We start from the raw sequence: 144,179 nt of genomic DNA, 5'->3' as shown, positions 1-144,179 counted from the left end.
CATGTTTTTTAGCATCTGTGTTACGTTTTTTGTGATCTTGTCTTCCATTTCGATGACTGAGTATGCTATGTGAGTCTGTTCTATAGGTGTCGTCTGGTGGGGGAAGTCCTTTTCATCCCCAGTCTCCTGGCTGTCGTGATTACGTTGCTGTCCGGTAGGCGTCGGTAGTGACTGGTTTCCGCTGGGAGCTTCCTGCGCAGGGGCCGGCAGATGTCGCTAGTTGTCCTGTAGGTCGATTGTCGTCTCCCTCCGTATTTGTTGCAATTGCAGAGCCCAACCATCAAAAGCTTCCAATTAGAGCTGAGTTAGAGGGCAATCCATTAATTTTCCGCTCATGAAATGTAGCATGATATTTTTGAATAAATATTTTGTCACAATAAGAACATTTAAACTTGTATTTACTCAAGTTAGTTTGTCTCAGTTTAGGAGCAATTTCGTCTACTTTCCCAGGATGAGATCTATTTACATGCTTCCTAAGGTTATTATAATAATCATACTCCCTGTCGCACAGCTTGCAAACAAATTTTTTCATTATTTAACTATTAACACCTCATTTTAACACGAATACAATAACTTTTAAGTTGAACAAAAACAGTCACTATTTTCGGCTTTAGTGTTACCGCCATCTAGCGCCAAAAGATTCTATTAATATGAAAACTGTAACACCACTGCCACCTGGTGAGTGAAATTCTAACTACTTACTCAAGTGGAAGCTTTTGATGGTTGGGCTCTAGACGCAAATATTTGTTGCTTTGTCTATTCCAACTTCATTGTCAGGCCTCTTCTGAGTCTTAGTTCTATCATCTAGGGCGAATTGTAATTCATTAAAAATGTTTCTAATGTCACTTACAGCTTTGTGCATGGCTTCCTTTGCTCCTTTCTTCATATATCCGCCTTCATCAGCGATATTCTCTAGGTCTGTTACTGCACTTTCGAGACGCGTTTTAGCCTCGTCCGCCATCTTGCACATCTTATTTATGTATATGTATTTATTTTCTCTTTAATTAATTTATTAATTTCTTTATTAATTAATTAATTAATTTATTTATTTATTTATTCATTTTTTATTTATTTATTTACTTGCTTATTTATTTATTTACTTCTTAATGTATTAAATATTTATTTATTTATTTATCTATTTATTAATTTATTAATGTATTTATTAATTTATTACATTATTAATTCATTAATTAATTAAATTCTTTATTTATTTATTTAATTATTCATTTATATATTTACTTATTTATATATTTATTTATATATGCATATTTATTTATTTATTTTCTTATTTATTTACATTTTTATTTATTTACATATTTATATATTTACTTATTTATTTTTATTAATTAATTAATTAAATTAATTTTTTTAATTAATTTATTTACTTCCTTATTTATTTATCTACTAACTTATTTATTTATTTACTAATTTATATATTTATGTATTTATTTATATGTTTATATATTTATTAAATTATTGCTTTATTTATTTACTTAGTTTTCATTTATTTATATAAATATTTATTTATATCTATATGGGTAATTATTTCTTTATTCATTTATTCATTTTTTTCCTTTGTTGAGCTAAAACAGCATGTTCCATTGCATACAAGCTTTGCAATACTCATGCTATGTTTATGTTACATATTTTATAATTAATCAATTATAATAAAAGAAATAAAAATAAATGAATAAAATAAATTTAATAAAATGAATTAAAATAACAAATTAAAATAAAATATAATAAATAAAATAAAATAAAATAAATTTAATTAATTAATTAATAATTAAATTAAAATAAATAAATGAAAATGAATAAATAAATTAAATACAAAAATGAAATACATATATGAAGTAAAATAAATTAGAATAAATAAAATAAATTGAATTAAAATAAATAACAAAATAACATCAGTTAATTGAAATAAATAAATAAAATATAAATAAAATAAATTATGTAATTAAATAAATAACCAAAAGTATATATCAATTAAATAAAAGAAATTAATTTAGTTAAATAAATCAATTGAATAAAATAAAATAAATTGAAGGCAATAAAGTAAATAAATAAATTAATTACATCAATTAGATTAATTATATTAAGTAAAATATATTAAATAAAATAAATAAATAAAATAAGTAATTAAATTAAATAAATTAATTAATAAAATTAATTATATTAATAAATAATTTAAATAAATTAAATTAAGTAAAAATGAAATAAAATAAATCTATAACGTTAACTAAAATACGTTAAACATAATAAATAAATAAAACAAAAATAAAATAAATTATATAAATAAATTAAGTAAAAGAAAAAACTAAAAGAATATATAAAATAACTAAAATAAAATAAATGAAATAAAATGAAATAAACTAAAGTGAATAAAATTAATTAATTAAATTAAATTAAATATATTAAGCAATATAAATTAAAGAATAAAATGCATTATCAAATAACATAGATTAATTAAATAAAAAAAGAAATAATATAAAATGTATTGCATTAAATAAATGACATAAATAAATTAAATTAAATTAATTAAAATAAGTAAATAAACAAAAAATAAGAAAAATAAATAAATGCAATAAATTGATTTAAATTATTTAAACAAATTAAATAAAATAAATTACTGAATAAAATAATTAAATTAAATTGAATTAATTAATGAAGATTAAATAAGTTAGATTAAATCAAATAAATTATAATAAATAAATACAAATAAATAAAATGAATAAATTAAGTAATTAACTAATTAAAACACAATAAATCTAACCAAATAAATAAGTAAATTAATTAGTTATTTATTTAAAGAAATTGAATAAAATAAATTAAATAAATAAATAAGCTCAATAAATTCATAAAATTAATTAATTACATAAAACATATAAAATAAATTAAATTAATTAAAATAAAATAAGTAAACAAAAATGAATTAATTAATTTAAAAAAATGAATTAATATATTACATTAAATAAATAGAAAAAATAAATTAAATAAATTAAAATAAATTAAATAAATTAATTAAATAAATTAATTAATTTAATTAAAGTAAATAAATTGAATTAAATAAATAAAAAATAAATAAACTAAATAAATTAATAAAATAAAATAAATAAATTATATAAATTAAATAATTAGAAAATAAATTATGTATAATATATTAAAATAAGATGAAATAAAATAAAATAATTTAATTAATATAAATTAATTAATTAATAATAAATAACTAAAAATATATAAAATAAATAAATAAAAATAAATAAAATAAAATAAATTAAATGAATAAAAAATTAATTAAATGAAATCTATTATTTTAAACAAATTGCATAAAATAAATATAATTAAATAAATAACTAAATCAATAAATTAAAATTAAATAAATTAAAATAAATGAAGTGAAAATAAGAAATAAATGCAATAAAATGAAAAAAATTGTTTAAATATATTAAATTTAATTAATTACTTAATCATTTAAAATAAAATAAGTCAAAATAAATAAATAACTGAAATTAAATGAAATAAATTGGAATAAAAGAAATTAAAATTAATTAAATAAGTAGGAAAATTAATCCCATGTATGGTGGGTCCCTATCACCACGGCATGGCGCGTCCTCAGGTTGCGGATAGAGGAGACGGCCTCCAGATATGGAGGGTAGCTGCGAATATATTGAATAAGCAGTCGTGGACAGCCGATAAGGGGTGGTCCTCCAGCTTGGGGGTTGGGCGAAGGGCTAACAACCCATCACCGTAAAAAACAGCTTGTTACGAATTCCTACAGTAAGCCTCGGAATAGGACTGATTCTCTGGCACGACCACAGCAAAGGAATAAGGTTTTGAGATTTGGCACTTGGAACGTAACTAGTCTTTATAGAACAGGAGGGGTAACATTAGTAGCAAAAGAACTAGCTAGATATAGAATAGACTTCGTAGGAGTACAAGAGGTTAGGTTAGATGGGAATGGCATATCACAAATAGGAGATTACTTGTTGTATTATGGGGAAGGAAACAATAATCACCAATTAGGAACAGGATTCTTTGTACATAAAAGAATAAAATCAGCAGTAAAAAAGGTCGAATTTATCAGTGACAGGTTATCATATTTAGTACTTAAGGGTAGATGGTGCGACATCATAGTTATAAATGCTCACGCCCCTACAGAAGAGAAAGACGACTATGTAAAGGATAGCTTCTATGAGGAATTGGAACATACTTTTGATCAGTTCCCTAGATATCATATGAAAATTTTATTGGGGGATTTCAACGCTAAAGTAGGACGGGAGGATATTTTTAGACCAACTATTGGAAAAGAGAGCCTACACGCAATTAGTAGTGACAATGGAGTTAGATTAGTCAACTTTGCCACATCGAAAAATTTAATTGTCAAAAGTACAACATTCCCCCATAAGGATATACATAAATATACTTGGACTTCTCCAGATGGATTGACACACAACCAAATAGATCACATCTTGATAGATAAACGGAGACATACTAGTATAGTAGATATTCGAACTTTCAGGGGTGCAGACTGTAATTCTGACCATTATTTGGTGATTGGAGAATTAAGAGAAAGATTATCAGTAGCCAAGCGAGTAGAGCAACAAGTTAATATTACTAAATTCAATATTTTGAAATTAAAGGACGAGGAAGCTAAGCAAAATTATCAGGTCGAAATTTCGAATAGGTTTGCCACTTTAGAAAGTTCCGACGAAGTTGAGAAAGAATTAGATGTTAATAGCGTGTGGGAAAATATCAGAGATAGTATCAAAATTGCAGCTGAGCAGAGCATAGGTTATTATGAAACTAAGAAAAAGAAACCGTGGTTTGATGAAGATTGTTGCATGGTAGTAGAAAGAAGGAAACAGGCAAAATTGAAATTCTTACAGGATCCAGTTGAGGAGAAGAGAGATAATTATTTCAATGAAAGACGGGAAGCAAGTCGTACACTTAGGAATAAAAAGAGAGGTTACTTGAAGGAAAAACTGAATGAGGTAGAAACAAATAGTAAGAATAAAAACATTCGAGATTTATATAAGGGTATAAAGGAATTTAAGAACGGATATCAGCCAAGGGTAAACGTGATCAAGGATGAGAATGGTGACTTGCTTGCAGACTCTCCATCAATCCTAAACAGATGGAAAAACTATTTTGCGCAACTACTAAATGTACATAGGCCAAATAGAAATGATCGGGACGAAATTGAAATACAAACTGCTGAGCCATTTATACCCGAACCCACGCTTTCAGAAGTCGAAATTGCGATAGAAAATCTGAAAAAGTACAAGTCTCCAGGTATCGATCAAATTCCAGCAGAATTAATACAAGAGGGTGGAAGTGCATTATATAGCGAAATTTATAAACTTGTACTTGCTATTTGGGAAAAGGAAATTGTACCAGAACAATGGAAGGAGTCCATAATTGTACCTATTTTTAAAAAGGGGGACAAAACCAACTGTGGTAACTTTCGAGGAATATCACTTTTGTTGACGTCGTACAAAATTTTGTCCAATATTCTTTTGAGGAGATTAACTCCGTACGTAGATGAAATTATTGGGGATCATCAGTGCGGTTTTCGGCGTAATAGATCGACTATTGATCAGATTTTTTGTATTCGGCAGATAATGGAGAAAAAATGGGAGTATAAGGGTACAGTACATCAGTTATTCATAGATTTCAAAAAGGCTTATGACTCGGTTAAGAGGGAAGTATTATATGATATTCTTATTGAATTTGGTATTCCCAAGAAACTAGTTCGATTAATTAAAATGTGTCTCAGTGAAACATACAGCAGAGTCCGTATAGGTCAGTTTCTATCTGATCCTTTTCCAATTTACTGCGGGCTAAAGCAGGGAGATGCACTATCACCTTTACTTTTTAACTTCGCTTTAGAATATGCCATTAGGAAAGTTCAGGATAACAGGCAGGGTTTGGAATTGAACGGGCTACATCAGCTTCTTGTCTATGCAGATGACGTGAATATGTTAGGAGAAAATACACAAACGGTTAGGGAAAACACGGAAATTTTACTTGAAGCAAGTAAAGCGATCGGTTTGGAAGTAAATCCCGAAAAGACAAAGTATATGATTATGTCTCGTGACGGGAATATTGTACGAAATGGAAATATAAATATTGGAGATTTATCCTTCGAAGAGGTGGAAAAATTCAAATATCTTGGAGCAACACTAACAAATATAAATGACACTCGGGAGGAAATTAAACGCAGAATAAATATGGGAAATGCGTGTTATTATTCGGTTGAGAAGCTCTTATCATCCAGTCTGCTGTCCAAAAATCTGAAAGTTAGAATTTATAAAACAGTTATATTACCGGTTCTTCTATATGGCTGTGAAACTTGGACTCTCACTCTGAGAGAGGAACATAGGTTAAGGGTGTTTGAGAATAAGGTGCTTAGGAAAATATTTGGGGCTAAGCGGGATGAAGTTACAGGAGAATGGAGAAAGTTACACAACACAGAACTGCACGCATTGTATTCTTCACCTGACATAATTAGGAACTTGAAATCCAGACGTTTGAGATGGGCAGGGCATGTAGCACGTATGGGCGAATCCAGAAATGCATATAGAGTGTTAGTTGGGAGACCGGAGGGAAAAAGACCTTTAGGGAGGCCGAGACGTAGATGGGAGGATAATATTAAAATGGATTTGAGGGAGGTGGGGTATGATGATAGAGACTGGCTTAATCTTGCACAGGATAGGGACCGATGGCGGGCTTATGTGAGGGCGGCAATGAACCTTCGGGTTCCTTAAAAGCCATTTGTAAGTAAGTAAGTAAGGAAAATTAATCAATTATTTATTTAAGGAAATTAAATGAAATAAAATTAAATAAAGAAATAAAATAAATTAATTAAATTAAATTAATTAAATTAAAATAAATTAAGAAATATAAAACATAAATGCAATAAAATTGTTTAAATAAATTAATTAATTAATCAATTGAAATAAAATAAGTTTAAATAAATAAATTACTTAAATTAAATAAATTAGAATAAAATAAATTGAAATTAATGAAATAAATAGGCAAATTAATTATTTATTTAATTTCTTTAATTTATATTTCTTAATATATTTAATTTAATTAATTAATTTTATTCACTTTAGTTTATTTTATTTTATTTCAGTTGTTTTATTTATTTTATATATTCTTTTAGTTTTTTGTTTTAATTAATTGATTTTTTACAAATTAATTATATATTTATTTTATTTATTTATTATGTTTAACTTATTTTAGTTTATGTTAATTATTTGTTTTAATTTAATTTATTTATTTTATTTTATTTATTTATTTTATTTTTTATTTACTTTAATTTATTTAATTCATTTATTTACTTTATTTAATAATATAATTTACTTTATTTTATTTTATTTTCTAAATTTTTTAATTGATTTATTTAATTATATTTATTTATGTATTTTATTAATTTAATTTATTTAGTTACTTTATTGCCTTCAAATTATTTATTTAATTTTATTTATTTTATTTCATTTATTTATTTATTTAACTAAATTAATTTCTTTTATTTTTTGATATAATCTTTTAGTTATTTATTTTAATTTAGTTAATTATATAATTTATTTTATATTATGTTTATTTATTTCAATTAACTTATTTTATTTTATGTTATTTATTTATTATAATTCAATTTATTTTATTTATTGCAATTTATTTTATTTTAATTTATTTTATTATATTTATGTATTTCATTTTTGTATTTAATTTATTTATTTTAATTTAATGATTTATTTATTTTATTTTATTCTATTTTAATTAGTTTATTTTGTTATTTTAATTCATTTTATTCGATTTATTTTATGTATTTATTTGACTTATTTTATTTTTATTTATTTCATTAAATTTATTCATTAATTTAGTTAAATTAATTAATTTGTTTTAATTTATTTAATTTGATTATTTAATTTTATTTAATTAATCTCTTTTATTAATTTATTTTGCTGATTTAGTTATTAATTTATTTTATTCATTTTAATTGAATTTATTTAATTATTTCATTTATTTATTTTCATTTAATATCTTTATTTATTTTATTGAATTATTTAATCGTTTAATTAATCAATTTATTTATTTTACTGATTATATTTATCTTAATTTATTTAATTCATTTATTTATGGCCTTTATTTTATTTCATTTCATAGATGTTAATTTTATTAATTGATTTATTTAATTTAATTACTTATTTTATTCATTTTTTTATTTTTTTTTAATTTATTTTACGTAATATATTTAATCTAATTTATGTACTTAATTTATTTAGTTACTTAATTGCCTTCAATTTATTTTATTTCATTTTATTTTATTTTATTCAATTTATTTATTTAACTAAATTAATTTCTTTTATTTATTTGATATATTCTTTTGGTTATTTATTTATTTACATAATTTATTTTAGTCATATATTATTTATTTATTTCAATTAACTTATTTTATTTTGTTATTTCTTTTCATTCAATTTATTTTATTTATTCTAATTTATTTTATTTCATTTATGTATTTCATTTTTGTTTTTAATTTATTTACTCATTTTAATTTATTTATTATAATTTAATTATTAATTAATTTATTTAAATTATTTTATTTTATTTATTCTATTTTATTTTAATTAATTTTATTAAATTAATTTTATTTATTTAATTATATTTCCTTTATTATAATTTATTAATTTGACTTATCTTACTTTTATTTATTTATTTAATTTAATTTATTCATTTATTTAATTTAATTAATTAATTTACTGATTTAGTTATTTATTTATTTAATTTATTCCTTTTAATTGAATTTATTTAATTATTTTATTTATTTATTTAATTTAATATAATTTAAGTAATTTATTTTTTATTTATTTTGTTTCATTTTATTTATTTATTTTACTTTAATTCCTTTATTTATTTTATTGATTTAATTAATCGTTTAATTAATCAATTAATTTATTTTATTTATTTTACTGATTATATTTAATTTAATTTATTTAATTAAGTAATTAATTTACTTTATTTTATTTTATTTATTCGATATGTTCTTTTAATATTCATTTCAATTTATTTAATTGTAATTAATTTATTTATTTATATAATTTATTTCATTCTTATTTAATTCATTTATTTTAAATTTATTTACTTACTTATTCTTTTTTTTTTTTTTTCTTCATTGTGCTAAAACACCATGTTCCATTGCATACAATATTTGCAATACTACATGCTATGTTTATGTTACATATCCAAAATTTAAAATAAATAAAATGTATCTACTGTACACAATATATGATCAACTAGTAATTATAAATCTTATGCTTAAGAACATTACAAATGCACAATTATTTAATACATCACAAATACACATTACACATCCACAATTAAATTATCTATGTACTATACAGAATCAATCCGCTCGCCAGTTACAAAGCTTATGCCTAAATGCATTATCAGAAAAATTTTTTACAAGTGTTGCAATATTACATACTATGTTTAATATATTTATATGTTATTTTTATGTTACATACATGTTCACAGTCATTTAACAATACACTATTGCAATAGACGGAGTCATATTTGAATTGTACATCACAGATCAACAATTTCAAATCTTATAATTGTATGCATATTTGGATTCATGTTTACAAAGTGTTGTACTTATTTGTCTTCATGTTTATAATGTGTTAAAGTCTATTGATTGTATGAATGTTTTGAATTGTTTGTAGTGTTTCAAAATGAGTTGATCTTGAGCAACTGGCCACTTTCCACGATTCATTACTATTTGATGTCTGAAGATGTCATTCTTATTATTCATTTAAATAATTTTATTCAATTTATTGCAATTATTTATTTTTTCTGATTTTTTGTTCATTAATTTAGTTTAATTTATTTTACTTTAATTTTTTATTATTTTGATTTATTTGATTAATTAAGTTTATTTATTTATTTAACTTAATACATGTATTTTATTTTATTTAATATATTTTATCTAATTTGCTTATTTAATTTAATTTATTTCATTTATATTAGTTTAAATATTTAATTAATTCATTTATCTTATTTATTTTATTTTAATTATTTATTTTGTATATTCTTATAGTTATTTATTTTAATTAATTTATTTATATAATTTATTTTATTTTTATTATATTTATTTATTTATTTATTATATTTAACTTATTTAATTTATGTTATTTATTTAATTTAATTTGATTTAATTACTTTCTATAATTTATTTCATATATTCTAATTTATCTTATTGAATTTATTTTTTATTTAATTTAATTTATTTAATTATTTTATATAGTAATATAATGTAATTTATTTTATTTTATTTTATTTTATTTCATATATTATATTCAATTTATTTATTTCATTTATTTATGTATTTCATTTAATTTATTTTACTTAATATATTTAATATAATTTATTTATTTACTGTATTTGTTTTAATTTATTTTAATTCGTTTTATTTCATTTTATTTCAATTACTTATTTATTTAATTCAATTCATTGATTTATATAATTTATTTTATTTTTATTTTAAGTATTTATTTATTTACTTTATTTTACGTATTTTATTTTATGTTATTTATTTCAATTCCATTTATTTGTTTTATTTAATTTTTTAATTTAATTTATTTAATATATTCTAATTTATTTCATTTTATATATTTAGTTAATTTTATATCTAATTAATTTATTTATTTTAACTTATTTATTTCAGTTTAATTATTTATTAATTGATTAAATTAAATATATTTTATTTTATTTATTAAAATTTATGTCATTTTACTTTATTTTAATTTATTGAATTTATTTATTTTAATTTATTTATTTATATTTATTTAAATTATTTCAATTTATTTAATTTAATTTATTCATTTTAAGCTATTAATTTATTTAGCTGATTTATTTATTTATTGTATTCATTTTAATTTATTTATCTTGACTTATTTTATTTTAATTAATTAATTTACATATTAAATGTATTTTATTTTTATTTATTCACTTAATGTATTTATTTTAATTCATTTCTTTTAATTTCTTTATTTTAATCCATTTCCTTTAATTAATTAATTAATTAATTTATTTATTTATTTATTTTAATTAATTTAAATTAATTTATTTATTTCAATTTAATTGATGTATTTATTTAATTTATTTTATTCTATTTCTTTAAATCAATAGTTGATTAATTCATTCACTTATTTTTTTTATTTATTTACATCATTTATTTTATGTCTCATAATTTATTATAATTAATGTATTTATTCATTTATATTTATTGAGCTTATTAATTTATTTGTTTAATTTATTAATCTTAATTTAATGTATTTTATTTATTGATTTAATTTATTTCATTCAATTTCTTTAAAAAAATAACTAATTAGGTTACTTATTTATTTAATTTATTTTGTTTTAATTAATTACTTAATTTATTCATTTATTTGTATTTATTTATTATAATTTAATTTATTGAATGTAATTTATTTATTTTTATTTAATTACTTTAATTTATTTAGTCTTAATTTATTAATTTAATTTTAATACTTTAATAATTAATTAATTTTATTTAATAATGTATTTTATTTTATTTATTTAAATAATTTTATTCAATTTATTGCACTTATTTATCTTTACTGTTTTGTTTATTTATTTATTTTATTTTATTTTGTATTACTGAAGTAATTTATTTAATTATTTATTTAATTAATTTAATCTATGTTATTTAATACAATACATTTTATTTTATTCATTTTTTAAGAAATCAATCTATTTTATTTGATAATGTATTTTATTTCTTTAATTTATATTGCTTAATATATTTAATTCAATTAATTAATTTTATTCACTTTATTTTATTTTATTTCAGTTGTTTTATTTATTTTATATATTCTTTTAGTTTTTTTGTTTTAATTAATTGATTTTTTATAATTTATTTTATATTTATTTTATTTATTTATTATTTTTAACTTATTTTAGTTTATGTTATTTATTTTAATTTTATTTATTTATTTTATTTAATTAATTTATTTGATTTTTTATTTACTTTAATTTATTTAATTCATTTATTTACTTTATTTAATAATATAATTTACTTTATTTTATTTTATTTATTTTATTTCATATATGTTAATCAATTTATTTATTTTATTTTATTTTATCAAATTGATTAATTGATTTATTTAATTTATTTACTTATATTATTTATTTATTTTATTAATTTAATTTATTTCACTTAACATATTTAATTTAATTGATATAATTAATTTATTAATTACTTTATTGCCTTCAATTTATTTTATTTTATTTCATTTATTTTATTTTATTTATTTATTTATTTAACTAAATTAATTTCTTTTATTTTTCATATAAACTTTTAGTTATTTATTTTAATTTAGTTACTTATATAATTTATTTTATATTTTATTTATTTATTTCACTTAACTTATTTTATTCTATGTTATTTATTTATTTTAATTCAATTTATTTTATTTATTGCAATTTATTTTATTTTTATTAATTTTATTATATTTATATATTTCATTTTTATATTTTATTTATTTAATTTATTTTATTTATTCTATCTTAATTAGTTTAATTTGTTATTTTAATTCATTTTATTCGATTTATTTTATGTATTTATTTGACTTATTTTATTTTTATTTATTTCATTAAATTTATTCATTAATTTAGTTAAATTAATTAATTTGTTTTAATTTATTTAATATGATTATTTAATTTTATTTAATTAATCTCTTTTATTAATTTATTTTGCTGATTTAGTTATTAATTTATTTTATTCATTTTAATTGAATTTATTTATTTATTTCAATTATTTATTTTCATTTAATTTCTTTATTTCTTTTATTGAATTATTTAATCGTTTAATTAATCAATTTATTTATTTTACTGATTATATTTATCTTAATTTATTTAATTCATTTATTTATTGCCTTTATTTTATTTCATTTCATTTATTTATTTATGTAATTGAATTGATTTTATTTTATTTACTTGATATATTCTTTTCCTTACTTATTTCAATTTGTTTAATTTTAATTAATTTATTTATATAATTTATTTTATTTTTATTTAATTCATTTGTTTTAATTTTATTGACTTAGTTATTCTAATTATTCATTTAAATAATTTTATTCAATTTATTGTATTTATTTATTTTTCTTGTGTTTTGTTTATTAATTTAGTTGAATTAATTTTACTTTAATTTATATATTTATCATATTTATCTATTTATTTAATTGATTTTATTTAATTAATTAATTTACTTTTTATTTAATTTGATTTATTCGACTAATTAATTTTATTTATTTATTTAACTTAATATATTTATTTTATTTTATTTAATATATTTTATCTAATTTGCTTATTTAATTTAATTTATTTAATTTATATTGGTTAAAATATTAAATTTATTTCTTTATTTTAATTACTTGATTTTATTTTATTTATTTGATTTATTTTATTTCATTTATTTTATATATTATTATAGATATTTATTTTAATTAATTTATTTATATAATTTATTTCATTTTTATTTTATTTATTTATTTATTTTTTATATTTATTCGTTTAATTGATTTATTTTAATTCATTTCTTTTAATTTATTTACTTTAATTTATTTTGTTAATTAATGGATTCATTTATTTATTTATTTATTTTAAGAATATAATTTTATTTATTTATTTCAATTCGATTTAATTATATATTTATCTTATTGATTTAATTTATTTTATTCAATTTATTTAAATAATTAGTTGATTAATTAAATAAATTAATTAAATATAATATATAAAATAAAATAAAATAAAATAAATTACATTATATTACTATATAAAATAATTAAATAAATTAAATTAAATAAAAAATAAATTCATTAAGATAAATTATAATAAATGAAATAAATTATATAAAGTAATTAAATCAAACTAAATTAAATAAATAACATAAAATAAAATAAATCAAATAAATTAATGAAAATAAATAACTATAAGAATATACAAAATAAATAATTAAAATAAAATAAATAAAATAAATGAATTAATTAAATATTTAAACTAATATAAATTAAATAAATTAAATTAAATAAGCAAATTAGATAAAATATATTAAATAAAATAAAATACATGTATTAAGTTAAATAAATAAATAAAATTAATTAATGAAATAAATCAAAATAATAAAAAATTAAAGTAAAATAAATTAAACTAAATTAATAAACAAAAAATCAGAAAAAATAAATAATTGCAATAAATTGAATAAAATTATTTAAATGAATAATAAGAATAAGTAAGTAAATGAAATTAAAATAAATGAATTAAATAAAAATAAAATAAACTATATAAATAAATTAATTAATTGAAATTAAATTGAAATGAATATTAAAAGAACATATCGAATAAATAAAATAAAATAAAGTAAATTAATTAGTTAATTAAATAAATTAAATATAATCAGTAAAATAAATAAAATAAATTAATTGATTAATTAAACGATTAATTAAATCAATAAAATAAATAAAGGAATTAAAGTAAAATAAATAAATAAAATGAAACAAAATAAATAAAATAAATAAATTATTTAAATTATATTAAATTAAATAAATAAATAAAATAATTAAATAAATTCAATTAAAAGGAATAAATTAAATAAATAAATAACTAAATCAGTAAATTAATTATTAAATTAAATACATGAATAAATTAAATGAAATAAATGAATAAAAGTAAGATAAGTCAAATTAATAAATTATATTAAAGGAAAGAAAAATAAATAAATAAAATTAATTTAATAAAATTAATTAAAATAAAATGGAATAAATAAAATAAAATAAATTATATAAATTAATTAATGATGAAATTAAAATAAATTAATTAAAATGAATAAATAAATTAAACACAAAAATGAAATACATAAATGAAATAAAATAAATTGGAATAAATAAAATAAACTGAATTAAAAGAAATAAAATAAAATACGTTAATTGAAATAAATAAATAAAATATAAATAAAAATAAATTATGTAAATAAATAAATAACCAAAAATAATATATCAAATAAATAAAAGAAATTAATTTAGTTAAATAAATAAATTGAATAAAATAAAAAATTGAAGGCAATTAAGTAACTAAATAAATTAAGTACATAAATTAGATTAAATATATTAAGTAAAATAAATTAAATAAAATAAATAATGAATAAAATAAGTAATTAAATTTTATAAATCAATTAATTAAATTAACATCTATTAAATAAAATAAAAAATAAACTTAATTAAATTAAATTACATATATTAAGCAATATAAATTAAAGAAATAAAATACATTATCAAAAAAATATATTAATTTAATTAAAAATATATAAATAAAATAAAATGTATTGAATTAAATAAATGACATAAATAAATTAAATTACGTTAACTAAAATAAGTAAATAAACAAAATAATAAGAAAAATAAATATATTCAATAAATTGAATAAAATTATGTAAATAAATTAAATTAAATACTTTACTAAATAAAATAAATAAATTAATAAAATAATTAAATTAAATTAATTAATGAAGATTAAATAAATTAGATTAAATAAATTAAATTATAATAAATAAATACAAAAAAAATAAAATGAATAAATTAAGTAATTAACTAATTAAAACAAAATAAATCTAAATCAATTAAATAAGTAAATTAATTAGTTATTTGTTTAAAGAAATTGAATAAAATAAATTAAATAAATAAATAACCTCAATAAATTCATAAAATAAATTAATTACAATAAAATAAGTAAACAAAAATGAATTAATTAATTAATTAAAATAAATGAATTGATGTATTAAATAACATTAAATAAATAGAAAAAAATAAATTAAATTAATTGAAATAAATTAAATAAACAAATTAAAATACATTAAATAAATAAATTAAATAAATTAAATAATTTAATTAAAGTAAATAATTTGAATTAAATAAATAAATAGGCAAATTAATTAATTATTTATTTAAGGAAATTAAATGAAATAAATTAAATTAATAAATAAAATAATTAAATTAAACTAATTGAAATAAAATACATAAATAAGTCAATAAATCAAAATAAAATAAATTAATTGAAAAAATAAATAAAATAAAATAAATGAATGAATTAATCAACTATTTATTTAAATAAATTGAATAAAATAAATTAAATCAATAAGATAAATAAATAATTAAATCAAATTGAAATAAATAATAAAATTATATTATTAAAATAAATAATAAATAAATTCATTAATCAAAAAAATAAATTAAAGTAAATAAATTAAAAGAAATGAATTAAAATAAATCAATTAAATGAATAAATAAAAATAAAATACATTTAATAAATAAATTAATTAATTAAAATAAAATAAGTCAATATAAATAAATTAATAAAATAAATTAATAACTTAAAATAAATAAATTACATTAAAATAAATAAATTAAAAAACTAAATGATAATAAAACAAAATTAAAATAAACAAAATCAATAAATTAAAATAAAGTAAAATAACATAAATTACAATAAATAAAATAAAATTAATCAATTAATAAATAATTAAATTGAAATAAATAAGTTAAAATAGATTAAATAACTAAATATAAAATAAAATAAAGTAAAATAAAATAAATTAGAATAAATAAATTGAATTGAAATAAATAACAAAATAAAATAAGTTAAATAAAATAAATAAATAAATAAAATAAAAATAAAGTAAATTATATAAATCAATAATTTAAAATAAATAACTAAAACAATATATCAGATAAATAAATAGATTAATTAAACTAAATAAATAAATAAAATAAAATACATTATTAAATAAAATTAATTAATTATTATAATAATTAAATTAAATTAATAAATTAAGACTAAATAAATTAAAGTAATTAAATAAAAATAAATAAATTAGATTCAATAAATTAAATTATAATAAATAAATACAAATGAATAAAATGAATAAATTAAGTAATTAATTAAAAGAAAATAAATAAAATAAATAAGTAACCTAATTAGTTATTTTTTTAAGAAATTGAATGAAATAAATTAAATCAATAAATAAGATACATTAAATTAATATTAATAAATTAATAAGCTCAATAAATATAAATGAATAAATACATTAATTATAATAAATTATGAGATATAAAATAAATTATATAAATAAATAAAATAAAATAAGTGAATGAATTAATCAACTATTGATTTAAAGTAATTGAATAAAATAAATTAAACAAATAAATACATAAATTAAATTGAAATAAATAAATTAAATTAAATTAATTACAATAAATTAATTCATTAATTAATTAAAGGAAATGGATTAAAATAAACAAATTAAAAGAAATGAATTAAAATAAATAAATTAAATGAATAAATAAAAATAAAATACATTTAATATGTAAATTAATTAATTAAAATAAAATAAGTCAAGATAAATAAATTAAAATAAATACAATAAATAAATAAATCAGCTAAATAAATTAATTTAAAATGAATAAATTAAATTAAATAAATTGAAATAAAATTAATAAATATAAATAAATTAATTAAAATAAATAAAATCAATAAATTAAAATAAAGTAAAATGACATAAATTATAATAAATATAATAAAATAAATTTAATTTAATCAATTAATAAATAATTAAACTGAAATAAATAAGTTAAAATAAATAAATTAATTAAATATAAAATTAACTAAATATATAAAATGAAATAAATTAGAATATATTAAATAAATTAAATTAAAAAATTAAATAAAACAAATAAATGGAATTGAAATAAATAACATAAAATAAAATAAGTAAAATAAAGTAAATAAATAAATACTTAAAATAAAAATAAAATAAATTATATAAATCAATAAATTAAATTAAATTAAATATATAAATAATTGAAATAAAATGAAATAAAACGAAATAAAATAAATTAAGGCAAATACAGTAAATAAATAAATAAATATATTAAATATATCAAGTAAAATAAATTAAATGAAATACATAAATAAATGAAATAAATTAAATATAATACATAAAATAAAATAAAATAAATTACTTTATATTACTATATAAAATAATAAAATAAAATAAATTAAATAAAAAATAAATACAATAAGATAAATTAGAATAAATGAAATAAATTATATAAAGTAATTAAATCAAATTAAATTAAATAAATAACATAAAATAAAATAAATTATATAAATAAATTAATTAATATAAATAACTATAAGAATATACAAAATAAATAATTAAAATAAAATAAATAAAATAAATGAATTAATTAAATATTTAAACTAATATAAATGAAATAAATTAAATTAAATAAGCAAATTAGATGAAATATATTAAATAAAATAAAATACATGTATTAAGTTAAATAAATAAATAAAATTAATTAATGAAATAAATCAAAATAATAAAAAAATTAAAGTAAAATAAATTAAATAAATTAATAAACAAAAAATAAGAAAAAATAAATAATTGCAATATATTGAATAAAATTATTTAAATGAATAATAAGAATAAGTAAGTAAATAAAATTAAAATAAATGAATTAAATTAAAATAAAATAAATTATATAAATAAATTAATTAATTAAAATTAAATAAATTGAAATGAGTATTAAAAGAACATATCGAATAAATAAAATAAAATAAAGTAAATTAATTAGTTAATTAATAAATTAAATATAATCAGTAAAATAAATAAAATAAATTAATTGATTAATTAAACGATTAATTAAATCAATAAAATAAATAACGGAATTAAAGTAAAATAAATAAATAAAATGGAACAAAATAAATAAAATAAATAAATTACTTAAATTATATTAAATTAAATAAATAAATAAAATAATTAAATAAATTCAATTAAAAGGAATAAATTAAATAAATAAATAACTAACTCAGTAAATTAATTAATTTAATTAAATAAATGAATATATTAAATAAAATAAATGAATAAAAGTAAGATAAATCAAATTAATAAATTATAATAAAGGAAATTAAAATAAATAAATAAAATTAATTTAATAAAATTAATTAAAATAAAATAGAATAAATATAAAAAAATAAAATAAATAAATTAAAATGAATAAATAAATTAAACACAAAAATGAAATACATAAATGAAATAAAATAAATTGGAATAAATAAAATAAATTGAATTATAAGAAATAACAAAATAAAATAAGTTAATTGAAATAAATAAATAAAATATAAATAAAATAAATTATGTAAATAAATAAATAACCAAAAGAATATATCAAATAAATGAAAGAAATTAATTTAGTTAAATAAATAAATTGAATAAAATTAAAAAAATGAAATAAAATAAATTGAAGGCAATTAAGTAACTAAATAAATTAAGTACATAAATTAGATTAAATATATGAAGTAAAATAAATTAAATAAATTAAAAAATGAATAAAATAAGTAATTAAATTAAATAAATCAATTAATAAAATTAATATCTATTAAATAAAATAAAAAATAAAATAAATTGCATTAATAAATAATTTAAGTAAATTAAATTAAATTAAAAATGAAATAAAATAAATCAATAAAATAAAATAAACAAGTTAAATTAAATAAATTAATTAAATTAAAATAAATATATAACGTAAACTAAAATACGTTAAACATAATAAATAAATAAAACAAAAATAAAATAAATTATTTAAATAAATTAAGTAAAAGGAAAAGCTAAAACAATATATAAAATAACTAAAATAAAATAAAATAAAATAAAATAAAGTGAATGAAATTAATTAATTAAATTAAATTACATATATTATGCAATATAAATAAAAGAAATAAAATACATTATCAAATAAAATATATTAATTTAATTAAAAAAATATAAATAAAATAATATGTATTGAATTAAATAAATGACATAAATAAATTCAATTAAATTAACTAAAATAAGTAAATAAACAAAAGAATAAGAAAAATAAATAAATTCAATAAATGGAATAAAATTATGTAAATAAATTAATTAAATACATTACTAAATAAAATAAATTGATTAATAAAATAATTAAATTAAATTAAATTAATTAATGAAGATTAAATAAATTAGATTAAATAAATTAAATTATAATAAATAAATACAAATAAATAAAATGAATAAATTAAGTAATTAACTAATTAAAACAAAATAATTCTATATCAAATAAATAAGTAAATTAATTAGTTATTTGTTTAAAGAAATTGAATAAAATAAATTAAACTAATAAATAAGCTCAATAAATTCATAAAATAAATTAATTAAAATAAAATAAGTAAACAAAATTAATTAATTAATTAATTAAAATAAATGAATTAATATATTAAATAACATTAAATAAATAGAAAAAAATAAATTAAATAAATTAAAATAAATTAAATAAATAAATTAAAATACATTAAATAAATAAATTAATTTAATTTAATTAAATAAATTGAATTAAATAAATAAATAGGCAAATTAATTAATTATTTATTTAAGGAAATTAAATCAAATAAATTAAATTAATAAATAAAATAATTAAATTAAACTAATTGAAATAAAATACATAAATAAGTCAATAAATCAAAATAAAATCAATTAATTGAAAAAATAAATAAAATAAAATAAATGAATGAATTAATCAACTATTTATTTAAATAAATTGAATAAAATAAATTAAATCAATAAGATAAATAAATAATTAAATCAAATTGAAATAAATAAATTAAATTATATTATTAAAATAAATAAATAAATAAATTCATTAAACAAAAAATTAATTAAAGTAAATAAATTAAAAGAAATGAATTAAAATAAATCAATTAAATGAATAAATAAAATTAAAATATATTTAATAAATTAATTAATTAATTGAAATAAAATAAGTCAATATAAATAAATTAAAATAAATAAATCAGCTGAATAAATTAATAAAATAAATTAATAACTTAAAATAAATAAATTACATTAAAATAAATAAATTAAATAACTAAATGATAATAAAACAAAATTAAAATAAACAAAATCAATAAATTAAAATAAAGTAAAATAACATAAATTATAATAAATAAAATAAAATTAATCAATTAATAAATAATTGAATTGAAATAAATAAGTTAAAATAGATTAAATAACTAAATGTAAAATTAACTAAATATATAAAATAAAATTAAGTAAAATAAAATAAATTAGAATAAATCAAATAAATTAAATTAAAAAATTAAATAAAACAAATAAATTGAATTGAAATAAATAACAAAATAAAATAAGTTAAATAAAATAAATAAATAAATAAAATAAAAATAAAATAAATTATATAAATCAATAAATTAAAATAAATAACTAAAACAATAAATCAGATAAATAAATAGATTAATTAAACTAAATAAATGAATAAAATAAAATAAAATAAAACGAAATAAAATAAATAAATGAAATACATAAATAGATAAAATAAATTGCATTATCTTAGTAAATAAAATAATTAAATAAATTAAATTAAATAAAAAATAAATTCAATAAGATATATTAGAATAAATGAAATAAATTATATAAAACATTGAATAAAATAATTAAATTAAATTAAAATAACTTAATAACATAAAATAAAATAAGTTAAATATAAAAAATAAATAAATAAATAAATTAATTAATTAATAAAATAAAAATGAAAAAAATTATATAAATAAATTAATTAAAATAAATAACTATATGAATATATAAAATTAAATAAATGAAATAAAATATAATAAAATCAAGTAATTAAAATAAATAAATAAATTAATTAAGTATTTAGAATAATATAAATGAAATGAATGAAATTAAATAAGGAAATTCGATAAAATATAATAAATGAAATAAAATAAACATGTTAAATTAAATAAAATTAATTAATTAAATAAATCGAATTAAATAAAAAATAATTAATTGATTAAATAAAATCAATTAAATAAATATATAAATAAAATAAATAAATGCAATAAATTGAATAAAATTATTTAAATGAATAATAAGAATAACTAAGTAAATAAAATTAAAGTAAAAGAATTAAATAAAAATAAAATAACTTATATAAATTAATTAATTAAAATTAAATAATTTGAAATAAATAAGTAAAATAAGATATCAAATAAATAAAATAAAATCAATTCAATTACATAAATAGATCAATGAAATAAAATAGAATTAATTAAATAAGTAAATAAATTAAATAAACTAAATTAAACATAATCAGTAAAATAAATTAATTGATTAATTAATCGATTAAATAAATCATTAAAATAAATAAAGAAATTAAACTAAAATGAATAAATTAAATAAATAACTAAATCAGCAAAATAGATTAATAAAATAGATTAATTAAATAAAATTAATTATTAAAATAAAATAAATTAAAGTACATAAATTAATTAATTAAATTAAATAAATGAATAAATGAAATGAAATAAATAAATAAAAATAAAATAAGTCAAATAAATAAATTATAATATAAGAAATTAAAATAAATAAATAAATAAAATAAATCGAATAAAATGAATTAATATAACATAATAAAATAAATTAAATAAATTAATAAATAATTAAATCAAATAAATTGATTAAAATGAATAAATAAATTAAATACAAAAAGAAATACATAAATAAAATAAAATAAATTAAAATGAAATAAATTAGAATAAATAAAATAAATAAATAACATAAAATAAAATAAGTTAATTGAAATAAATAAATTAAATATAAATAAAATAAATTATATAAATAAATTAATTAAAATAAAAAACTAAAAGAATATATCAAGTAAATGAAAGAAATTAATTTAGATAAAAAAATACCTAAAATAAAATAAAATAACATAAATTGAAGGCAATAAAGTAACTAAATATAAATTAATTACATAAATTAAATTAAATATATTAAGTAAAATAAATTAAAAAATTAAATAAATCAATTAATAAAATTAAATGTAATAAAGTAAATTATATTAATAAATAAAGTAAATAAATGAATTAAATAAAAAATGAAATAAAATAAATGAATTCAATTAAATAAATAAATTAAATTAAATAAATAAATAAAATTAAAATTAATAAATAACATAAAATAAAATAAGTTAAGCATAATAAATAAATAATATAAAAATAAAATAAATTATAAAAATACATTAATTAAAAGAAAAAAATAAGAGAACATATAAAATAAATAAAATAAAATAACTAAAGGAAAATAAAATAAACTAAAGCGAATAAAATTAATTGATTAATTTAAATGAAATATATTGAGCAATATAAATTAAAGAAAAAAAATAAATTATCACATAAAATAGATTAATTAAATAAAAAATAAATGAAATGTATTGAATTAAATAAATAACGTAAATAAATGTTATTATAGATATATAAAAATTAAATAAATTAATTCATTAATATAAAATAAATAAAAATTAATACATAAACAAAAAATTAAGAAAAATAAATAAATGCAATAAATTGAGCAAATTGATTAAATTAAATTTAATTAATTAATTAAGACTAAATAAATTAAAGTAATTAAATAAATAAATAAAAAAATATAAAATAAATAAATACAAATAAATAAAATGAATAAATTAAGTAATTAATTAAAACAAAATAAATTAATATAAATTAAATAAATAAGTAAATTAGTTACATATTTATTTAAAGAAAATGAATAAAATAAATTAAGTAATTAACTGAATAAAATAAAAAATTAAATTAAAATTAATAAATGAAATAAATGAAATAAATAAGTAAATTAGTTAGTTATTTATTTAAAGAAAATGAATAAAATAAAAAAATAAATTAAAATTAATAAATTAAATGAATAAATAAATAAGGTCAATAAATAAATAACAGAAGAATGCTTTACTCGGAAGTTGTGACGGTTCAGCAGCAACAAGTTGAGACGAAGAAATTTAACGTAATCGTTAAAGCAAAGAAAAACCAGACTGCAGAATATATCAAGACATATATTAAGTCGAAGGTTAGCCCAGCAGAAATGAAGGTTGGCGTCAGTTCTTTCAAATCACTAAAAAATGGTAATATATTAATACAGACTGGAAATAAAAGTGACATGGACTCTATCTGCAACAATATAAATGAAAAGTGCGGAGATGAAGTAGTAGCTAATGGCACTAAATTGTGGAATCCTCGATTAATAATATATAATATCCCAAAGGACATGGAGATGGATGTTGTAAAGGACGCAATTCTAGAACAAAATTCAGAGCTGAATTTGCAAGAAAGTGATATCACACCGAAATTCATATTCAAAGACAGGAAGGAGAACAGTAACCTCATTATTGAGGTAAATCCCGAAACTCGGAAGAAACTTCAAGAGAAAAAACTTAAAGTGGGATGGCACATGTGTGGTCATGATGATTATATAAAAATAAATCGATGCTACAAATGTAATAAATATAATCATCGGGCTAATGAATGCAAAGGAGTACTGGCTTGCCCTCTTTGCGCAGGGAATCATTCTCAGCGAGAATGTACAGCACAAAGGGATCAATACCGATGCATCAATTGTATCAACTTCAATAAATTCAACACCAAAGAACCTGCACATGAACAACACTCTGCACTGGATAAAAACTGTAGCCATTACAAAATGCAGGTAAAGAAATACATGGAGCATATAAATTACTAATATGGGAGATAATTATCGACCGCCAAGGAACAGAAGACAAACAAAACCTATACAATGTATTCAGGTAAATGCACAGCATTCTAGAGCAGCCACAAGCAATCTAATTCAGTTAATCAGTGCACATAATATTGACTTGACCTTTGTTCAAGAACCCTACCTAATTAACAACCAACCGGCAGGAATCCCTAAAAAGTTCAAAACTTTTACTCATGGAAATGGTAGGAAGAGATCTGCAATTATTGTTAATAATAGCGAGATGGATACAATAATGATTAATCAGCTTTCAGATGCGGACTGTGTGGTAGTCGAAGTCAACTGGTACAAATTTGGATTCTATGTTGTCAGCAAATATTTCGATATTAATGAAGATATGGATGAAGATACGAGAAAATTAGAAACTATAGTGAACTTTACCAAGGGAAAAAGATTACTAATTGCAGCCGATACTAATGCACGAAGTCACATGTGGTTTGACACGTTAACCAATCACCGCGGAAAGAAGCTGGAAGAATATCTAACTACTAGCAACCTATATATTAACAATGAAGACAACGGATTGCCTACATTCGAAACAGTGAGAAGCCGCAGTCGAATAGACCTAACAATCTCCAACAACACAATGGTACGACATATAACGGAGTGGAATAGTGGTGAGGAAGAAAGCTGTTCCGATCATAAAATAATAACGTTCCGGATAGAAACTAACGATTCAAGAACCATCCCTGATACCACACAAGAGAGCTGCGGAGGCATAAAATACATAGTAAAAAGGGAGGATTATCCAAAGTTCGACTCCTCTTTGGTAAATAACATAACAAATAAGTTCCAATTAGCAAAGAGCAGCGATCCAAAAATACTAGATGTAGAATTAAGCGACAATATTATTAACAGGATGGACACTGAAGACTTAATTAACGAATTATTCTCATGTATAAAATCTGCATGCAATTCTACTTTCAGAATTTCTAAAAACAGGAAAAAACCATCCAAAGGCAGATCCGTGCCATGGTGGAATGATCTTCTAACAGTACACCGCAAGAAAGTAAATGCTATGAGAAGACGCTATCAGAGAACGCAAAATAACGAAAATTTAAGACTTCAAAGGAAAACACAGTATATAGAAGAGAAACGACTATGTCAATCACATATACAACAAGAGAAAACAAAGTCATGGAAACAATTCTGCTCTACAACAAGTTCAAATCCGTGGAACAAGGCATATAAAATATCAGCTGGAAAAATACGAAGTCAATGCATACTCTCAACAATACAAAAATCTAATGGCACATATACTGAAGACATGGAAAGCACACTGGGATATATGTTGGACTATTTTGTTCCTGATGATAGCGAAAAGAGTGACAGCGATTATCAAAGAGAAATAAGGAAACAAACTGTAGAACCTTCTGAAGAGAATGACGACAGAATCTTTACTGGAGAGGAGATATTTACTGTCATCAAAAACTTCAACCCGAAGAAAGCCCCTGGCGAGGACGGGATTAGCAGCGAGATTCTTTTGAGGGTCTTCGAGCTTTTTCCTTCCTTTATAACAAACATTTATAACGAATGCTTAGTGAGGGGATACTTTCCAAAGATCTGGAAAAAATCTGTCATAATACCTATAACCAAACCAGGAAAAGATCAAAGCAGAGAAGTTTCTAAGTATAGACCTATAAGCCTAATTAATGTAGCGGGGAAAGTACTCGAAAAGCTTTTAATTGATAGAATACTACATAAAATTTATTCACACTCCTTGATGAATCCTAATCAATATGGCTTTACTCCACAAAAAGGAACAGTAGATGCTGCCATGGATGTTAAAAAGTTTATTTTACAAAGTATAAGAGAAAAGAACTGTGTAACTATGGTCAGTCTAGATGTAAGAGGTGCATTTGATGCAGCCTGGTGGCCAAGTATTCTAAAAAATCTGAAAGAACTGAAATGTCCTAAAAATCTATATAAGCTGACACAAAGTTATTTCAGTGATAGATATGCCACATTGCAGACAAATACTCATAAAGTTGTAAAGAAAGTAAACAAGGGGTGCCCACAGGGATCTTGCTGTGGGCCAGGTTTTTGGAACATTATGTACAATTCATTGTTTAACATAAATTTATCAAAACACTCCCACATCGTCGCATTTGCAGATGATCTTGTAGTCTTGACTAAAGGAGCTACACGCATAGAATCTGAAAATTATGCTAATTCAGATATTTACAAAATTCAAAATTGGGCTTATCAAAACAAAGTTAAATTCAACGATAGCAAGTCGAAAGTCTTAGTAATATCAAAAAAGAGGAAAGATCACGCTGAGAAGACTAAAATATATCTAAATCACAAGACACTTGAACAAGTTACAGAATTGAAGTATTTAGGAATTTATTTCGACGCAAAATTCAACTTTGGGAAACACATTGATAAACTAACAGAGAAAACAACTCAAGTCGTAAATATGCTGAGTAGAACAGCGAAACTACAATGGGGTTTAGGACATCGTGCTTTGAAAATTATCTATAAAGGAGCAATAATACCGATGCTGACATACGGGTGCTCAGTTTGGAGTGAAGCCCTGCAAAAACAGAAGAATCTAAATAAACTACAAAGAGTACAGAGAATAATGAATATCAAAATAGCCAAAGCTCATAGAACACTGTCCTTTGAAGCATCTTGTGTCGTTGCCGGAGTTAGACCTATAGGTATAAGCATAGCAGAATCTGTGAAAATCTATCAAGCAACGCACGAAAGCAATGAAGACCCTGAAGATTACGACAGACCACTTCAAGTAAGATACTGACCACATCCCGCTGACAGGATAACAATAGGTGAAGTGAAGAATTCTTTCACATATGCTGTGGAAATATACACAGATGGAAGCAAAATTCAAGAGAAAGTGGGAGCAGCAGCCGCATTTTACAAACAGGGCACATTAATTCACACCATGAAGAACAGACTTCACAGTGACTGTTCAAATAATCAGGCGGAACAGATGGCCATCTTAAAAGCTATAGAAGAACTTAATAGACTAAATATCATACCAGAGGAAAGAACAGTGGCAGTTTTCACAGATAGCCAAATCACTATAGCTCTACTCAGGAACAGCCGCAACCATAGCTATATAATAGAACTAATCAGAAATCAAGTTAAGAGACTCCAGGATCTCCATTGGCAAATTCATTTTGGATGGATTAAAGCCCATGTGGGAATTCCTGGGAACGAGATGGCAGACAAGCTAGCCAAGAAAGCAGCAGCAGAAGAATATAGAGAATTAATATACACTAAAAAACCCAAAACTGCTATTATTGGAAAGATCAAAGAAGAAGGATTAGCAAAATGGCAGGAAGAATGGACTAGTGCGACCAAAGGGGCTGTCTGCAGGACCTTCTTCCCATCGGTTCGACAGAGATTAAGACAGAATAGGATAATAATGACGCCTTCAATTGCAGCTATGGTAACTGGACACGGCATACTAAAATCCTATCTCCAAAGATTTAGGATAATAAATGATGCCACATGCTCCTGTCTTCAAGAGGCCCAAACTGTGGATCACGTAATATACAGGTGTAGAAAACTTCAGCAGCAGAGGGACATCTTCAGACATCAAATAGTAATGAATCGTGGAAAGTGGCCAGTTGCTCAAGATCAACTCATTTTGAAACACTACAAACAATTCAAAACATTCATACAATCAATAGACTTTAACACATTATAAACATGAAGACAAATAAGTACAACACTTTGTAAACATGAATCCAAATATGCATACAATTATAAGATTTGAAATTGTTGATCTGTGATGTACAATTCAAATATGACTCCGTCTATTGCAATAGTGTATTGTTAAATGACTGTGAACATGTATGTAACATAAAAATAACATATAAATATATTAAACATAGTATGTAATATTGCAACAATTGTAAAAAATTTTTCTGATAATGCATTTAGGCATAAGCTTTGTAACTGGCGAGCGGATTGATTCTGTATAGTACATAGATAATTTAATTGTGGATGTGTAATGTGTATTTGTGATGTATTAAATAATTGTGCATTTGTAATGTTCTTAAGCATAAGATTTATAATTACTAGTTGATCATATACTGTGTAGAGTAGATACATTTTATTTATTTTAAATTTTGGATACGTAACATAAACGTAGCATGTAGTATTGCAAATATTGTATGCAATGGAACATGCTGTTTTAGCACAATAAAGAAAAAAAAAACATAAAATAAAATAAGTAAAATAAAGTAAATAAATAAATACTTAAAATTAAAATAAAATAAATTATATAAAGCAATAAATTAAATTAAATAAATAAATAATTGAAATAAAATAAAATAAAACGAAATAAAATAAATTAAGGCAAGTACAGCAAATAAATATTATATTAAATATATTAAGCAATATAAATTAAAAAAATAAATACATTATGAAATAAAATAGATTAATTAAATAAAAAACAAATAAAATAAAATGTATTGAATTAAATAAATAATATATATAAATTAAATTACTTAAATAAAAAATTATGTAAATGAATTCAGTAATACAAAATAAAATAAAATAAATAAATAAACAAAAAAAGAAAAATAAATAAGTGCAATAAATTGAATAAAATTATTTAAATATTTAAATAAAATAAAATATATTATTAAATAAATGTAATTAATTAATAAAATAATTAAATTAAATTAAATTAATAAATTAAGACTAAATAAATTAAAGCAATTAAATAAAATTAAATAAATTAGATTCAATAAATTAAATTATAATAAATAAAGTGAATAAATTAAGTAATTAATTAAAACAAAATAAATTAATATAAATAAAATAAATAAGTAACTTAATTAGTTATTTATTTAAACAAATTGAATGAAATAAATTAAATCAATAAATAAAATAAATACATTAAATTAAGATTAATAAATTAAATAAATTAATTAATAAGCTCAATAAATTCGTAAAATAAATAAATACAAAAAAATAAGTCAATAAATATAAATGAATAAATACATTAATTATAATAAATTATGAGATAAAAAATAAATGATATAAATAAATGAAATAAAAGGAATGAATGAATTAATCAACTATTTATTTAAGGAAATTGAATAAAATAAATTAAATAAATAAATAAGATTTTTTTTTCTTTATTGTGCTAAAACAGCATGTTCCATTGCATACAATATTTGCAATACTACATGCTACGTTTATGTTACATATCCAAATTTAAAATAAATAAACATTATCTACTTTACACAATATATGATCAACTAGCAAAATAAATAAGAATATTAATTAATTAAATTGAAATAAATATGTTAAATAAAATTAATTAAAATAAATAAATAAATTAATTAATTCGTTAATTAAAAGAAATGAATTAAAGTAAATAAATTACAAGAAATGAATTGAAATAAATCAATTAAATGAATAAATAAAAATAAAATACATTTAATAAATAAATTAATTAAAATAAAATAGGTCAAGATAAATAAATTGAAATAAATAAAATAAATAAATAAACCAGCTAAATAATTTAATAACTTAAAATGAATAAATTAAATTAAATTAATTAAAATAAATAAATATAAATAAATTAATTAAAATAAATAAATGAATAAGTTAAATAAGAAAATAAAAATGAATTAAATAACTAAATTATAATAAAACAAAATTAAAATAAAGTAAAATAACATAAATTATAATAAATAAAATAAAATGAAATTAATTTAATCATTTAATAAATAATTAAATTGAAATAAATAAGTTATAATAAATAAATAAATTAAATATATAATTAACTAAATATATAAAATAAAATAAAGTAAAATAAAATAAATTAGAATAGATCAAATAAATTAAATTAAAAAATTAAATAAAACAAATAAATTGAATTGAAATAAATAACATAAAATAAAATAAGTTAAATAAAATAAATAAATAAATAAAATAAAAATAAAATAAATTACATAAATCAATAAATTAAAATAAATAGCTGAAAAAATATATCAGATAAAAACATAGATTAATTAAATTATATAAATAAATAAGTTAAATAAAATAAAATAAAACGAAATAAAATAAATTAAAGTAAATACAGTAAATAAATAAATTATATTAAATATATTAGGTAAAATAAATTAAATAAATGAAATACATAATAAATAAAATTAATTATTTAAATAAATTAAATTAAAATAAATTCAATATCGTACATTAGAATAAATAACATAAATTATATAAAAAATTGAATAAAATAATTAACATAAAATAAAGTAAGTTCAATATAATAAATAAATAAATAAAATAAAAATAATATAAATAATTATAAGAATATATAACATAAGTAAAATAAAATAAATCAAATAAATAAAATAATATAAATAAATGAAATAAAATAAAATAAATAATTAAAATAAATGAATTGATTAATTAAATATTTAAACTCATATTAATGAAATAAATTAAATTAAATAAGCAAATTAGATAAAAAATATTAATTAAAATAAAATGAATATATTAAGTTAAATAAATAAATAGAATTAATTAATTAAATAAATCGAATTAAATAAAAATTAATTAATTAAGTAAAATCAAATAAATAAATAGATAATTTAATTAATTAATTAAAATTAAATAAATTGAAATAAATAATTAAAAGAATACATCAAATAAATCAAATAAAATCAATTCAATTACATAAATAGATCAGAAAAATAAATTAAATAAATAGAATACATAAAGAAATGAAATAAATTAATTGATTAATTAAACGATTAATTAAATCAATAAAATGAATAAAGAAATTAAATTAAAATATATAAATAAAATAACTAAATAAATAAATAATTAAATCAGCAAAATAAATTAATAAAATAGATTGATTAAATAAAATTAATTAATTCAATTTAATAAATTAAAATAAATAAATTAATTAAATTAAATTAATGAATTAATTAAATTAAATTAATGAATTAATTAAATTAAATTAATAAATAAATTAAATGAAATAAATAAATAAATTCTAATAAAGGAAATGAAAATAAATAAGTAAATAATATAAATATAATAAAGTGAATTAAAATAATAGAAATTAAAATAAATAAAATGGAATAAATAAAATAAAATTAATTAAATTAATAATTAAATTAAAGTAAATAAATAAAAATGAATAAATAAATTAAATACAAAATTGAAATACATATATAAAATAAAATAAAATAAATTAGAATAAATCAAATAAATTGAATTAAAATAAATAATAAAATAATTAATTGAAATAAATGAAATATAAATAAAATAAATTATGTAAATAAATTAATTAAAATAAATAACCAAAAGAATATATCAAATAAATAAAAGAAATTAATTTAGTTAAAAAAATAAATAAATAAAATAAAATAAAATGAAATAAAATAAATTGAAGGCAATAAGTAAATAAATTAAATAAAGCAATTAATAAAATTAATAAAATAAAATAAATTAAATAACATCTATTAAATAAAATAAAATAAAATAAAGTAAATTATATTCATAAATAAAGTAAATAAATGAATTAATTAAATTAAATTTAATAAAAAATGAAATAAAATAAATAAAATAAATAAATTAATTAAATAATTAATTAAATTAATATAAACAAATAACATAAACTAAAAGAATATATATAATAAATAAAATAAAATAAATGAAATAAAATAAAATAAACTAAAGTGAATAAAATTAATAAATTAAATTCAATTAAATATATTAAGCAATATAAATGAAAGAAATAATATACATTATCAAATAAAATAGATTAATTAAATAAAAATTATATAAAATAAAATGTATTGAATTAAATAAATAACATAAATAAATTAATTCGTTAAAATAGAATAAATTAAAATAAATAAATAAACAAAAAATAAGAAAAATAAATAAATGCAATAAATTGAATAAAATTAATTAAATAAATTAAATAACATACATTATTAAATAATGAACATTAATAAAATAATTAAATTACAGTTAATTAATTAATTAACACTAAATAAATTAAAGTAATTAAATAAATAAAATTAAAATAAATAAATTAGATTAAATAAATTAAATTATAATAAATAAATTCAAAAAATAAAAAGAATAAATTAAGTAATTAATTAATTGAAACAAAATAAATTAATATAAATTAAATAAATAAGTAAATTAATTAGTTATTTATTTAAACAAATTGAATGAAAAAAATAAATCAATAAATAAAATAAATACATTAAATTAATATTAATAAATTAAATAAATAAATTAATAAGCTCAATAAATTCGTAAAGTAAATATATACACAAAAATAAGTCAATAAATATAAATGAATTAAAACATTAATTATAATAAATTATGAGATATAAAATAAATGATATAAATAAATGAAATAAAAGGAATGAATGAATTAATCAACTATTTATTTAAAGAAATTGAATAAAATTAATTAAATAAATATATAAGATTTTTTTTTCTTTATTGTGCTAAAACAGCATGTTCCATTGCATACAATATTTGCAATACTACATGCTACGTTTATGTTACATATCCAAATTTAAAATAAATAAAAATTATCTACTTTACACAATATATGATCAACTAGCAAAATAAATAAGAATATTAATTAATTAAATTGAAATAAATATGTTAAATAAAATTAATTAAAATTAATTAATTAATTCGTTAATTAAAAGAAATGAATTAAAGTAAATAAATTACAAGAAATGAATTGAAATAAATCAATTAAATGAATAAATAAAAATAAAATACATTTAATAAATAAATTAATTAAAATAAAATAGGTCAAGATAAGTAAATTGAAATAAATAAAATAAATAAATAAACCAGCTAAATAATTTAATAACTTAAAATGAATAAATTAAATTAAATTAATTAAAATAAATAAATAAATAAATATAAATAAATTAATTAAAATAAATAAATGAATAAGTTAAATTAATAAGAAAATAAAAATAAATTAAATAACTAAATTATAATAAAACAAAATTAAAATTAAGTAAAATAACATAAATTATAATAAATAAAATAAAATGAAATTAATTTAATCATTTAATAAATAATTAAATTGAAATAAATAAGTTATAATAAATAAATTAATTAAATATATAATTAACTAAATATATAAAATAAAATAAAGGAAAATAAAATAAATTAGAATAGATCAAATAAATTAAATTAAAAAATTAAATAAAACAAATAAATTGAATTGAAATAAATAACATAAAATAAAATAAGTTAAATAAAATAAATAAATAAATAAAATAAAAATAAAATAAAGTACATATATCAATAAATTAAAATAAATAGTAGAAAAAATATATCAGATAAAAACGTAGATTAATTAAATTATATAAATAAATAAGTTAAATAAAATAAAATAAAACGAAATAAAATAAATTAAAGTAAATACAGTAAATAAATAAATTATATTAAATATATTAGGTAAAATAAATTAAATAAATGAAATACATAAATAAATAAAATTAATTATTTAAATAAATTAAATTAAAATAAATTCAATATGGTACATTAGAATAAATAACATAAATTAAATAAAAAATTGAATAAAATAATTAACATAAAATAAAGTAAGTTCAATATAATAAATAAATAAATAAAATAAAAATAATATAAATAATTATAAGAATATATAACATAAGTAAAATAAAATGAATCAAATAAATAAAATAATATAAATAAATAAAGTAAAATAAAATAAATAATTAAAATAAATAAATTGATTAATTAAATATTTAAACTCATATAAATGAAATAAATTAAATTAAATAAGCAAATTAGATAAAAAATATTAAATAAAATAAAATGAATATATTAAGTTAAATAAATAAATAGAATTAATTAATTAAATAAATCGAATTAAATAAAAATTAATTAATTAATTAAATAAAATCAAATAAATAAATAGATAAATAAATTAATTAATTAAAATTAAATAAATTGAAATAAATAATTAAAAGAATACATCAAATAAATCAAATAAAATCAATTCAATTACATAAATAAATCAGAAAAATAAATTAAATAGAATACATAAAGAAATCAAATAAATTAATTGATTAATTAAACGATTAATTAAATCAATAAAATAAATAAAGAAATTAAATTAAAATAAATAAATAAAATAACTAAATAAATAAATAATTAAATCAGCATAATAAATTAATAAAATAGATTGATTAAATAAAATTAATTAATTCAATTTAATAAATTAAAATAAATAAATAAATTAAATTAAATTAAATTAATGAATTAATTAAATTAAATTAATGAATTAATTAAATTAAATTAATAAATAAATTAAATGAAATAAATAAATAAATTCTAATAAAGGAAATGAAAATAAATAAGTAAATAAAATAAATCTAATAAAGTGAATTAAAATAATATAAATTAAAATAAACAAAATGGAATAAATAAAATAAAATTAATTAAATTAATTAATTAATAATTAAATTAAAGTAAATAAATAAAAATGAATAAATAAATTAAATACAAAAATGAAATACATATATAAAATAAAATAAAATAAATTAGAATAAATCAAATAAATTGAATTAAAATAAATAATAAAATAATTAATTGAAATAAATGAAATATAAATAAAATGAATTATGTAAATAAATTAATTAAAATAAATAACCAAAAGAATATATCAAATAAATAAAAGAAATTAATTTAGTTAAAAAAATAAATAAATAAAATAAAATAAAATAAAATAAATTGAAGGTATTAAGTAAATAAATTAAATAAAGCAATTAATAAAATGAATAAAATAAAATAAATTAAATAACATCTATTAAATAAAATAAAGTAAATTATATTCATAAATAAAGTAAATAAATGAATTAAATAAATAAAATAAAATAAAAAATGAAATAAAATAAATAAAATAAATAAATTAATTAAATAATTAAATTAAATATAAACATATAACATAAACTAAAAGAATATATATAATAAATAAAATAAAATAAACTAAAGTGAATAAAATTAATAAATTAAATTCAATTAAATATATTAAGCAATATAAATGAAAGAAATAAAATACATTATCAAATAAAATAGATTAATTAAATAAAAATTATATAAAATAAAATGTATTGAATTAAATAAATAACATAAATAAATTAATTCGTTAAAAATAGAATAAATTAAAATAAATAAACAAAAAATAAGAAAAATAAATAAATGCAATAAATTGAATAAAATTAATTAAATAAATTAAATAACATACATTATTAAGTAAAGAACATTAATAAAATAATTAAATTACATTAAATTAATTAATTAAGACTAAATAAATTAAAGTAAATAATAAATAAAATTAAAATAAATAAGTTAGATTAAATAAATTAAATTATAAATAAATACAAATAAATAAAACGGATAAATTAAGTAATTAATTAATTAAAACAAAATAAATTAATATAAATTAAATAAATAAGTAAATTAATTAGTTATTTATTTAAAGAAATTGAATAAAATAAGTTAAATGTATAAATAAGATATATACATTATATTAAAATTAATAAATTAAATAAATAAATAAGGTCAATAAATTCTTAAAATAAATTATATAAAAGATATAAGATAAATTAAATTAATTAAAATAAAATAAGTACATAAAAATAAATAAATTTAAATAAATGAATTAATATATTAAATTAAATAAATTAAATATATAAATAAAATAAATAAATAAATTTAATTCAAGTAAATAAATTGAATAAAGAAAATATAAAATAAATAAACTAAATAAATAAAGAAAATAAAATAAATAAATTATAGAAATTAAATAATTTTAAAAGAAATTCAGTATAATATATAAAAATAACATGACATAAAATAAGTTAATTAAAATAAATTGTATAAGAAAATTAATTAATAATGAATAATTAAAGAATACATAAAATAAATAAAATAAACTGAATTAAAATAAATAAAATAAAATGAATTAATTGAATAAAAAATAAATTAAATGAAATCTATTGACTTAAATAAATTACATAAAATAAATAAATATCATTAAATAAATAACTAAATCAATAAATTAAAATTAAACAAATTAAAATAAATGAAGTGAAAATAAAAAATAAATGCGATAAAATGAATAAGAGTGTTTAAATAAATTAAATTAAATTAATTAATTAATCATTTAAAATAAAATGAGTTAAAATTAATAAAAAAATAAAAAATTAAATTAAATGAATAAATTAGAATAATATAAATTAAAATTAATTAAATAATTAGAAAAATTAATCAATTATTTAAGGAAATTAAATGAAATAAAATTAAATCAATAAATAAAATAAATAAATTAAATTAAATTAATTAAAATAAAATACATAAATAAGTCAATAAATAAAAGTAAATAAATACATTAATTTTATTAAATTATAATAAATAATATAAATAAAGTAAAATAAATTAATTGAATAAAAAGTAATTAAATTGAATATATTAATTTAAATAAATTACATAAAATAAATAAATTAAATTAAATAAATTACTAATTCAATAAATTCAAATTAAATAAATTGAATAAAAATAAAAAATCAATGCAATAAAATTGTTTAAATAAATTAAATTAAATTAATTAATCAATTAAAATAAAATAAGTTGAAATGAATAAATAAATAACTTAAATTAAATCAAATAAATTAGAATAAAATAAATTAAAATTAATTAAGTAAATAGGTAAATTAATTAATTATTTATTTAAGGAAATTAAATGAAATAAAATTAAATTAATAAATAAAAGAATGAAATTAAATTAATTAAAATAAATACATAAATAAGTCAATAAATAAAAATGAATAAATACATTAATTATAATAAATTGTATAAGTAAATAAAAAATAAAATAAATTAATTAAAAAAATAAGTAAAATAAATATTTATTTAAGGAAATTCAATGAAATAAATTAAATAAATAAATCAGATAAATAAATAAATAATTTAAATTAAATTACTTAAAATAAATTAATTCATTAATTAAAACAAATGTATTAAAATAAATAAATTAATAGAAATGTATTAAAATATAAAATTAATTAAATGAATAAATAAAAATTAAATAAACTAAAAAAATAAAATAAGTCATGGTAAATAAATAAAATAAGTAAATAATTCAGCTAAAAAAATTAATGAAATAAATTAATAACACAAAATAAATAAATTAAAATAAAATAAATGAATATAAATTAATTAATTAAAATAAAAAATGAATGAATTAAATTAAATAAGAAAATTAAAATAAAAAAACAATAAATTAAAAAAAGTAAAATAACACAAATTATAATAAATAAAATAAAATTTAATTATTTTAATCAATTAATAAATAATTAAAGTTCAAATAATCAGGCGGAACAGATGGCCATCTTAAAAGCTATAGAAGAACTTAATAGACTAAATATCATACCAGAGGAAAGAACAGTGGCAGTTTTCACAGATAGCCAAATCACTATAGCTCTACTCAGGAACAGCCGCAACCATAGCTATATAATAGAACTAATCAGAAACCAAGTTAAGAGACTCCAGGATCTCCATTGGCAAATTCATTTTGGATGGATTAAAGCCCATGTGGGAATTCCTGGGAACGAGATGGCAGACAAGCTAGCCAAGAAAGCAGCAGCAGAAGAATATAGAGAATTAATATACACTAAAAAAACCCAAAACTGCTATTATTGGAAAGATCAAAGAAGAAGGATTAGCAAAATGGCAGGAAGAATGGACTAGTGCGACCAAAGGGGCTGTCTGCAGGACCTTCTTCCCATCGGTTCGACAGAGATTAAGACAGAATAGGATAATAATGACGCCTTCAATTGCAGCTATGGTAACTGGACACGGCATACTAAAATCCTATCTCCAAAGATTTAGGATAATAAATGATGCCACATGCTCCTGTCTTCAAGAGGCCCAAACTGTGGATCATGTAATATACAGGTGTAGAAAACTTCAGCAGCAGAGGGACATCTTCAGACATCAAATAGTAATGAATCATGGAAAGTGGCCAGTTGCTCAAGATCAACTCATTTTGAAACACTACAAACAATTCAAAACATTCATACAATCAATAGACTTTAACACATTATAAACCTGAATCCAAATAAGCATACCATTATAAGATTTTAAATTGTGGATCTGTGATGTACAATTGAAATATGACTCCGTCTATTGCAATAGTGTATTGTTAAATGACTGTGAACATGTATGTAACATAAAAATAATATATAAATATATTAAACATAGTATGTAATATTGCAACACTTGTAAAAAATTTCTGATATTGCATTTAGGCATAAGCTTTGTAACTGGCGAGCGGATTGATTCTGTATAGTACATAGATAATTTAATTGTGGATGTGTAATGTGTATTTGTGATGTATTAATTAATTGTGGATTTGTAATGTACTTAAGCATAAGATTTATAATTGCTAGTTGATCATATATTGTGTAGAGTAGATAATTTTTATTTATTTTAAATTTGGATATGTAACATAAACGTAGCATGTAGTATTGCAAATATTGTATGCAATGGAACATGCTGTTTTAGCACAATAAAGAGAAAAAAAAAAAATGTTAAAATAAATTAATTACTTAAATATAAAATTAACTACATACTTAAAATAAAATAATGTAAAATAAAATAAATTAGAATAAATCAAATAAATTAAATTAAAAAATTAAATAAAACAAATAAATTGAATTGAAATAAATAACATAAAATAAACTAAATTATATACATCAATAAATTAAAATAAATAACTAAAAGAATATATCAGATAAATAAAATAGATTAATTAAATTAAATAAATAAATAAGTGAAATAAAATAAAATAAAACGAAATAATATAAATTAAAATAAATACAGTAAATAAAAAAATTAAATTAAATATATTAAGTAAAGTGAATAAAATAAGTGACATATATTAAATAAATTAAAATAAATTCCATTTAAATTAAATAAAAAATAAATTCAAAAAGATACATTAGAAAAAAATAAAATAAATTATATTAAAAAATTGAATAAAATAATTAAATTAAATTGAAATAAATACATAACATAACATAAAATAAGTTAAATGTAATAAATAAATAAATAAAATAAAAATAAAATAAATTATATAAATAAATTAATTAAAATAAATAACTATAAGAATATATAAAATAAATGAAATAAAATAAAATGAAATCAAGTAATTAAATTAAATAAGCAAATTAGATAAAATATATTCAATAAAATAAAATAAATTTATTCAGTTAAATAAATAAATAAAATTAATGAATTAAATAAATCATATTAAATAAAAAATAAATGAATAAAATAAAATAAATTGATAAATTAAAGTAAAATAAAGTAAACTAAATTAATAAACAAAAAATAAATAAATACAATAAATTTAATAAAATTATTTAAATGAATAATAAGAATAACTAAGTAAATATAATTAAAATAAATGAATTAAATAAAAATAAATTAAATTATATAAATAAATTAATTAATTACAATTATATAAATTGAAATAAGTAAAAGAATATATCAAATAAATAAAATAAATAAAATACATAAAGAAATAAAATAAATTAATTGATTAATTAAACGATTAAATAAATCAATAAAATAAATAAAGATATTAAAATAAAATAATTAAATAAATTCAATTAAAATGAATAAATTAAATAAATATATAACTAAATCAGCAAAATAAATTAATAAAATAGATTAATTAAATAAAATAAATAAATTAAATTAATGAATAAATTAAATGAAATAAATAAAAATAAAATAAATCAATAAATCGAATAAAATGAATTAAAAAAGATAAATAAAATAAATAAAATAGAATAAACAAAATAAAATTAATTAAATAAATTTCTAAATAATTAAACTATAATAAATAAATTAAAAGGAATAAATAAATTATATTAATTTAAATAAAATACATAACTAAGACAATAAATTAACATAAATAAATACGTTAAATATATTAAATTACAATAAATAAATATATTAATTGAAAAATTAAATCAAATAAAATAAATTAATTGAATAAAAAATTAATTAAATGAAATCTATGAATTTAAATTACATAAAATAAATATATTAAATCAAATAAATAACTAAATCGATAAATTAAAATAAAAAAATTATGTAAAAATAAAAATAAATACAATATAATTGTTTAAATGAATTAAATTAAATTAATTAATTAATCAATTAAAATAAAATAAGTTAATATAATAAATAACTTAAATGAAATGAAATGAATTGGAATAAAATAAATTAAAATTAAATAAATACATAGGTAAATTAATTAATTATTTATTGAAGGAAATTAAATGAAATAAAATAAAATACACAAATAAGTCAATAAATAAAAATGAATAGATTCATTAATTATAATAAATTGTGAGGTATAAAATAAATTATATAAATAAATAAAAGTAAAATAAATTAATCGAAAAAATAAATAAAATAAAATAAATGAATTATTTAATCAACTATTTATATAAAGAAATTGAATAAAATAAATTAAATAAGATAAATAAATAAATTGAAATAAATAAATTAATTTATTCATTAAAAGAAATGAATTTAAAAGATTAATTAATTAAAAGAAATGTATAAATAAAAATAAAATACATTTAATAAACGAATTAATTAATTAAAATAAAATAAGTCAAGATAAATAACATAAATAAATTATTTATTTATTTAAAGAAATTCAATAAAATATATTAATAATTAAATAAAATAAATAACTGAAATAAAATAAATAAAATTAAAATAAATAATTTAAATAAATAAATAAAATAAAATAAAGAAGTAAATAAAAATTAGAATAAATTAATTTAAAGTAAAATAATTAAAAAAATAATAAATTCAGTAATTAAATAAAATAAATTGAATAAATAAAACAACTAAATCAATTAAGTCCATTTTAATAAATGTATTAATTAAAAATAAATATATTAAATTAAAGTAAGAAAATTAAATTAACTATATTGAAATAAAGTAAATCAATAAATATAAATAAATAAATTTATTAACTGAAATAAATAAATTAATTAATTTTATAATCAAATTAATAAATAATAAAATATATTAAATAAATTAAAATAACATAAATTAAAGTAACTATATAAAGAAATAAAATAAATGAAAAAATATAAATGAAAATAAAATAAATTAAAAGCAATAAAATAAATTAATTAAATAATTAATTACTTTAAGATATTGAATAAAATATATTAAATTATATAAATAAATAAATTCAATAAAAATGAATAAATAAAATAAAATATAAAACAAATAAACTAAATAAATTATATAAAATAAATTAAATCAAATAAATAATATAAATAAATAACACATGAAATAAATTAAAATAAAAAATTAAATACAATACATTAAAATAACATAAATAAATTAAAATTATTTACTTAAAATAAGTAAATAAATAAAATAAAGTAAATAAACAAATTAAATAAATAAATGAAAATAAATTAAAGTAAAACAAAATGAAATAAATATAATAAATTAAATAAATTAATTAATAAATAATTAAATTAAAATAAATAATCTAAAATAAATAAAGAAATAAAATAAATTAAATTAAAAAATTGAATATAAATATTTGAATTACAATAAATAAATTAAATTAAATAAATGAAATAAAATAAAATAAATTATATAACTAAATAAAATGAAATTAGATAAATTAAAATTAAATAAATTAATATAAATCAAGTAAATTAAATAAAATAAATATAAAAATAAAATAAATAAATAAAACTTAAAATAAAATAATTTAAAATAATTTAAATTATTAATAAATTAATTATTTATTTAAATAAATAAATAAAAATAAAATAAACATAATAAATAAATTAAAATAGATAAATAAACAAATCAATTAATTAATTTAAAGAAATTGAATAAAATAAATTTAAAAAATAATAATATGTATAAATAAATTCAATTGAAATAAATAAAATTAAGAAAATAAATAAAATAAATAACATAAATTAAAATAGAATAAATTAGAATAAACAAAATAAATGAAAATAATGTAAAATAGAGTCAATAAAATAAAGTAAAAAAATAAAATAAAATAAATAAATAATAAAATAATTTAAAATAAATTAAAATTAATAAATAAATGAAATAAATCATATACATAAATAAAGTATAATAAATAAAAATATAACATAAAAAATAAATTAAAGTAAATAAAATGAATAGATAAATTAATTAAATAAATTAAATTCAATATATTAAGTAATATAAAGTAAATAAATAAAATAGATTATTAAATAATATAAAAAATTAGTAAAATAAATCAATCAAATAAGATAAATAAATTAAAAATACATTGAATTAAAGAAGTGAAATAAAATAAACAAATTAATCAAATTAAATGAAATAAAAAAATAAACAAATAAAATAAATGAAATAAGTTGAACAAAATCAATGAAATAAATTAATAAAATAAATAAATATACTAAAAAATAAAAAATTACTAAATACAATAAATTGAATAAAATTAATTAAATAAATAAAATAACTGAATAAATAAAATTAAAATTAATTAATTAAACAAAGTAAGTTAAAATAAATAAATAGAATTAATTAAAACAAAATAAATGAATATAAATAAAATTAATTAAGGGATATAAATAAAGTGAAATAAACTAAATAAAAAAATAAATAAATAAAATGGATTAATGAAATAGATGAAAATAAGTAAATATATTGAATTAAAACAAGCAAATAAATTAAATGAATTAATTAAAGTAAATAAAATAAAATAAATTAAAATAAATAAAATAGAATAAATAAGTAAAATATTTAATAAAAAAATGAAATAAATAAATAAAATTAAAATAAATGAATTAATTAAAATAGAGTAATTGAAAATAAATACATATACATAAAAGCAATTAATATAAAGTTAATTAATGAAATAAACTAATTAATTTTAAAAATTAAATATAAATAAATAAATATATAAATTTACCGAAAATGACCCTAAGTTGCTCCAAATTACACTAAGTTACCCCAAATTACCCCAGGTTATGCCAAATTATCCCAAGTTATCCCAAATTACCCTAAGTTACCCCAAATTACACCAAATTACCTCAAATTACCCGAAATTACCGCAAGTTACCCCAAATTACCCCCAAGTTAGCCCAAATTACTACAAATTACCCCAAGATACCCCAAATTACCCCAAGTAACTCCAAATTACACACAGGCTACCCCCAAATTACACCAAATTACCCCATGTTATCACAAATTAAACCATGTTAACCAAAATTACACCAAATTATCCCAAGTTACCATAAGTTACCCCAAATTACCCCAAAGTTACCCCAAATTATCACAAGTTACCCCAAATTACTCTATTTTACCCCAAATAACCCCACGTTACCCTAATTTACCCAGAATTATCCCAAGATGCCCCAAGTTAGCCCAAATTACCCAAGACACAACTTACACATAGTTACCCCAAATTACCCCATGTTACTCCAAATTACTACAAGTTACCCCAAATTACCCAGAATTTCCCCATATTACCCAGAAATTATAAATAATTACAAGTTGCTCCAAATTACCCCAAGATACCCAAAGTTAACCCAAATTACACCAAGATGCTCCAAGTTATCCCAAATTACCCCATTTTACAACAAATTATCCAAAGTTACACCAAATTACCCCAAGATACTCCAAGTCACAACAAATTACCCAAAGTTATCCCAAATTACACCATGTTACTCCAAATTACCCCAACTTACACCAAATTACCACAAATTACCCCAAGATACCTCAAGAAAACAAATATAATGAAAATTGAAAAAAAACTCTCGAAAAGAAATGTTTAAAAAAAGATTAAAAAAAAGAAACAAAAAAATTTAAAAGAAATCATGAAAAAAATAAAAAAGGAACAAAATTGAAAAAAATTTCTATCAGAAAAAGAAAAAAAAATAACAATAGGAGAAAAAAATAAAAAAATGAAAAATTATAGAAAAAATGTTTTTAACATGTAAAATCAAAAATGAGGTTTTTTTATTTGATTTCAATTTTTATTTTTGTTATTCTTTTCATTTTTCAAAACTTCTTTTAATTTTTTTTTATTTATAGTTTTTTTTCGTTTCATTTTGTGAAACTTTTTTTTTTCATTCTTTGGTTTCTTTTCATTTTTGTTTCAATTTTTGTATAACTTTTCAAAATAGTGTTTTTATTTTTTCTTATTTTCAATTTTTTTTCTTATTTTTGGCAGACTTTTTTTAAATTCTGTTTCTTCTTATTTTTTTTCAGGATTTCTTTTAATTTTTTTTCGGTTCCTATTTTCAACTTTTTTTTTAGACATTGTTTTTAAAATATATTTCAATTTTTTTCCCTTATTTTTGTTTTCTTCTATGCTCTTTTTTATTTTTCAATTTTTTTTTATACTCTCAATTCTCTCTTTTATTGTTTTTACTTCGTTTAATTTTCTTGTCAGAAATTTGTTTCTGAAGTATTACATTTTTTATTTTTTATTTTTTTACTTTTTTTTAAGAATTATTTTTTTTTTAATTTCTTTGTTCATTTTTTCCTTTTTTTCATTTTTTTTATTTTTTTTTTTTTGAAAATTTTTATTGAAAAAAAGTATTTTCATTTTTCCGTTTTTTTTTTTAATTCTTTTAACCGATCAATTTTTGCAATTTTTTTCAATTTTTCTTATTTTTACATACTTTTTTTTTAAACTTTTCAATAATTTGTTTATTAAATTAATTTTTTGTTCAAAAGCAAAGGTTTTTTTTTGTCTTTTATTTTCAAAAGTTAATACTTGAAAATATTAAGGGTAGGCCTATTTATAGTGTTTATGGTGATTCGAGTTGGGGTTGTAACGTGAACTAACTTCGGGGAACGTTTAGTGTTGGGTAGTTTGGGGTGGGGTAACGTCGAGTAAATTTGAGGTAACTTGGTGTAAATTGGGGTAACTTGGGTGTAATTCGGGTAACGTAATGTAATTTGAGGTAACTTAGTTTACGTTTTTGTAATTGGGGGTAATTTGTGTTAATTTGGGGTTACTTGGTGTAATTTGTGGTAACTTGGCGGTAATTTGGAATAGCATGGGGTAATTTGGGGTTATTTCAGGTATCTTGGGGTAATTTGGAGTAACTTGGGACAATTTGTGGTAACTTGGGATAATTTGGAGTAAGTTAGTGAAATTTGGGGTAACCTGGGGTAACTTGTATCTTGGAGTAATGTAGGGTAACTTGGAATGATTTTGGTTTACAGGGTAATTTGTGGTAATTTGGGGAACTTAGTGTCATTTGGGGTAACTTTGTGTAATTTCGGTTAATCTGGGGGAACTGGGGTCATTTGTAGTAAAATGGGGTAACTTGGGGGTAATTTGGAGAAACATGGGGTAATTTGGGGTAACATGAGGTTACTTGGGGTAATTTGGGGTAACATGGGGTAACTTGGGGTATCTTTGTGTATTTTGTTGTGACTTAGGGTAATTTGGGGTAATTTGGGGTAACTTTGGGTAATATGTTGTGACTTGGGGTAATATGGGGTAACTTAGGGTATCTTGGAGTAATGTGGAGTAACTTTGGGTAATTTGGGGTAACTTGGTGTACTTTTTATAATTTGGGGAAATTTGGGTAACTTTGTATAATTTGTGGTAAATTTTTGTGTAATTTGTGGTAACTTGGGGAAATTTGGGTGTAAATTTTAATTTGGGGTAACTTGGTGAAATTTGGAGTAACATGGGGTAATTTACGGTAACTTTGGGTAATTTGTTGTGACTTGGGGTAATTTGGGATCGCATGGGTCATCTTGGGGTAATTTGGAGTAAATTTGGGTAACGTTGGATAATTTGGGGTAACTTGGAGTATTTTGGGGTAATTTGGGGTAACTTTGGGAAAAATGTTTTGACTTAGGGTAATTTGGGGTAACTGAGTATCTTCAGGTAACTTTGGGTAACTTGGGGTAATTTGGGGTAACTTAGGGTAATTTGGGGTAACTTGGTGTAATTTTTCATAATTTGGGTAACTTTGTGTAATTTGTGGTAACTTTGGGAAATTTGGGCGTAACTTGTAATTTGGGGTAATTTGGTGAAATTTGGCGTAACATGGGGTAATTTAGGGTAGCTTTGGGTAAGTTATTGTGACTTGGAGTAACATGGGGCATCTTGGGGTAATTTGGGTAACGTGGGGTAATATGGGATAACTTGGAGTAATTTGGGTTAACTTGATATAATTTGGGGTAACTTGGGGTAACTTAGGGTAACTTGGGGTAATTTGGAGTAATTTTGGGTTACTTGGTGTAATTTGTGATAACTTGGTGTAATTTGGGTTAATTTGGGCGTAACTTGTGGGTAATTTGCAGTTACTTGGTAAAATTTTGGGTAATTTGGGTTACCTTGGTGTGATTTGGGGTAACATGCTGTAATTTGGGGTAACATGGGGTAATTTGGTGTAGCTTGTGGTAATTTGTTGTAATTTGGGATAACTGGGGTAACATTGTAATTTGTAGTAACGTGGGGTAATTTGGTGTAACTTGGGGGTAATTTGGAGTAACATGGGGTAATTTGAGGTATCTTGGGGTAATTTGGGGTATCTTGGGATAATTTGGGGTTTCTTGGGATAATTTTGAGTAAGTTGGTGAAATTTGGGGTAACCTGGGATAACTTGTATCTTGGAGTAATGTAGGGTAACTTGGAGTGATTTTGGTTTACAGGGTAATTTGTGGTAATTTGGGGAACTTAGTGTCATTTGGGGTAACTTAGGGTAATTTAGGTTAATCTGGAGAAACTTAGGGTAACGGGTCATTTGTGGTAAAATGGGGTAACTTAGGGGTAATTTGGAGAAACATGGGGTAACATGAGGTAACTTGGGGTAATTTGGGGTAACATAGGTTAATTTGGGGTATCTTTGTGTATTTTGTTGTGACTAGGGGTAATTTGGGGTAATTTGGAGTATTTTGGGGTAATTTGGGGTAACTTTGGGTTATATATTGTGACTTGGGTAATATGGGGTAACTTAGGTCATCTTGGGGTAATGTGGGGTATCTTTGGGTAACTTGGGGTAATGTGGGGTAACTTGGTGTAATTTTTATAATTTGGGGAAATTTGGGTAACTTTGTATAATTTGTGGTAAATTTTTGTGTAATTTCTGGTAACTTGGGGAAATTGGGGCGTAAATTTTAATCTGGGGTAACTTGGTGAAATTTGGAGTAACATGGGGTAATTTAGGGTAACTTTGGGTAAGTTGTTGTGACTTGGGATAATTTGGGATCGCATGGGTCATCTTGGGGTAATTTGGAGTAAATTTGGGTAACGTTGGATAATTTGGGGTAGCTTTGAGTATTTTGGGGTAACTTTGGGTAATATGTTGTGACTTGGGGTAATTTGGGGTATCTTGGAGTATCTTGGGGTAACTTTGGGTAACTGGTGTAATTTGGGGTAACTTTGGGTAATTTGGGGTAACTTGGTGTAATTTTTTATAATTTGTGTAACTTTGTGTAATTTGTGGTAACTTTGGGAAATTTGAGCGTAACTTGTAATTTGGGGTAACTTGGTGAAATTTGGAGTAACATGGAGTAATTTAGGGTAAGTTGTTGTGACTTGGGGTAACATGGGGCGTCTTGGGGTAATTTGGGTAAATTTGTGTAACGTGGGGTAATATGGAGTAACTTGGAGTAATTTGGGTTAACTTGAGATAATTTGGGGTAACTTAGGGTAATTTTGGGTTACTTGGTGTAATTTGTAATAACTTGGGGTAATTTGGGTTAATTTGGGCTTAACTTGAGGGTAATTTGCAGTTACTTGGTATAATTTTGGGTAATTTGGGTTAACTTGGTGTAATTTGGGGTAACATGCTGTAATTTGGGGTAACTTGAGGTAATTTGGTGTAACGTGTGGTAATTTGTAGTAATTTGAGATAACTGGGGTAACAGTGTAATTTGCGGTAACGTGGGGTAATTTGGTGTAACTTGGGGGTAATTTGGAGTAACATGGGGTAATTTGAGGTAACTTGGGGTAATTTGGGGTAACTTGGGTTAATTTGGAGTAAGTTGATGTAATTTGGGGTAACCTGGGGTAACTTGGAGTAATGTAGGATAATTTGGAGTAATGTATTGTAACTTGGAGTAATTTGGGGTAACTGGGGGTAATTTGTGGTAATTTGGGGAACTTTGTGTAATTTGGGTTACTTGGAACAATTTCGGTTAATCTGGGGACACTTAGGGTAACTGGGGTCATTTGTGGTAAAATGGGGTAATGTGGAGTATTTAGTGGTAACTTGGGGGTAACTTGGAGTACCTTGGGGTAATTTGAAGTAATTTATAAGAACCATATTTAATTTGGGGTAATTCAGGGGAATTTATACTAAGTTAAGCTAATTTTTTTAAATTTATTGTAACTTACAGTTACTTTGTGTAATTTAGGGGAACTTAGGTTAACATAAGATAATTTTGAGGTACAGTTACCCTGAAAAAGAATGAGACGATTCTTGGTCGTCGGAAGTTAAAAGTTCTACAGCGCGGTTCACTCGATATCGACGTCACGATATATAACATGACAAATAGTACAAGAATTGTTACAAGGACCACAACAAGGACAAGGACCAGAATAAGGATCACGAATAGACAGCCATTTAAGGCCAGGATTTCACAACATAGCTAGAGTCACAAAATAACATTGCTTCACTGTACCGAATGGCAAATGCCTGCTAAGGGATCTACATTCTGGACTGCTGCTGTCACTGTCTTGTCTCGTTAGCTCATATAGTAGCGTGCCGGTTCCATTGTATAACCGAAACGTCTCGTGTTCGATCCCGGGTAAAACTTTTTTTTTATTGAGGTGTAATTAATTTGTTCAGAGTTCCTCGACTGTCTAATTTGTCGAAAAATATGGAATAATTTATGCCCAATTTCTGGGTCTTACAAGTGGGCTGAACCTCGTCAAAAAATAAATAAATCTTACTTGGAAGTTGAAAGTATTCTTCCTCAAACAAAAATCATAAGAAACAAAAAGAGACATGTTAACTTAAAATCTTGTCCACATGCCATCAGCTTCTATTACAGCTCTAAGTCGATCCGGCATGGATGTCACGAGATTGTGGAATAAATTCTGATCCCCGGCGAGATCTTCCCAGGTGTCAACAACTTGATCCCACAATTCGTCTCGATTTCGAGGGCGTCGGTGGGCATAGGTGGCTATCCCTCTCTTTTTCAATTCCGCCCATAAATTTTCGATGACATTCAAATCAGGTGGCTTCGGAGGCCAATTAATGATTTCGATCTCGGGTCTCCTTTGAAACCATCTTTGAATGCTTGCAGCATAGTGCACGGGATGGTTATCTTGCTGGAACAGCAATGTTCCTTCGGGAAAACGTTCTCGGGCGGAGGAAAGGAATATATTTTCCAGAATGTGCTCGTAAGTTCCCACATTAAACCGGCCATCGATGCGTTCTATAACGCCAGGTCCATCGTAAGACATCAACCCCTAACACGATATGCTAAAGCGCCCCGATCTTTCACGTCGGTGCACATAGCGCTGATCATGTCGAAGACCATCCTCACGATAGACACGGACAGGACCTTCGTAATCACTCGAGATGATTGTTTCGTCGGAGAAAATTACATTTTTCCAATCGAAATCCACTCGATTGGTAGCGAAGGCAAGATGGTCGACAGCTTGTGCTTCCCCCAATATTTCCATTTGCGCAGCCCTCCGGCTCCTAATACCGCGGTTCCTCAACCTGCTGATCACAGTCTGTGAAGAGCCGGGAAAGTTAGATGCTGCTCTTATTTCGTTAGCAGTCCGAATGGGGTCCTGTCGAACTGTCTCGAATAAAATAGCATCCTCTTCCAATGAAGAAATCCGCGGACGCCCAAGAATAGGGCGATTTTCGACCTCCCCTAAATTTTGGTAACGATGAACCCACCTCGCGGCTGTACTTCCAGGAACACCGACCAAACGGCCAGCAGATCTAGCCCCATATCCAGCCTCAACTAGAGCTATAACTCGCTGTCTCATGTCACGTCGGTTCGCCATTACGATGAGAAATGAGGGATGACGATAATACTTTAGTGTAGACAATGACTATTTAACGTGATATAGAATTATTGAAATAACAGGCATCTTGCATAGTAAGAGTTAATAAATCAACCCTAAATTAAATATCTAAATAACAGGATATAACAGGAAGTCCAATTGTTGCGAAACTAATCAAATTAAATCTAATTACATTAAGTAAACAAACCCCAAGTTATGACACCACATTGCTACAGCTGTTAATAAAATATTGTAATAATTACTTAACAAATGACTTAACCTAAAGACTCTAAACCTTTGTAAAAGTTTGTCCATTATTACATATATTTTTTAATTTCATTTTAATTGTTAGTTTTTAATATTATATGCATTTACATTGTATATGTGTGTATAAATGCATTCATTAAATTAACGTTCATAATATTATAACTTGTAATTTTGTATTGTTTGCGATCATTAACACTTAATCTCAGGACTTTGTAAAACTCTATTTCAACGTTACTTAGCTATTTCAACGTTATTTAGACCAAAAAAATCGTTGTGTAGACTAAGGATCGAACTCGCACTCTTCTACACAACACGCAGAAGTCTTACCGTCTGAGCTATTGAAACGACATGAAAGCTTTCCTTTCTGTGCGGAGTGTCGATCTAGTCATGAAGGTCCATTGTCGATTTAACTACACGATTTATGTATATATTTATCTTTTATTTACGTAATATTATCATATTTTTTGTAGTTTTTGAAGTGAATTTCGGAACGATGCTACTAACAAACCAAATAGCCTGAATTTAAGTAACTCAATGTTCATTATCTTGCGTATCAGTGCTCTGGTCTCCGATCATGCGCAGTGTCTTACATCTGAGACTTAGGAATATTCAATCGTCTCATCCTTTTCCAGGGAAACTGTACATAATGTAATATTGGGAAATTGGGTAATTCAGGATAATTTAGGGTAACTTGGGGTACTTTAGCGGAACTTAGGGTGAGTTGGTGATAAATGGGGCAAAATGTGGTAAGTTATTTAAATTTAATTAATTCGCTTATATATTTATTTACTTATTTTGATCAATTACATTATTTATTTACTTGATTGATTTAATTCCTTCCAGTAAACCACTACAGGTTGCCATCGACAAAGAGTACCATGATACAATGCCTTGAGGCTTAGTGATAAATTGTTGTTGGAGTGAAAAATAAACAATTTGAATTATATTGAAACACATGATATTAAACGAAGTAACGTCAAGGAGATGCGAATTAGTCATGGTCCATATGTATGATGCCTGAAAGTAGCTATTGAGCCTTTGAGTGCTGCAATTGTTAGATCTCTTAAAATATTTTTATGCAGGCCAAAAGATTTACAGAAGTCGACTAGGAACCGGGGTATGGTCCCACGGGCTCCTATCATTAGTCCCGTAATGACGAGGGATTCCAGATGGTATTTGTCCTTATAAAAACTGATGGAAGGTTCATATATATTCCTTTTTTCCTCGTGTACTTCTTCTGGCTGGTGTTCATGCGATTGGAATCTCACAGTAGGGTCTATGATGTAACCTTCAAGAGAGGGGGGTTTAAATGCAATTATGTCGATTCTTCGATTACTGCCCTCACTGGATATGCCGTGTACTTCTTCATATACTGAATAGCCTTTGTTCCTTAAGGCAGTTGCTATTATAGATCTTACTGTATGATGCCGCGTATTTCGTAGAAGTTCACCGTGTGGACAGGCCCCCAGTTACTGTCCGAAGACCTGCCAGGTACACTACGCACAGCTGACACGTTCGCATTCATCTTGATCGCTTCCCTCCACTCACTACAGGAAAGACCCTTGTGATTCCGGATCCACTTATTGGCCGGGGTATATTGTTGGTATAACAGCACGCCTTTGCCTTTATGTTTTTTCTGGCTCCAGTTCTCAAACGCTTTTTCTCTTAATACTTGCCGTACTTTTCGCGTATCTACAGTGCCGTACTTGTCCAAAATATTTGCTGATTCGGTGATATTGAGTGCTGTGAGACTGGATGTAATTTCTTGGGATAATTCCCTTGTAGCATGTAGGAAGAAATTATTGGATTTAAGCAATATCTTACATGCGTTTATATTTTGTAAGTATAATTCTGAATAGAATAAACTTAATCCCTTGAATTTTGTGTCTGTATACAACATATCTGTAGGAAGGTCATTAGGCAGTTGCAGTATTTCTTTCAGCACACCCCTTATCATAATATCTGCATCCACTATGAATTTATTAGAATTTTTTTTGGAGGCACTGTCTGAAATGGATATATTAGACTAGGGCAGATTGAGGTGTTAATGATGTTGTATTTTTGATCCGCTTGTAAGTGTGGTGAAGAAATAAGCAATTCTACATTTTATTCTTAGTTTAGACAATGTTGAAAGAGGATCAAAATTAATCTCGTCATAGAAATTGACTCCTAGATAGCGAATGAAGTCACCTCTTTGCAAACCAGCTATTTCATTTCCAGACGAGATGTGGAAATTTTCTTCAAACAGCTGACCCTTTTTAATACACATGCCTTTACACTTGTTAATGTTAATATCTAGTCCGATTTCATGGAATTGTTGAACTGCGTGATTGAAGAGTGTTAAAGAGGATTTTTTGTCTTTACCAATGATAACAATATCATCTGCGAAGCCCATTACAGTTAATTGATCTTCAGATGGACTTAAGTTAAGGTATGTGAATACCTCTTTTTGTAAAATGTTTATTACAAATGGTACACTTTATTATGTTTGAAGAATTAACAAAAGATGTGGATGTACAGCTGTAAAAAAAAAAAGCGGCCGCACTCGTGAACAGCGAATATTTTCAAAGTCCACTTCGGGTCGCGGCGATGTTACACGATGCATGTGCTTGTACAAGCAGTTCCGGAACTATGAAAATGTTCCATATCTGTTCCTCGCAGACCAGCGGTAGAGTGCTTGTTTAATGATTCGAAGGTTCTGGGTTCCGGCCTTCTTCAAGTTTTCATTTTATTTTTTAATCGTCCTTTAGCGATGTAAATGATATTCAAATTATCATTTATATCCAGTCATCGTTCTTGATGGATATCACGTTATTTATATTTTGTTATCGTTCTTTAGAGATATGAATAAAAATCAAGTTATCATTTGTATTCTGTTATCGTTTTATAACGATATGAATAATAATAATAATAATTATTATTATTATTATTGTATCTCCAATGGGGGTTAGCCCTATTTTACATATGTATGTTAGGGCTATAGTTTTATACACAAAAAAAGATAAGCATAAAGAGAAATAGAAAAGAAACTTAAATTAGCTTACGCGATGTAAACAAAACATAAACAAACCGTAAATTAGGCATTGCGATTGCAAAACAAATATCAGTTATCAATTTGAAACATACAAAAATATTAACAACACACATACGTAACACTTCTATAACACAAATATGCAGCTTTCCGTACCATACATCATAAATTAATACACAATAGTCACACAGACACAATCAAACTATAATTACGACATTGCGACATCAAGCATCCCATAACTGACTCACATACATAACAAATCAAGCATCCGTTGCAACACATACACTTCAACATAGTAACCACACTTTTAAAAGTTACAAATTTGGCTCCAAGAAGAATAAATAGGATACTGTTACTAATTACTATTCTTCTACAATTTCTTAAATACATCTGTAATAAATCTGTGAAATTCCGATATGAATAATATTCACGTTTTTATATTGTTATCGTTCTTTAGCGATATAAATAATATTCAAGTTATCATTTATATTGTTTTCCTTCATTAGCACTATAAAATAATATTCAAGTTATTTATATTATTGTTCTTTCGCAATATAAATAATCTGTATTTTATGTAAGTAATTATTATAACACAAATAAACATCTTTCTTTGTAAAATAGGTTATTTTATTTAGATAATTAAATATGTATTATATAATATCTTATATTAATTAAACAAACCGATATTTATCATTTATATTCTGTTATCGTTCTTTAGTGATACTATATAAATAATATTCAAGTTATTTATATTGTAATCGTTCTTTAGCGATATAAATAACAGAAATTTAATATTAGGTTTGGAAAAATCCAGTTGCATAATACTGGTATTAGTTTTTCTTTTTGTATTATTACATTATACTATCTTGAACCACAATAAAATGAAAAGGAGTAACGAGGAATTGAACCTGAGACGTTGACATCTAAATTCCGACGTTCGTCCGCTGAGCTACGAGGGCAAAAGTGTGGAAACATTTTCGGAAAAATTGGCCCAATCACACTCTAAGATTTTCTGATGATTCGTAGAAGCTAGTCCAGGATGCGGGGGGCAAAGGCTAATTGAGATTTCCCGATCTCTGATAGGGACAAACATCCTGATAGAATTAATATTTAACCCTTGCCGTGACTTTCGGTGAAGTCCGGAAGGCCCAATTAGTCAAATCCACTCTCATCTCCACGCTTGGGCCCCCTGGAATTTAATAAGATGCGAAAGAGATAGTGGTATGCAGAAAGCAACGGGATGTTACCGCATTTAGGCCTATCCTTCCCAAGAAAAACTGCAAACATGAACAAAGGAAGCTTTTAATAGAAGAAAAAGGATCTTCTGCGGACCTCTGGAAAAAGAACTAAGGAAGAGACTAGTGAAGTGCTTTGTGTGGAGTGTGGCATTGTATGGGGAAGGAACATGGACATTACGACGAAATGAAGAGAAACAAATTGAAGCATTTAAATGCGGATGTGGAGAAGAACGATGCGTGTGAAGTGGACAGATAGAATAAGAAATAAAATTGTGTTTGAAAAAGTGAGTGAAGAAAGAATGATGCTGAAACTGATTAGAAAGATAAAAAGTAATTGGTTGGGTCTCTGGTTGAAAAGAATAATATTCGACATTAGGATATGTGGATCATATGCGGAGAGTAAGAGGAAGGCAGAAAATAGGAAAGATTGGAGATTGCTGGTTTTGCAATGAAAGACCTGCCCATGGACAGAACACTTATGTATGTATGTTCAGAATGCCTGGAATATCGTGTCTAAAAACAGTCGCTATTTGCAAAGACTAGTCAATTCCATGCCTACTCGACTGCAAGATGATCAAGATAAGAGGAAGATAGACTAAATATTGAATTGTGGCTTTTTGTTTTGTTTTTTGAACGCTTAATTGTTTGAATGTTTTAAGGCCGACGCCAGTAAATTTGTTTTGTTCATGCCACGAAAGACATTTTATTGAGAATAAAATCTTTTTTCTTTCCATTTGCAGCCACAATATCATAATGATAAAGTCATGGCATAATATATTAATGAACTGATGTTAATTACTAAAATAATCGTAAAAGAGAAAGGAGCCATTATGTATAGTTTGTCTCTCTCAAAAACAGAACAAAAAAGAACATAAAAAGCACGAGGTTGTAGTCGAACGCAGGACCTCATGTATAAGAGGCCTGAACGCTACCATTATGCTATCGATAACACACAGAATACTTCAATTATAACTGTAGATATCAGGCAACGTGGTCCAACAACATGTAACATCGCCTGTCTCCGAATTGTAGCGAAGATACCCGAAGGGAACTTTGTTTCAGGAGAGCGGCCACTTTTTCTTTTGACAGCTGTACATGGATTAACGTCAATTTCATTCATGACAACATTATAATACTGGTTGCCAATGTAAACAGTTCTTTCATGTGGTTATCAATATTCTATATTGGAGAAATAAATATATAACACTTACATTAATTTTATTGTAATGTATTTAATTTTATCAACTTGTTTATTGATTTACTTATTTACATATTCAAATTAATTTAAATTAATTAAATTAAATTTAACTTCATTTAATTTATATATTTATTCATTTACTTAAATTTTTAAATTTAATGTTATTAAATTTAATTTATTTATTTTTATTTAATTTATGTATGCACTTATTTATATATAACGTATTTAATTAATTAATTAATTTACTTATTTAAATTTAATTTAATGTAATTTATTTATTAATTTATATTTAATATATTTAATTTATTTATTTATGGAACTACCTCGCGTACTCCAATCTCAAACGGCTGGAGAGAGTCAAAGCAGCCTACCTGAAAAGAATGCTCTGCATCTCAAAATACACGCAAAGCAGAATAGCATATATCTTATAGCAGACACAACCTACTTCATAGGGGACCTGATGGCAACTCACAGCCTGGTACCAACACCACAAAGAGCGTATTCCGAATCTCACCGGTGAGCAATCCGATGGCATCACGGTGTTCCGAATTCCACCGATGACGTCATTGATGCTCCACCGGTGTCGCACCGGTGCCATCAACTTGCAGAGGTGGTGGCAGTCTCCATCAGCCGCCATCAGCGAATCTGATTGGTTCTTGTATAGGGCGGGAATTAGCAGACGAATAACATCGTGCACTGTTGTGTCATGGCGGTGTGTTCTGCTGTATTGTTTGTAATGAGCACAACGTAAAAACAATATGTTAATGGCTTATGAGCGAACATGTCAACGGACCCGTTATTACTACCGGTTCAAGAAATAAATTGTTTATGCTATCTTTTCTTTGAACGAGATGGGAGTACGAAAATTTCGCAAAATTTTGCTAGCGTAGCACAGACAACAACTTGTACAGTCGCCATGACAGCCATCGATCCTTCCAGCAGTTTTGTTCCTTATTTCGCTGCAACGTGACGTCATTGATACCACCGGACCGGTGAGATTCGGAATACGCTGAAAGCATCAGATTCCTGGAAGACAGGCGACAAAAAGCAACAGACATTAACCATAGACTCCTCAGCACCCCAGCGATGACGAACAGCGAATGGAAGGAAGCCAACTACCACCTGCGCCATCTGTACAGCCCATGGACTACATCACCGAATATGCCTAAGCAAGGGATACCACAGCCCACCGACGGATGTCAGTGCACCGTATGTGGAGGACCCTGTGATACGTATCACATCATCGAATGCAAAGAAAGAACATTGACACTGTCCCACTATGCAAGCAATGCTAACTTTACTTAATCGTACTTATGTACACAGTGTGTTCAATAAATATATTATTATTATAAATCATTTATCTAATTTATTTATATTTAATTTTTTTATTTATTCATCTATTTAATTTATTTACATATTTATATATCTTATTTATTCAGTTATATATTTATTTTCTTTAATTATTTAAATTTAATTTCATTCTATTTAATCATTTATTTATATTTTAATTACTTAATTTATTTAATCAATTAATTAATTTATTTATATTTAATTAGGGTTTTTTTTTTTTATATGTGAATCCCCTTTTTATTCAGTATGCTCCATTGCAGTAATGCAATACTACACACATTTTTTGCTACACTGTTTTTACATTCTGTCGGAACTTAAAACAAAAACTAATAGTAAACTATTTACAATATTTACAAGGATGTAAAGTCAGCTGACTGAATACAGTTTATGAATTATTTAAAATTATTAATACTAATACTATTTTAACTGGAGTAGTGCTTTCACTATTTACAATATAATACACTGCCGTGAAGTCTATTGACTTAATAAAGGTGGTGAATTGCTTATAATTATTTTAACATAATATCTAACTACTACTACTACTGAATACTAATACTAATACTAATTTTAAGTAGAGTAGTTTTTTCACTATTTACAATATTTACAGTGATGTGAAATCTATTGATTGAACAAAGTTTCTGAATCCCTTATAGTGTTTTAACAATAGTTTCTCATGTGACACTGGCCATCTATCTTGATTTCTATATATTCCCTGCTTCAGAATATCCCTTTGTTTATTCAACTTGACACACGAGTATATTAGGTGATCTACTGTTTGTGCATCTTGAAGGCATGAACACGTTGAGTCGTCTTTGATCCCGAAACGGTGCAGGTATGCCTTGGTTTTTCCATGGCCTGAGATCATGGCGGTTACTTCTGCTGTCAGCGTAATATTTTGTTTCATCCTCTGACGTACAGACGGGAAGAACTTCTTACATATAGCTCCTTTAAGTGAGTTTTTCCAGTCGTTCTCCCATTCGTTGAACCCTTCTTCTTCTATTTCCGTTACAATTGTGGTCTTAGGTTTCCTGTTGTATGCCACTTCAAGACCATCTTCTGTTGCTGCCTCTTTTGCTGTTTTATCCGCGAGTTCATTGCCCTCTATTCCTACATGAGCCTTGACCCATCCGAAGTGGATAATGAAGTTCTGTTCTTTTAGGCTTTTGATGTTTTCACGTATTATCTCGATTATATTATTATGGTTTGAGGAGTTTTTTAGAAGAGCCAGTGTTACTTGGCTGTCCGTGAATATAGCTATCTTCCTCTGCTCAAGTTCAATCTGCTCACTATTTATGAGCTGTAATGCACTTAATATCGCTAACTGCTCAGCTTGATTGTTGGAGCATGCTTCATGTAATCTTCTCTTTACTTTATGTATTACTGAGCCCTGTTTGTATATCACTGCAGCGGCACCAACCTTTCCTTGATACTTGCTGCCATCCGTGAATATCTCTATAGCATAAGGCGTGCTACGATCGACTTCATCTATTGTGATTCTCTCTGCTGGATGATGCCATAATCTTACTGGAAGAGGTGCGTCGAATTCAACAGTAACACCTTCTATCAAACCATGTGTTGCTTTATATATTTTTGCTACTTCGGCGATTGTTATACAGATTGGTTTGACTCCGGCTAACACGCATGAGGCTTCATAAGATATGGTCCTGTGAGCTTTTGATATTTTTATATTCATGAGTCTTTGTGTCCTCTGCAGTTTCTGGATATTCTTTTGTTTTCTTATAGACTCTTCCCAGACTGGGGCGGCATATGTTAACATAGGTACAATGGCTCCTCTATATATTGCTTTCAATGCATGATATCCAAGTCCCCATTGAAGCTTTGCTACTCTGCTGAGCATATTAATTAGGTGAAGAGACTTTTCTGTTGTTTTTTCTATGTGTTTTCCAAAATTGAATTTGTTGTCTAGATAAATGCCTAGATATTTCAGTTCCTCTACTTGTTCAAGTCTTTTATAATTTAGATATATTTTTATCTTTTTGTTGACGATTTTCCTTCTTCTTGATATTAGAAGGACCTTCGACTTACTGTCGTTAAATTCTACTTTATTATTCTTTGCCCAATTTTCTATTTTCTTTAAGTCTGAGTTCGCATAATTTTCAGCATCAACATTATTACCACCTTTTGTTAACATCATCAGGTCATCTGCAAAAGCCACTATGTATGAGTTCTTTGAGAAGTCCAGGTTCAAGAGCGAGTTATACATAATATTCCAAAGGCCCGGACCGCAACATGATCCCTGCGGGCAACCTTTGCTCACTTCTTTACTAAGTTTTGCCGAATTTGTTTGAAGTATTGCTGTTCTACTTACGAAGTAATTTTGAGTTAGTTTATAAATATTTCTAGGGCACTTCAGTTCTTGCATATTATGAAGGATACTCGGCCACATTTAATTAGGTTATTTATTTATTTACTTATTTATCTATGAAGTTTATTTATATTCTATTTATTTATTTATATTTATTAACTTTATTTATTTCATTCATTTATTTAATTAATTTAATTTATTTATTCACTTAAATTTAATTTATTTATATTTAATTTATTTAATTTATTTATATTTATTTATTATTTATTTAAATTTTATTTTATTTATTTATTTCTCTTTAGTATATTTAATTATATTTAACTTATTTAATTTATTTATATATTTATTTATTTATCAAATTTATTTATATTTAATTAATTCATTTATTTATATATTTTATTTATTTTTTTACTTCCATTTAATTCACTTAATTTATTTATTTTGATTTAATTTTTTTACTTTATATACTTATATTTAATATATTAAATTAATATATTTAAATTAATTAATTAATTTATATATATATACATATATTTAATTTATTTGATTGATTTATTAAATTAGTTATTTACTTATTTATTTTTATATTTAAATTTAATTTTATTTATTTATATATTTATTTATTCATTTATTTAATTAATTCATTCATTTAATTATTTATTCATTTATATTTTATTTATGTATTTATATATATAATTATTCATTTATTTATATTTTATTTATTTATATTTAATATACTTTATTTACTTATATATCTAAGTAATTAGTTTTTAATTAATTAATTTATTTATTTATTTATATATTTATTTGGTTATTTCTTTAATATATAGAATTAATTTATTTTGGTATATTTAGTTATTTATTTAATTCATGTATATATATTTTGTTTTTTAATTTATTTATTTATTTATTTACATATTTATTTTCGTTTGGTTATTTTAATTAATTTATTTATTTAATTTTGTTCATTTATTTATTGTATTTTAATTTATTTTATTCAATATCATTTATTTACTTATTTTATTTAATTTAAGTTATTTAATGTATTTATTTTAATTTAATTAATTAATTTTTTTAATTATTTACATATTCATTAATTTTATTTACTCTAATTTCTTTTATTTTAAGTTATTTTTTTATTTATTATATTTACTTAATTTGTGTATTTACTTTATTTTATTCATTTATTTACTTTATTTTTATTTATTTATTTTTACTTAAAATTTATCTATTTTATTACTTCTTATTCATTTATCTTATTTTATTTATTACAACTTAATTTATTTAATTTACTTTATTTTAATTTATTGTATTCTATTTATGCTTATTTATTTATTTATTTATTTTTATATATTTAATTATTTTATTTAACTTCTTTCAATTTCAATATTATTTAATTTAATTTAATTTACGTATTTAATTTATTTATATTATTTATATGATTTAATTTATTTAATTTATTTATTTCTTTAAATCTATATAAATATTAATTTTATTTCAATTTATTTTATTTTATTTATCTAGATAATTTAATCATTTATTTTATTCAATTTAATTTATTTATTTTAATTTAATTTATATTCTTATTTTATTTCTTTCTTTAATTATCTTATTTATTCATTTTTATTTATTTATTATTCTATTTTATTAATTAATATATTTATTTATTTATTCTATTTTATTTATTTTTTTTATTTTATTTTATTGATTATGTTTAATATATACCATTTATTCTAATTATTTTTAATTAAATCATTTTAGTTTATTTATTATTATTTATTTTAGTTTATTTCTTTATTTTAATTAAATTCATTTACTTATTTTACTTTTCATTTTATTAATTTACTTCATTTATTTATTCATTTTATTTATTTTAATTTTTAATTTATTCATTTATTTTAATTTACTTCATTTCAATTTATTTTGTTTTATTTAATTCATTTATTTTAATTTTATTTATTTACTTATTTCATTTATTTAAATAGTTTTATTCAATTTATTGTATTTATTTATCTTATTATTTTAAGTTTCATTTTTATTTCAATTTATTTTATTTTAAGTTCTTTATTTAATTTATTTTATTTTATTTAATATGCTTTATTTAATTTTGTTTATTTTATTTATTTATTTTATTTATGTTATTAATTTACTTATTTTATTTACATATTTAATTTATTTTCTTAATATCTTTAATTTAATATATTTAATTAATTTATTTATTCTATTTACTTTAATGTATTTTTTATTTCATTTTAGTTTATTTATTTCATTTCATTTATTTTATTTATTTTTTTATTTCATTTTATTTCACTTATTTTATTTTATTTATTCATTTTAATTTAATTAATTTATTTTATTCAATATTTTAATCTAATTTATGTTTTATTTATTTAATATATTTATTTATTTTAATTTATTTATTTATTTATATTAATTTAATTTATTTACTTATTTTATTTATTTATTTTATTTTTATTTACTTAAGTTATTTATTTATTTTTCTTTATTGTGCTAAAACAGCATATTCGACTACTTAATTAATTTATATTATTTCATTTATTATTTACTTTATTTATTTGATTTATATATATACATATATATATATTTACTTTAATTTACTTTATTATAATATATTTATTTAATTTGTTTAATTTAATTCAATTAATTAATTTAATTATTTTATTCATTTATTTATTTTATTTATTCATTTTATTTCTTGATTTATTTAATTTAGTTAATTAACTGAATTTAATTAAGTAATATATTTATTTTATTTTAATTTATTTAATTAATTAATTGATTTAATTATTTTAGTTTATTCATTCGTTTAATTAATTTAATTTATTTCGTTTATTTAAGTAATTTAATTATATATTTACTTTATTTTTTATTCAAATTATTTATTTAATTTATTTAATTTAAATTATTTTTGGTTTACTTATTTATTTTATTTATTTAATTTAATTTATTTAATTATTTAATTTATTTATTTTATTTTATTTATTTATTTCATTTATTTAATTGATTTACTTTATTGATTTAATTTAATTTATTTTCTTTAGCTATTTTTTAATTTTATTTATTTTATTTATTTAATGTTATTTATTTACTTTAATTTATTTAATATAATTTATTTATTCATTTATTTGTTTATTTTATTTTTATTTATTTATTTTATTTAATGTATTTATTTTATCTATTTAATAATTTATTTAATTAATTTCTTTATTTACTTATTTATTTAATTTATTCAATCAATTGATTTATTAATTTATTTATTTAATTTATTTAGTTTTACTTATTTATTTATTGATTTTTATTAATTAATTTCATTTTATTTAATTATTAATTTATTTTATTTTTTTAATCTACTTATTTTACTTTATTGATTTATTTATTTGATTTAGTTTATTGTTTTTTATTTTAATTCATTAATTTTATATATATATATATATATTTAAATTATTTAATTTAATTTACATAATTTTTTATTTTATTTTATTAATTTATTTATTATTTATTACATTGTATTTATTTAATATAATTTATTTTGTTTATTTTATTTATTTACTTATTTGTTTATTTATTTTATTTAATTAACCTAATTTATTTTATTTATTTAGTTTACTTATTTCATTTATTTAGTTTATTTATTTAATTTTATTTATTTACTTTATTTTATTTATTTATCTATTTATTTTATTTATTAATTTTTTTATTTTAATTCATTTAATTTTATTTATTTATTTAAATTATTTTATTTTATTTATTTAAGTCATTTATTTATTTTATTTATTTATTTAATTTATTTAGTTTATTTCATTTATTTACTTATTTGTTCAGTTATTTAATTTATTTATTTAATTTTATTTATTTCATTTAAGTTATTTAATATATTTAATTTAATATATTTATTTCATTTTAATTATTTATTTATTTACTTATTCATTTATATATTTATTTATATTTATTTCATTCAATTTTATTTATTGATTTGTATTTAATTTTATTTAATTAATTTATTTACATTTAATTTTATTTATTTATTTATATTTAATTTTGTTTATTTATTTATATTTAATTGTTATTTTATTTATTGATTAATTGATTTATTTATTTATATTTAATTTCATTTAATTTATCTATTTTTGCATTTATTTATATTCAATTTTATCTTAATAACCTATTTGTTTATATGTAATTGTGTTAAATTTATTTATTTATATTTAATTTTATTTAATTGATTTATTGATTTGATTTAATTTCTTCCCGTAACCACTACTGGTTGCCATCTACAAAGAGTACCACGAGAGACAGACAGACACATAGATAGATAGTTTATTTCATTTTAATTTATTTATTTATTTAATTATTTTATTTTATTCATTTATTTAATTATTGTAATTAAATTTAATTAGTTTATTTAATTTACTTATTTATTTTATTCCTTATTCAATTTATTTATTTAATCTATTTAATTTAAATTATTTAATTATTTAATTTATTTTATTTATTTATTTCATTTATTTAATTGATTTACTTTATTGATTTAATTTAATTTATTTTATTTATCTATTTTTTTAATTCTATTTATTTTATTTATTTAATGATATTTATTTTATTAGTTTAATTTATTTATTTAATTTATTTAATATAATTTATTTATTCATTTATTTGTTTATTTTATTTTATTTATTTAATTTAATTTATCTAATTATTTAATTTAATTTAATTACATATTTATTAATTTTATTTTATTTAATGTGTTTATTTTATCTATTTAATAATTTATTTAATTAATTTATTTATTTACTTATTTATTTAATTTATTTAATTTTATTTAGTTACTTATTTAATTTATTTAATTCAAATTTTTAATTCAATACATTAATATTTTTTATTTTTTAAATTTTATTAATTAATTTAATTTTATTTATTTAGAACACTTTAAAAATGTGGACATATTGCAGGAACTAAAAATGGATCCTATAGTTAATATTGTTCAACAATATCGACTTCAGTGGAAAAAATATGTCGAAAGGATGGATCGCACTAGATGGCCTAAACAGATTCTTACTTATGTACCAAGAGGAGTGTCATTTACAGCAATGGTGAATAGCATGTCTGGCCTTGAAACGAGAGGTCCCGGGTTCAAATCCTGTTTGGGACAAGTTAACTGTTTGAAATTTTTTACAGGGTTTTCTCTCAACCCAATAAGAACAAAAGCTGGGTAGCTTTCGGCACTGGACTTGTAGCCTACTCATTTCGCTGGCATTACCACCTTCATCTCACTCAGATGCTAGATAACGATCGCAGCTGATAAAGCATCTTCAATTAAAAGTTATTTATTATTTTTATTGTAATTATTTACAAGACTATAAACAGTGAGTTCATTATGTCCCTTTTCACACTGCGTATTGTGATATTTCTCTCTGTGATATTAACATTTTATATAATGAAAAATAAAATTAGTTAGAATCAGTGTCTGCAGCTTCACGCACGTGCTGGTCCCTTTCAATTGGTTTCGGGGGACTTTAAATTGTTACAGCACCAAAATAAGTACGGATTTAGAAAACTGGAACATTGCTCTTGAATGTCGCTTCATGTGTGCAAAGAATACTGTGATGAAACCGACGGCTTTCATGTGACAATCAATTGCAGAAAACCACAAGACTCTGAACATCATCTCCTTCAAGCTGCTGGTGCATGGTGATGTGGTAAGGAACCCTCCACACCGTTGTCTGACTAATATCAGATTCCCTAGCAATTCTCCTGATCGAGTCGTGAGGATTGACAAGAACGGCAGCAATGACATCAGCAGATCTCTCGTCTGTCACATCTATTTTGACTGGTTAGGCTGCAGCTGTCCAGTTGCTGTACATGAAAGTATGCTACTTTGTATTGTATATATTTGTATAGTTTTGGCCGATGAATTGTATATGCTTTAAATTGAATAGTAATCTATATAGCTCTACTGATAAATTGTTTGTATTTGTAATTTGAAGTAGTTTGCATGATATGTATTATCAATTTCTGTATATCACAACTGGTTGAATTGTTTATGCCTTAAATTTAATTAACTTGTTTTGTATTATACATATAGCTCAACTTATGAATGATCGTTTGCGTTTGTAAATTTAATAATCTGATTGGCTATGTATTGTATACTTTTAGTAGAGCCATCGAAGTAGCTCAGTCGGCAGACTCGCTGGGCTGCTGATCTGGAGCTGCGTTCGGGCTTGGGTTGGATCCCCCTTTGGTCTTTGGTTTCTTCCGAGGTTTTCCCCAGCTGTGGGACTGAAGCTGGAAGGTCTATGGCGAGTCCTTGGCATCAACCCCTTTGATTTGATTACCCCCCTTTGATTTGATTACCTGGTTGGGTTTTTCCGAGGTTTCCCCCACCAAAAGGCAAATCCCGGGTAATATTTTGGTGAGTCCTCGGACCTCATCTCATCTCACTACATCTCGCCAAAATGTAAAAAAAAAAAATGTAAAAAATTGTAAAAAATTGTAAAAATTGTAGAAAATTACTAAATTGTAAAACTATAAAAATTTGTAGAAATTGTAATTGTAATATTGTAAAATGTTGACTTGTTCCACATCTTAAAGCTTCATTGCTCATGTAAGATCTATGGAATAAAATAAATGAATGAATGAATGAACGAGCACAAGACTGACGAGCACTTTGCGGTTATAGACGCTGGGCAGCCCGGAAGCTTCTACGAGATTCGCCCACTATCACCAACATAACAAAACCTTCTTGAGTTGTGTAAACCATTACTGTTTGTAGTACGTAGTAGGTATTTGTAATCATTCTTAACTTTTAGATATTTATTTTATTAGTCACAAAAGTAATTGCATAACTTGAAAAATGTACTTACGTAGGTACAGAGAAAACAAAATACTTTCTTCTTAATGTAGGCCTACATTGTTGGGCAATTCCATCTGAGCTTATTACCTGGCTAAGTGCACTGGCCGTACTGTATTGTGGTGACTAAAGGAAATGCTGCTGTGCGAGCAAAGAGAAGGGGTAGTTTACTTGTATTCACCCCTCGACGGTGCTGCCGGCCACCAGGTCTATACTCAGCCAGGTAATTGTGCGTGTGTAGGCCTACTGTGTTAACATTAAATGAAATAATCTTGTTTATATTTTCTTCTTGTAACATTTCTCAATATTAACGATTAGCTTCTCGTACGTTTCCTTATGGGAAGATCAGGAATTGGTAAAAACGTTTCTTACGTACGAAAGCTGTTTGTTTTCAAGAGCTCTATCAAATGCTATGCTATTTCACCCGACTCCCATTTGAAATTATAAAGTGATACGCCACTGACCCTACTTCCTGTTAGGACTGATTGCTGAAATCAAGCTCAAGTGAAAGTTCACATGTGGTTTAGTTTAAATATTTTTGTCTCGGAAAATTTTAATGCACTAGTTTTCAAAATAAATGACTGTTACGGGTGATCTCAATCACCCTGTATAAGTACATTTTAATACTAAACATGTTTCTGTATCCCAAAACAATGAATTTTGATCCCTTCTACAAGAGTAAAAATTAAAGAATATTTTTAAAAAGCATAATTCTGAAAGAAGAATGTATGATGTAATGTGGAAGAATAAATTAAGCGAGTCTGATTAAATTTACGTACTGTAGCAGAAGAAATTAAAATTAACGAAAGAATACAATTTAAAGACGAAATACCAGCACTGTACTCGTGGGACTACAGATCCAAATTTCTATGACTAGAAATTGTAAATCCTTAATTGTATTACATTACATTGCTTCTACTCACTGTTATGCATAATGTGATTTTATAGCAGTAAAAAAGCTGAAAAAGTAATAAACTTTGGAAATTTAGTTATAAATCTGTTGAATTCTAACAAAACTCTAGCAAAGTCACATAAAATAATCAGTAATCGATTTATTAGTTCGCATTTCTAGTTACATTAGTCATCCAAATTAATCTGAATTAAAATGAAAAGTTTACAAGTAAATATGATGAAAGTACAATAATAATTTTTGTGCGAGATCGTGCGTATTTGCTTGGTTTCCGCACAAAACCAATCCACGGAAAGTCTAAAATTCCACATTCAGTATTCCCAACCTAACACACATAACAATTTCCCTCTTCTTACCGCTTAAGTGACATATTGATTTTACTGCTTAGGCTTTTAACATATTATTTTTAGAGACGTTCAATATAGTCATAATTATAAATTGGAAACTTACCACTGCAATTTCACCTAAATTGCACTGTTAATTATTTTTTTAAATATTTACAAAAATTAAGTAAACTCTACAACTCCACTAAAGTTACTGCATTCGTGATGCATTAAGGAAGCAGTGAAAAAATCAACAAGATTCCAGACTCATCATAGACTGGGGAAAAAAAAAGACAGATGTATATCACGGCCTGCTGGAGTATAGTAAACACAGAAAACATTTTAAAGCAACAATGTTGAAGATAGATATTTTTGTTTTGTAAATTTGCCGTCATTGAACAGAAACCAAGATGGAGATTTCATTGCAACTAATTAGAAATTCCTCTTTCAGGTATGTAATAAACGATCTTCGCATAAAATAATGTACGATACACGAGCGGTTTGTTTTCTTTCAATTCTCGGAAATTCTCGGAAACTTTTCCTCGAACATGAAAACTTCAACATACCGCTCTTGTAACGCATATTACTGTTACAGTCCATATGTACATTATTCTTAATAAAGCAGTCTGCATTGTTATATAATCAAGATCATACATCATACATCCACTGGTTTAGTTGCACGTGAACGCATCACAATGCCATTCCGAAAAATAAAAGTGTATGCATATCGGAACGTGAGGATGCCAAACTTGACACCCAGTACAAGTTCATTTGGCGATTGCAAAATTGATCAGCATAGTTCCTGCAAATATTCCTTCCAACTAAATCACTGCATGCTTCAATACTTACTGGTATTGTGATGCAGACATTTCAGTTCGCACTTCCAGTACCTCGAAAATTGTGATTTGTGTATTTCCTAGTAAAATACTGCTGTAAAATACTTGAACAAACAGGTGCCAAAACCTTTGATAATGTACTATTTCGTTATTAGAATTTCATACTTCCAACTAGTAAAACAGCGTTGGAAATAATTTACAAAACTAATATGTGATTTTCGACACACGACAATATTTCACTACATGTGTGAATTACAATATGATGTACATTAGCAATACCTTTTCCAGTCTTTATCTAAGCGAATTCAACGTTTCTCTTACTGGTATGAAATTTAGTGCATCTTTTCCAAAAATATAATATTTTCAAAAAGAGGAATATGTGTGAAGAAAACTATGAATCACTATATTACTGAGATAATGTATTAATCAGACAGTGCAGAGGATTTTACTGAACGTTAAGCATATGTCAGTTGCAGGGGGGTCTCTCCCTCTGCATGCCAAGGACATAACGTCTTGTCACTGTGTAGGGACCGAAAATCCGCTGTCTGGTCGCGACATACAGACGGAATGATCAAATGATATGAAATCTAAAAATATTATGATAACAGTTATAATGAGAACTGATGTGAATGAAATTAATAATGTATAGTCAGTGGCGACTTGCTTTATTGAACATATAGCAGAGCATCATCTCCTTAAATCGAATCAATCTTACTAATGTTAATAGAATACACACCAATTTATGCTACACATTACGTGAGTCTTTGAAAGACACTAGAAGAGCAAGTGCAATTGTGTAGTTCTCTCAGAGGCTCAGTTCAAATGTGCCATATTCTTCTATTCCAGCCCCTAAGCAGAACAGAATGAATGTTACCTACTGACATTAAGCGGATGATGATTCAACACCAGACATTTAATTCCTTGGTCATGTTAGGATGGCACCAGACCATCACTTGACACAAACATAAGATAAAGAATACATTCCAGTTTATTGTGCAACTAGTTCAGAGTTGATATCCATAGTGATATTCCCCAGATACAGCGAAAAAAACAAACACAATAATAATGATGATAATAATAATATGAATTTATTTTTGTCGCTGATATGGTACACAGGTATTGAGTACAACAGGTTCCTGAATAAGGATTGCAGCTGTTTGAGTTTTAAAATTTCTAATTGTTCAACAAGAGTTCGCAAAACAATCCAAACTATTGAAATTATGAATTGAATATATACAAATTGTCGTTTTTCTGTTATTATTATTATTATTATTATTATTATTATTATTATTATTATTACTAGCCATACCCATGCGCTCCGCTGCACCCGTTAGAAATAAATATAAAATAATTACATAATTAAAATACGACATTTGATCCAGGGAACATTCGTGTTTGATTGAAGGATAAATCGTTTAATATGTTACTTAATTTAAATTGCATCCAAATAATTAAAATGCGATCATTTTGGTCCAGAGACACTCACTTGGTGCAATGACAATTCCTTTAACATGTTTCTTAATTTTTATTACATGCAACCATAGTTTAATGAAGATTGACATCATTTAGATTTAATGTGTATATTTTATTTTACTTGTTATAGGTTTCCATTGAATTATGGTAATAACTTAATTTTAACCCTTGTTTTCTACGTATTCAGTAAATGGCGCTTGGCCCACTATGGTACTGAACCCTTCAAATAACTTAAATTATATTATATAATATTACATATTATATTATATCAGAAGTTACTGTAATAACATTATAGCATTATGTCCATCTAGAGAAACTACACTTTCCAGTGGTGAAATAATAATTAATTATACAAATCGGTTAATTTAGCTTCCGATATTACTTCATACAAACACAGAAACATTCTCTGTAGGCTATCTTTCATAGCTTTCGATTGTTCTGTCCAAGGCCCCTTATAGTCTAAATCATTTGTTTTTTAATTCATTACACGGCCTTAGATGGCAGTTTTTTTATTTTAAAACTCATTTATCTCATTAAATATCAGTCCTATCAAAATTTTTCAAGGAATAAAACTTATCGCAAATTATTTTTAAAGAAACTTTTGTTATGTAACATTTTTCACAAAAATCAATAATAAGCGAGATATTTCGATTTATTTAATTCAGGCCCCCTTATAACCCCCCTTTTAAATAATGTATTTTGAATGCCATATAGCCTAAAATCTAAGTTACAACGAACTTAATTTATATTCCAATTTTCATCGAAATTCGTTCAGCCATTATCGCGTGAAAAGGTAACAAACATACAGACAGACATACAAACAAAAATTTCAAAAAAGCGATTTTCGGTTTCAGGGTGGTTAATTATATATGTTAGGACCAATTATTTTTGGAAAATCGAAAATTACCAGAAAAATTTCGGCTACAGATTTATTATTAGTAATAGATTATTATTATTATTATTATTATTATTATTATTATTATTATTATTATTGATGCACTACCGAATTTCTGACCACAAGATGCCACTGACAAAGAATTTATCATAGCAGTAAACACAATTTAAGAAACACATTACCGGTACTATCAATTTCTCAAATTCCATAATGACAAGAGATTCCATATGAATGTGAAATGTTTCAGAAATACGTTAAACATAATGAATATGAAGCTTTAATGAGGAAATTGCTTCAGGAAAAAATGTCAAAATTTATGAATGGGAGTAGCCCCTAATGTTATCAGTCTTATACAGAAGTGTATGTAGGAATGAATTTGAGGAACCTTATTTCAAAATAAACTTTACCCTCTGAATCTCTTTTCGGCTGTTCAAATGTGAAAGTTATTCTTGGTGCTAGGGGATATGTTACAATTCTGGCTGACAAGAACAGACACTTTTTTCACAGAAAGATGATGGACAATTTTATTGAGAACCCTAGGACCAACTTTTCCAACACTGTCTTTGTCCTTCACAGATTTTATTTTAACCCATTATGAGTTTGTGGTAACACAAAATTACACCATTGGAAACATTTTTCAAGCTCCCTTTCAAAATTCTGTACATTTTTGCAAAATTATCCACGGATCTAAGTAAAAGAGATTTCAAGCTTTAAAATGATGTATTGCACAATTGTCTTTCACTCACTTTATGTCTGGTCTCTTCTGACTGGCTTCACCCCTAGCCAAAAGTGCCGTCGTTTTGGTAGTGCCGGTTATTTGGGTGCTGGATATGAAGGATTTTACTGTATATAGATACAAGCTTAGATTAGATTAGGATAGATGGGATGGATTGGATATATCAGACAGACAAGCAGATATAGATACAGATATAGGTGGACGGGCAGGCAGGCAGATAACAAGAGAGAGGGGAAAGTGAGTGAAGAGTTCTATACTAAGTTTAGTTAATATCTAAAAGATACATTATGTTGCAATATTTAGTTTTATTCATAACACCGTTCTGCATGGATTTTGTTGTTTTGAAATAAATGAACGTTTCTGATTCACAATTTCACACTGATTGCAAAAATGAAATCCGTTTTCGTGTACCACGTCAGAATATTTTACAATTCAAAATTTTATGTTTTCAATATTTTTCGTAATATAGTAATATTACAGTGTGCTTGTCGTTTGTTAAAAAGGCACAACAGCTTATAATTTAAACTTTATTACTTAAAATGTGACATAATATATTTTATTATGTTTGTATTTGATATTTATTAAAATCTACTGACTGTATCCGCCCTTAGGGGATGTACAAAATTGTACCCTTTCCCTTAAAATGAACCGAAGTTAAGACATCCGTTGTTTATTCTTGGAGATTTTTATCTGTCTGCACCCAACGTTATCTATAGACAGGATGTTGAAATGTTTAGTGTCTCAGGTCATAACAAAATTGTGAAGGAAATATTTACTCTTAGAGATTGCTATTGAAACTAACAATGAATTAGAGAAATGACATAGGGTCCCTGTATATATATTTATTTATGGAAGTGCAATCCAGCTTATGAGGCTACAGATTTCCTTACTGAGACGATAAACCTATCCACTTTTAAAAGTTTTAAAATTAGAGGTTCAATTTTGTGTTGTTGGTTGTCGTGTAAAAGTGAAGTGTGTAAGTTCTCATTTTTCTGCGAGAGTACGACATAATAGTGTTGTTTCATAGAAATGTCGAAACGTGGTTGTGTAAATGTTCCAAATTTGTTTTGCTATATATATGTGGGTCATATACGTTAGTAAAACAGAGACAGAATATAACAGCTTTTGTAAAGAATACTTACTTTCAATATTTTGGCATTAAGTTAGGAGACCAGGACAAATCCTGGTGCCCCCATAAAGTATGTCGTAGTTGTGTTGAAGAGTTGAGAAGTTGGAAAAATGGAAAAAGGAAGTCATTGCCCTATGATTTGGAGGGAACCTACAAATCATGGAGACGATTGTTATTTTTGTACAGTTAAGGTAGCTGGATATACTGCTAAAAACATTCCCTCTGCCATTCGGCCCGTACCTCATGGTCCTGATATTCCCGTTCCGCTACCCCCTGAATCAGATACATTGCCATCTGGTTCCAGAAGCACTGAAACTGAATCTCCATGCATCATACTTATGAACCAGGTAATACTGGTGATGATAGATGTTTTAATCAAAGTGAGCTTAATGATTTAGTGAGGGATTTAAATTTGCCTAAAGAATCAGCAGAACTATTAGGTTCTGAGTTAAAAGAAAAGAAAGTATTGGCTGAAGGTACATATTTTTCATGGTACTGGCATCGTCAGAAGGAACTTGTCCCTTTTTTTTTTGCTGAAGAAGAAAATTTAGTGTATTTCCAAGACACCCTTGCCGTCTTAAAATTTTATAACATAAACTATAATTCCAAAGAGTGGAGGTTCTTCATAGATTCTTCTCAGAAAAGTCTTAAACGTGTTTTGCTTCATAATGGAAACATTGCGGACTATTGCTGGATATTAAAAAGGGACTGCTCTGCACAACATGCGAGGAGGTCAAGGAGGACAAAATTTGAAGTGCAATATTGAGGTAAGGTTATGAAAGTGCTTATAATTAATAATTAATATTAATTAATGACAAATTAGTGACAAATAGCAAATTGTGGCCTAGTTTTTCTCACAAAAGTCTTGTTGAAAATAATTTTTATGACGTTTCACAAAGCTATAATTTCATTTCTAGTTATTCATGAACTGTCTGAAAACCTGACGTGATGGGGGAAAATGGAGATTATTTTCGAATTCAGCACAAAAAATCAGTTTAGAATCGCCTATCAGATTGAAAACAACAGAAAATAAGTTCTGAAATGCAGAGCTGTGTAATCATTCTTATAACTTTCAACATGTCTTAATGAATTCCTCACGATTTGTCAATAATTATGCAGCTCATTTATCGTCTTGGATAATCGGAAGTAAGACATTATAAAATTGCAGCTGTACTTTTTTTTATTTATTACAATTACAGTATTCTGTTAAATACAAAGTTCCATTCTTTTACTTTAATTACACATTTCAATCCTCTTCAAAACTGTGAAAAGGAATACTTCAGGAACAGATTGAACATCTCTGTTCCACCCATCACGGGCTGTCCAACCATCAGACGGCTTGTAGGCGACTGCAAGTCATCTCGTTTTCCTGCAAAAATGAAAGTATTCATAATTATACAACTAACATTAATATACTGTATGTGGTAAAAACATCAGTACAATACAGTAACTTCTAGTACCGATGATAATCAAGGAAATAATTAATTGTAGAAACTATTAACAGATTATGATGGTTAATAATTGGTAGGCCCACTTTGTACTTCAGATAGAGATACAGCAGAACCTCTATTATCCGTGCTAATGAAGGGAGTGACTCAATGGTTAATCCATATCATAAAATTTAAGAGACATGATGAGAACCGATAAGCTAATACAGTGAATTGGATCCGTCTATGCTTATCTACATAACAAATAATAAAGTTTTCGCGCAGGCTTCTGCGGCTGGTGTACATGGTGTGTGGATAAGCTTCGGGGCTTCTACCGCCACCAACACCAAAACAACGCGGTGGAAGCCCCGAAGCTTATCCACACACCAAATAATAAAGTTATTTGTCACATTTTATTAGCTTGAACGTCTTCGGCTCCAAGGAGCCATCTTCAGAAAATTATGCCTGAGAAAACATATAAATAAGGACGATGAAAGAGTAATGGAACAGAGAAAAATTCTCTCCGGCGCCGGGATTTGAACCCGGGTTTTCAGCTCTACGTGCTGATGCTTTATCCACTAAGCCACACCGGATACAACTCCGACGCCGGTTAGAATCGTCTCAGATTAAGCTCCAACTCTTGGGTTCCCTCTAGTGGCCGCCCTCTGCACTACGTCATAAATGTCTATGAATGCAGGACCGAAGTCCACACATGTGCTGAGGTGCACTCGACAGGAGTGACTAGTTGGCCAGGATCCGACGGAATAAGCGCCGTCCAGTGTGGCTTAGTGGATAAAGCATCAGCATGTAGAGCTGAAAACCCGGGTTCAAATCCCGGCGCCAGAGAGAATTTTTCTCCGTTCCATTACTCTTTCATCTTATGATGACGCAGAATATCTGCATGGAAATATCATATGTACTTCGGTACATTAAAATAATATATATAAATAAGGGTTGGTACATACGTGTTATGTGATACAATGTGAGCAATAAGCAAGTTATGAGCCTCTGCTATAAACAATTATGAACTCCAAAGTGATTAAAAAGTAGTTAAAATAGGATAAAAGCTTATATAAGCTGTGATCAATAAAATATTAAAATAGAAAATGTTGTTCTGATTATAATTTGCTGAACCATCTCAGACAAAGGCTCCAGTATGTTGTCTTGAATGGAGACAATTCAACTGTAATACGGAATAAAATGTGGACCAAAATAATACATGCATAATAGGAAATTACAAACTAATAACAATGTTGAATCCTATACAAGCTTAATATAATAACATTAATATAATATCTGGTTACAAGCTTCGCGTACCGAATTATGGACGGAACAGTTGCTATTAATCTGAGTAATGTTTATGAAATGATTTAAGCGGGGTTTAATAAGTTATAAAATAATTATTAATATGTCTAAACAGCGTTATCTTGGGTTATAATAAATGAACAAACTTACAATCGTGTGTGTGGTAACGGTGGTTCCGAAGTCTATGATGGTAGAGAGCCAACTGTTGGGTGCACTTCGTAACAGGTATTACTAAGCTTAGGTAACAGCTGATGGTGTAAGGGGGGGGGAGGTTGGTTATAGGCTGACAAGCAGGCACGTGGGTTGTGTATTCAGATTGAAAAGTGGGATACGCAGATTGGGACCTTGTTCATTCAAAAGCGATATGCCTAAATTACATGCCCAGGCTATATGAAAGTGCTCGGCTGCATTGATGTATGTGCTAGGGAGAATAATGTGCAAAGCCTCATTTATATTGGTTAATTCATGGCCTCACTCCATCAGATGGGTGCCGAACTTAGACTTTCTCCTGTTATGCTTAAAGTCAGCAACATGTTCGCTGTACCTTGTTCTAAAGTTTCTACGAGTCTGGCCAATGTATTTATGTGAGCAGTTCTTGCATTACAACATGTATATGCCTCCACTTTGATTTTATCACTGGTGTTGAGCTTATCTGGAATGATGTTACAGTAGAACCCCGATTATCCGTCACCCTATTAACCGATTGATGGATTATCCGACTGACTTTCTCTCTCGCTCTTTTTTTTTTTTGATGTAGAAAAAATATGAAGTACTGTATGCACATTATATTAGTACGAATTTTTTCTGCAGAGTGTTTTCTTTACAAACCTTTACCCTTATACAGTATGGTCTACTCTTAAAGGGGCCGTACTGTCTAACTTTTATGCAAAATGTTTTCTACAGGTGTCAAAAGAAAACGTGTTGTACTACGAAAAAAGTACAAGTAATTTAATGGTTTGTAAAAAGAGAAACTGTGGTTCATCTCGCATCAGAATAAGAAATAGGAATTACAACTGTGCACGATTTAATGAAAAAATATATATAAAGTGTATAAAGTATGTAAATCTACAACATGAGACCTGTAGGCCTACTATTCCTATCTTTTTACAGACAACCGTCATAAGGAGTTTTGTCGTTGAAAATCAGACTTAAATTCAGTGGCGTAGCATGAAATTTTGAGCAGGGGAAGCTAACTCAAGTTGTCTTTCATGCAATATGAGAAAACGTATTACAAAAATATAGCCTTAAAATAAATAGTAGTCAATGTCAAGTCAGCAGTCGAAGATTGGTTGGAACCTCGTAAGTAACACCAATAAGGCATGACCTCAAATGATACATAGTAAAATATGATTTCACGGTTTACACATATCTCTTAACAAATAGACACGTATACATATAACATTAGCTCACTCCCTGTCATACTTAGAGAAATCACAATATTAGTATCATTACGTAAGTATGCGTCTGTCTTTTGGTTGTGTCCTTCATTTACAGCAAGGGAGTCGGTCATTTGTTTTTTAAATCACACTTTTGTTCGTAAGTCACTCTTGATAATAGAATTGTCTTAAAAAAATTCAAGTAAATTAGTGTCAGGAACTCTTATTTCGCTCATTATTTATTATATCAGCCACAATGCACACTAACACTTCAACTGAACACAATTGACGAAAAGGGATAACTCGGAAACTACTTATTTTCAATGTCAAAGCTAGCTTCTTGCGAGCCTTGCGACCAGGGTAGTTTAGTTAGAAAGGGATGGAAAATCTGCGGGGTGGATTAACAGAAGAAACCAGTCTGCTTGGAAGCTGGTGTGTGAAGGCTTCTTGTTTACTGCTGCATCACAAATCATCCTGAGCTGCCGCATCACAATATTTAACGCGTAAATATAAATTCTATTAAAATTAATAAATAATTTTCTCCATAAACTGCAGGTTTATTATGAAATTATTATTAACTGGGGAAGCTAAGCTTTTTAGCTTACATTGACGCTATGCCACTGCTTAAATTAATGAACGTCTGATCTGTTATCTAGAATGTTAAAACAGAAGACCACAGAGGAAATTCCGAAACTGTATTAATCTATGCACTTAATTTATGAAAACCTTATATGGTACGGATTATCCGATTTTTTCGATTAACCGTTCATTCCACCCCCTTCATTACCACGGATAATAGAGATTCTACTGTATTTAATTTGTTATTTGAGCAGAAAGCTATGCCAATGCCATGGTTTTTTTTTAAATTACTGACTTGGTTAGAAACTTTACCGAAATATGTCATACTAACCCATTCTTTTTTTTTTGGTAGTAGGGGGGAAAGAGAGAGAGGGGGGATAGAGGGGGAGGGGAGAGGGAGGGCGGGGGAGTGGAAGGGATAGGGTGCGAGGGTGAGAGAGAGTGTGTGTTGGATAATCCGCTGATCAGTTAATAGGGTGACGAATAATCGAGGTTATACTGTAAACATGAGCTAATTACTGTACTTCTGAGCATTGTAACACGCTTCTTTTTCATGTGGTTCTTGAAAATTTATTTCTTGCTCTTGATTAGGTCCGAAGTAAATTTTATGAATAAGAAAACTATGACTTTGTAAAAAAAACAATAATAATAATAATAATAATAATAATAATAATAATAATAATAATAATAATAATAATAATAATAATACACATATAACCAAATCCCTTTAACACTTTTCGGGGAATTAGGAGGGGTGAGGAGTGTCAGGGAAAGATTTAAGGGAAGGAAAGCTAAAGGGGGAAATATTAAAGTGAAGTTTTACATTCTATTCACCATAGAATACGATTTAAAGCAGCAAATATTGCAGGAAAGCGTAAGAACAATGAAATAATGACCCACAGAAATCTCAGACGTTACATTATTTCACTCCAAAAGTGTAGGAATGTATAGATGAACAGTAATGGGTATTAAAATATTGGCTTGCCTCGTGTCACAGCCCTTCTCAGAAAGTTCACCGACACATCAAAAGACATTTGCTGCAGAGGAGATACATTGTGTTCCATTTCTTTTCTGCTGAATGGATCATATTTCCCACTGACAGTCATGTAGTCTGCCACCAGAAGCAAGTGTCGTGGATCAACAGTGATGCCATACACTTGGAACACATCTTGGATTTCCTTAAAATAAATATACAATTTAACAACAGAGTATAACAACATTATTTATTTTTTGGAAAAAAAAAAATACAGAAAAATAAACTAAGCTATTTCAATTTGCGTACCTTCACTATTACTCTTCTAGCTGCTTCTATTCCGAAAGTCTCTGCCATTTTGTGGACATCATTTGTATGGAGTCGGTTGAGATCAAGAAGTTTATGAAATTTATACATTTCCTGAAAATTAAAAACATTATCATACAAAATCAGTAATCAGTTAGAAAAAAATAAGACTTTTTTGCTTGTAATAAATATAACCTCAGTACATTACAATACTCGTATTACGGTACCAATCTGAAATATATGATAAAACGTTAACAGATGGTTAAGACCGTCAGATTTTTGTACTGGAAACCTGAGCACAAATCCCAGCAGAACTTATGGTAGATAAAAGCAGTGTCGGGGCAGGTTTTCTCGAAATATTTCTCATCTCCCTGCCATCATTTCATAATCTCTCGATAAAATTATCATTAATATCAGTGTGAAAAGTAAAATGAAATTAGTATACTATATTACTTTCACGAAACATCAATCCTATAGTAAATCTAAATGTTCCATACAAATTCACAGAGTTGCTAATTTGTGTCATTCAGGTTTGCTGTAGTGAACTGTAATCTCACATGTCATTTTTTTGTTAAATATTTACCTATATGACCAGCCTTCCTCTTGCAGGAATACATGTTGAAATGGATGGGCAAATATTAAACAATTCGATGGCTTTCTTCATATTATCTTGTTTTGCGATGCTTCATCATCTGCTATGGTTATCTAGCATCTGAGTGAGGTGAAGATGATAATGCCAGCAAAATGAATCCAAGGTTACCCAGCATTTGCTCTTAATGGGTTGAGGGAAAACTCTGGAAAAAACCTCAGTCAGGTAACTTGTTCCAATTGGGATTTGAACCAGGGCCCACTCGTTTTTTCCAGGGTTTTCCCTCAACCCATTAAGAGCAAATGTTGGGTAACCTTGGATTCATTTCGCTCGCATTATCATCTTCACTTCACCCAGATGTTAGATAACCATAGCAGGTGATGAAGTATCATAAAAAAGATAATATGAAGAAAGCCATAGAATTTTTTAATATATGCCCATCCATTACTCCACAGTGGTGGACATATTGTCTTTCTTACATGCACTTTGAAATAATATGATTCAAAATATTTTACAATAAAATTTTCTCGTAGTGTATAAATAACCATCTCTTATTTACTGACTTTGGTAGAGCTTACAGCAGCATTAAATAAATTTTATTTGGATAGCCTGTACGAATATGGTGCCTCTCACAATTATTGTTATTAGAGACACTCAAATTTCGCGACTCTCGAAAATTTAAAAACATTTCAAAATGATGGGAAACGTATTTTTAAGTAATTTGTAATATATTTACATGTATTTCGACACATCCGCGATTTTTTTTAAATTTGTCTCTATCAGCAAATTTCTACTTTTACTCGAGAAATTGAATAGCACTAGCAAAAAATCGTAAATTAAAGTCGTTATTCCCCTGCATTTTTTCTTCCTCCCCCCCACATTCAGCAATTTATTAACAGATCAATCAATCAATCAATCAATCAATCAATCAATCAATCTTCTTAATGTATCCAGCTGTTTGCTGACAACATAAAGTCCAATATAGTCCACTGTAGTCTATTCAGTTGTTGTTTTTCACGAGAAATAAGGGGTATTTTGATTGGTGTTCATTATAGATGCCTGTTGCTAGTAGCCAGAGTTGGAGTGTAGTCAATATATACTCAAAATATATATGCTGCAGGGGTTTATGGATGGAAGTATAGAAGAATGTGTTCCAGGTCTTCATTTTTATTATTACACCACAGACAAGTAGGATTATCAGAAATGTGAAATCGGTGTAGGTACAATTGAGTGACAATGTGACCTGTTCTGGCTCTTGTTAAAAATGTTTGAACATGTCTGGGCAAGTTTTTGTACATTTCCAGGTCATTTGGTTTCTTTTGTACAGAATGTAAAATTTTTCCTTTATCAGAAGAGAGCCAATTGTTGATCCATAGGTTTGTAAAATGATACTTTACTGAAGCAAAAGCACTGGATAGAGATATCACTTGAAGAGGTCTTGGTTGCAAATATGTTGCCTGTTTTGCAATATTATCGACTTTCTCATTTCCAGGTATACCACAATGACTAGGTATCCATTGAAATGTTATTTCCTTTTGGAGTTCTTTTAGTTTACTTAGTTGTTTCTGAATTGGAATAATTCTATGTGCTTATAGGTTTGGTACATATTTAATTATATTAAATATAGCCCCCCTTGGAGTCGGTAAGTATGCAAATAGATTTTTCAGGAATTTGAGTAACACACTGAAGAGCAGCATCAATAGCTAGCAATTCAGTGTCAAGACTGGAGGAGGATGAACATGGTATGAAATAACTTTCTTGATATTTTGGAATATAATACCCTGCTCCTGATGTCCCATTATTAGGATTTAGAGATCCATCTGTATAAATTTGAAGGTGATCCTTATTTATGTGCTGCAGAGTAGTTTGATGGAATCTAACTTAAGAATGTATGGAGGATCATTTTTGGAATGATTTCCTGGAATTTGTATGCTATGTTCTGGAATCTGGAAGTACCAAAACAAGTATGTTGCCGCTATTAACAAAGTATCACGCGAATATAGATAAAATGCCACACTGACCCAAGCAAATTAGCGCTGACCATTCCGTTGGTGATGTAACGACGATATCTGTGAATACCTGAACGTGAGCGCTATTTTCATGATGGTGTAACGAAAATATACGAAAATACCCAAATGTATAAAACCACGTCTCACCTCGCACGCGCATTATCTCCATATCTCCACGCACTCCAGTTCCATTCCAGCAGTATAAGGAGAAGATTGATGTAGTACATTCATTTGAGAAACATTCATTATGCCACCGAAACTCAGTTTAGATGAACGGATCAAACAATTCTCCCAAGATGGAATGAAGAGGTCTGGAAATAATATTATAATGCTGTGCAATAAGCGAGTGCATGGAAAGCTACTATTTCTTTTTCCCCTTGCATACTATTAGAACAGTAAACAATACCTGTTGCCATACTGAGCTCTTTTAATTCAGGTATAGATGATCACAGAACCCAAGAATTTTCCTTTTCACCCAAGAAATTTAGGTGATTTTATTCAAGAAATTTGAGGATCCCTAACAATTATGTATGATTAAAGTTTGCATAGAAGATTCAAGATGTAAAATTAAAATCTATCATTATACGAGTATTACCCTCCAATAGTCGTCCTCAGTGGTCTAGTGAGTAACATGCTTGCCACTGGAACCGAGGTTTGTAGGTTCAAATCCAGCTGAGAATAATGGATATTTAAGGATGATAAAAATCTCTACTATGGCTTCCTTCAGAAGGAAAGCAAAGCTGTGGGCCCCACATCATAAATCTTTGATGAGTCTCAGTCCGTTGCATCTCCAAATACTTTATGCCATATTTGTATGGACAGCCCACATGTCTACGTCCTCTTGGTTTGTTTTGTAGTCTGTCATCTTTTATACAGTACATGTGGTTCATCCATTACCTTTTTGGAGTATTGGTGTTGTTTGGTCAACTGTCTGAACCTCACAAGTGATACCAAGAAAGCACCACTTATAAGGCAACTAGGCCAGAAGATAATGGGGTAGGATAGCCAGTTCCTTTCACCCTCCATCGCATATATCGCCCACAAGCTACATATTACACTAGTCAGACTTCAGATGTATACAAATAATTGTTCTTTCTCTGACACATATCGTCAAGTGAGATGTGCTATTTTATAATAGACGTACATATCAGCCAGAACCTCAATCAGAGGATTTGGAGTATCTGAGTATTAATAATCTCCCCATGACTCACAGGTTATCAACCTGTTGCAGGAATAGTCCGCAGAAGGGACTGCCTCCTCTCTGCTTGCAGCCAGCTGCCGAATTATTAACCCTAATCAGAGAATGGCCTCTTTCACCTCAGTTTAATCATAGAGCCATTGAGGGCTTCCCCCTTGTTATCCCAGTCATGGGATCACGTAACAGGGACCCTTAGATTTAAAGTAAGATTGCCAGATGTCCCAGTTTCCCAGAGACAGTCCCTGAATTTTGCTTCTTGTCCCTGGATTTAATAATTTTCTCCCAGATATCCCCTGATTTTCATTGTTAATTATTATTGATGTGGTTTAATGATCCTTGCACATTGCTATGATAAATTTTGCTAATGCAACTTTGCTGCTTTTTCATGATGCCGTAATTAAAACTGAAGGTCAAGAAGTAACTGCACTTGCGTCAAGAAGATACATTTATTCAACTACAGTAAAATCCTTCATAACCGGCAATATCAAAACAACATCACTAGACATGGCTAGACCAAAAAAAAAAAAAAAAAAAATAGGTTTTAGTTTCGTTTAAATGGTGAAGGAAATAGTTCATTCAACATCAGTCTTCTCTAGTGTCAATATGGCACCAGTTGCGTCCTAGTTAAAATCGAGGGCTGCAGTTGACGAGTGATGGTAAAGCAGTGATTTGGCAAGTGTGTAACAAACATATCGCATGTTCTATGAAATCCCAGCTTGAACTACATGTACAAAGTGGTCAGCATAGAAAAAACCAACAAGAAGAAACAAATACTTTGAACACAGATGAAGAATCCTTCACCTTCAAGTAATCCTTTTAATAGAGACTTATGCAGTGCGATCATTGCAGCCAATATTCCATGGTATAAACTTGAAGTGTCTGAATTCACATCTTTCCTGCAAGCAACATGTTCCTCATCAATCAACACTATGCAAGAATTGTCTGCAAGTCTGCTATGAGCAGTGTACAACACACAGGAAATGCTTTCATAAGGGTTGCTGTTGATTAAATTAAATTATAGTTTATTTAATGATGCTTGCAACTGCATAGGTTATATCAGCATTGCCGGTGAGCTGAAATTTTGTCTCGCAGGAGTTCTTTTACATGCCAGTAAATCTACTGACATGAGCCTGTCGCATTTAACCCATATATGCCTGAAATATTCTTTTAGAATTTTTGTGTATTTTTCAAATCTCATTTAATGCAGTATATAACTGAAGTATTTGTATGGTGTCGAAACATTCTAGTTGTAACTAGTTGAGCTAGAAACAGGTGTCCTTTTAAAAGGACAGTAGGCATATGAGCATAAATTTTGAGGAATAATTGTATACTATGCGTACATGAAAGGAAACAATGTAATTGTTGTAATTTACAATTATTATTATTATTATTATTACTATTATTATTATTATTATTATTATTATTATTATTATTAACAAATTATTAAGTTGTTACTTTATTACAGTTTATTTATTATTACTACTAATATTATTCTGAAGAATGATGCATTGTAGCTAAATTCGTTTTAACTCTAGAATGCTTTCGTCATTGAATAGTACTGTATTGCTATTGATACGTAAAAATAAGTAATAGGCGAAAAGAGTGTTGAAGTTTCGAGGAGGAGGTTATATTGGGGGAGAAGTGATGATACATATAATGAAGCAGTTGCTGTGGCAATGTCGAAAGACAGGTTTCAATTCATTTCTAAAATCTACATTTTTATGATAATGGCAATTTAGATAGAAAATAAGACGTCTTCTAAAAATACTAAATGAAAAACAATAGAAACTTATGTCCGTTCAATACCTCCCTCCAGAACATCACCAGTCCTCTACTTGTAAACATATCTTGCTGTGTAAATCTGGCTTTCAGGTATATCTCCCTGTGAAGCAGACTTGAATAATTTCAAAGAAAAAATTGTTCCGGAGCTGGGTATCAATCCCAGGACCTTTGGCTTAGCGCACCAACGCTCTGCCGACTAGCTACCCAGCAACTACACCCGACACTGTCTCAACTTTTCCCTTCATATCCACACACCTCAGTGGGCTGATAAGACGCCAGAAACCCAATTTTGAGTGCACACGAACTCTGTGTGGCATTTGTAGGCTGCATTATAGTGACATGTCTGTATTTGAGGTGAAATTTCGCCCGTAGCATAATTTTCAAACGTAGATAGCATTTTATGCAGGGAAAATCCACTAAAATTGAAAAAGCGAAACAATTTCAAAATATATGAGGATTATGCCTACTGTCCTTTTAAAAGGACACATAAGTTTTCGTCATTGTCATGTCGCAATGAATAGATATTTGGAACGCATTGTGGTTTCACGTTATATTTATGTTTATTAGGAGTCATTTGATCTACAACAATTTGTAAAATAATTCCGAACTGTAAAAATATTTAACATTCTTATCTGATTTGCGTCTCGGATGCCATAGCTGAAATAAACGAACAATTCTCACGTCCACATCTCAAACTCAACGATGACCAGAACTCTCATTACCAGTCTTACCACACCTAGCAAGCCTCTAATTAAGACCAGTAATAGTGACACCTGTGAAAAAGCAAATGCGTTAACTGTAGAGAGGGTAATTTGAAACATTGACCACTGTCCTTTTAATAGGACAGTAGGCATATCTGGGTTAAACACTCTTAAGTGCCATCGACCTGGGCTGGGATCGAACCCGCAACCTCGAGCAGAGAAGGCTAGTGCTATACCGACTATGCTACTGGCGCCGACTGGTTGCTGTTGATGAAACAACAAATTCTAAGAGTCGATTTATTGTGAATCTTGTGGTGGGGAAGCTAGAACCTGACAGTGCCTCAAAGCTGTTAGAGAGCTGGACTATACAAATCACTCAACTATTGCGAGATTTGCGAAAGATGGCTTAAAAGTTCTGTGGCCGACTGGAAGGCAAGAGGAGAAGGTACTATAGTCGCGACGCTGTTATTCCCAGCGTGACTCCTCCTCTTTCCTTACGTCTTTGGAAGTGAAGGCTAGGCAGGTAGGTAGTATCATTTGCCATTTTTGTTCTTTCGTTGCCAAGCTACCAGACGAGGAATCTATTTGCCACACCGTTAAACATTATCATGTCGTAGCTCCAATGATAATAAATCAAACACACTGTAATTCAGCAAATAATTGAGTGGCAAATAATGTCCTCATGTGCTTTCTGCAAACGCCAACAAAAGAGCCAAAATGGCGGGCGATTATATTAAGTATTTATCGAGCCTTAGGAAATGCATAACGTCATCATCAGCGAATAATAAGATGCACACGTTTAAATGTAGCCGACCTGCAACGTGATTGGCTGCCGGAAATAAGAGCGACAGGACTATAGTGATGTATTCCGATATGCTTAAAGCTGCAATGGCTCTTAAAGTGTTTACCCCAATGTGCTTGAGCCATAGACTGCAACGTGTTGCTGAAGATATCAGAGCTAAATTTACACAAGTAAACAGATTAATTTCAGTGACAAAATAAAGTTTTTCTAAAAGCCTCACAACAAGTGCTACCTTACAAACAGTAATTGCCAGAGATACTACTGCCCCCAGAACCAGTGTTAACGAGGTGGATAGAAGCAGTTAACTTCTATAGTGAGCATCTAGATGCTGTAAAGACTGTTGTAGATTCTTTTGATCCTGAAAGTGCCGCATCTATTTGTGAATCCCAGACTGCCTTCAGTGACTCCAAAGTGGTCTCCTCAATTGCCTACATCAGGGGCAACTTCAGCTGGCTTCCAGAAAGAATCAAATGTCTAGAAACATCGGGACTTACTCTGCAAGATTCTATTGGTGTCATAGGGGATGCTAAGTGCTGTGCATGAAGAAACTGTTGCAAGTGTATTGAGTAAATTGCAAAGTTTTGAAAAGAAACCCCACGTATTTAACATTTTACAGTGTGTGCCAGAGACCTGCATCAGAGCGAGCGCGGGATATCGTTATCAGTCCAGGAAGGCACTGACGGAATGAATAGCGATCATCTACGAATATTTCCGATAAATCACGAAGTAAAGAAACACACCGAGTGATCGGGTCTGAGGACGAGCGCTCGGTGTTCATGAATGCTCTTCCTGTAGCAGTAGGTGAATTGTAGGCTTGTCTGATAGTACGTTTCATCAAAACGAATGTTGAAGATGATTCAATAGTATCGACGTCGATCTCAAGCAGAGGCTCGGACACCGTCTCTGTTGATGGTAAAAGATTACAAGACACGATGTCAAAAGTATATACCGAAAATAAAATTAAATCAGCAGAGTCAGAGTAGTGGAAAAAGAGGGAAAGCAGTTACTAGCTCTGCTTGGACTAAATTCGGAGAAGTAAGGGATAAGATTACCTTAAAGTACATAGGATTGTCCACACCTGTGGAGTAACAGTCAGCGCGAAACCAGGTGGCCCGGGTTCGAATCCTGGTCGGGGCAAGTTACCTGGTTGACGTTTTTTCCGGGGTTTTCCCTCAACCCAATACGAGCAAATGCTGGGTAACTTTCGGTGCTGGATCCCAGACTCATTTCACTGGCATTATCACCTTCATTTGATTCAGACGCTAAATAACCTAAGCGTCGTAAAATAACCTACTAAAATAAAAAATAAAAATATTCCCAAGTTAGTATGAGTAAAGTTCATACTACGTCCGAGATGAAACAAAATATATCGCTACTAATTTATTATTTGCATTTCATACATCGATAAGACATTTTTAGTTACCACGTATTAAATGTAATTTGTCTGTTTTATATACGTTTTATAGTAATATAACCAAACATTTCATTTGCATTTACAGTAATTATCACGATTAATTGTTAAACTAAGTAGGAATGAAATATATTTATACAGAAAATCATTTCAGGCTATTTCAATCTAAACAAAGAAAAATGTGTAATTAATTAAATTTCCACTAAATATATAATTGTTGAGAACAATCGAATGATTTCTATAATGATTATTCCATTGTAGGATTAAATCATTGGAATGCATGGATGAATTGTTCAATAACATTGCAGTATGTTGATTACTCTTTCTATACGTAGGTCTAGTCTGAGAGCAGCGCTCTTTTTTCTTATCGCCATGTAGGTCAGGTGTTTAATTTAATGAAGATCAGGGTCAGATTCTGGGGCTGTTAGAAGAGTCAGTACGCAACACCCACACAGAACATTCGAAGCTTATCATTCTATTGCTGCGTCATATGATTCTGAACTCGAAGCTCTTATCATCATCATAAAATGGAACATATTCTGTTATGCAAGTACATATTTTGTATAACTTCATATGGCTTGTTGTGGTGGTAAGCAAAGCCAATGAATAATCGAGTGATATTGTGAATATTTCTATTATTTCGAATGGTTTTGATAATCAAATAATTCGAATGAATTCATTCTATTTTTACCAATGCTGTACTACGTAGTACTGCAGCATACTGCTTCGCTTACAGTGGTTGAAGCGAGCGCTCGCTCTGACAGAGGAGCGATCCCCCGGGCGAGCTCGAGCGAGCGGAGGCCAAACCCGAGCTCGAGCGATTACACACGAAGAGCATTCGGTAAAACCGATCTCAGATATTGTTAAGCATCGCTCTCTTGCAGGTCTCTGGTGTGTGCCGAATTCCAAATGGAGATGATGTTGATCCACCCAAGGACATTTCTCCAGGTGAAATTCCTCTCCTAAAATTTGCCCCAGCTACATCATGTGACGTAGAAAGATCTTTCTCTGCATATAACAACATTCTGAGTGACTAATGTCTTTCAATGACCCCAGAGAACATAGAAGAATACATTATTGTTCACTGTGCTACAAAATTTAATGTACGAGGGGGATCCAGGAAATAACGACCGTTTTGTTGTAATAATTAAAAAAATATACTTATTTGAAAAAACAAAGTATGTTACATAACTGAAGCTTCCTTTACTTCTCTACTTAATCACCACCTATATTTAAACATTTGTCGTATCTGTTCACTAGCTTTAGAATTCCCGTGTTATACTCCTCTGCCGCCAGTTCATTAAGCCAGGTGTTCACTGTCTTCTTCAACTCTTCATCACTTCCAAAACGCGTACCACCAGAAAGTCTTTCAGCTTAGTGAAAAGGTGAAAATCGCTAGGAGCAAGGTCTGGACTATAGGGCAGATGATCAAAGATTTCCCAACCGAATTGATCCAGCAATTCTCGAGTTGAAGCAGCAGTGTGCGGGCGGGCGTTGTCGTGAAGAAGCACAACTCCTCTCGAAAGCATTCCTCACCTCTTGTTTTGGATGGCTTGCTGTAGTTTTCGTAAAGTCTCACAATAACGATTTGCATTGATCGTAGTGCCTTTTGGCATGAAATCCAGCAAAAGAACACCTTTGCGATCCCAAAAGACAATAGCCATGACTTTTTGTGTTGAGAGAGTCTGTTTGAATTTTCTTGGTTTCTTGGGTGATGAGGGATGATGCCACTGATGTGATTGGCGCTTGGTCTCTGGGGTGTTGTGAGACACCCAGGTCTCATCACTTGAATGAAAAGAGAATCCAATACAAGAATAGTGGTTGTCTCATGTGAAAAAAAAATTACACTTAAGAAGAACAATGAAAAAGCACTATCACATAAACCTTAAAGCAGGACGGACATCAAGTGGTCTTTAAAACAATGCCAGGATGTGAAGGCAATTAAAGAAATAATAGAAGAAAGTTAACGAAGAATTTACACTATAAAAAATTAAATAGGTAAATAAAACTAGTATCAAGATGTCTAAAATAAATCGTATATGAGTAAAAATAATGACCAATTCGAAGAAATTAGTGCCTGTTATAAAACGTATGAACCTTTGATGTTACATTTCGAGAAGAATGGATTGATCTCCAGCCTCGTGATGTTAACAATAAGACATCTAAACAACGATAAGGCCTCTTGGAAGCATTTGAATGCACTTTACTGCATAGCTGGAAGGGGGAGAAGACGGACACATAACAATAGTAATAATAATAATAATAATAATAATAATAATAATAATAATAATAAAAAAAGGTAAAGGTATCCCCGTAACATGCCATGAAGGCACTTGGGGGGCATGGAGGTAGAGCCCCATGCTTTCCATGACCTCGGCACTAGAATGAGGTGGTGTGGTCGGCACCACGCTCTGACCGCCTTTTATCCCCGGGAAAGACCCGGTACTCAATTTTATAGGAGGCTGAGTGAACCTCGGGGCCGTTCTGAAAGTTTGGCAACGAGAAAAAATCCTGTCACCACCTGGGATCGAACCCCGGACCTTCCAGTCTGTAGCCAGCTGCTCTACCAACTGATAATAATAATAATAATAATAATAATAATAATAATAATAATAATAATAATAATAATAATAATAATAATAATAATTTATTTAACCTGGCAGAGTTAAGGCCAGACGGCCTTCTCTAACACTCAACCAGGAGAAGCATGATTATTAAAGGAAAATACAACGTCAATTCTATCTATAACTCAGTATGTCATTTGAAAAACACACAAATTTACTAATTTAAGCATATCTCATAAACATCACTACAATTTTTACAGTACCTGAAAATTTATTCCCTCAGTCTTCAAAGTAAGCCGTTGAGTTTCTTGGTTCACATATGTAATTGCACGCTTGATTAGGGGCACTTCCCAGATGACGGACTTCTCAGAAACTTCAGTCAACAGGTTTGTTAAATCAATTCTTTTGTATTTCACTGGTAACTGCAAAGAATAAATTCATTACAATTGGCTGAAATAAAATTTACATTATTATCTAAGAATTACATATGAACAGCTGCGTGGAAAAAACTTGCAAGCACCAAATTTAAAGTTTTACAGGAACATAAAAAACACATCATGCGTTTTTTCAACAACCTCCTAGATTCTACTGCCTATACTGGAGGTTGTACTTCCATTTTCAAGCAACAGAGTTCGCTACAGTATAAAACAGAGTACGTGAAACTTGTTTCTATTAAATACTGTATTAGGAAAAAAAGTCGCAATGTTTTTCCATTCTGGTATTCATATAGAAAATTTTCAAATAATTTTTCTGTTACATTTTTTTATATGATAGGTAATTCTTTATTTTAAAGTCCCTTTTCAAAAACAGATATTATTCAGAGATGTCAGAATAATGACAATGGCAATATTAATTGAATAAAACAAATGTAACACTTACAGCAAACTTCACTCTACACCAGAGTTCCTCTTCAGAGTCATAATCATAGTCAGTCACAGTAGCTATTGAGCAGACTACTGCCTTCCGTCTGGCCTCATATTCCGCTGATACTTTGGCCTCTCTCTCTCTAAACTTGAGCAAAGAGACATAAAATGCTATTTTCATATTGTTTGTAAAGGTATATTGTAATTTGTTTTTTAACAGTCTTCCTTATATAATCTATTTTTATGTTTAAAGAATAAATGTGTCACATGCAAATATAAAACACAATAAGCACACGAAAAAATACATGCATCCAAACCAAGTTATAATGTAATGTAATATATAAACATTAATGAAGGTCTTGCTCTGATGGTATTTTATAGATTGACAAATCGAACTGAAACCCTGACCGAGTTACTACGTGAGCGCTGGCTGTCTTGGGGAGGAGCAAGTGAGAAAGCACGGGGGGAAGGGAGAGAGCACTATGCACTATGTACTTGCAGGTCCACTCACAGTTTGTCAAACCTGCTAACAAAAGCATTAAAAGGTTGACTAGTTGCCTGCAATGCTAGCATAATGGAACCTTCCTAGCCGACAGTCGAGGCAAAAATGAAGAATCCGTTATTGTGGTAATACTGGAGAGTGGTTCTTCTATTGGTCGCGACACCCTCTCAGATATTTACGTGGTGATTGGTGACTGAATGACGAGGAGCGAGGGAGAGAGAAAAAAGAAAGAGAGAGATTCCAGAAGTTGGCGTGTTTTACGGGGTTTCACTTGAGGTTGTCAAACTATACATTTAAATTTTTAATATAAAAACACAAAGAATTTCTTTTTTGTCCAATGGCAGGGCTCTTAACATGTCGTTATTTGTCCTGGCTTTACAAGTGTGCTCATAGATGTCACTAGTGCCGAAAAGCATAGACCACTTAGCTCATCAGAGACTATCCAGAGTGCACCATCGGTGCACTTGTAATGAATGATGACAATGGTGAATTGTTGGGATGTCACCAGATTGAAATCCAATGCTTTTCTATCTCTGGGGACATTTGAAATCCTGTACCTAATGCTAAATACATTTGAAGAAATAAGAAACACTGCAGGTGTTTTCAAAGCATGGAATGCAGGATGAGGCCACTTTGAGCAATTTTTGAAATAAGTATTTTTTAAGCAAGTTGCTTAGTAGTATCACTTTTACTGTGAGTTTGTTAGCATTAAGTCTGAAATTAAGCATTTTCAGGACTATGTTTATATGAAAGTTTTTCAATATTTTGTTGTTAGGAATATAATATGTCCCCAAAATATTTGACAGCAATTTGCATACACTCTGTATAATATTGTGCAGTATAACATAGATGTGACAGCCTATGAGGGCAAAGGCTTGCCAGCCAAATGCTGGCTGCCTCAGCAGAGGTGAATGTGTACAGATACGGAATTAAAAAATGGGCCGAGTCTTGGTAACAGTCCTCCTCTATGTAGACAACAAGCTTCGCAACACTGTCCACAAGTAGCATACATTTAGGCGCTCTTGTTTACTGCACATCTGGAACTTGGTAAAATTAGATGGCCCAAATTTTGTTTCTGGATCTATACAACTTTCAGCTGTTTTTTATTTGCTCTGGAGGTCTTGTTTTGAACCTCGCAGAGTGAGGGTGACTGTTGAGTATTGGTGGAATGGTGATAATTATGAGGGAAAATGGGGGGAACCCTCTTACACCTGCTTTGTCCACCACAAATTTCTTCACGTCTCAGATGGGATCATAATCGGGTTGCTACAGTGAAAGACACAAGGCCACAACATGTTTGGCTTAATATAATATATTAAAGTTATATGCATAACAAGAGGATTATTATCACAAAGATTTTGATTGTCATATGTTCTATTTCTTATTTTTCCAGGAAGTATACTAGTATTATTCATCTATGTCACAAGACTCAACTGTTCAAACCTTGATATCTTCTAGTGCAGTGGTTCCCAACCTTTTCCAATCACGTATCACTATTTTCAATTTAGGATATTAGCTCTACCACCAACCAAATTTATTATGGGAAAATGTCATGTATTGTTCTCAGGGTCATAATTTTCATTTCCTACGCTACTATACCAATAACTGCTTTATTCAGGCATGTTTAATTAAGAAACAGTCCCTCTTCGAACTTAATCAATGGAATGCTCTATAAAATATAAAGAAAAATACATGTAGGTCTAGCTCTATTTGTTACATAATGGTAAATGATTAAATACTAAAAAATTATATCATAAACACGTAGTATCTCTGCTGATGCTAAAATTTGTAACTAAAATAAATAAACACAGTTTCAGTGTGAAGGTCGTGCTTGTTAGCAAAACACAACTTCTTATGCCAGGTTTCAATCGAGTTAATTTCAAGTCTTAAATCAGGTTCAACATTCGGCTTATTCCTGTACTTACTTTTAAAATAAATTAGAGGAAAAAAACCACATTCACAAAAGTGAGCAGTTGTGAACACCATAAAAAGTTTTACAGCCTTTTCTGAGATGATAGAATATTAATTTCCTGTTGCCAACCAAATAAGGATTCTGGCAAGGTGTCGTCAACAGAAAATGGGTCACTGAAGTCACATATTATTGAAATCATTTAACTTAACTGTTCATTGTTTGAAACTTTGAAAGCAGGTATATATTTTTATATTTTATGATAATTCAAATATTTATTTCACACTGTGTTGAAGTGTCACCCAGCAGCGACTCATATATCACCAGTGGTCGAGAACTCGAGTTACCAGATATCTGCTACAGAACAGGGCATATCAAAAGTCAGGTAACACTTTCAATATTTTATTACACAAAAACTACAAATGATAGCACTTTCAAGCACACGTCAGTTTAAAGTCAAACTCTCAAATACTACCGCATAGTTGCATAATTTACCGACAGTTGGCGTTAGTTACAACAATGGCGAATACTGGCGCTGAGCGAGCTTTCTGCGTGTTACAATTTAATACAAACAAGAGTGCTACCGATGTGCAACGGAAATTCCGGACCGAGTATGGAAAAGAAGCACCAAGTAGGAAGGTAATTTACCATTGCTATCGTAAATTTGAAACCACGGGTTGTTTGTGTCCGCAAAAGAGGAGTGGCCGTCTCAGGGTGAGTGAAGTGAACATTGAGCAAGTCAGAGAAGCATTCGTGAGGAAATCAGTCCATAGAGTGTCCCATGAGCTTCAACTTCCTTCAATGACTGTGGCTATGGAAGCATACACACTGCAGCTTCTGCATGTGCTAAATGAGGATGACAAACGCAAGCGCTACGAGTTTTCTTGCCAGCTACAACAGGCAGCAGATGACGATGACTTATTCAGCCGCTTAATTTTCAGCGATGAAGCGACATTCCATACAAGTGAGAAAATTAACAAGCACAACTGTCGTGTTTGGGGTACATAGAAACCTCACAGAATCATTGAACATGCGCGTGATTCACCAAAGGTGAATGTTTTCTGTGCGTTGTCACAATGAAAACTGTAAGGACCTTTTTTCTTCATTGAGGCTACTGTGACTGGACATTCATATCTGGACATGTTGGAGCAATGGTTGGTGCCTCAACTTAGACAAGATCTCGATGACGATTTTATCTTTCAGCAAGATGCGGCTCCGCCACATTTCCACAATGCAGTTTGTGCTTACCTGAATACGGAGATGTCTGATCGTTGGATAGGACGTGCTGGAGTAAGGGACAGATGTTTCATGACATGGCCACCAAGGTCACCCGATATGACTGCATGTGACTTTTTTCTATGGGGGTAACTAAAGGACAGTGCATTTGTACCGCCTTTGCCACGTGATTTAGAGGAACTAAAAACCAGAATTCGAGAAGCTGCTGCCACAGAGGATATGTTGAAAAGGGTATGGGAAGAGTTTGATTATCGTTTGGACATCTGCCGAGTCACTCGTGGTTCACACATTGAATCTCTGTAAGGTGTAAACAGAACTTTGAGAGTTTGACTTTAAAATGACGTGTGTTTGAAAGTGCTATCATTAGTAGTTTTTGTGTAATAAAATATTGAAAGTGTTACCGGACTTTTGATATGCCCTGTATATTTGAATCATGTAATTTTATTTTATCACTCAGCAACATTCATTTTATGTGTCCATGTTCATATAAATCTAGTTTTAAATATTTTAATATGTAATCAACTTGTATAATGCTTCCACACGAAGTATTCATATTCTTGTATTGTTACGTGTTCTGAAGATGGCAGCTTATGCCGAAAATGTTTATAACTGTAAATGTTGTAATATTTTGCTAATTATAGTATTGTGATTTTGACGGACATACCTGTACAATTATTCTGTACTTCTGCTTGATACAATATTCACACATTTCAAGATTTAATGTAAAATGCTTTGAGATAACATGAAATCTCAATTATCGATATTCTCAGCTACAGAGCAAAATAATTTGAAGTATGTACAACATAAGCACAAAATGAAAACTGCTTCTATATGCAGAAAACTTCAGTTACGGAGCTTGCATACACAAACACAGACATAAATACCCACATATGTATATGGAAATTAATTATACTTACTGCATCGGAGAACAATTCATGATCTTCTTGTTCATTATCACTTCCATGTTCCCATTCATTTGAATATTCTCTCTTTATCTTAATTTCATCTTCATTTTCATCATTTTCAGCCTCTTCATTTTCAACTGTAAAATAGTTGTGGAACTACGTATTATGTATATTATTATGATATGATATAACATGATATATGATATGATATGGTTTATTCTCACATTAATTTCTCTGGTCCTGCTGGCCCTTTGCATTTCTATATTTGGGCCAGATCTCCGGTTGGGAGCTGGAAGAAGTCTTAATATATTGCAATGGAATGCAGGTGGCCTAAGTTAGATGAAGAAAACAGAATTGTCGAAAATATTAAATGATGAAAAACTCGACTCTTTTGTATAGTAGAGGCTAATATATTATCAGAAAATAATATAAAACACTATGATATAAAAGATTACACAATTAATATGCTTCCAAAATCTACACAAGTGGCCAGTGGGATATTAGTTTCAACACTATTGATTTTAATTTATTGTGGTGGCAGGCCGAACATTCTAGTTGTGTCTGGCCGCATCTCGGGAGAAGGAAGGCATGGGAAAGTGGAACACGCGACACAGAACATTCCAGAAAATCGTGATAAATAAATAAAACCGCGGGTGCCGACGGAAGCCAGTGTGTGTGAATCAGTAGCGAGAGGGGAGTCAGCCTTGGCAGCGAGTGAGGTGGACCTGAGTTCGAGTTAGTCTTCGGAGCAGTTAGTCAGTAGTAGAGAGAACCAGCCTTGGGCAGCGAGTGAGGTGGACCTGTGTTCGAGTTAGTCTTCGGAGCAGTTAGTCAGTAGTAGAGAGAGCCAGCCTTGACAAGCGAGTGAGGTGGACCTGAGTTCGAGTTAGTCTTCGGAGCAGTTAGTCAGTAGTGAGAGAGAGCCAGCCTTGGCCAGCGAGTGAGGTGGACCTGAGTTCGAGTTAGTCTTCGGAGCAGTTAAGTCAGTAGCAGAGAGAGCCAGTCTTGGCCAGCGAGTGAGGTGGACCTGAGTTCGAGTTAGTCTTCAGAGCAGTTAGTCAGTAGTGAGAGAGAGTCAGCCTTGGGCAGCGAGTGAGGTGGACCTGAGTTCGAGTTAGTCTTCAGAGCAGTTAGTCAGTAGTGAGAGAGAGCCAGCCTTGGGCAGCGAGTGAGGTGGACCTGAGTTCGAGTTAGTCTTCGGAGCAGTTAGTCAGTAGTGAGAGAGAGCCAGCCTTGGCCAGCGAGTGAGGTGGACCTGAGTTCGAGTTAGTCTTCGCAGCAGTTAGTCAGTAGTGAGAGAGAACCAGCCTAGGGCAGCGAGTGAGGTGGACCTGAGTTCGAGTTAGTCTTCGGAGCAGTTAGTCAATAGTGAGAGAGAGTCACCCTTGGGCAGCGAGTGAGGTGGACCTGAGTTCGAGTTAGTCTTCGCAGCAGTTAGTCAGTAGTGAGAGAGAGCCAGCCTTGGCCAGCGAGTGAGGTGGACCTGAGTTCGAGTTAGTCTTCGCAGCAGTTAGTCAGTAGTGAGAGAGAGCCAGCCTTGGCCAGCGAGTGAGGTGGACCTGAGTTCGAGTTAGTCTTCGCAGCAGTTAGTCAGTAGTGAGAGAGAGCCAGCCTTGGCCAGCGAGTGAGGTGGACCTGAGTTCGAGTTAGTCTTCGGAGCAGTTAATCAGTAGTGAGAGAGAGTCACCCTTGGGCAGCGAGTGAGGTGGGGATGTTCAAGACCAGTATTGAATACAACTTATAAAACATATATAAAACCACAAATTCTTTATGAACGTGAAAACTAACTTACAGCATCAACAAAAACATTGACAAATTAGAAGTGACATAAGATAATGCTATGATATTAATTACTGGTGCAGTTAAATCTACCTCAGTAACAGCAATGCAAATAATAACAAAGCACTATCCCATAAAAGAGAAGATACATAAAAGATCACTGTTGCAACATGAAAGAATGGTAAGGTTACCACATGACACATACTCGACAAGCTACCAATTCAGGTTCAGAAAATTGAAAACGCGAAATGGGTTTGTAGAGGCAATCCAGGAACTTATACTTATATTTAATTTTAATTTAAAACCAGAAAAGTCCCTATTACATAAATCACCATTACAATGTGACAGTATAAATTATAATACAAATTTATTTAAGGATTTGAAGAAGAAGAAGAATCGTCTACACTTTAATAAATAAAACAAGTTGCTCTTGAAACTATAAATACATTCCAGATGGCTGCAAATATCTAAATGATGAACCAGCCGAGGCTGGGATATATTCCAAATTATTCAATTTTTATTTGTCTACAGGGAGTCCTTCTACTCACTTTGATGAGAAATTGCAGAAATCAACAGGGCATTAACACAACTTATTTATCAAATTAATATGTTCAAAAATGCTGTTATATTTAGCGACTCAATGTCTGCAATCCAAGTCATAGCTTCAATCAATATTCCTATAAATTCCAAAATCGCAGAAATTCAATCATTCATACACATACAGGCAAAACAAAATAAAAACTGTATCTGCAATGGATTCCTGCCCATTGTGGTATTATGGGCAATGAGATTGCAGATTGTTTGGCAAAGAAAGGAACTAAAATATTACAAGTACCCTTGAAAAAGATATCTTATCACTAGAGCTAGGATTCGCATGTAGTAAAGTTAATATAAACATGCAAGCCATGCCCCCCACTCCTCATACTTGCCATTCTCGTCATTCAGTACTTCCATTAGTTAGCGCTAAGGGTCTTTAATCCTCTTTCAAAACAGCTCGGGTTTAAAAGCTGCATTGTCTAGTCCTTGTGACTCTTCTTGCAAATCCAGTCTTGTCAACCAGGTTTAAAACCTTCTTAACCGGCATCACATTGACTCAACAATACTCGGCGTCGTTCTTAACTCATATAAATCCTAGCTCTACTTATCACAGTGTCAAATTCTTCATACACACAATTTCAAAACAAAATTCTAAAGAAATTTCAAGAAAACAGTAATAATAAATCTTGTTCAGTATTGCTTACTGAGAAAGAACATTTATACCTGATTCTCCTCAACATGATGCAGTACCAAATTTCGAATGCTAACTGGCCATGACTGTGTAGCAACACACCTGTGCTTAAATGCGACAGGCTCATGTCACTAGATTTAGTGGCATGTAAAAGAACTCCTGCGGGACATTATTCCGGCACACCGGCGATGCTGATATAACCTGGGCAGTTGCGAGCATCGTTAAATAAACCATAATTTAATTTAACTCAAAACAAACAGATTATTTAGTGCAGATAGAACATATTTCTTTGGAGCTATTCTGAAGAACTGTTGAGTCTTTCTTTGTAAGTTAATTAATTTTCTCGTTACTCTGTCTCCTGTAATGTGATGGAATGCATTGCAAATGAATGATCTTTTAAAGGCCCTCTAATTGTTTTATGGCTTTGATGCCAAAGAAGCTCCACTGTAGCTATTTGTAAGCAAGTAGAAAAAGTCATTATCAGTAATAATACTTGCTATTTATTTTGAGCAGTTCAACTCATTTAGACTCACTACAGTTTCTCAATAATACAGCAAAATGTCTATATGTTTCGCACTTCTTTTTTCACACTTCTGTTTCCTTCTGAAGTCCTGGCAAAATTCCTATACTTTCTATGTTAATTTAGTTCGGTTATACATTTTTGTTTATGCCTTTTCTTACACGATCATATTTTAAATCTCAAGAGATACGGAACTTGATTTATACATCCTAAATTAATTTTGTTCGAAATTAGATTTGCTTTGAAAATACAGCAACCCACTTTGCAATTCATGAAAACTCGAAGCTGCCCATGCTTGATCTGCTGTTACATTTCGTAATGCACTATGACTAGTCATTTCCCATTGGCTAATCTGTGATGTCGGAGTGCGTTTCCCCTCTTTGAGCAGAGCTGGTAGAGCGCGTGAGGGAGGGTAATGTTGTGTCTCTGCTATTTAAACATTTTCATCCCTTCCACTGCCACTCCCCTTACTTTGCTCTTTTACCTGCGCTTCCCCTCCTAAGACGCTCGAGAGCAGAGACATGTGACGTCACAGAGTTAGCATAGAAATGTATGATGTAAATGAATAAGTTATGGAGCAGTTATCACAATCTGAGAGCATGGCTTATTCCCTGTGGGCAAGCAGTCCAAAAATAATTGACTTTTTTATTTTTAAAATAGTCACATGGGAAGAACAGGGTAAATCAATTTCGTAAAATTTTCTGGACTGCAGTTAGAAATGTAAATTATCAGCCAGTTTTGGCTCTAATCAGCTATTTTTTTAATTTAAATTGTTAACTGCCTCCCATTGGAGGTAGCCCAGAAGGACTCAGTATACTCTCCTACATGAATTTTACAAATAACCTTACATTCTTCAGAAACATGTGCTATAAATTGGAGTAGGCCTATGATAGACTCAAAGATGGCGTAACTCTGAAATTATAAATTTGTCTTGTGAAAATTTTGCTAAATTGATTTAACTCGTTTTGCCCATATAGTCTTCAAATGCTATTTCAGTTGTTATTAAATATCATTTCATTTATAAGTTTTTCTTACTTTTGTGTTTTTTTTTCAAAACATTCCCCCCCCTCCCCATAAAAACGTATAAATGAAATCTGTATTAAGTTTTTGAAAACTGAGAAACTAACCTTCTTCTTCTTCTTCTTCTTCTTCTTCTTCTTCTTCTGGTTCTTCATACTCTTGGTTTTCTGTATGTCTCTGTCTAGTGCGAGCCATTGTTGCATCATCATCATCACCCTGAAAAAAATTAGAACACATCTTTATGTTAATCACTCAGCAGGTATGATGTATTCATTCAACTGCTCCATTAAAATTACAGCGCTATGATTTAGAAATATTAGAAGATGATATTCTTATGGATTCATTTTAGGAAAAGAAAGGTGTTTAAAAACTTGGTGTACTTGAAGAAATGAAACAGTATTAATTACTCTGGAAGGAATGCTTTAGGCGAATCATTATCTTTCAGGAAATGCTGACTAATGCAAGAAATCAAATGTTAACTACTGGTCACAATATTATTTATCAAATATTTTAAGTGAGTGATTTACGTGAACTTCTATTTACATCTCGTGCATTAGACATGACTGCATTAGATATGATATGATAACTATAGTCTAAAGATCTATCCAAAAATATCCAAAACTTTGCAGTGTCTAGCAAGTGGTACAGTCTAGCAATGACTTTCATGAGTTGCTATATTATGGACTGTAATTCCCCGCAACTATGGTCCACGATACAATCATTCAAATTTTGCACTCTAAAACGTGGTACCTCGTTTATCCACATTTTTGCTATACTGAATTTGAAGTTAAGTCACTGCAGCTATCTACGAATGGTCTATGATACTTCTACAATGATCTACATGGACCATAGTTGTGAGAAATTACAGTACATATCTTTTTTTTGTTTTTACACCAAGCCATTTTAGTGAGTGCAGATTTAACATATAGTGACTTTTCTGCTACTTAAAAATGTTGTTGTTGTTTTCTAATGCCATGCGTTTGACAATAAAGTCATTTGACCTCTTGCACTCCAATATTTTTCAAAGATATTATCATGACTAGCCACTGAAGCACAGATTTTGAGGTGTTCCGAATCCATTTCTTGGTTTGAGTTGCACAATGGGCAGTTAGGGGACTGATATATTCCAATTCTAAATGTCTGATATAGGGTAGTGCATGAATGCGATTTTTTTTTTGGCAGGTACTTGACTGTTTGTCATTCACCCATATGAAGCCAGTTGTGTAAACCATTTACAGAGAGAATCATTGTCCAGAGTATCCTACGCTACACCAGTGATGAGATGAGATGATGATGGAGATTTGTTGGCATGCACAAGAGGAACTGGAGCTCCCAGAGAAAACTTCTCCATCACCTCGAACACGGGTTTGACCAACACAAGTTACAAATCAGTGCGTACACTGGGGATCGAACCCACGTCCAGCACTCTAGCCACTAGATCACCACGGTGGTGACTAAGTGTTTAGTGCTGCATCAGATGTATCAGTGCTACAAATGTGGATAGAAGGCAACCCATGGTTAGGACGACCTTCCTTGTTACATAGCTGACGAGATCTCAATTCAAATTAGAGAGACTAACAAAGCAATTATTTAGTCACAGCCAGGACACTCTCTCAGGCCGGCATCTCAAAAATGTTTTTTCTGCGATTTTAACAAAAAATTTGGAAATGTATTATGTTGCAACAAAATATGAGTCATATATTTTGAATAATAACAGTAGCAGAACTGTGCTATGCTGACGTCAGTCAACAATTTCTTATTGAAGGGGTTGTTTACAAGGACAAGTTCAATGACATCCTAAGAAACATACTTCATGTTTGTTCTGTTTTTCCAATTAACTCTTTACATGAATCACGATTTTCTTCAAATTTAAACTTCGAAATCTCATGATAGCATTAATAAGTTTATTCGAAACTATTAATAACTGTGGCCGCCATTTTGTTATTGATATAGTACATTAAGAAGTCTCAAATGTCTGGTCAGTAGCTAAGTAAGGGGGTAGATAGATATTTCTTTTTTTATTTAACCGATATTAATCATATTATTATGTATGGAATTTTTGTTTTCAACGCATACAGATCTGTGTTACATATTATATTAATGGCTCCTGCTTCATGAAAGATTCCACCAAAGCCAGTAAATCAAGAGTAGCCAAGTAGTTCCCTTTATTACATGAACATTGACTTTTCTGATGACCTCTGAACAGCAATTCCTGAATACTTCAATGACAAGCAACGTCTAGTAATCTGCTGACAATTTTCCTATTTTTTTTAAACCATTTCATTGTGTTTAATGGCCTCTGAAGTGGCATGGTTGATACGGCACCACCCTAACATATGAAATTTCTCGGCGCACTTTATATGATTCCCAGATGCTGCGTGTTCTTTAGCTTTTTTTTTTTTTTTTCGAAATTGTTTATTGTTTTTCTGCACCAAGAATCTTACCCGTCAATGCCAAATATCAAACAATAAAAACACATTAGCTTTTGTTCATGACCTTTACCAGTTCCACACAACCACTGATATTTATTATACCAGCTTTTCTGAAATTTTCGAACAAATTTTCCGTCCTCTTGCGATAACGTTAGGTCTGCCGTTTCTCTAACGTTTTTCTCGTTACCTTTTGTTCTAACAACAAGGAGGAAATATCATTGTTAAGTAAATACACAACTGAATCGAAGTCAGGACTGTTAAATTCAGAAGTCATTAGCCTATATCCTGAATAAACACACAGATTGCCACACGAGAAAACAAGAATTACACTTTATATTTTATCAGTAATTATTCACTATGCCTATATAAAGCAAAATTATCACTTAGGGCTATCACTTTATTATAACACATTAGCATACCCTATTAGCCACCTTGCTCTCATGTCTCACACTGCACTCGTAACTTTGAAACTTTCTAATATTTTTGTCAATTTACCATATAGTAAATTACCTCTTAACCTATGGATAACTATATCCCTTCGACCATATATACAAAAAGGAGCATTTATCTAGATCCAAGGAGCAGCCTGTTATCTTGCTGAGGATTGGGCACGCACCTCACATCTTTGCTATATATAGTTCATTTTATTTCATGGAGTGCACTTTCATAGAAAGGACTTTGCCGCCAGACATTCTACTGGCCCCTACTAATTGGATGTCATAAATAAATGTCTTCCTTATTGTGACGGAAATCTTGTCTTCTCCTGTCAGTAACCAATCACAACCCTTGTTCAGAAGAATTGACAGGTACCTGCCAAATCCACGTGGAGGCAGAGTTGCCACATCTTTTCCGAATCCCAAGAATCCCGTCAGTTAGCACAAAAGTATCATTGAGAGTGTATTCTATAGTATTCGTTAAACATGTGGATAATGAAATTATAATAAACTGCAGTAAAATACAACAGTCATTGAGCAGTCAGCTCTTGGTATTACATGGCGTCCAGATGGGGATGCCAGCCACGAATCTTCTTATTTTGAGGGTTGCCAGGATTGTGGCAACTGTGCAATGTTGGGACGAGGGAACAGGCTGGAATGGTCAGACGTACGTAAGTGAGTGTTCAAAGGAGCCACCGAACTGCACTCCATGATATAAAATGGACAATATGCATCTGTTGTTACCAACAATGAACATTTTCAATTGACGAACTCTATGGAAAAAGGGTGTAACATCAGATTCCTGAAATATGTGATTAGGTGGGAAAAGTAAGTTTAAAGCATTTATTTATAACGATCAATTTTTGCGTTCAATGGCTGAAAAAACTTGGATCCTTCTTTACGCAAATGGTTTTGATAGTAAACACAAGGTCTAATAAAATATGCCCCTAAAATTATTTTCCTTACTCCTGAAACATGAATTACAGTTTTGTTGCTCTTTAATTTTAACAGCTATTTCACAATTTCTCAAATTGTGTCAAATTATTACATAGTGAGCTAGTGTGTTGAAGAAAAATGCAGGTTTTTCAGTGCTGTGGCATCTGAACCAAGTTATGATTGGAAAAGTGGGTATATATGTGAAAGTGAATAACGACTTCATACAAGATTGTGAATGAATTGCAGCAATTGCACCGCCATTTTCAGCAATGAATGTGATCTAGCTAAGTATAAATTCTACAACTCATATTGTTTTTTTTTTTAATTTTATTGGGTTATTTTACGACGCTTTATCAACATCTAGGTTATTTAGCGTCTGAATGATATGAGAGTGATAATGCCGGTGAAATTAGTCCGGGGTCCAGCACCGAAAGTTACCCAGCATTTGCTCGTATTGGGTTGAGGGAAAACCCCGAAAAAAACCTCAACCAGGTAACTTGCCCCGACCGGGATTCGAACCCAGGTCACTTGGTTTCGCAGCCAGACTCGCTGACCGTTACTCCACAGGTGTGGACCTCATATTGTTGATACAGGCATGCACCTCATGGTAATCAAGCCATAGCTCAGCACTATCTATTTCCGATCACAATAAATGCTCTTCACTGCATAATACAATTATAATAGGACAGACATAATATCAATGAATTCCGTTTTTCTTCTGTTGCAGTATATTGAGTGAACTGGAAGTCAGATCATTAATTCTGGTGGAATATTTCTTAGTAAAGAGCAACAAAAAAAGTAAAGTATCATTTTGCTGTGTTTTGGATAGTCTTCCAGAGAAACGTGCAATTTTAAACATATGAATTATGCCATCGTGCAACATTATAATCACTGACCGAATGCACAATAGCCTGTTGTGTTTCAATGAACAACCCCTTCACTGGACGTTTTTGAATAGGTGAGTGGAAAGTCACTGTCATATAGGTTGTCTTTAATGTTGTAAGAAAAAATACAGATGATATACTATTTAAATTTTCCGTTTAAAAACCACCACTGCCACTGCCACCGCCGCCGCCGCCGCCACCACCACCACCACCACCATCACATATTATTTACATTTCCTGTTCTCTTCTCCATCATGTACACACAAGCTTCATGTCTGTTGACTGCAGAATTTTTTACAGCGTTGTCACGGTTCTGTTCAATTTAAAATTGAGGACCGTTTTCACAAAACTCAACAAACGCCATTTTAAAAATTTTACAGGAAACGTTTTTTTTAGTTTATTCTCAGACCTTTGACATAGTAATTCTGAAAAAAATATATATTGTTTCTCTTTCAGAGATGCATTAATTGATATAAGGTGCAACTATTATTCTTATCTTATTTACTTTGAAAAAAATATGACAAAAGTTAAGAATTTCACAAAACTCAACATATCCACTTTTTTAAATGCACATACCTCAAAATTTTAAGTATTTTTCATTTTCATCTGGTAAAATCCTCGTCAAAATTATTACTGCGTATTTTAAAATAATGCTTGAGTACTGCTGAATTAAATAGCAGTTAATTGAACACACTGAAACCTAATTTCAAGCCCCCCCCTTTTTTTTTTCAAAATTTGTTATTGACTCACAAGACCTCTTTTATTTGCATGAATTAAATATTTATATTTGTGCAATACATTACCCAAATCACTGAAAATCAATATCGTGCAGAATAATCTCAGTGCAATGGTTCATCATAATCCATTCAATTGTCAGAATCTTTCGCACATCTCTTTAGAACATTGTGATAAAATACCTTGTCCTCTTCCGAAATATCATTATGGAACTAACTCATTAACTTCCTCAGATCATTAGCTTTGTTTTTGCTGATATGGTTCACCAGTAGTAAGTCAGGTGTTTTAGACATTACAGAAGCATTTGTCTTTCTTGGATTAAACACTTGAACTTCTATTGGTGCAGAAAAATATGTTTTCTATATAACACTTTACACAATTGTTACAAAGTTTTTGTACATACTGTAAGTATCCTCATCTCTGACATTTTAAATGGTAATTTGGTTTTACAATATTTTTTCCACCGATTTTAAGTCCTAAGTATGCCAGTCTTTGCCCAAAACTTTTACATCCCCAAACATTGCCATAATTTCATAATATTCTGATGGCAATGTAATGTATTGATGTGTTCTCAGCTCTTTCTCTATCAATCGAAACACATGGTCCGGAGGCATATACCTTTCCACGGATAGGAAAGAAATGTTTAATTTCTTTAAAAACTTCAGAGCTTTCCAGATAACCAAAAAGCATTAGCCATAATTATGCAATTTTTATTCTGAGATCCACAGGAATCTGAAAACGATCTTGGAGTCAAATTTCTGGATTTTTCTGTGAGTAAACATTTTTTCTAAATTACCTATATAATCCTTCAATGTTATAATAACAATGTCTAAACTTAGCTGCACATACTGGGAAATCTTCTCCATTTTCACCTCTTATGAAATATGAAATAGACACAGATCTTTCTAGCTTTTTGACGTTCTACTTTACTCTACGCCGTTTAGGTAGATCAAATTTCATATATCTTAGCAAAAAATTGTACTGTTCAACATTTGTACTATTTCTGTATAAATTGTCTCGAAAATTAATTAGATTATTTAAGCACAAGAACCTGCAGCAAGATTTTTTCCCCCTGTACTCAATGATTACAGTTCATTTTGGATGAATGTCATTATTTTTAGGCCCAACTGTATATTTCTTACTCTTGGATTAACATACTCTGCTCCTAATTTTCGTGCCCCTTCCAGTAGCTTGAACGGATTTCAATACTCCGGGTTCTTATCCATTTTTCATCACTACTCACAATACATGCACTTACAACAGCGGCCAGATTGATACCGAATTGACACCGGAAACAACAAAATATTATATAATATTTGAGCTTCGTAATGTGTCACTGTTGTCAAAATGCAAATGTATTACATTGTTGTAAAATATTGTAGCTTGCGAAACAGGATAAAAGTGTGAAATGTTTAGTTAGAGGATATGTTGAGTTTTGTGAAAATTTAAGAAATGGATATGTTGAGTTTTGTGATATTATGAGCACTGCATCATTTTCCTCTCATTACAATTGACTAGAATCCGTCAAAACCCGCAAATCGAAAAAAATGGCGTTTGTTGAGTTTTGTTAAAATGGTCCTCAATTGCTCTAAGGAATGAAAATTTACATTTGTTTCTTTGGATCAAATTTCTACAAATTTAAGGGACAAAACTAAAATCCGTTCTATCATTCATTATCAGAATTCAATGTTCTCTTAAATTGACTGAGGATATTGGGAATTAAGTCAAAAGTTTTCCTAAAACACCCTACTAAAATTTTTATTGAAAACATTTTTTCTGTTTCAGATATCTGAAAGATTAAATCACCCCCACCCCCTTAAAATTAATGATTTGACTTACAGTTCACCTATGTAATTAAAATATTTCTGAGATTTTCTTTGATGATATTTCAATGTATTTTTTTATTTTGGTTGGTTATTTAATGACGCTGTATCAACTACGAGGTTATTTAGCGTCGATGAGATTGGTGATATCGAGATGATATTTGGCAAGATGAGGCCGAGGATTCCCCATAGATTACCTTGCATTCACATTACGGTTGGGGAAAACCTCGGAAAAACCCAACCAGGTAATCAGCCCAAGCGGGGATCGAACCCATGCCCGAACGCAACTTCAGACCGGCAGGCAAGCGCCTTAACCGACTGAGCCACACCTGTGGTTAAATTTCAATGCAATTTAATGGTTTGATTTTAAACTCGTACACACTTTTATTATTATTATCATTACCATTATTATTGAATATCCAATATTTACAAATAACCCTACTGCATCTACGGTATGTTAGGTTGTAGTTAAAATGAATAACAACTAAGCATAATACTGTACACGTCGTTTTGTCAAGTGTCCAAAGACAGGTCCAAACCTCACAAGTGATACGAATGAGGCAACTAAATTTTTTTAAGGTTATGGTTTATTTAACAACGCTCGCAACTGCAGAGGTTATATCAGCGTCGCTGGTGTGGCGGAATTTTGTCCCTCCAGAGTTCTTTTACATGCCAGTAAATCTACTGACATGAGCCTGTCGCATTCAAACACACTTAAATGCCATCGACCTCGACTGGAATTGAACCAGCAACCTTGAGCATAGAAGACCAGCACTATACCAACTCTGCTACCGAGGACAAATGAGGCAACTAAGCTAGGAGATAATAGGGTAGGATAGCCAGTTCCTTTCTCCCTCCATTGCATACATCGCAGACTAGCTATATAAAGTGAGTGTACAAAATCTTCATACACCAAAATATTTCAACTAAATAGAGGTTTAATTACACAGTATAAACAACAATTATTTTTTCCTATACACCTAATAACATTAACATATTTACATGCACATGATTAAAATCAGGACCAATTCTTTTAATACAAAATAATTATACATCTCGTGAAAAACAACAACTGAAGACTACAGTGGACTATAGTGGACTTTATGTTGTCAGCAAACAGATTGATACATCTTGATTACACAACTTTTAACACTATATCACTTCGGAATAATTGTTTTCTGTAAAAACAAACTAAAAACAACAAACAAAAAGTGTTCATACCATTACAAATTAATGCCCCATTCTTCATCAAATTAACAGAAATTAATACTTGGTGGGATTTTCTTTTGCTTCCACAACTCTTGTGAGACGTCTTGACATTAATAGCATCCAACTTCTAGTCTTGGAAGGAGGAATTTTATTCCATTCTTCCCAGAAGGCATCTTTCAATTCTGTTTGTTCTTCAGTTGCCTTTCTCTGACTTTAGTGTCGAGATGGTCCCACAGATACTCTATGGGATTTATATCTGGTTACTATGCAAGGATGTAACACCAGCAATGCTCATACATCCCAAACAAGAACAGTGGGTTCCAGATTCTTTTTTTGTAGCTCTGTGTTTTTTTTTCCATCTATACCATTGTCCTCCCATCCGACGAAAATACATTAAACTTGGTTTCGTTGGTAAATAATGACTATCTCAAAACCCCTTTGTCATGTTTACATGCATTTTAGCAAACAAGAACCTCTTTTTTCTATTTCTTTCATTGACATAACATTTTCTACATGCTACTCTATCATGAAAATTATTATTTCGTCATAGGCAGTTTCTTACTGTTGAAGGACTGACATTTAAGTGAATTTCATTACTTAACTCACTAGCTATTTTCGGAGCACTGATATGTGGATTTATTCTTATGTTTCTGAGTATCAGTGATTCAGCTCGTTTACTCACTTTTGTTGGATGGCCTGATCCCCTTCGATTTTTTTTTTTTGGACTTGTCAGCTCTGTCAATTATAGGCTGAAGGTTGCTCTATGCCTTCCTACAATTTTTTATGTTTCGGAGAGAAACTTACATTTATTATGCAAATTAATGATAATTCTTCTCTCCTCGTCAGTCATTTCACATCGTTTTCAATTCATATTGTTGTATTACTTCAACATGGTACACAAATGCGGCCAGCATCGGTACACAGGTGTATCTGCGCTTACCACAAACTGAACAGACACTATCCCTACCCCTACCTGTAGCAGAGGTTCAGCTGTTTCAGAGGAATACTTAGTTGTGTATAAAGACTTTTTACACATTGATTTGAAATGTTTCTTTACGTTTCTATTTTTTTTATGGAATTCGAAATAAAATTATTTTTCTTTATTTTTTTGTATGTTCTATTATATTTGTATCTATCCTTCAACATATTATATTGTGACAACGACGTGAGATTCGAACTCACGACCAGCGTCCCGCAAGAAAGCAGATCGCGCGGGGATGGCGCGCGGCGGAGAGAGGTAAGGGGAAAGGGCCTACGCGGCGAGAGAGTGGAGAGAGAGAGTGCGAGCGCATCTGGTGCTGGTAAAGAGGAGAGGGCTCTGGATTTTTCTGGAGTGCCATCTCTAGAGACGCGTGGAACTTTCGAGGCTACGTCGCTGTGGTTATAAATTACAGATGCGAAGGAACGACAGTAGTTTTCAGTTTTCAGTTGATTAGTCAGCCAGTCAGTGAGAAAGCCAGAGCAAGCAAGCCAGTCTTGTGTACCGGAGTTCGACTCGAGTGTGCGTCCGCAACTGCGTCAGCATCCGAAGGCCTGAGTTCGAGTGCAGTGGACCGCAGTTGGAGGGACCTGAGTTCGAGTGCAGTGGTCCGCAGTTGGAGGGACCTGAGTTCGAGTACAGTGAACTGTCTCTGAAGGCCTGTGGTTCGAGATACTGTGAACTCGAATGACTGATCCAGAAGAACTGTGAACTGAGAACTGATAGTTCTGATTTGTAAATAGTGTTGTGTAAATATTAGTTAAGATTAACAGTTCATTGTTGTTCGTAATAGTCCAAGTAAATTGTCATTGCCGTCAGTGAAGTGCTATAACGAATAGTGTGTAGAGTGAAAATCCAATTGTTGACGAGAGCGTTTAAGGCGAATTGTAGAAAGGAATTATTGTTGGAAGAATAAAATCCTATTGTTGAGTGGAAATAAATTTACAATATTTATTATAAATTAGCATACTGAGGTTACAAAACGCTTCTTTACGACATATTTGTGCTATTTTAATAAGTGTATGGCGACTTTTTACATTAACTGTATAACAATACAAACAGGTTACACACACATTACAAACATTCAAAAGAGTAGAGGTGCCATATTTATGTAAGTTCATGTACTGAAATTGTTACGATTTTTTTTTATAATTATTACCACAAAATACAATTTCTATATCAAATAAATCCGAGCTATTTAAAAGGCGAACATATCAGTAAAGTACGGAATGTATTGTTGGGACAGAAAGAGTGCAACCTGGTCAAAAAATTTAGAGAAACACTTGTAATAATGTGTTCAATTTATTGTCTTTTGAAGTTGTGGTACTGAAAATTAAAAAGTTTACAAATTGAAACATAGAATTTACTCATGCACGAGCACTCTAAAGATTCTTTTCCCAAATTCAGAGAAATAACTGAAGTAACAAATATTGAGAAGTCTATGATTAATAAGGTTATGACAAACTTTCCATTAGTCAGTTTTCTGGCATTACTATGGCAACGAATGGTGATAGTTGCTTTGTTTATTCAAACCACTGCCTGCTGGATCGAATCCTAAGGATGCGTAAATGCCTGCTCAATCAAAGTTATTTTGCCACTAGGTAGCAGATATTAACATTATCCCAATAATGGTATGCACTACCTGCCACCTAGTGGCTACTCGCACGTAAGCATTGATTGAGCAGACAGTGTAAGCAGCCACAGGATGAGATCCAGCAGACAGTGGTTCAAACTACTGACAAAATGATCAATTTAAATGAGTTGGATGTCTACCACGTAATTCTTTTAATACAACAAGTGACAAGTAAGTAGAGAGTTTGGTGTTTATCTATCTGTGGTGTCCAGACTTTGGAAAAGATACAGTGACAAGATAGTGTTATAGGAGAGCTGGCCAATGGCCATAAGCGTAAAACCAGCCATCTGCAAGACTTATGCTCTACAACGTCGTGTAAGTACGACCAGGAACCTATTGAATGATTTTCACATGGCTTCTGGAGTTTGTGTTTCAGATCAAATGTAAGAAACAGATTACGAGAACACAATATACGATCAAGAAGAGCAGCAAGACATGCTGTATGTTTGCTTGGTATCATGCAGATTGAAATATCAATTGGTGGCGGTTCGTGTTCTCTGATGAGCCCAGGTTTCACCATACAAGTTCAAAAGCCTAGCACAAATATTTGCTAATATACTGAACGGAAAGATCTCTATTGGCCTACAGATCCATTCGTTATAGAATGATAGTCCACAACTAGACCATCATGAAAGCTCTCAACAAACATCGACAAGGGCAGAAAAGTAATTCGTCTACAACTAGCCATAAAACAGCGAAGAAAATTAAGAAAATCGTTAACTATGTAATGTGAGCACAATAATATAATATTCTTCTTAGAGAATCATTCTGTATTATTTTCATATCCTCACATAAGTGTTTTAACAATGTCTAAAGAGCCCACAATAACTGAAAAATTTTTGGGATCACAATGGTCTTTCTATGAGTATCATAAACAGGCTTCGAGACTTTGGACCCGATACAATAAGTTTACTGTGCATGTACTATAGGTTGTTGACTCGCTGCAGGTAGTAAAAGGTAGAGATGTGTTGAGGTTGCTATTTAGAGTAGAGTACAGTAGTATGGGGAAACACACACATATGTACATTCTGAAAGCAAATATACATTACACAATGGCAATGTCAAAAGAATGTGAAAAGCATTTATTCTCCTCTTTTATAAGCATTTTTGTGTTTAATTATTATACACAGTGTTAATGGTGGAAATAAACATGTAGCAATTTTAATTTATTCATTTATCCTATTGGTCGTCTTTAGGAACTACAGTTACAGTACCGAATTGCAATGTACTACAAGATACATTTTCAGTGTCTCAAATGTAAATATTTTTCGGTTATCTGCCAAACACAGTTTGTACTGTGAAAAGATGCGTTCTAAACATCATTGCAGTCTCTAAGAGACAGTCCTTTATTCTCGGGTGACTACATGTCCACTAATTTGCTGTTTATATTACACAGTGATCCATATCCGTTATTTTTACATAAAATTGATTTCCACTTCCATTTTACATGGTCAGTAACCAGTGTACTTGGTGTCTCATTAATTCTCTGTGTCATTTCCTTAACTAATTTCAGGGCTTCCGGCATCTCTTGCTCTGACTTTTCTAACCGTGTAATAGTTTCAGACACAGTTTGAAAATAGATTTGTATGAAAACCAAATTATTCGTCAGAACCTTCAAATCCAGAGCGTTTTCCTTTGCGTATTTGTTGGCATGCATTCTACAGTACCCCCACCCACTGTACGCTTTACCACTATACTCAGTACGCCGTTATGCGGATTTCCCACTGAACTGCTCTATCGGGTCCGAAGTCTCGAAGCCTGCATCTTCAGTGCATTGCTTTTCATAGTATGAGGGATGTTAAAGGCCCAGTCTTGACGGTAGATGACGTCACGAGCAGTGCGAGAGGGTCTGATGGCCAGTGCCTTCCAATCGATTTTCCTTGAATGACATTATGCAGGACAGCGCACCACCTCACTTTGCAAATGTCGTGCATATGTGGTGGATGAGAAGTTTCCGGGATGTTGGCTGGGGCGATGTGGATCTCATGAACGGCCTGCAAGAAACCCTGACCTGACAACCTGTGACTTTTTTTATGGGGCCGGGCAAACGATGAGGTGTAATGGACGAAACCTCGCACTCTGAAAGAATTGCAAGCAAAGATTTGGGGCGTCACTAATGTTTCACGCAACTTCCTCCAGAAGACTGTAGATTCCACTCCTGGCTGTTTGAGGAAATTGTCGGAGCTACAGGTGCCTACATTGAATTTTGAGGTATGCAACTGTATTCCCATTTAATAATGTACACATAAAATTAGTTTCAATAAATTTGCGTTGTAAATGTAAATTTTATATGCCTCTTTTAACATCTAGTTACTTCTTGCCCACTCTGTAGAAGACCATGTAGTATTTGCTGCTATAGGAGGTCCTGGATTTGTGCTTGTTTGTGATAATACCGGGGCACATTCTGTGACTGAGACGAACTTCCTAAGGTTGAACGAAATTGAGATTATGGACTTGCCTGCAGTAGTCCTGTTCTGAACATTTTGGGAACTGCTGGGCAGGAAAATCAGACGAGAGTCCGCTCTCCACAAATCCTGCACGAACTTGTGGATGCTCTGGAGGAGGAATGGGAGAAAATTCCCCAAGATGAAGTACAAGAACTCATTCGGAATATGCCACAAAGATGCCAAAGATATGTCATCGAAAGTCGTGGATGCCATACATGATACTAGAACCTTCTATTTGATCTTCAGGTTTGATGAGTTATGCCAAGATTTAAATATTTACTTGGACGAATTTTATTGTAAATTTAATTAGTGGCATTAAAATTCATTATTATTAATTTATTTTTATTTGCATGATGTTAAATACATTCTTAAGTAATGTTATTATCAATTTTCGTATCTTTACTCTTGTCAGTACAAAAATATTTAAGAAACTCATACTGTTCTCCTAATAGTTTTAAGCAGTGTATTCTTTCTATAGAAATAAACATTTAGAATCAATTTTTATTTTAGTAGGTTATTTTACGACGCTTTATCAACAGCTTAGGTTATTTAGCGTCTGAATGAGATGAAGGTGATAATCCGGTGAAAAGAGTCCGAGGTCCAGCACTGAAAGTTACCCAGCATTTAGAATCAAATCGATGAGAAGAAAAAGAGTAATTTTTTCAAGAATCTCACTTTTCACATACAAAATCTATTAAGAAATAGAAATAAAGAGCACCGGGGAAAAAAGATGAGAGGAATAGGCTTAAAAAAAAACAAAAGAGAGATGAGGAAACAATTTTACAGCCATGTTTTGAAAAACCTGTACACTGCAAAAAAGGATGAAGGAAAAAAAAATTAGAGTGCACAGTATGCTGTTTATACTGTTTATGTTGGCAATCCTTAACCTCTGTTTGCAAGTTTGCCAATACAACTAATTTTACTGTATTAGGTTATTTTTAAACAGTAATCAATCTAATAAAATTATTTTTCCCGAATTATTTAGTCACTTGTAATAGTCCATCCAGCTACAAGTAGTAATCCGTTCCCTGTTTCAAGCTGTGGATAATAATGTAGCCGTGCATTTTATATCACTTTGTTGACTTACTACTGTGAACAGCAGGTGTTCTCTTGGCTTATTAAGTGAACAGTTTTTGAAGGTTTAATCCCAAAATTAACAAGGAAAAGGAAGGGGAATGAAGGATGTTAATATAAAAACAATTGAGAAGAAGACTAATGAAATAAACAAAACTAGAGAATCTGGCAGAGAACAATGCATTAAGCTAAATACAAATGTTAAAGAAGGAAGTGTTAGCAATGCTGTGGGACTTCAATGAATCATTTGGGCCATGAGGTTGAGGAGCTGACTATGCTTGGGCAGAACAAACATTATACTGATGCTCCACTACATTGTGAATAAAGTAAAAAGACTGAAAAAGATTACTGTTGTGTTTTCAATCCAGAGACACTCATAATACCTTAGAGTGTGATCGCAACATGTGACTAATCAGTCTGAAGACGATAGTGGAATTGCCATATGAGTGAAATACAGTTGTGCGAAATGCTACAGTTAAGTCTGATGCATTTGAAGTGATACCACATGATAATCGTCTTATTTTGAAACCTTCGACATATATTTTTGCCTCCAAAATATCTTAATAAATGCCCATTTGCTAATAAGACCTGTAAAAGAAATTATTATAGTTGAAAATCATCCCTGAATGATATAAGTACTTCGGACTGAGAACTGAAGCTGTAGTCAAAATTCCTACATCATCTTCAGGACAGTTTATTATAGCCTCACACCTATGTAAACCAAAATATAATTACCTGCAGCATTTCAAAAATTTTTTCTCAAAAAGCTCGATTTGTTTGTGATGCCTAAGTGAAACAATATGAGATCCAGTTCTCATTATAAGTAGATCTATTTGCTTTATTAGTGACAGTAGTTTAATTTTGTTAAACTTTCAGTATTATGAAAGTGATCATAGTGTTTCCTTATAACATTCATCTTTTTCCAATGTAAGTTACGACATTTGCATATTATTATATTCTCTCATTATGTAATTAATGAGATACTTGTACACAAATAACATTAAGTAAAATTTAAAACGTTATAATTTACTGTGTATACAGTCAAGTTAATTAGTAATTATGAGACTTCAAAGTTAAAAGTTTGTTTTTCTCAACATAAAGTTGTATAAACCCTCATCTTTTCCCCCCTGTGCTCTTCAAATAATCTGACTTTATTTTTTCTCCCGTGGAAATAAATGAAGCACACACAGGTAGTAATCTCAGGTGTGGTGTAGGGCACCTTCATGTGCATGCATTGAGTTTTTTTCTGTCTGCAGAGTGTGTCAGTTGCTGGCAGTCAACCTGCGAGTAAGTGCATGCCCATCAGATTTTCACTTGTGCAAAGTGACAGAATGACTTGAACAGGAGTAATGCAACAAATTTTGCGAATCAAAAGATTCAATAGGCTTTCGGTAACAATGCTATGGGCATCATACAAATATAGGAGTGGTACAACCATTCCAAACATGGCCACTCATTGGTGGAGAGCGAATCATGTTTCTGTAGGCCCTCAACAAGCCGAAATGGCAAGATGATTGACCAAAAGTGGACACTGGTCATGCAGGAACATTATATTACAGTCCAAGAACTTGTGGACAAGGTAGTTTGGTACATTCCATTTTTAAAGAGGATTTGGCCATGCAGAATGTCCACGAAATTCGTACTGAAGCTGATCATGATGGAGTATGGAGCAGAAGCAACTCTGCAGGACTAGCTGGAATGCGCAGACGACAATGACTTCCAGTGGCAGGACCACTGGGAGAAGAGTGTGCAGTCCCAAGGGGAAGACTACGTTCTTCAATGTACAACCCAAAAACCAAGGTACAGTCATCACAGTAAAAACTTTTATCATAACCGAGGACTAAAAAAGTATGGCAGATGCACAGCAAAGTGAAACTCATGTTGACCCTTTTCTTTGACTCCTATGGCAGTGCATTACGAATATGCTTCACAAGGCCAAATCATTACCAAAGAATACTATCTGTAAGTTTTCGATCGCATTCGTGATGCTGTGCAGGCAAATGACCAGCAAAAACTTGAAAGCACCCACCCATTATTCGCGACTGATTCAGGCTTTCTTGACCAAATATAACATTCCTCAGGTTCGTCAGGCTCTCTATTCTCCCGTCGCGACTCCCTCTCGTTTTTGGCAGTTCCTCAAGCTGAAAATGCTGTTGGAAGGGACTCAGTTTAAATCACAATAAGACATCATTTGTAACACAATGACTCAATTCTACTGTATTTCCAAAGAAGCCTTCCAGAAATGCTTCCAACGTGGCAGGACTAGTGGAAGAAGTGTGGGCAGTCTCAAGAGGAAGACTGCATTGAAGGATGTTCGCGGTTTCAGACCTTCTGGTGAGTAATAATTGTATTTTTCCCAGCCAAGAGTCAAAAATACTTTTGGAATAGATCTTGTATATCAGAATATTGCATATAAATTTGAGCTCTATCATTAACATATAACCTTTCAAGCACACGAAAAATGTTAGTAGCTATAACCCCACATCATCAGTGAAGAACTTCCTGGATCCTATTTCTATAGCAGTATAAAAATTAAATTTCTGAGGTGTGCATCTATACACTAAAATTCATTATCCCTAATAACTTGTAAAGAACATGTGGAAATAATTTGTATGAAGCCGTTTGATTTAGAGACAGGGCCCTAAACGTGTGACAAAGGATTCCACATTTAGTTTTCTTCTGAAGCCATTTAAAGGATTTTATCATCATCTTTAAAATAAAATGCTCTGGACTGAGATTCAACACACAGGACTCAGATTTAATGGCAAGCGCATTGGCCATTCAGTCACCACAGATGATAAAGAAGTGAAATGTGAGAGATTACATAATTAAATGTTACCGGTACTCAATGCCCCTAATTTAGACAACTGTGAAGTTTATCAGTGTGATAATATGTAATGTCAACATTTACAACTCTCACTGAAATTAATTTATACTGTACTTTTTCCATGTACAAAACTGTTTGTGTCTTACCCCTTCATCTTCGTCAGAACTTTCATGCTCTTCTCCTATTCCAGCATTCTTAATTTTCCTCGTAAAATCAGGGTCCACTTCATCTTCCAATTTTATTTCAGTTTCGTCATCTTCATTCTTAAAGGACTTTTCTGCTGTTTCAGCTGCACTTTCAATTCTAAAATAATAATAATAATAATAATAATAATAATAATAATAATAATAATAATAATAATAATAATAATAATAATACATTTATTTCATTAATCATTATTAATATTAATTTGTTAGTCATCAGCGGTTGGCCAATGATAATCTAGCACAACTAAGATGATAATAATGCAATAATACAGAATAAATTGAAAACAATATTTACATTGATGACAATAATAAAAAATTTTATACACTGGATTAATATTATATTGTTAATTAATAGATACAAGTAAAACAATGGCAAATAAAAAAATGAGTCGCTAATGAATGATATGTTGTAGCATGAAAATACCATAAAAATTACAATAAAAAATTGAAGACAATTGTTTACGAGAATAAATAAAAGATTATGTAATTGTCAGGAACAAACTAAGTTCATACAGTGAAAGGATCGAATTCGCAGCCATGCATGTTCGTATTTTTAATGCATCTGGAGACTGGTGAAAGAAATTTTGAATTTCTATTATAGAAAAGTTTGTGAGCTCTCATATCTTTTGCAGAATACGTAAGATAACGTTTCTTAAGGAGTTACAGGATATATCACCTTTGAGGACCTTGCAGAATAGATAATCGAGCTCATGGCGTCTAGCATATAGGCTTCGACAATTAAGGTAAACGCATATTATCTCGTAGCTATACCCAGAGTTAGTGGGCAGAAATCTGAATCAACATAAGGATATGAATTTCCTTTGGATGAATAATAATAATAATAATAATAATAATAATAATAATAATAATAATAATAATAATAATAATAACAACAACAACAACAACAGTGTACATATAATACTTATGGTTGGGTGCATCAACATCGGTTAAGAATTAACAGTCCTTAGCTTCTGACTCAATGCTTGCTAGGCCGCATATACATGGGCGCGCAACAGCAGTACAGTGGCGCTGCATGTAATGCATGGAGTGAATTGTGCAAGCGTTGCACATGATACGAACCACCTGAGTAGGACGCACAAGCCTCGAACACATTTCTAGTTTCATTCTACTCGCATGATGGACGACAATGGAAAACGAGAAAGCTTTGCTAACTGCTATTTGCACTTTGGTAACATAGCATACATTTTCCCGGCCACTTAGTCACTCGTAATGAGTGCACCTCTGTACACAGTGCGTTGGACATTGTGCCACTGTCACATACTCTGTGACACAGTACATGAGGGCAGGCCACCAAAGGGAAAACTGGGAGGAAGAACTTAAATTGAGGGGATTCAATCTGACACCGGAACTGGAATCCGGTGTGGCTCAGTGGATAAAGCATCAGCACGTAGAGCTGAAAACTCGAGTTCAAGTCCCGATGCCTATCCAGCCTTCATCATGTGGTGATGCAGAATTCCTGCACGGAAACATCACATGTATTTCGGTACATCACAATAATATTTATTTTATAAGATTAACAGCTGACATGACATCTCTAATTTACTTCTTAAATACTGCATACTTCAATCCATCATCAGAAATGACGATACAGTGAACATTCACCAGTCCACCAGTACGTAGTGACTCATGCCAAATGCAGAAAAGTTGTTGTTGTTGTTTTCTAATGCCAGGCGTTTGACAATAAAGTCATTTGACCTTTTGCACTCCAATATTTTTCAAAGCTATCATCATGACCAGCCACTGAAGCACAGATTTTGAGGTGTTCCGAATCCATTTCTTGGTTTGAGTTGCACAGTGGGCAGTTAGGGGATTGATATATTCCAATTCTATGCAGGTGTTTGGCCAAACAGTCATGACCTGTTGCCAATCTAAATGCAGCTACAAACGATTTTCGTGGTAAATCGGGAATTAACTGTGGATTTTGATGCAGAGAGTTCCATTTTTTTCCCTTGGGATTGAGTTAGCAAATTTTGTTTGTTGAAGTCTAAGTATGTAGATTTCATAAATCTCTTCACAGAGTAATACGTAGATTTAGTAACAGGTCTGTAAGTAGCAGTGCTGCCCTTCTTTGCTAAAGCATCCGCATTCTCGTTTCCCAGGATTCCACAATGGGATGGTATCCATTGGAATACAATTCTTTTATTGAGTGATATTAATTGAGAGAGCATTTTAGTTATTTCTGCTGTTTGAGATGAAGGTGTGTGTTTAGAGACGATTGATAAAATAGCTGCTTTGGAGTCTGACAATATAACTGCATTCCTAAATTTATTGATGTGGCATAGAAGATTCCTGAGACATTCACTTATTGCAATGATTTCACCATCAAAACTTGTTGTTCCATATCCAAGAGATCTATAAAGTGAAAGAGACAGCACATAACACCTGCACCGGCACCTTGTTCTCTGGAGATCAAGGATCCATCGGTGTATAAATGAAGCCAGTTTTGTGGAGGGTACCTAATATTAATTGTCTCTAAAGACAATTGTTTCAGTATTTCAGTGTTTACATCTGATTTCAGTATTTCTTCTGTTAAATTTAGATTATATTCTATATTTAATAGAGTTAAAGGGTTTGGTTTAATTTGTAAGTTTTCTTTTAAATTCGGGATATTGATTTTCTGTTTTAATTCTTGAACAATGGATATGAAACTTTTTTGAGTTTTCAATCTACAAAGAGGACTGTATGAATGCCAATTGTTACCTGGTAATGTGACAAGTTTTTCATATTGAATCAGTGCTTTTTCTTCTATTGTCATTTTGATGCTGTTAATATTAGTGAGGAATCTCATAGAATTTATTGGCATTGTTTTGATTCCACCAGTAATGAGTCTGAGAGCTTGGTTTTGAACATATTCTATGTCGTATATGAAAGGTGAAGTAATTAAAATTTCTCCGCAGTATGTCAGCACTGGCTGTATAAACATTTTGTATGTAGTGTTCAAAGTATTCCTAGAGCATCCCCATTTCTTTCCTGCTAGTCTTTTTAAAAGGGAGAATCTTTTACGAGCTTTTTCAGAAATGTATTTCAAATGGTTGCTCCATGTTAACTTACTATCGAAAATAACTCCAAGATATTTGGATTCATAAGTCCTAGGAAGTTGTTGGCCATTGCATAGGATATTGAATTCTCTTTCTTTTTTACCGAGTGAAAATATTTGGTAAAAAATGCAGAAAAGTCTGAAGCAGGAAATAAAAGATCTAAGTGAACGAGTATAAAAATAAATGAAATTAGTGCTTACAATGTAGCTTTTATTTTCAATATTTTCTTCATGGCATAGAAGACTCCTTCAGAAACTTTTTCTCGACATGCTTCAGAATTTCTGCTGGTTTCACAGAAAATTTGGACTTGTATACTTCACGTGGAAGAAACTGCATATGTATCATATATACTTGGTTCCTGAAATAAGAAAATGAACAAATTACAATACTGTATTCATTCTCTTGACACTTCAGTTTCAGAAATTTAGTCAAATTAATTCACCAGTAACAGGTGTAAGAACTGGGGTTTTCATGCATGGTGGGCACTGCCTCATTTTTTTTCTTTTGCTGCTGTAACGATTCTAGGTCAATGATTCTCTAAGAAATGAAAAGATCACGGGGACCAACATTCTGGTCTATTCCTCCTTACCTCAAACCACTGAATTTTTATTTAACAGTCATTCCACATCAAATCGCAAACTGACAAAGTATGACCTTTTCATAAATGGGCGAATTTTTTTTATGAATTCCAGGCATCAAATAAAGAGATCCATATCGTTTATTTCCACAGTTATTTACTATTTGTGTACTTATGACTATTTGAAACTACGTGAAGTATGTGCGCACTGTAACAAGATCGCTTAGTACTCTTGAGTCTATATATAGTTGAGATTTTGGGTTCAGTGCATTTGAAATATTAAATGCAATACTTTTTACTACTTTACACAATTTGGCCTAATTTTTAAATTATTTTTCTTTCAAATTAAAATGATTACATTAAATAGCATAGTTAAAAAAAAATACAAACCTATTCCCTGATGTATTATCTGTAACTAGAGCATCAAAAGTGTGGGATATGCATACATACATTTGCAACAATTTATTTTCTGGACGCATGCATGTGCTCACAATACACCACTATGGAATTATTTTCATACATGTGTATGCGAAAAGACTGGCCACAGAAAATTTTACGAAATTAAGTTGCATATGATAACTGTCTGCACCTCTACAAAGTAGATCATTGCTTCTTAGCTTGGAAAACACTCACCTCATTGATGGCTGCCATGAAAGCCTACATTCGAAGACAAATGATTAATACCTTAAGAAACAGTAAACATCCTATCTGAAGTTATTTTATTATTGCCAACTCAGCTAGAGGGGAGCCTGCTTTTTAATATATTGTATAAATTATAATTATATCCACTGGAAGGCTTTGTATCTGAATGTTAATTTAATACCATGTACGCCATTTAACCGCTTTAAGAAAAAGTATCATGGTTAGACTATTTATTAGTGTTTTACAGATGTGTTTAAATAATATTTTTCACCATGTTCAAATGTTTGTTTGTTAGTAAACTATCACCTGAAGATGACTTGAAAGTAAGTCGAAAATATTCGTGACTTATATTAATATTGTATCCTAATGTAACAGAATTCATTTCTGCCATCTTAACATGATAAGTGATTGAGTGAAAATAAAAACTGATTTATATATTATTCATTATGCTGCCGAAACTCAGGTTAGATAAACGGATCAAACAATTCTCCCAAGATGGAATGAACAAGTTTGGAGATAATATAATGCTGTGCAGTTTCTGCAATAAGCAAGTTGTGCGCGAAGCTACTATTTCTATTTTCCCTCGCATACTAATAAAACTGTAAACAGTACCTGGTGCCATATTGAGCTGTTTATTCAAGTATAGATGATCACAGAACTCAAGAATTTTCCTTTTTCACCCAAGAATTTAATTATTTTACTCAAGAATTTTTACCTTTGTCACTCAAGAAATTTAAGGGATTTTATTCAAGAAATTTGAGGTCCATAGTTATGATTAAGAATGTGACATCACATCATAGTCTGTCTTTCTTGTTAGTCACAACTGCAACCGTGGTTTGCGTTGTACAAGTTCACAGCTGTGTAACGCTTTGTTATGGAAAGAAGAACGGTATTGGACATGAATTATAGTGAATGTAATGTAACTAAAGCAACGATGGACTTGCATAGCAGTATGATGTCACACGCATTGCCAATGTCCACGTTCAGAAGTATGTTGCTTGGAAACCATTAATCGTAGAAAGGTCTAGTTTGCTTCATTGCATGTTGTTTAGAATATATCATCCCTGAATGTGTTTTTGAATTCAGTACCCCTTTAAGACTTTTCTCTCAATGACAAAATCCTATTTTTGAAAAAAAAACATCATATTAAAACTCCTAAGAAAATCCCAAACACTTATATTTACATAGTCCATGTAAAATTCAAACATCTGGAGTAAGAATAAAATGGGACACACAGTAATAGAATTATCCCGTTTAAAATGCCTTCACATTACAGATGCTCAAAGAAATGCAACATCAGCATTTATGAAACACAGTTCAACCAAATCTTAATCATCTGAAAGCTCTGAATACACAGAAGCTTGGAAATAAAGCCAAGTAGTAATTTAATAAGAACCAGTGCCAGAGTTCTAACAGAAAACGGTAAGTTTCGAACCTGTATTTATAGACTTGATAGAGAGAGGTTATAACACAAGTAAAAGCAAAGTTTTATCAGATGGTGATTACTGAGAGTCTATCTTATACCTTGAGAATAAGTATAATCATAAATTGGTGAAGAAGTTTACAACGATTACAGACTAACGAGAATACCAAAATAAAGTATTAATCAACGTTTCTAACGTATTTGCTGATATCTCTAAAAACGTGGTCATACATTTGTACGTAGTATTTTATAAACATTGCGTACTTGGTGAAAGAAAGTACTATGCAAAAAAATTGAAAACAGCTTTAATTTTCACATACAGTAATTTGTTCAGCATAAATGTTATATACATTTCACTTCTTACCTTTCAGGAAAAAGTTCAATTTTGTCCTTTACATCAATGTACTGCAATACGTCAGACATTGTAACTCTACACAATTTCAATTTCAAATTATTTGCTTTTTTTTTCTCTAGTTTACGTATGTCAGGAAGGAATGGTATGTCCATATTTGGAGTCTTCATATTATGTGATGCTGTCATCAGCAACTCTCGCAATCGAGGTATACCCAATGTCACATTCATCTCACCACGACCAGCAAAGTGAAATGTGTTCAGAGTCATTTGAGTGGATGGCTCTCCGATGGACTGAAATAGAAAAACCATGTGTATTTGTAGACTCCTTATGCAGAAAGATTGTATATTTAAAATAACTTACTTACAAATGGCTTTTAGAGAACCCAGAGGTTCATTGCCCCCTCACATAAGACCGCCATCGGTCCCTATCTTGAGCAAGATTAATCCAATCTCTACCATCATATCTCACCTCCTCAAATCCATTTTAATACTATCCTTCCATTTACGTCTTGGCCTCCCCAAAGGTCTTTTTCCCTCAGGTCTTTCAACTAACACTCTATATGAATTTCTGGATTCACCCATATATGCTACATGCCCCGTCCATCTCAAATGTCTGGATTTAATGTTCCTAATTATGTTAGGTGAAGACAATGAGTGCAGTTCTGTGTTATGTAATTTTCTCCATTCTCCTGTAACTTCAACCCTCTTACCCCCAAATATTTTCCTAAACACCTTATTCTCGAACACTCTTAACCTCTGCTCCTCTCTCGAAATGAGAGTTCAAGTTTCACAACCATATGGAACGACTGTAATATAACTGTTTTATAAATTCTAACTTTCAGTATTTTTTAAAGTAGGCTGGACGACAAAATCTTCTCAACAGAATAATAGCACGCATTTCCTATATTTATTCTGCGTTTAACTTCCTCACAAGTGTAATTTATAAATAATAATAATAATAATAATAATAATAATAATAATAATAATAATAATAATAATAATAATAATAATAATAATAATAACAACAATAATAATTTATTTACTAATATTTATTGTGCTGTACAACAGCCTGGAGCCAACAACAGTTTAGCACAAGATAAAAGTTAGCACAAGATTTACAATGCACAAGGAATTACATAAACAGTGCATAAAAATAATTATTAAAATTAGAGACAAATAAAATAACCAATAATGACAAAATTAATAGATAACTGCAAAATACATGATACAGAATAGCTAAAAAACAACACAAACGAATGAAACTGAAATGAGTGTGATTTTGATGTGTAAACTCAATATAAAAATAACCAAACAGCAAGCTACACATTAAACGGATCCGAATTAATGCAACATAAATTGGCAGCTTTCATGCATCTGACAACTGGAGAGATTTCGGCTTATAGGTATAAACAATTTTTTGAAATCTTAAACCATTCGAACGGGCCCGAAGGTAGATATTGCTTATGAAGGATTCACAATCAATATCACCCTTTACAGCCTTACAAAAGAATAAATAGTCAAATTCAAGATGTCTAACATAAAGGCTAGAAAACTTAAAATATTTACAAGTACTCTCATAATTGAAAATAGATGAATTTGATAAAAACTTGAAAGCAAGTAGGGACATAAAAAATTCTTTGAATGATTTCCAATTTAACCAAATCAGTAGAAGTAATAGAATTCCAGACAACAGATGCATATTCGAGTTTAGATCTGATTAATGTATAGTATAAAATTACAAGAGTAGCTGGAGTAGAAAAAGAATAAGTTATAGACCTTATAAGTCCGAGCATTCTAATGGAATGATTATAAATATATTGGACATGATTATGAAAATGTAATTTGGTATCGAGTATAACTCCCAGGTCTCTAATACCGTCTTTCCTTATTATGTTGATGTTATTAAGAGTATAATTGAGGACCGTTTTTGCAGAAATTGCTAACTGCAAAATTCGCAAAATTGAGATTTTGATGGATTCATTAACATAAGGCAGGCCTCTACATGATGTTCAAAGCATCTTAGTAAAATCGGGTTATTTCTCTTCATTGTAGTGTGTCAAAACGTGGTCGTTTTTACAAAACTTGCTTTCTGCTATAAATGAGACATACAGCAAAACTTGCTTACTATAGTGTTTTGTCTCTCCTGTAAAATTTAGTTTTTTTTTTCAGTTAACAAGTTTTGTAAAAACGGTCCTCAATTATTAAATTTGAGAGTAGTGATTTTTCTAGAGAAGGAAATGACTAAAATTTTCGATTCATTAATTTTCATTCCATTACCAGCAGACCACAGCTCAATAGCGTTTATATCATTTTGCAAAGTTATACAGTCTGCTAGACTATTAATTTTGCGAAATATTTTCAGGTCATCGGCAAATAAAAGGCAGTTAGAACTTAGTCTAGTACTGATATCATCTATAAATAATAAAACTAATAGAGACCTCAAAGTGGAACTCTGTGGAAGTCCGCATAAACTAATATATGGATCAGAGTAAGAATTTCGAAGTCTAACACAGGATTGTCTATCTTTTAAAAAATTTTCAAACCAATTCAGGTAGTTAGGGGTAAGATCAAAAGAGTTTAATTTACTCTAACATATTACGGGGAACAACACCAAATGCTTTGCTAAAGTTAAAATATATGGAATCAATTTGATCCTGAGTTTCAAATATAGGCATAGCAAAATTGAGATATGAAACTAAATTAGTAGTCGTAGATTTCCCGTTTGTAAAACCATGTTGGGCCGATTTCATTTTGTTTTTCATGTAAAAAGAAATATGTCTTTTAATTATTTTTTTTTTCAAAAATTTTGAGACGTTATCAAGTATGGAAATAGGTCTATAATTACTTACAATAGCTTTATTACCATTCTCAAATATGGAAATAACAGATGCTTCCTTCCAAAGAGAAGGATATTTCCCTGTTTTCAAACTCAAATTGAAAATGTAGGTTAAAACAGGTAAGCCTATAAGAATTTCAGACCATCCTTTAATAATAAAATTAGGGATGCCATCCGACCCATAGATTCATTCGGCTTGACATTTTTTATGGCCTTCCTGACATTCTCACAAGAGATTACAGATAGGGGTAAAAAGTCATTAATGTTAGAATAACAATTGAGAAAATTGGAGTTATGACTGATCTGAAATGATTTAAATTGACTAGCAAATGCATTTGCAATGACTCTTTGATCAGCGATGTGAACCCCATTAATAATAAATTCATTAGGAATGTTTTTCGATTTGTGAAAAGATTCTACATATTTCCAAAATTTATTAGGCTCTTTTTTAAATTGTCATCAACGGATTGTAACCATTTACATTCATCAGAATTAATCAAAGCCTTGACTTGTTTTCTACAGTAAGAGAAAATTTGATAGTGGTGATCAGATTTATATTTTTTTAAATTTCTATGTGCTTTGTTCTTTTTCTTAATGAGTTGATGTAGACTGTGTGAAAACCATTGTGTCCCTGTCACAAAGGTGACAGGGACAGCTTTAGATATAGCATCATTTACAATTTTAGTCAGAGAATTAATAGCAACATTGACATCAGTAGTAAGATATATACAATCCTAATCAAAATTGTGGAGAGTGGATAAAGACAGTGATAATCACCTTGAGAATAATTTAATGGGTGATGAACATCTTCCAAAACTAGTGAATGATTAGCAAGATTAACTGAACAGTTGTAGACATTTGTAAAAACAAGATCAAGAAGAGGTTTACTATTTCTCATAAGATTAATTTGGTTTAGTCCAAGAAGACAAGAAAAGGAATACCGGTATAAATCATGAGACTTAATTTTAGCATAATAATGAATATCATTACGAATGCAACTTGATGACCAATCCATGCCAGGAGCATTGAAATCCCTGAGGACAAAGTTGTGGGTATCAAGATTGTTTTCTATAAAATTTAGATAAGACTTTACATGTTTATGATCTGTATCGGGTGGGAAATAATGATTTCCAATTAGCAGATTACAACCATCAGGCATTTTAATTTCAATCCAAACGCATTCATTAACGAATTCTAAATCATATCTCCGACGTATAAAAGGTATCCATTAAGACACCCCCACCTTCTACTTTGTTGGTAGCTTCAAATAATCTATCAGCACGAAACACAGTATAATTATTAGGAAACAAATTTGTATTAACAACAGATTCGGAAAACCATGTTTCAGTGAGACACATAGTGATATCATTATGCAAATCTAGTCTTTCAGGTGAAGCTCCCTGTAAAGCAGATTTGAATAATTTCAAGGGAAAAATTGTTCCGGGGCCGGGTATCGATCCCGGGACCTCTGGTTGAACGTACCAGCGCTCTACCACGGAACAATTTTTCCCTTGAAATTATTCAAATCTGCTTTACAGGGAGCTTCACCTGAAAGACTAGATTTGCATAATATATACGTTACTGTGTACGTTAACAGAAAACCACAATTCCAAGTCACACAGAAATTGTGTGCACTCGTTGTGGGTCTCTGGCGTTTCGTCAGCCCACGCGAGTTGTGTGGATATAAAGGGAAAAGTTGAGACGGTGTCGGGTGGAGTTCCCGGGTAGCTCAGTGGTAGAGCGCTGGTACGTTCAACCAGAGGTCCCGGGATCGATACCCGGCCCCGGAACAATTTTTCCCTTGAAATTATTCAAATTATTCTAATGATATCATTATTACTCACTATATTTTGGAAAATTTAATCACTTTTCATATTAAGTCCACAAACATTTTCATAAAAAAATCTCATGATATATATATATATAAAATGATATACTAATATGATATGCATAAGTAATCACAATGTGATTCAAGATGATGCTGATCCCGTCAGATTCCGGCCACTTAGTCACTCGTAATGAGTGCGCCTCTGTACATAGTACATTGGACATTTTGCCACTGTCACATTTTCTGTCATACAGTACATGAGGGTACGCCACCAAAAGGAAAACTGAGAGGTAGAACTTAAATTGAGGGGATTCGATCTGGCACTGAAACTGGAATCTGGTGTGGCTTAGTGGATAAAGCATCAGCACATAGGGCTGAAAACCCGGGATTAAAATTGTATAAATCACTAGCCTCTCTGACTATCCTATATGGAAGTGAAACTTGGGTTTTGAAGAAGAAAGACATCAGTAGATCAAGAGCTGCAGAAATGAGATATACAGTATGCGCCAAACAGCTGGATATACTCTACATGCAGCCATTAGAAGAAAAACTTTCAATTACAGGAAAAGATGGCTCCAACATGTGTCACCAACTAGGATACCTATTACACTACCATCCATGAGGAAGACGTCGAATTGGCCATCCACGAAAACAACGCTTACAGTCTATACAGACAGTCTTCTAAGCGTCACCATGGCAACCGCCCCAAACTAGCCAATCAGAGACCATGACAACAGGCCAACATTGCCAACTGTTTCGCAGCGAGTACGTGTTTTGTTTGGAAGTGATGAATCTTCATTACTGTGTTACAGCAAGTATTAGTGTTCTGTCGTGGCTATTGTTTTCGTAGATATTTTGTTGCTGATGAAGGTAGAGTTAGTTTGAATTTAGTTTTAAATTTAATTTAGCTGTGAGTGTATTTGTAACATGACTTATAGTATCAGTGTGTTTCACTTATACAATATCGCAAGACATCACGCCTGCAGTTAGCGGCACAAAACGAACCACGGGGTCAGAGGGAGAAAGGAGTGCTACAAGGGACAGCAAGTGATCTAGAAATAACGGAAAAAGCGCTCCTCTTACAAGTCAGGCGAGAGAAATGGTTTGTAATGCGCAAGACTATTTCGAGAAAGAAGAGACAATGGCGGGCCTCTTATTCCAGTACAACAGGTGGTCAAATAGTACTGCAGCAGAGGCTCTCAAAATAGGAAAGAACACCATCGTTACAATAGGAAAGATTAAATTGAATGAGCAAGAGGATGGACCTTTCCGACTGGCAACCCTGGGAAAGAAAATGAAAGTGGAAAAGTGGGTGACAAATTTAGATATCTTTCAGGAGAATGCAATCTGGCGGCATGTATATTTATATTACCGATGGGAGGGACATCCTATGTTAGAAAAGCTGCAAACTTCACTTCGAGATGTGGATCTTTTTCATGGCAGTGTTTCTTCCCTGCACACTGTCTTAAAGAATTTAGGTTTCAAGTATAAAAAAAATCAATGGTCGTAAGGTATTAGTGGAGAGAAATTATCGCTTACACAGTATATACCATAATCGCATTCATTCATATGTTTATTATTATTATTATTATTATTATTATTATTATTATATTAGTCTGGTGAAAGACTACCGTATGATACAAATTTATGAGTTTATGATTTTGTGTCAGCTGCTTAGTTCCGACACGGCAGACAGGAGGCGCAAAGAGCCGCACTGACTACAGCACAACTTCACAACGTCGCTCCCTTTCCGCATGTGCAAGCGAGAACTGTCAATACCTTTCTAGTTTGTATAGACTGTAGATCCTGTCTAGCTGAGAGCGAAATAGGTCAACTTATGGCCTGAATTTGTGTTCGGTGAATGATGATGAATGCTATATTATTATACAAGAAACAACTTACTTGAGCAGCCAGAAGTCCGACGGGTTCCCCTGGATGTACGTGAGAAAGCATGGATTTCACAGACATCAGATGCCGGAACTCAGATTTCCTACAACTGTGCCTTTCTTTCAAATAATCATCCATGAGACTGTCTAGCTTCTCTGTTATAGCACCGAAGTCACGGTCTCCTTGGAACTCTGCACTCACAGGATCAGCACATCTCAGTGCCTTGTAGTTATACCTGAGATTGAAACACAACAAGCTTCAATTCCATTTCAATCCTTACAGCAGACAAAAATCATATTTGCGTAGGCCATGTTTGGAAACACGCATAATCATAAAATCTAATATTACCGTATATATTCGCGTAATAGACGCACTTTGTTCCATAATTTTTGGATTAAAAATCCAGGGTGCATATTATATGAAAGGAAATATTCTGAGTAACTACCTGACAGCCCACGTGATAATCACAGCAGATTTCGACATCAGACATTTAAGTAATATTGAAAATAATTGATTTCACAGGCTCAGAACAAAATTCAGGTGGCCCAAATTTTGTATCTGGGTCTGTATGACTTGGAGAGCACCGACATATCGAATGCTTACGAGCAATAATAATGTGAAGTGCGTAACATACGAAATGAATAACAAATGTAGCACAGTATAACCTGAAACTGAATACACGTAAATCTGAAACTAGGTATAAAATGTAATGCGGATTTATTTTCCCTACATATTTACTTACTTACAAATGGCTTTTAAGGAACCCGAAGGTTCACTGCCGCCTTCACATAAGCCCGCCATCGGTCCCTATCCTGTGCAAGATTAATCCAGTCTCTATCATCATACCCCACCTCCCTCAAATCCATTTTAATATTATCCTCCCATCCACGTCTCGGCCTCCCTAAAGGTCTTTTTCCCTCCAGTCTCCCAACTAACACTCTATATGCATTTCTGGATTCGCCCATACGTGCTACATGCCCTGCCCATCTCAAACGTCTGGATTTAATGTTCCTAATTATGTCAGGTGAAGAATACAATGCGTGCAGTTCTGTGTTGTGTACCTTTCTCCATTCTCCTGTAACTTCATCCCTCTTAGCCCCAAATATTTTCCTAAGCACCTTATTCTCAAACACCCTTAACCTATGTTCCTCTCTCAGAGTGAGAGTCCAAGTTTCACAACATATTACTGTAAAAAATTGGGATGTGTACATTATGCGACAGCATCTATTACATGAGTAAATATGGTATTTGCAACTGCTAAATAGATAAAAAACAATGAGAACATTTTTAGAAACTAGTTCAAGCAAATAGCTACTCGTACTTTGCGTGCAAGTGCATGAACATACATACTCTGCATGTCTAGCCTACTGATGGTCATTTCAAATTATCCTTCTTACTACCAGAAGTCCCCCAGAAATAAGGGTGACTAACAGTCACTTGACGATAACATTAATTGATTCGAAAACCATGCTAACTTGATATACTGCTAAAATTCTGGACAAACAATTAGAATACGGAATAAGTTGCAGAAAATTTTCAATTCGTACTGATTTTATCTACCACCTACTGCTCCCACTTCAACAAAATCTGTTGGTAGGCAGCAAGTGGTCGAATGCCAATACATGAACAAGTCCATACATACTTCCCTATGCAGGCTGGTTCCACTCCACACCACTGCACACTACTGGCACTGGTCTGCATTTCCCTATTGCCATTGGATGTGCATTCATATTAAAAACACTCTACTCCACATCTCAAATTTGTAAAAATCACTTCTGAATACATAATAAACCTTACAGGACTGAAAGAAAGTTACATTTTAAATGGTTCACAATACTCACGTCTCAATTGTGTCAGTATCGCTCTCCCTCCAAAGCTTGCACACAGTTTCAGCAAATCTTGGTCTTCCTGTTTCCTTGTTCAACATCCTTCCTTTGTATACTTTATGATCTTTCATATCAGCAGAAAACAATAAAAATGGACTAATTCTATGTTTTTGGAAAGGATTTCCATTCTTTTTCTTCCATTTACGAATCTGAAAAAAAGAAAGCGGCACAAAGTGAAGAAAAAAAATCATGAGAGAGTAAAAGAAAATCAGAGGAGTAATGACTGATGTCTATAAAATATTAGTTCATGTTACTTTTATAGGAATAATTAAAATCAATTTTCTTTACAAGAGAGTAGTGTTTCCATGATGGCCTTGTAACAACCTATACCCAGGCCACTGCAACATTGCACTTGGCAGTTTACTGTTATGTTGGTAACGAGAGACGTGACCTTGCCACAGTGACCCTCACTACACAACAGCTGACTTAAATTATGTGGAGTTTGCTATTTTGCTCTGTTAAATTAAATGGTAATTATTATGTAACTCATTCTTTATTATTGTTATCTTGGAGAGACCTGAAGTTTTTTTTTTATGTCCACTGTATTAAATTATCTGCACAAATGGAGGGTTGCCCTTATATACGGACAAATCTCATCTCCTGCTCATAAAATTGAAGAATCATGTGCACCATTCTGACGCCTGACTGTTTATGGATGGATTCTCACTACGTGGGTTACCATTTTTTGAACACCTTTTTTCTTTGCAACATTTCACACCAGTGCTACAAATTATTTATAACTAACAAACAAATCACGCACATGTTAGTAACACTATGTAACATAAGCAAATCGACAACACAGCAGTGCTCCATGTGGCAACATGAGCAGCTGATAGAAAATGCTACGTTCTGATTGGTTCAGAAGGCTACTGCATAGCATTCAATTTTTTCATGGGAAGGATTGCCAACCCAACTGTACCATGTGTGTTCGTCAGATTTGTTGACATCAATCTTGTATACGTTGACGAAGTATTTCAACAGTGGGAATGGGTTCTGAGTACACAATTTCTTTCAGACAGTTCCACAAACAAAATTCCAGAAACGTGTTCAATGAACTATATCCTAACAAATGGATAGGACGTGCAGGACCCACTCGATGGCCTGTGCGTTCCCCAGACTTAAACCCACTGAATTTTCATTTGAAAGAGTATGGCATTCTACACAACGACTGTATGCTTGCATTCAAGCCACAGGGAGTCATTTTGAGTATTTCTTGTAATGTTACGCCTATCATTGCTGCAACAGAACTGTACTGATAACTTGGAAATGCGGTACAAATGGACACTGTTCATATAGCATTTTTCACTGTTTTAGTGTGTCCTCCCCCCTGGTGAAGACTCACCCTATATATGTAAGCAGAAGAGAGTCTTGATTTTTGTCAAAGAATCACATGATAGAGTGGATGTCCAGTAATTTTTTTCCATCCCTTTTAATTGTGATAAAAACAGATGCCAACCCCAACACATATTGGACTGCTTACAATAAAAAAAAGTACAGAATCTTCTCAAAATAAATAATGGACTAAAAATGTCGAAGCTTATGAATCTGATCCCATAGACTACAGTGTAACATGAGCAACAACAGCAGTAGCAGCAACATTTCTTTCACACTCAAATGTCTCATAGCTACAAATAAGATTATAAATGTATTTAAGTTTGCCAATTTGTTTAAGTATCGTGCCTCTTGCTTCTTCTGAGATATTTTGCAAAGTGCTATATTACAAATAAAATTATTGCTAAATCAGGATAAAACCGTTTCAAATAATCACAGATTTTAATGCTCTCAAAACTAACTTCAACATCTTAGAAAACGTATCTTTTCCAGTTTATTTCTATTCACAATATTAACTCCTTAACACTCTACAAAATCTCTGCATGAATGGAATCAAACCTAATATGTTGCTGATGAACTGACATACAGTAACTATAGTAAAACTAGTTGTATTTAGTTAAGAAATTCGAGATTCTCAGGTTAATATCGGGATACTGTGATAAAATAGATTTTGGATTTTTTGGGTGAATAAATGTTTTTTTGTTCGCGATTACTTGTCAATTAAGTTAAAAATTTTAGACATGATGTCTCTAGCAAAAATACCAAATTTTATATCACATAAAGATACAAATTTTCAGGATAAAAATATGGAACAAAATATTTTTCATATTTTGATTATTAACACATATTGGGGAGCTTGACTTTTTGCAGTGGTGTCTTATGCATATCAATTTTAATAGTGTTAAATTGGTAGTAGATGAAATGGACAAAAACTACGTTCAAAATGTATTGAAGAAATAAATCTCCATATGTTTCTGCTAATTTGAGTGTCTTGTCCAACTCCATTAAAAACTAGAAGAAATAACAAACCTCCTGAAAGAAACTGTTAAAAAAAGTACACGATACAGAAAGAAAAAATGGCAAGTTTAAAAACAAAATGGAAAAGTTTTAAAAAATAATCTAAACTTGTGTTCAGAAAAAATATTGAATTTGAAATTACGAGCAAAGTTGCCCAAGCTCCAGAAGATCAACAAGCAGACAACAAGAACCTGAGAGTTAATGTCTGCTATCCCTCTTCTGAAGTACGTTAGACTGACTTCATTTGATATAGAACAATCGTTTTCCCAGTACCGACTGTGTTCTGTGACAATCAACAGAGATTTTTAATGGATAATTCGGAGATGTCATGTATTGTGAACTGGAACTCCAAAGACATTTTGACTGATGAGGCATGGTTAATGAGTACACACAGGCTTTTACTCGTATTTAACTAGTTAGGATTTTTAGGTGTTAGGATATTGAACATTATTATGTGAAAGATGAAAATATTTTTAATGTTTTAGCAAATATTTTTTAATTTTTTAACACATAAAAAAATTAGTAATTCTCAATTTTATCACCTAAAAATCCTAAACCCAGTCATAACACTGACATCTGAAAGTAAGATTATTTATTTATTTTCCAATGGCTAGAATTGACGATCAAGTCATTTTCCCTCTAGCTTCGCAGTACAAGCTAACAAGGTCCCCAGTCTGTTGTGCAGGTGGATTTCAGGCTGGGCAGGACAGGAGGTGTTGTTTGTCCATGATTTGGTCAGGGTTGTAGCACAACACATCTGTTGGAGTGGTATATGCCTACGGTGAGCCAGGCAGTCATGTCCTGACATGAACCTAAATTTTGCAACAGCTTCCTTGCGGCCTTCATATTTACTTCCATTGATAGTTCATCAATTTTTTCTCATGACTTCCCTCTGGCAGCTGTAATATTTTCTTGCGTGTTTTCCATTTGAAATGCTTTCTTGATTTCTTCAATCTTCCTGCAGAGGTTTGATTTGGAGTGGATTATTGTTTGGATTTTAGTGCCTTTTTTGAAAAGTTGATCTGCCATTTCATTGTCAAATAGTCCAACATGTGAAAGTGTTATTATATATTGTTGTATATAATTAATTAGTTATATGATATAATTAAGTCTGTATATGAAAATCAAAATTACCTGTTTTTTTCGCTGTGCTATGTCAGCAGTAGTTTGTTCATCATCCAACATTTCTGACGAAAAATTCTTAATCACTTTATAATTGTCTGCAAGAAATGGGATTTGTTTCTTCTTCAGAAACTGGGCTTTCATGACATCTTTCCCATCTTCACCATAAGCAAACTAAAAACAGAAACGTAATATCTATGTACATTCTTGTATTCCATGTTGCACTTTCAATGCAATTGGAAAACAGACAAGAATAATGATAAAACAAAAAACTGGCTGAACATGCACATGCTTTTTTTAAATCTCCACATTATGTTTGAACTTCATAAACAGCAGTTATTATTTAGTACTTATGTATGACACGTTGACTTAAAAACTGTACACACACGTACAATATACAGTACGTAGGTGAGTTGAATGAAAAACTAAAAAAAATGTATGCAAAGATAAAAATTGCCATCCACACATATACAATATATGCAGGTGAGTAATTAACAGAAAAAAAAATGTTGTTCTAAATTCAGGAACCATTTACTCAGAAACTACTTAAGATAAAGGGCTGAAATTGTGTATGCTAATGTAAAGTATATACTTCTTCAAATAAATGGACTGCTATTTTTAAATATTTAATTCAAGTAGTGAAAATGTGGAGAGACACATCATATTTTTATAGGACAAAATAAACTTATGGACATTTGTCACATTGTGCTTGTGTAATTGAAGAAGTACTGTTTTTATTTCCCTCATTTTTTCAAATAATATGCTTTTGACAAAGGGCGAAACTTTTGAAAAATGTGAGATTAAAAATTTTTGTAACAGATGTTCCTAACTGTTGACAATCGCAAATTTTCTTTTCCAACACACTTTTCTTTCTGCCATGTCTATATTAAAACAATGAAAGATAATTTGTTTCTGTGGCCAGCTCACAACTCACCAACATTTGTTTATCACACGGTGTATAGGACATTAGTCTGTGTTTGATAGAAACAGAAGAAAAAAATATCTTATATATTCATATTTATACGCGAAAATACTGTTAACAGCACTACAGAGTTAACAGTCATTGTGACTCAGTGAAACATACATCTGCATATATATATATATATATATATATATATATATATATAAAGTATATGTCTGTGGATCATGTTATGTTGAAATGTACAAAAGCTCTGTTATTAAAGCAAAATAAACAATTCCTAAATTCACTAGCGAATATGCCCCAAGCACTAATGGAAAATAGTAATGGTTTGTCAAGCATGCAGCAAACATCTAAGTGCAATTTTTATGCGTAACTTAAGTTTTGTATACATTGCACAATCTTCAATAAAAGATGCCCCTTTCCTAGTAGGCAGGCAACACATTCAGCTTCAACTTGTTATGAAGAAGATTACAAGGAAGCAATGACTTCGAAAACTTTTGCATCAAAGCTAACCCCGAGTACATGAGCTCTGGAAAGACATGTGCAAGGACTTGATTTCAAAAAATGCATTTCGGAATTTCTTTGAAAAATACTGCGAAAAAAAAATTTCAGAAGAACCAACATTAAATACACACTTCATTCAAAAACAAGTTGTAAGTTATTTCATCAAGATAACCTCCCCCCCCCCCAAAAAAAAAAAATATATATACATATATATGGTGGGAGTGAAATAACCCTGTAGATTTTTAGAGTGAATAGCTCATGTTGTATGTAACAAAAAACTGTAATACCAGATTGGTGGAGAGTTCACAGTTTTCTCCGAAAAAAATGTTTTTTCCTAAATGTTTAACACCCTCTTATTTGGTAACTATTGCAAATTGGATTGTGATTCTTGTCCATATTGATAGAAAATCTAATAAAGAATCATTTATCCCTCTGTCCAGTTCAATAATGTGGGCGGTTTTCGTGTAAATTTAATTAAAAAACCACTGAATGATGCAATCCACATTGCAACATTGTAGCTAGAGAAGGGAGCGTAATATAGGTTTTCTATTCATTCAGCATACCCCATCGTCCCTTTCAATCTGCAAGGTTATTTCACTTCCACCCTGTGTATATATAGGGGAGAGTCGGGTAGTATCAGACATCGGTAATATCGGACAGTGCGTTTCTTTCATCTACCACCATATAGTAGTACCTGAATGACATGGTTACGTTTCTCTATGCAACATCATAGAAATGTAACCATATCAATCAGGTACTATCATCGTGTGGTAGATGAAAGAAACTCACTGTCCGATACTACCCGACTCTCGCCTATATATATATATATATATATATATATATATATATATATACTTAACATGACAATACATGCATATTTAAATCTTAAATTTAGAGACCACACTCTTCCAATAAGTACCATACTGGCAAAAATCTAATATGACCTCGAACATAATACGACCTCAAGTTTTCAGATGTTCTATATAGAAAAATAAAAATATCTCTATGTAATAAGATTTACACTTTGTAAATGTTATAAAATGAAAAAATTCATTTTGTAACTGGAACTGGATTCTTTTTCAGATGGTAAAATATGTTTGGAAGTAAATCCCGAAAAAACAAAGTATATGATTATCTCTTGTGATCAGTGGTGAAGCCAGCAGGTGGGCCCAGGGCCACACAAAAAATATGCGTATTTTTGCGTTTTTATGGAAAATACTCAAAATTAAAACTAAACCATGGATCCAGAGCAATAGTTACAGTTGATAGCATTAAGGTAAGAAGTCAAAAATGCGTTCATTTCTTCAAGAGCCAATTTAACTGTGTTGGGTTGGGCCTAAAAAATTGTCTGGCAGCGATAAAAAGAAGGAAGCCGTGGAGGCTACTGAATTGTTACATCAGCTAGAAAAATTTGACGCCTTATTTTATTTGGTATGTTTAAACGATATTTTTGCTCTAGCAAATTCATTATTGGAAGCACCTCACTCTCCAAAATGGATATTAGTAAATGTTCGTCCTTCATTAAGGCAATGATATAAAACTTTTCAAAGCTCTGAAACGAAGAAAAATTCGACAATCATGTCAAGCACTACACTTTGTAATCTAGCAATTCTATCCATTGAGAGAGAGAAAAGTTGGAATTTGTTGAAGGATCCACCATCAGCGATCGACAGATTCATTGCTAGGAAATCTCAACAGCTCCAGTTCACCTTATGAAGCCTTTGTATAGATATGCCTTGCATGGTTGTTTATCATAATTTTGCATGTTATTAAATAAGACTTCCGAGAAGGAATTTCAAGAGAGTTGACGGCAGCGGCATTGTCAGAAGATGGGTCTGGTACTTTCTAAACCCTGCATATCTGGCCCACCCAAAATAATTAGTCTGGCTACGCCACTGCTCGTGACCAGAATATTGTACGAAATGGAAATATAAAAATTGAAAATTTATCCTCTGAAGAGGTGGAAAAATTCAAATATCTTGGAGCAAAAGTAACAAATATAAATGACACTCGGGAGGAAATTAAATGCAGAATAAATATGGGAAATACCTGTTATTATTCGGTTGAGAAGCTTTTATCACCCAGTCTGCTCTCAAAAAAACTGACAGAATTTATAAAACAGTTATATTACCGATTATTCTGCATGGTTGTGAAACTTGGACTCTCACTTTGAGAGAGGAACAGAGATTAAGGGTGCTTGAGAATAAGGTGCTTAGGAAAATATTTGGGACAAAGAAGGATGAAGTTACAGGAGAATGGAGAAAGTTACACAACGCAGAACTGCACACATTGTATTCTTCACCTGACATAATTAGGAACATTAAATCCAGACATTTGAGATGGGTAGGGCATGTAGCACGTATGGGTGAATCCAGAAATGTACATAGTGTGTTAGTTGGGAGGCCGGAGGGAAAAAGACCTTTGGGAAGGCCGAGACACAGATGGGAGGATAATATTAAAATGGATTTGAGAGAGGTGGGATATGATTATAGAGACTGGATTAATCTTGCTCAGGATAGGGCAACAATGAACCTCTGGGTTCCTTAAATGCCGTAAGTAAAATAAAAATTATAAATTATGATTTATTTAACGACGCTCACAACTGCCGAGGTTATATCAGCATCACTGGTGTGCCAGAATTTTGTCCCACAGGAGTTCTTTTACATGCCATTAAATCTACGGACATGAGCCTGTCACATTTAAGCACACTTAATGCCATCGACCTGGCCGGGATAGAACCCACAACCTCAGGCACAGAAGGCCTGCACTATACGAACTGTGCTACTCAGGGCAACACCACAGTCTACTATATACAGTCGCGATGCTCAATATGTAGTAAAAATGCAAACATGGGTAGTTGCCCACCACTAGGATCGCTACTATCGCCTCATCATCGCAGATCTCTCTCCTAGTAGGCGACAAAATATGTTACACTTTCGTTGTGTTCTTTTGGAAAAATTAACATCTTCCTTCCATAATTGAAATATTAAATGGATAAAGTTAATTTATTATTTTAATGAAGTATATTAAATTCCACCATAAACTCGAAGATACCTGCAAGAAATAAGTTAATATAATTTTTGTTTGTCCAAAACGAACTGAAATTTACTATAATGGCTTCACTCATTCAAGATTATAGCGATAATTAACTATGAAACCAATAAATATTAATTTGCATTTCCCTTTACAACAATAATAATGGAAATATGAATTAATGGAGTAACTTACGTGTACCGGTACTTGTAGTGTAGGCTTACGTAGTTAACAAAGTGGGATGAGGTTAAGCAATAATAATCACACCAGAATTGGAAATAAAACGAGATCAATAAATTTTATTGTAACAGACTTTTTCTACGTCTCTAGTAAATCAACAAATAAAAATAACAACAAAATTAACAGCTATAATTAAAAACATATCCTTTGAAAAAAAAAGTACGCCTAAGCAATAATAATCCCACCAGAATTGAAAATAAAACGTGATCAATAAATTTCATTAAAACAAACTTAATTTTTCTATGTCTTTAGTAAAATAACACACAAAAATAACAACAAAATTAATAGCTACAATTAAAAATATATCCTCTGGAAAAAAAAGTAGACCTAACCTTTATTTCTCTGGAAATTTAGCAGCCTAAGTGACAGAACTTTAACCAGTATCTAATGTCCTTTCGGTTAGACTGAATCATTTCATTGTGAAATTTAAGGATATAATGTATTCTAACAGTCACAAAGAACTTCAAAATTAAGAGTTTTGTTTCTGCACAGCATTCTTGTGGAAACCCAGGAACCTTTCTGAATCTTTCGGAAATCGGAAAAAGGATAACTCTGGCCTCTTTCTCTTACTGTTGCTACAATTTATAGCACTACAAACGTCTCCTCCTTGTCCCATATTATTATTCCAATTATTATATTTTAGCCATTAACATTTTCATTACAACCAATAACGAACATTTCACAAGCATCAATGTGAAATACGCAACGAGCTAGCACTCGATGGAAATACGACACAGTCCAAAGTCGACAGTGGACAGTCTATTGTTTCTAGTTGCTAACCGCTTGGAGCGCTTTATCACGAGATTTGCAAAAAAAACACCTCAAGCTTCGCGACTGTATATAGTAGACTGTGGCGACACTGTAAGTAAGTAAACCTGCTACAAAATGTCATCCTTACTGCTATCCATGTTCTTAGAAACATAGCACTTTTTGAAAAGCTTCACAGCCAATACTGATCCAAGCTGTAAATATGTATTGGATCAGTACTGTGCACGTCGTTTTTTCCAATTTGCTATTGGCTATTGGTGTCAGAGCATGGTCCATTTAAGCAATAGTCTTCAACCTTCCTAAACACCCTGGTGTTCTATTTCAAGCACAAAATGGTTGCATGACTGAGGAATTTATGGTTGACTGCTTTAGGTTTGTTGTAAATAAAGCCTTTAAGGACAACATGCGCAGAGTATATGGTCAGTTAGTATAGTCTGCACGTCCTATAAGGTAGACTTCTTTTATCACTGAAAAATGCTAGGCTGCGATTACAATATTATAAGAATGGTTTTCACACAGCTGTTTCTGTGCAAAAACATCGTAATAGATTTGGACCCATACTGCAATCATCATTACCAATATCACTTTACTTTTGAACAAATGAATGGTGACTGCTGTTCATTGTCATACCTGCACTACAGTGCCATCACTGTCTCTGTCATGTCGTAATGAACTACTAAACCTTCCAAATGTTTAACTAAGCATCTTTGGAGATATCCACTCCTACTGGTTTTCACAGCTGTATCAATTAAACCCTGAAAATAAGAAATGATTGTGGTTAAATACATACATGAAAACAAGTATCAGTATTCTCATGAATACTGTGAAATATTGTGGTTAAATACATACATGAAAACAAGTATCAGTATTCTTATGAATACTGTGAAATATTGTGGTTAAATACATACATGAAAACAAGTATCAGTATTCTTATGAATACTGTGAAATATTGTGGTTAAATACATACATGAAAACAAGTATCAGTATTCTTAAGTATCAGTATTCTTATGAATACTGTGAAATATTGTGGTTAAATACATACATGAAAACAAGTATCAGTATTCTTATGAATACTGTGAAATATTGTGGTTAAATACATACATGAAAACAAGTATCAGTATTCTTATGAATACTGTGAAATATTGTAGTTAAATACATAAGACATGAAAACAAGTATCAGTATTCTTATGAATACTGTGAAATATTGTAGTTAAATACATACATGAAAACAAGTATCAGTATTCTTATGAATACTGTGAAATATTGTAGTTAAATACATACATGAAAACAAGTATCAGTATTCTTATGAATACTGTGAAATATTGTGGTTAAATACATATATGAAAACAAGTAATAGTATTCTCATGAATACTGTGAAATATTGTGGTTAAATACATACATATTACTCTTTGTTCCTTGTGGCAGCTCACGAATAGTGAGATTTCTAAATTCTGTAACGATTCTTTCAAACTGCTCTAATTTCTGTTGTAGCCATGACAGATACGTGATTCTCTTTTTAAACTGCTGAATTTAAGATAGTGCATGGCCTGTAGTAAAATGTAAGGAATGACGTCTGAGCATACCTGGGGCCTCTTTAAATCTGCAGTGTTGCACTAAAATGCTTATTTCTCGAAAACCATGTATCAGTTTTACATAAAACAAACACATTCTTAACCTAAAAACCTAAAGAATTAAAGTACAAAATGAAGTCAAATTTAGAAGTGACAAAATTGATCATTTTTGGTCACTGTAAGTGTCCAGTAATACCTGAACTGTTGAAAAAGGCGTAAAATGAATAAGAAAAAAATGTGTCACGTTTATAATACCAATTTTTTTATCGGTACCTCTCTTCCAGCCATACAATGGAAAAAAAATTCCTGTGGCTTGATACCAGTCATGAACCTTCCATCCACAAAGCCTCCGGCTCTTGGCGATGTGTCGTAGTGAGGAAAGCTGGGGAGTGCCTTGCCTGACGCCATGTGTGGAGGCCTCTTGCCTTCCAGTTCAATCTGACCCAGCAGGCAGGAGATCTGCATAGCATTCACAGCTGAACCCTTGGCACCAGTCTGAATCATAAGCTGCAAGTTATTGCGGGGAAATCTCTTCAAAAGCCCCCCTGGAATGCACGCCCTATAGCCAGAACAGATTAAATGATGTTAGCACATTTTAAACTTTTTTTTAACCTGTATTTAATTTCAAATTGTAATTTCATTAACATACAATAGTTACATGCTGCATATCAGTGTCGTATGCGGTGTCTGCTTCCTTAGGGTAGGCTTTTCTTTTAGAGAGATAATTCAAAGTCACTACTACGACAATATTTTATAATCCAGCTTTAGAAGTATATTATGTATTACTTACTTACTGACTTTTAAGGAACCCGGAGGTTCATTGCCACCCTCACATAAGCCCGCCATTCGTCTCTATCTTGTGCAAGATTAATCCATTCTCTATCATCATATCCCACCTCCCTCAAATCCATTTTAATATTATCTTCCCATCTACGTCTCAGCCTCCCTAAAGGTTTTTTCCCTCCGGCCTCCCAACTAACACTCTATATGCATTTCTGGATTCGCCCATACATGCTACATGCCCTGCCCATCTCAAACGTCTGGATTTAATGTTCCTAATTATGTCAAGTGAAGAATACAATGTGTGCAGTTCTGTGTTGTGTAACTTTCTCCATTCTCCTGTAACTTCATCCCGCTTAACCCCAAATATTTTCCTAAGCGCCTTAT

General features: G+C 28.5%; 1 protein-coding gene across 4 annotated transcripts; it reads right to left on the bottom strand.

Moving 5' to 3' along the window:
• Nucleotides 1-74,570: 74,570 nt before the first annotated feature.
• LOC138711816 (DNA-directed RNA polymerase I subunit RPA1-like) lies at nt 74,571-143,823 on the bottom strand. Of its 4 annotated transcripts, none has more exons than XM_069843067.1 (9): nt 121,271-121,422; nt 117,952-118,108; nt 100,500-100,608; nt 95,858-95,982; nt 91,310-91,441; nt 90,694-90,852; nt 79,378-79,488; nt 79,081-79,273; nt 74,571-74,777 (listed from the first exon to the last, which is right to left on the bottom strand). In XM_069843067.1, the coding sequence occupies exons 1-9, from the start codon at nt 121,300-121,302 to the stop codon at nt 74,665-74,667; spliced, it is 1,131 nt and encodes a 376-aa protein (XP_069699168.1). In that variant the 5' UTR covers nt 121,303-121,422; the 3' UTR covers nt 74,571-74,664. The 4 variants fall into 4 exon arrangements, with proteins under 4 accessions (XP_069699168.1, XP_069699169.1, XP_069699167.1 ...); XM_069843068.1 differs by having other exon boundaries at nt 95,858-95,984; nt 100,511-100,608; XM_069843066.1 differs by lacking the exons at nt 74,571-74,777; nt 79,081-79,273; nt 79,378-79,488; ... (2 more) ...; nt 95,858-95,982; nt 100,500-100,608 and adding exons at nt 124,077-124,357; nt 130,633-130,852; nt 132,459-132,652; nt 135,987-136,148; nt 143,286-143,823 and having other exon boundaries at nt 117,972-118,108; nt 121,271-121,428.
• Between the last annotated feature and the right edge of the window lie 356 nt (nt 143,824-144,179).

This window comes from Periplaneta americana, chromosome 13, assembly GCF_040183065.1.
Source record: "Periplaneta americana isolate PAMFEO1 chromosome 13, P.americana_PAMFEO1_priV1, whole genome shotgun sequence".
Taxonomy (NCBI): Eukaryota; Metazoa; Arthropoda; class Insecta; order Blattodea; family Blattidae; genus Periplaneta; species Periplaneta americana.
Note: the sequence above shows the minus strand (reverse complement) of the source record. Positions and strands in the feature narration are given on the sequence as shown.

Bases quoted from the DNA above. Each gene is read 5' to 3' on its own strand.
- LOC138711816 (XM_069843066.1), bottom strand. From the start codon at position 143,516: ATGATTCAGACTGGTGCCAAGGGTTCAGCTGTGAATGCTATGCAGATC. The intron at 130,853-132,458 runs GTGAGTATTGTG...TTTCAATCTCAG, and splicing joins GATACTGACACAATTGAGAC to GTATAACTACAAGGCACTGA. The intron at 124,358-130,632 runs GTAAGTTGTTTC...TTTCTATTTCAG, and splicing joins TCGGACTTCTGGCTGCTCAA to TCCATCGGAGAGCCATCCAC.